Source organism: Polypterus senegalus, chromosome 12 (genome assembly GCF_016835505.1).
Source record: "Polypterus senegalus isolate Bchr_013 chromosome 12, ASM1683550v1, whole genome shotgun sequence".
Lineage (NCBI taxonomy): Eukaryota > Metazoa > Chordata > Cladistia > Polypteriformes > Polypteridae > Polypterus > Polypterus senegalus.
Window position 1 is genome coordinate 108,300,215 of NC_053165.1, and position 144,179 is coordinate 108,444,393.

A 144,179-nucleotide genomic window follows, 5' to 3' on the forward strand; every position below is an offset into this window, starting at 1 on the left:
GGAGATGGCATGGAACAGCTCATTATCCAAAGCATACCACATCATCTGTAAAACACGGTGGAGGCAGTGTGATGGCTTGGGTGTGCATGGCTGCCAGTGGCAGTGGGACACTAGTGTTTATTGATGATGTGACACAGGACAGAAGCAGCCGAATGAATTCTGAGGTGTTCAGAGACATATTGTCTGCTCAAATCCAGCTAAATGCAGTCAAATTGATTGGGCGGCGTTTCATGAAACAGATGGACAATGACCCAAAACATACAGCCAAAGCAACCCAGGAGTTTATTAAGGCAAAGAAGTGGAAAATTCTTGATTGGCCAAGTCAGTCACCTGATCTTAACCCAACTGAGCATACATTTCACTTGTTGAAGACTAAAGTTCAGACAGAAAGGCCCACAAACAAACAGCAACTGAAAGCCGCTGCAGTAAAGGCCTGGCAGAGCTTTAAAAAGGAGGAAACCCAGCATCTGGTGATGTCCAGGAGTTCAAGACTTCAGGCTGTCATTGCCAGCAAAGGGTTTTCAACCAAGTATTAGAAATGAACATTTTATTTCCAGTTATTTAATTTGTCCAATTACTTTTGAGCCCCTGAAATGAAGGGAATGTGTTGAAAAAAATGCTTTAGTTGCCTCATATTTTTATGCAATCTTTTTGTTCAACCCACTAAATTAAAGCTGAAAGTCTGCACTTCAACTGCATCCGAGTTGTTTCATTTAAAATTCATTGTGGTAATGTACAGAACCAAAATTAGAAAAAAGTTGTCTCTGTCCAAATATTTATGGACCTAACTGTACATGCATGTTCTTTTTATTAGATTTATTTAATATTTTAACAACCTGCATGTTCTTTTTATTAGATTTAGATAATATTTTAACAACCAATGAAAACATAACACTGTAATACCAGAGTCACCATCTTAATGTGCATGGTCTTCTGCGTATGTCAGTACACTGCATTCCTGGTTGAGCCCTCTGGATGAATGTTTCATTAAGAATCAGCAGGGACTGAAATTACTGAAATGCAAACTGGACTTAATAACAGCAGACAGACAACTTTAAGAATACTGAGATTTATTCTGTAAAAGGCAAGAATCTGCGTATAAATATATATTTTTTTTATTTTGGCCTTGTTTTTTAACCAGTTACTTTCTACATCTAATGACAATGTTTAAAATGTGCATTGATCCTCTACATATCTATAAAAAGGATTTAAAAAAGTGCAGAAATAAAGTTAAAATGTGTCCATGCAACAACCTTTTTTCCACTAAAGACTCAAACACAAGTGAAAGTTACTATGATTGCTGGAATTAATGTATCACATTTGGCAAATGAAATGGCTTCTTGATACCCTATATAAGTAAATAAAAGGACAACCTTGCTGGAGACATACAAGAATAAATTGTAACACCGAGCATTACATGTGCCTATAAACAAGTTTGAGAAAGAGACAATGCAATTTTGAGAAATGAACTTCCTGAACACAATTCAGTTTATTAAATATCTTTAATTTAAGTGCAGAAGCATAAAAACAAGATGTCTAGATAAATAATAATTTTAGTACTGAGGATGATGTATACCACCACCTACCTATACAATATCTATGAGATCAGACTGTATCTGACAGAGTATGCAGTAAAACTCCTGGTCCAGCATTTGGTGTTGTCGGGAATGCTAGCATGTGTCACCAAGCCACTGCAGATGATTCGAAATGCAGCAGTATGTCTGTTGTTCAACCAGTAAAGATTACAAAATTGACTTCCTGTAGCAGCATTAAGTTCAAACCCTTGATGGTTACCTTCAGAATAGTCAATGGATCAACACCTCCATATATGGGGACACTGGTGAGGTTCAAAGCTCCTTCCCAACCACTCAGGTCTACTGATGAACAGCATCTGGTGATGCCAGCTCTGTGTGGTATTAAACCTTAGTCCAGATTCTTTTCATGGGTAACTTCTTGCTGGTGTAATAAGCTGCCCACCTCTATTGAAAATCTTGACTCCCTTAATGTGTTTAAGAAGTGTTTAAAGACTCTCTTGTTTGGTGAATTCCTGTCTATCTGATATTAGCTGTTAGGTTTTGTAATCTAGGAATTTTAATTAGCTTGTATTTGATCTGACCTCTTCACTTGTGATTATTAATTTTGTAACCTCATCTGTAACACTTCTTTCCATATAGTCCCCAAGACTGATGTTTATATAATAAGATCAGACCATATCTAATGGAGTATACAGCACAACTCCTTGTGCAGGTTTTGGTCTGGCTCGAATCTTGATTACTGCTACTCTTTGCTGGCAGGAGTACCTGCATGTGTCACCAAGCCACTGCAGATGATTCTAAATGCAGGAGTACATCTGGTGTTCAACCAGTTATTGTGGGCACAGGTCACTCGTCTTTTAAGACTACTACATTGACTTCTTGTAGCAGCATGTATTAAGCTCAAATACTTGATGCTTACTTAAAGAGTATTCAATGGGTTAGCACTACACGTATTGAGACACTTGTGAAGTCTTATGCTCCTTCTTGACTATTCAGTGTCTGGTGATGCCATCTCTGTGTGCTATTAAACCTCAGTGCAGACTCTTTTCATGGGAAGTAACTAGCTGGTGTAGCCACGGACATCTTAACAGCATCATAGAGCCCTGGGCAATGTAGTGCACTGGGGCCCCTGTTTTGATAGTAAAACAGAAACATACATAGGCATCAGAAACATTGTGGGACCCCAGCTAGTGCCCACTGTGCCCATACATTAAGACGGTCCTGGGTGTAACAAGTTGCCCACCTCCTTTAGAAATTCTGACTCCATCAACGTGTTTAAGAATTACTTGAAGACAGTCTTGTTTGGTAAATATCTGTCTAACTCGTTTTATAACCTAGGAACTGTACCTAGTATTTATTCTCAGCTCTTTCTTCCCTTGTCATCATCAGTTTTGTAACCTCTTCCCGAATACTTGTTTTCATACAGCTGTCCAGACTGATGTTGACCTCTTTTTTAAGTTGCTTTGGAAAAAAAGTATCTTCTAAGGAAAGTAAATAAATATAGTATTGCTTCTGTGAAAATCCTGCAACCAGTGGAGCCCACCAGAACTGAACCGAGTATGTTCAATGCAGTGTTTTCCTTATAAATGTTATCTACATGTATGGGAAATAAAGCAAGTTGCACATCTGGAAACAACAGTACACTCGCTTCGGTAATTTGCTCCAGTTGTTAGTGTAAAACTTGAGTTGCAAGTTGAATTGGGTTACCTTTGTGGAAAGACTACTATTTCCAATGTATATACATAAATAACTAATGCCAGTCACAAGAGGATTGCCAGGTGTCAAACCGTGAAATGCCAACAAAGGCAGTGGCAAGTTAACATGGCAAGTTAAGCTCTGATTATTACCAATCGGTACTAGGCTAACTAGTGATACATGCTGCTTTTTTTTTTCTTTTTTTCCAGAAAAGTGCTCCAAATTATTTACTCTTACATCCTGCCTACAATGCCTCTGATCTGCTGGAATTGTTGTAACATTTCATTGGCACTACACTCTCAAGTGATGGCAGGAAAAAAGGCTTGTAGTGAATGTTAAGCTTAAAATAAACTCAGTCTGAGGTGGCTTACAAAATTAGGCATAACCTGAATGAAAACTAAGAGAGTGGAAAACATAATACAAAGTGAAACGATGTAAATAACCAAAAAACTGCTTTTCCCTATATTTGTTTTCTCCCGAAAAACGTAAATGTCAAATTAGAAGAAGAAATTGTTTCCAGTTGTTTTTAAAGGCTGAGATGACAATACCCTCAAATTGCGGCATGGCTCTCTAGCTAGCATGAAGTAGGTTCGGTACCGAAAACATCCTTCTTGAACAGGTCTAATCTTAGCAACTAACTCTTTGTGGCCCTGAGCCAAGGAACTTAATCTCTTTCGCAATATCTTCTGACGTCTGTTTAGATTCCTACCAAAGGCGTTATTTGACTACTCCAGTATACGTATTACGACAAAGTCAATATTAAGTATATTAAGGATCTTTTCCTTATTTATTCACATAAATCAACGCCTTTTTTCTGGTTTTCAAATCCTTCTGTCCTCTGCATAGACAGCAAAGAGTTAACACAAACCAATGCTCACAGAATCCGATTTTTTCTCTGAAGCCGCGAAACGATTGATCAATCCTCCTGTCAATCATAGCTATGTTCTCGCGAGGACTAGTGGTGGGCGCGGGCTAGGGGCTGGAGTTAGGGCTTTGCTCTTTTGCTCTGCTCGCGTTGGCTGGCTGGTGCGTCTTCAGTGTGTTGTTTGCGTGTTAACGCGGCAGTTGACAGTAGAGAGTGGCCCAGTGGATCGGAAACTCGGAAGGGCTGGGGGACTCGCTCACCAGGGTACAGGTGGGTCTGCATACCGCCGTCTGTTCGTAAAAACGTTCCCGAACTGCTTGACGCTCCTTCCGTGTTTATGTTGCGTTCAGTCGGACTCGATAACCTTCTAGATTCGCGTGAAATACAGACTGGTGCTAGAGACGACTAATCAAACGAACTCTTTAGAAAGACAACCATGAAGTGCTGCTCAGGTTTTACGATCACAGTTCTCCAGTCCGACATAGGCTTTTAAGTGACGGGTCCTCGGCAGCTTTTATTACTTTTCGGAAATTTTTATAAAAACCCGAAATGAATACCTTTGTGTTAACTCAATCCATATGTAGTGTGATTTGATACGCACGGCCTCTCTATTTAATTTCATATATTAACAAGCACCTAGGAAACATCATTTTGTTCACCCCCTCCCATCTTTTACACTAAATTTTGCATGCATATACGCCCCACACCATCTTGTCATAAAATATAAAGGGCGTATACCAGTCGTAACTAGGTACATTTAAAACGTGGTGTATTATGTTAGAAAATTTAGCTTTATTTACCAACCTGTTTTTTTGTTTGTTTGTTTTTTTTTGGAGAGCAATCTAACCTTGTTCAAGTTTAGATTCCATTGTGCGTCAGCATTACCTTTTCTTATTATATCTAATGGTTGTCAATACGGGGAACAGTCCTTTATTGTATGCCTTTCATTCTCACGGAGGTATGTACTTTAACTGTTCTCCTTCTGAATCCACTTATTTTAGTGGTAATGGCCACTGGTGTCGAAATAGCTGTAACTGCTTGACGACACCACCTATTAGGTTGGCCTGTGCATGTCCGTTCTGAGCTGCCCTCTCTGCCTCTGGGTCCCAGGGGCTCCTCTGCCGTCGCGCATGCTTGTTAAATACCTGAAGATTACAATTTTCACTAGGTTGCTAAACATTCTTACCCCATGGGTTCTAAGTAACTATTTAGGGTTGAAGTTCTCAAGTGGTCCAGTTTGGGATTTCGATTCTGCATTTCTTTGTCGTCTTAATGTTGACGTGAAGTTTGAACAAGACAACAGGTTCCAACTTGTAGCAAAGACTATTTTTTTTATTATTTTACCTTACTGGCTTAAGAGCACAATGTTACTGATGGAGTTCGCGTCTTTTGTTTTTTAGGCAATACCTTGTCCAGTGTCCGGTTTTAATTCTCACAGTTCATATCCTTACAGGAATTTTATATTGTCATTCTATGGTAAATCGCTTCCTATTTGCCTAGAGCTGTTATGACCATTTTTGAAATCCGCGATTCCCATGGTGTATTATCATGAGTGCAGGTCTTAAAAAGATGCTTACAGGTCATTCTGTCAGCCCTTGAAACTTCTCATTTGTAAAGGTCTGGGTTGGAGTGTGCAAAGACACTTAAGTAAAGGTTTTACTTCGTGGACTGTCTTTTCATTCCTTACTTCTAAAATATTTACTATAGCTTTTTGATTTTTTAAGTGGTGTTTTAGTTCAGTGTAGCTCTGTGTAACTTAAACAGCAATATTCTTTTGGGTTTATTGCATGAAGATTGATTACATTGGTCGCTGCTGGTGTTGTCAGTTTTTTGAAGAAATGGGTTAAAATGAATTAAAACCCCATTTGTATTGTAATTTTTCTGTTCACAAAATAAGTTTGCCATGCAAAGCAGTCTTCTCACATTTATTGGTTTGCTTTACTCCACCTTTGTATTGTGGTCCTCAACCAACTAACAAATGTCTCTAGGAAAGTTTATATCAGAATAAAAACTATGGTTACTGTTGTGATAGAAATGGAGAACAAATTAACTGTTTTTTCAGGCTTGCTATGGGGAGGGATTTTGTGTCTGCCACGTCATCTATGAGGAGTTGATATCTGATTACTGCATGTCTGCACTGGGATTTGCTTTGGATAAACCCTCTCAAGAGTTATTTCCCCTTGTAATGATGGTCTGCTTTATGCAAATAAACTTGGATTAAGTGGGATTAGAAAATATTTGGAAGGATACTTTATTGCTTCAGTGTTCAGATAAATCATTTCTCTTTAAAGACTTCATGATTTCTGAAATATTTATAGAAGCAATCATTCATTTACAGTTTATCTTTTTTATTCAGTAGTAAAACAAACAATCCCATTAAGTGGTTCCTATAGCAGTTTGCCAGTCGTCTTTCTTTTTGCATGCTTTTATGCATTGTTAGCTGGAAAGAACATTTTTCATATTTCTATGGCAGATTAATGGATGCCATTATGGCAAGGAGAATTGTCGTGTCTGAGGTTTATCTAATTTTATATGTGATATCTGAAATCAGGTGAAGTTTTTATCGTATCCTCTAAATGGTCTTACATTCTATAGCCTAATGTCTCAAATCAGATCCTAGTGAATCAGCATCGCTCCTGCTTAAATGTGCAGCTGATAAGGGTAGATCTTCTCATGTTTAATTTGTAGCACTATTTCCAGCAGCTGCTGCACTCTGGTTAGAGAAAGGTATCCTAGTTGGTTCTCTGCATTATAGTGTTTCATAATGTGTCATTGATGATGTGTGACATAGAAAGTTGCTTTTTTGTTACAGTGATTCTTATAAATGTGTCATTGATGTGCAATGTGATATTACACCATTAGCTTAATGTATTTGATTGCTTCCACTACCACTATTAATATCACTGGTTCATTGATTTTTAGTTTCTGACAAAAATGATCTACTTCTATTGGTTCTGGAACAGGGAACTGAGCTGAATGAACTATTTTTGGCTGTCCATACATTTTTGTGTAGTCTTTCAAGTTATTCTTACAGGAATCTTTCATTTATAAATACTTTTTAAGCATGATACTAATTTTTACCTTTTTGCACAGTTTAGCTGTATGTATAGAAAAATCCAAATTTCACTGAGAAACCTTTATGAGCAAGTTACATATTTGTTTCACTTAATTACCCAAGAGGGAAAAATAGCATATTGGGGCAAGTTAGCTGACCACTTTATGGATTGAATGATCTCTTTTTGTTTTAATTCTTTTGGTGTAAATTGTAAACTTAACTATGGCATTTCTGCACAGTTATTGTTAATCTGCAGATTTTAACAGATTGAAAAACTGAATATGTTATAAGCGCACGTTTTGGCATGCTTTTAGCAGAAGATTTTTTTTTTTTTGTCAAAATGTGATTAACTAATATTGGGTTAAGTTAAGCTATGGAAAGGAAATTGTAAATTTTAAATAAATAATCTAACCCTAATACAGTTTCAGAAATTTCTGCGTTCTTTCAATAACTGTAGGTTCCTGTAGATTGCTGACATTTACAAAGTAGAAGGGTGAGGCTATCAAATGATATTGAAGTATTCCAACATGGTACTTCCAGGGTCAGAAACATTAAGAAGTAGAAGCTAAGGGGAAAAAACCTGAGTTTAGATCTGGAAGACTCAATACACAGGCTAAACACACAAAGCTAAACATCTGTGCTACAGCATAGGACAGCAAAAAGACTTGGACAAAACCATAGTAGTGGTTCACAGTACAGTATTATTTAGATACAATTTGAATGGAAAAGTTCTCAAAAGGAAATGTAATAAAAGTGATTATGTAAAATATGCAAACATACTTTTAAAAGCTATAAATATTTTAGCCGTTTTATCTCCCGCAATGTTATGCTTCATAACTTTCACCCATTGATTTTTTTTTTAACACCGGATGAGGTTATGCACCATTTCAGGACGTAATACTCTCGGTACCCAGAACACCTGTTTCTCATGTTTATTTGCTTATAAAAATGGATTCAGTTGACCCATAAATAAGTCTGCCATCTTATATACCATCAATTTCTCATTCTCCATTATGATTCACTCCATTGTCACTTTGTTATGGATGGATGTCCAGAACATCAATCAACCACAATTGACATCTTGCCATGATGGGATTCTTCACCTCATCTCAAGTGTGATAATTGAAGGGGCTAGTCCTGGCATGTGTTGACTAGGTGAGAATGGTCTCCTAAAACTGTTTTTTCTTAAAAATTTTTTCCAGAGCAAATAAATTAGACCATATATTGAATCTTTATGATACTCGCATACATACATACATACATTTATATATGCAGTACTGGTACACTTTCTAAACATTTTAATTCGCTCTCATAATTGGATGATTACTGTACAAATTGGTGTTGCCACAATGCTTAGCTTTTGTGTTTTTTGACATCCATGCTGACTAAACTAAAATAAACTAAAATATGCCTTGTAAGCCACAAATATTAAAAACTTATAATTTACTTATTTCAGTACTTGAGAGCTAGTCTTTGGCTATTTACAAAACAAGCACATTAGAATACTGCTTTCGAATTCAGAAAAGTTTTTGATATCCACTTATACAGTATTTTGACCTGCTATTAGTGACACAAGAAATAAGAGTGAATGAAAGGAAAAACAAATGTAATTAAATAACAAAAAATCCTTGAAGTTATGTCTTAGAGTTCGAAAGAAAAAAGTTAAAGCTGGAAAGAGACTAGATGTTCCAGTAAGACTGAGCCAAGCTTAAAATTAAAGTAAACCATAAAATCTTTCCAGGAAATTCTTGAACAAAAGATTAATGATTTACAATAGAATTTATAATATGCAGACTTAAATATAAATCTGTGAGAGGGTGTCAAATATGCAATGTGTGACTTCTTAAGGAAAGAATGGGAAAAATTCCTAAAGCAAGATAAAAATTATTCTTTGGTGAGTGTAAGAAACATTTGAAAGCTGTGTTACAAAGTACTAACTGACCAAGTTCCTTAAGCTTCTTTCATTCTATTAAATTTTTCTGGTAAGTTGTGCATAAATTATATGCAGAAATACATTATCTCATGTCATACTTCTGTTTTGTAGAGGTTTTATTAACCCCTTTTTGTTCAGTGAAACATGGCTTTTGACTAGGAGCATAAGCTTATGCATATGATCGTATAAGCACATTTAGAGCTTTAGCAGGTTAGTTGACATAAGTGGATCATGATGAGTCTTTGGATGGGTCTAAATTCACACGTTCTGGTTTCCACCTCATCTTCTTAATTGAAGGACAAAATTGTCTGCTTGTGTACTCTGTGTGTTTTATTCAAGATTACTCTGTGTCTTTTATTCTAGACTAGACATTAAGCCCGTTACAATAACGGGCACTAGAACAGTAGTGCATAAACATTAGTAGGAACAGTCTACAGTATATTAAATGGCAAGGGACATTGTATGTGGCTGTAATATGCGTCACTGTATTGTGTGCCTTTAATTTTCTCTCTCAGTAATACTGGTTTGTATTTCCGTAAAATGCCCGTAATTTTGTCTGACAGTAATACAGTGGAACCTCAGTTCACGACCACAATTCGTTCCAAAACTCTGGTTGTAACCCGATTTGGTTGTGAAGTAATTTCCCCCATAGGATTGTATGTAAATACAATTAATCCGTTCCAGACCGTGTAAACTGTATGTAAATATATATTTTTTTTAATTTTTAAGTACAAATATAGTTAATTATACCATTGAATGCACTGTGTAATAGTAAACTAAATTAAAAAACATTGAATAACACTGAGAAAACCTTGAACAACAGAGAAAACTAACACCTCAAGAGTTTGTGCTATAGCCTTATGACCCACTCGCTAAAAAATGAACATTTGAAAAATCCGTAATTTAATAAAAAACCAAGAAAAGTAACATTGCAACAATGCACGCACACGCCTTTGTGTGTGTCTCTCTCGCAGGCCTGCGTGTGTGTGTGTGTCTGTCTCTCTCGCGTGTCTCGCGTGTGCCTGTGTGTGTGTGTATCTCTCTCGCGCACGCACCTGGGAATGCACAGGAAGAGACTGAACACGTGCCGTGTGGCCCCGCGCATGCGCACTTCACCAGAAGACACACACACACACGGACACCTAGACAAGAGAGAGGGAAAGCTGGAACAAAGAAAGAGGACAAGAGGCATGGAGGCAAGCGGTCAGAGCTCAGTAGAGGAACATGCGATTGTTGTTTGAGGGGTGGATCGATTTCCCACTGATTAGCTAAAGGGTAGTGGAGATCGAGAGCTGTCTCCCTAAGGATCCTGTGTTTGGGCGTGAGGTAGTTATGGCTAAAACCATAGGAAAAAGAGACAGCAGTTGCTGTCATCTCTGCCAACTGCGATACATGAAAATGGTAAGTCTGGGAGACAATGAACGAAGACGTGCTGAGTTGAAGAAGAAAGACAGAGGATGGAGGTAAAATGGGTGAGAGGCAGGATTATGATAGGCAGGAAGGATAGATGCTGTGGCAGAGGAAAGAGGTATAGCATAGATGCCTCGCATCAGGGAATTTAATAAGGAATCCTGATTTTTTTTTTTTTTATTTAACCTCTGGTTTTAATTGCCTTTATTTATTGTATTGTTTTTAGTCTTTACTAAGGACACCTGGATGGTATCATTTATTTATTTATTAAGGAGGAAGAGCACTATACAATTTGCACTGTTTGATTGACTTTGTTTTTGAAATTTTTTAATCAAAGCACCTGCATTTGTACATCCATCCATTGTTGTCTGCGTTTGTCCTTACTTGCTGTGGCCCATCCTTGGTTACATTACAGGTGATGCAGGTTCAAGAGGCTCCCAATATGGTTTTGGGAGAGTGGAGCTAACCCGCATCGTCCACATGTACATAGAAAGGTAATATATTATAATAAATTGACATACTTGTGGGGATTTTTACAGATGCCTTGACCCTTGTCCTTCATTACCAAGCTCAGGAATATAGAGTGCTAGCTTCTTTTCCATTGGCATCAAGGTGATAAATTGACATATGAATGGATGGACAGATGACCTGTTAGTCTATTGCAGAGCACACACTCATTCTGTTCCAGTTTAGAGGGTCCAGTTAATCTATTTTATGAACAACTTGGAGTGTCTGGAAAATAAAACCTTTTCAGCAATGGGAATAATATACAAGATATACATGCATGGATCAGGATTTAACATTCCCTTTTTTTTCTGGGGTAGGAAAAAGTTTCTTCATATTTACTTTTAAAGTCACTCAGATTAGTGCAGGTATTAGAGCCTTGATCTGTGTTTCACACACAGTTTTTAATGAGACGGCATTTATCTTCAGCCTCAGAACAGAAACATGACCAATCACCTTTAAGCAATTAGAAAAAAAGACTTCTGTTACTGCTTCTTCTGCTGTGCTTAAGTTTTATTCATTAATTTAATTACAACTTGGACTATAACCTTAGCACTTTTTAGAGTAGCATCAGCAATGTACTTAAATATGCTGCAGCTGATAGTGTAATTGTTTTTTTTTAACAATCTTTGGCAGCAAGATGTGAGGCAACTTGGCTAAAATTAAACTCAACCTTTCCTTACTAAGAATTTTAAACATCTGTTTAATAATTTATTTGTATTTTATGTTTGTCATGGTTTTGTTTTCTCATGACAAATTTACTCATAACTGTTATTTTACTCGTACTGCACAGTGCAATACTCTAGTCTTGAATAAAATATTGTACAACTAAGCAACTAATGTTGATTTTCATACTTCTTTGGTACCCAAAAAGTATCTTTCTGCCTTTGAACACATTTTAGTTCATTCATTAACATCATCTCTCACTTACTGGGATTAACAAAGTATATAAAATCAACACTAAAAAAAAGCTATTAGGCATGTGTTATTGTTATTAAAGTGACTTTAAAAAAAGAGTTTTTTCAATGCCCTCATTGCTCCTTTTAGCTTCATTAGCCAACATGCAGTCTGTTTCTTTGTTAGTTGCAGGCCTGACACATAATGCCTAAAACTATAAGACATAATGAAAATAAATATTAAGGTCACCAATATTGCATTTTAGCAATAGCTGTAAAGGAGGAGGAAAAAAAAGAGAATCAGTTTAGTCTGGTATATTACTCCTTGATCTCCTGCTTGCAGCACTCAACTGGTGTCCCGCACTGTGAAATTTCAGGTCATTAAAAATTCATACCTAGAGGTGCACTGCTAGCAAAAAAGTGAAACTGCTTTTTTATTGAAAGTAAAAATTAGAGCATTACTTTTGTGACTTCTCTCCAACCATATCTTCACACCCCAAGGTGTTGTAACACCCAATATGGAAAGCTGTGCAGTGTACTAATTAATGCAGATGTGACACTACCTTAAATGTACAGTGCACTTTCATTGCTTGAAATATTGTATTTATTATTTTAAATGTGTTTAGAAGGTTCGGAAGCTCAACTGGAATCATTGTGTTATTTGCAAATTATGTGTGGCCAAATATAAAACAGAAATCTAAATCACGTCAGGTGATCATTCTTTCTGTATTGTAAATGGTTCAGGAGAATTAATATTTCAAATACAGGTTGATGCTAGTAGTGAGTGATATCATTGATTATATGTATGCAATTTTGAATCTTCTTCAATTGCAATGTGTTATGAGAATTTCAGAATTAATAATAATTTATTGATGGTTTTCTTTATATTTAAGCTTTTTGTATCCTTTTTAACATTTACATTTAGGTAAGTCGCATAGCCTTGTAGTAGCCTTGTGTCTGGTTGGAGAAGTTTAATGGCTGTGTTCACTAGGGCTGTTTGGTGTTTTGAAATAACAAAGTCAATTTTTATGATATTGACAATGTCCAATACTATCGTGCTGGGAGCATGGTGGAGAGATGGAGACATTCTTGTGCATTACAAATAATTAGCTGCTGTACTTTTATACCAAGGAGAACATCTACTTGCTGACAAGTTGCATAAACCTGGGGATCAGTTACTCACCGTTCTGAGCTGACATTTTATCTCGCAAACCAGCAATTCCAGGGGACCTTTTAAAATTGGGCAAACCAGTGTCAACAGAATTCAAACTTGTATGGCCACTGTGAACAATCATTTTACGGATAATAAGTTACGTAAAAGAGCTGGAAATCATGGGCACTTGGAGCTTACGAGCACCTGCACGCTTTCCATCAAAACTTTGTGCGTGGTGCACCAATTGAGCTGTCTTCTCTTGGCGGTGGCATACTACTGCTCAACTAGATAAAGTCAGAAATTTCATGCACCTCCTGCTATGAAATGAGTGCCTGAAAGTTTACTTGTCAGGGGCGCAAGATTAAAAAAAAAAAAAAAAAAAAGAAAAAATTGAATTTAGCACTTTGAGAAAATTTCTGGAAATGTTTAGAGCCAATTAATATTGTTTGTTTACATTGACCATGTTTCCATCCAGTTGGCGTTGGACTACATCATGGGCTCAACCACAATATTCACGCTGCTGGTAAAATTGACTTAGTTTTTATTTTTGCCCCCTTTTTTAAATTTTGTAAGTGAACCAAATCCAATACAGCTGTATACAGGTATCTGTCCTGAATTTGCATCACAAGTGCAAAATTCATGAAAGCGAATTTTCAGACAGATGTAAGGTAGCAAACCACTATCCATCCATCCGTTTTCCAACCCGCTGAATCCGAACACAGGGTCACAGGGGGTCTGCTGGAGCCAATCCCAGCCAACACAGGGCACAAGGGACACCCACACACCAAGCACACACTAGGGCCAATTTAGAATCGCCAATCCACCTAACCTGCATGTCTTTGGACTGTGGGAGGAAACCGGAGCGCCCGGAGGAAACCCACGCAAACACGGGGAGAACATGCAAACTCCACGCAGGGAGGACCCGGGAAGCAAACCGGGGTCTCTTAACTGCGAGACAGCAGCGCTACCACTGCACCACTGTGCTGCCCAGCAAACCACTAGGATCTCCGAAATCATTCTGGCTTTGGAATTTGTTGGCCCATGATGGCATCAAATGGATTAGGAAATGAAATATTGTAGCTGTTGCTTTGAGAACAGTTAACCACTGTTGTTCCTGTACATTAAAGCATTTGGATTTAAGGGAAAGGCCAGGACTGGTGGGAAGACATTTGGAGAGTTTTCATGCAGAATAGTGGTTTGACAATTTCAGAATGTTGAAGATCACGTCTCGTCTCCCTAGCCTTTCTCTCCCAGGATTTTTTTTTTTTTAAAAGAGAGATATTACTAAGGTTACATAAGCATTGATTTAAAATCAGTTTCCAGACAATTATGATTCAAGCATTTAATCACATGTCTGTTTCACATATGTCTGTGTTAAATTTAGTACCACTTACTAAAATGGTCTAAATCCCATATGAAAAGGACTTATGCTCTGCGTGTATGCTATTCACACATTTCACATATGTTATATATATATATATATATATATATATATATATATATATATATATATATATATATATATATACACACATATATATATATATATATAAAATGTCTGTTTCTGTTTTCGTGCATTGAAGCCTTCTATACAGTGTGCAGCTCTTATACTGTATCAATCTGTCAACCATTGATTAGCATTATGTATCACTTCATAACAAAGTATATGTAAGTGGTCTCATCTGTATGAAATGTTTTATGTACCATAAATGGTGTGTTGTGATGACAGTGATATATATTCCAGAATGAAATGTGCTTAAAATGATTTCTAATGCTTGTATAGAAGCAAGAGGATTTATTTAGTGGTAGCTGTTTCAAATACAGTGTAATGCCTTCTACAGTGCATGTTTATGTAAAGGATGCTTTTTTTATATGAATATCACTTGGCATTGAGAAGACCAGAGGGTTAAGATAATTTGATGCCTTGTACATGTGGGAAGCATTGTCCACAGCTGGCTTGATACTTTTTCTTTTTTATGATTCCCAATTTTTTGTGAAGGCTGCAAGGATGTATGGAAATATACTTGCTAAACTCTTAATTTAAATTCAGTTTCATTAGGACAGTAATTCCCTGTACTGATACACAAATTGCACTGTAATAACTAATCTGCATTCCAAAAGAGCTATTTAAAGCACATGAAAGAAACTCTATCAAAACATAATTAAATAGTTGGTTCTAATCAGAAACCAGTTCACCTGTCTTGCATGTTAAGAGCTCTCTTTTTGTTGGGCACTTGGTGACACAGTTTGGAATGATAGTGAGGCTTCACTTGATATTTCTCATAGCTAATTAAATGGTGTTGGTGGTGTGCAGTTTACTGTAAATAAGGCTAACTGCAGAGAGGGACAGGAAAAGAATTAAATGAAGAGCTTCCAGTTAAGAGTCCCTGACAATTAAGTACATTAAGAACAGAATCAAGTCCTGTGCCATCTTTAAACATGTTGCTAATAACAGTGCTCTGACCTGTCCAGGATTCATATTGTATATTTTTGCTATTGCATCTGGGCTTATAATTTTATTTATAGTTCTGGTTGAATTGGATCAGTATCACAAACAAATAAATAAGAAGATGACACACAGGTGGGCAGAATAGCAACCATAACCTAATAGCATAATAGCTCACAAATAGACATCTGCTAGCAAAAACTTGCAATTAACTGTTAATTAAATGTAGATGTCCTCTTTACTGTATTATGTGAGGATTATAGGGCTTTGATAAGTTTGTTTTCCAGTGTTTTTATAAAGAGGGTAATGTGTCTGAGCATGACTGGTAATTGTACCATTTCAGATAATGTTCTAATGTTTTATAAAGTGTGCCAATGGTACATTATTTAAAGACTATGTTTTAGTCTTTTTAAAGTGGCTGATCATGAGGCAAGAATTTTTTATTCATACAGACATTTAATTTTTCATGTAGCCTATATAGATTTCCAGTATTTAAATGTTGACTCTCATTAAGTGCCATTTGTCTGTGGCAATTAATATAGTAGGGGTGTAAGAATATTACAAGATGTGCATTTTTCATGTGTGTAGTGAAATTTGATAAAAGACTGAGTGCTGTATTGCTTTTACTCCCACCTTCATAGTCTATAGATTACTGGGCATGTGGTTGAGATTATTGGGTTGCACACCCGCTAATTTCAGTTGTAGGGGAAATACCAAATTACATGCATAGATAAAACTACATCTTGCTGAACTGGTTGGTATGGTCAGTGACATACTAAATCTAGGGGAGAGCAGAAATGGAAAAGCCTGAGCATTTTCAAGAAATTTCACTCTAAAGTGACATGAAGACGTGTGCCTCTTGCTACCTTTGTCCAAGAGCTTTATTGTCCTTAAAGTAACAATGCATGAAATACTAGTGCATGATTCTTTGGGTGTACTTTATGGATGTACAGTAGATAGTAATCACATTATATAGTCAATAGTCCATAATAACTGTTAATTGTTAAATAGAGCCTGCTTAATAACACATAAATAATGGAAGCATACGTTTTCTGATAATGGAGAGCCAAGCAAAATGATACCTTTTATTAGCTAACTAAAAAGATTACAAGCTCTTGCAAGCTTTCAAGGCAACTCAGGCCCCTTCTTCAGGCAAGATGTAATACAGAAACTGAAGTTTCCTATGTTTATATCCACACACTGAGACAAGAAACAACAATGGTAAATCTTTAAAGGAAAAATCTTAAATGTAAAAAATTAATAGGTTCACTCAGGCTAAGATTAATTTAACAAGAGAGAGAAGAACAATGTATGGTCAAGAGATTTTTGGATAAGATAACTGTCCAACAAAGTCCTTTGAAGTTTGTGATGAGTTTTTCAAAACAATGCAGATCTGTAGTCGGGTTATCTGTGTCAGTCTGAGAGATGCAAACAGTCTTCATACCTGGCTATAAAACTCTTGTCTCTATTCAAGCCATGCTGTAATGTATTAAATTTTAACATGAGCTTAACTTCCCATTCTTTTCTCTCTTGCTGTGTTTTGAAGTTGCCCATAAGCACTGTGACTTTAAAGTCCCTCTCACAGTATCCATGGCTGTTGAAGTGGGCCGCTACAGGAACATCTGTGTTGCCATGTTTAATGTGGAATCTGTGCAAATTCATTCTCTGGCGGAGTGTTTGTCCAGTTTCTCCCACATAGAGTGCAGTGTCAGGACATTTCATGCAGAGAATTAGGTAGACAACATTGGATGATCTGCAGGAAAATGATCCCTTTATGTGATGTTCAAGTCGGCAGTGTGGTATAACTATACGGTCTGTATTGTAGATGTGGGCACACGTTTTACATCTTTTCTGTAGGCAGGGAGATGTGCCATTTGCTGTCAGTTCATTTAAGGAGCTTCGGACAATAAGTTGCTGAAGGTTTGGTGGTTTTCTGTATGCCAGGAGGGGACCCTAGTACTACTGATAATGGAGAAAATGTTTTATTTATGCAATATGTTTTTAGGAATTTGTTTTAATGTTAAGTGAATGCAAGTCACAAATCTACTCAATCCCCTTGAAAGTCATCATAATTTTCTGTATGAAAAAAGATTTTGTACACATTTATCCATTCAGTATATTTAATGTGAACTCTTATGCTGTAATACAGTTTCAGTCACAATAAATAATTTTCTGTAGATATTTAACTGAAGAAGGAAAAACTCAAAAATGAATGTTTGCAAAAGTACATAAATCACTAAGCTTTGGAAGCTCTAGATTTGCACAAATGACAAATTAATCACAATTGACACAAAGGTAACAATCATTTGACCATAAATAAACATAATTAGGTACTACTTGTCAGTCCTTTATATCACATTGGATATTGAAAAGCACCCTTTGTCATAGTGTGTGTTGAACAATCACTGCAAACATTAAGACAAAGGAGCATTCTGTTAATGTGAGAAACAAAGTCATTGAAAAGCACAAGGCAGGAAATTGCTTCAAAAAATATTCAAGAGTTTAAATGTCCCAATAAGCACCGCGTTGGATCCATCATCAGAAGGTGGTAGTTTCATCACAGCACCCACACTCTTACTAGAACAGGTCATCCCTCAAAACTAAACATCACAGCAAGACATCAAGTGGTGAGAGAGGCTACTAAAAATCTAACTGTCACTCTTGGGAGTCTGCAATGCTCTCTGGCTGAAACTGGAGTGAAGGTGCATGGGTCCACAATTTTAAGAGTGCTTCAGAAAGCAGGCCTCTACAGGAGGGTAGCAAGAATGAAGTCATTGTTTATGGTGGTCCACATAAAATCATGTATGCCATTTGCTACAAAGCATGAGAAAGGCCCAGTTAAAATGTGTGAGAAGGTTTCATGGTCAAATGAGACCAAAATGTAACTTTTTGGCCAGACTTTAAAGAGGTATTTGTGATCTAAAACTAATACTGCCCATGCCTCAAGAAACACCATACCTACTGTGAAATATGGTGGTGGCAAAATCATGCTCTTGGGATGTTTTTCATGTGCTGGGACTGGGAATCTTGTCAGCCTTGAAAGGGAAATGGATGGATGCACATACTGCACAATATTGCAGGAGAACTTGTTCCATTCTGCTATGAGCCTACAGCTCGGCAGAAGATTATTCTTCAACATGACAATGATCTGAAGCATAAGGCCAAAGCAACACTGTAATGTATCAAAGCCAGAAAGGCAAATGTTTTGGAATGACCAAATGAATGAACCCTTAACCTTATTGAGAATCTCTGGCTCTTTTTGAAAACTGCTGTCCGGGGTGCCATGCCACCAACCTAGAGGGTATCTATAAATTCTACAAAGAGGAACAGGGAAGTATCACTCATGAACAATGTGCAAATCTGGTACATAATTACCCCAAAAGAATTGAGGCTGTTATTGCAGCAGAAGAGTTGTTGACAAATTACTAATACTGTAGGTTGTACTGACTGATGAGACTTTTTTGAACAGTTATCCAAATATCATATATTGTTCTCCTCTCTTGTTAAATTAATCTTAGCCTGAAGATGTTTATTAATTTTTTACATTTAAGATGTCGCACTTAAAGGTTTTCCAATGTTATTTGTACTAGTGTGTATTTAAAAACAGGGAACTCCAGTTTCAGTATTACATCTTGCCGGAAGAAGGGGCCTGAGTTGCCTCAAAAGCTTGCATATTGTAATCTTTTTAGTTAGCTAATAAAATGTATCATTTTGCTTGACTCACTACATTAATAATGGCTAACACGGTACAACACCCTAGTACTACACACATTTCTTTAGGAATAGGAGTATACTGATGTACTTGGGTGTCTGATGCATACCAAGTCTTATAAAGACGTTCAGGCAGGAAGATATGTACTGTACATCTGCTCTTACTGGATTTATGTTCTGAGCGGCATGCTCAAGCATCCTCTTTTCCTTTTAAAGGTAAATGTTCAATTAAGTGCTGAGTGTGAGTTGTAGAGTGCTATCAAATTATTATTATTATTTTTTTTTTTATCAAGTCCCAGTTCTTGGGGTTGGGGAATTAGTGGCTGCAATGTTAATGTGTTATCATGAGCAAATGCAACTCCTTTGCCTTCTAGTTCCCATTTCTGCACAGCAATAGTTAGCTACTAAGTAAGGCTGTTATCGGTTTGTCTGGCTGGAACATTTTGTGTCTGTATTGTCACTGATTTCATCCGGCATTCTTCATTGGAGTAGCAGCAGCAAATTATTGTCATATTATTTCCATTTGTTAGTGCAGTCAAAAAATCAGCTGTGAATGTAAGCATATTGGCTGTGGCTAGCTGAGTTTTCAGCTCTTGTGTTGTCTTGTTAAAATATTTTTCCTTACAGCTGGTGTCAGTGTCTGAGGATAGAATGTGGTAGCCTAACTCAAGATAATTGATTAGCCTGCCAAAAGCCTTTGCTGTCAACCATGTGATTGACAATATGTCCTGTTCTATTATTGTGCATACACTGTGATTTCCTGCACCTACTAGTCATTAGCTTTCTCTTGCTAATGCTGCCAATGTAGTAAGAGCAAGGTGGTGTAAGTTTAGCCTCGCAGGCAGCATGCTTATTTTATATGTGGAAACATATTGTAGATGTGCTGTTTTCTATTGCATTCAGTATTACATAGTTGGTAGCAACTATGTAAGGATAATAAGTGATCTGTAAAAATCCATAAAACGCATATATTTCCATGTGGCTTTATATTTTAATATATGTTGACACTAAAATGATCTTACCTGGCCAATTTGTTTGTTTGTTTGTGTACTGTATAGTGAATGTCAGAACGCTGCCTGTTTTTAATGTGTTAATTGTGTAAAAATCTCACACATGTGTTTTCCACAGTCAGAAAGACGATGGGATCTTATGTTTTTTTTTTTCTTGTCCTGTGGTCAAAATATTGCCTACAATGTCAGTTTCTAGTCCCTTAAAGATGGAACTATGATTGCAGGTTTGAAGATTTGTCAAATACTATGCTTAGAAATTGAATGGCCTGTAATTGTTGTATCTCTAGGTTGAATGAGGATAGTTAGATGTGTTTTAATTGAATTATTAGTAACAGATCCAAGTATGCTTAAAAATTGAGTGGCCTGTAATTGTTGTAGCTCTGGGGTGAATGAGGATAGATCCATTTTAATTTAATTATTAGTAGTCGATCCTTGTTTCTGGAATTTATTATTAAGCAATAATAGGAATAGTAGTTCAAATATTGGCTCATTTAGTGGGGTAGTACAATTTACTATTATGATCTGTCTAGAAAATCTTGAAAATACATTTTTGGGAGTTTTATCAACCTCACCATACTTTTGAAAAAAACACTTGTGCACAGTAAACATCAACCAATCATGAAAATATAGAATTTATTCTATTCAGTGAAACTGTACTATACATTTTAGGGATTCCAGATCAATGCTAAAGTAACTAAAGACTTATTTTAGGAAGCATTAATAATAAAAAAAAATAGCATTTTTAAGTGTATTTTAGGTTTTCCAAGAGAAATTTTGCAAAATCTAATTGTTGCCACTGAGACACATTGTAGTTAAGGATATATTTAAGGATTCCATAATTAGTAAGCACTCTAAACCTCTATCCAACCATTTTCCAAACCCGCTTATAAAGTTGAAAATAGAATGTGTGTTAATACAAGTTTAGAAGCCACTACTTTGTTTCATGCAATCCCTTTAATTTTGAATTTAGCATTTCTTTTATTTTTCTAAATTCATGCTTCCACAATAATTGATGTTTTTCTTCCATGTTATTTTTGTGAATAGTTTTATGGCATACAGTTGGACATGTTTGTTGTGACCTCACTGCACTGGTGCTTGAGGCCTCCTTCCAAAAAGAAAAAGAACATTCTCTCTTCTACCATGCCAGTTTTTTGTCTGGGGCTGTTAAAGTAAACTAGCCTGCATAGTCTGGCAGAGGCCCAGTTGGACTACTCTTACACAAACAAGAGAGCCGTAGTTGGGCCTGTGGCTTACAATGACCCTTTTTAGTAACTGCTGTTCTATTCATTATTACCACACTGATAAAACACTTCTAGGTCAAATGGGGTGATGTTTGTTATATGTAAACTTTAATGGAAAAACAAGGATATATTGAGTTATAGTCTCTTGACATTGAATTTCCGTGGACTAGCATGGAAATGTTTATGATTTGCAAATTTTAAATGTAGTATATATTAAGTATGATTTGCAATGTAAAGCATAATAAATAAGAATCCATGCTTGCTTGCTTTTTTGTTAATCTTTGTAGGCATAAAAAGATGATTGATTTGTGTCCACTGGGAAACTTAACCCATAAAATGCTTCACAATATTTTTAATATGATGGTGAATATGGTGCATTTGGCTTGTTTCCATTTATTTATCTATTTATTTATTAATATGTTTTGCATAGAAATTTGAATTGGATATTCTGTTTCAGATGTTTGATAAACTGATTTGAGTTTGTTTTATTGAGCATAGTACCAGCATCTATGCCTTTTTGAAAATCACTTGTATTTGAATTGTTTTTAAGTTAAGATGGACTGAAGTTTAATGCACAAATTGATAATAAATTGTAAGACCTGTAAGACCTTATGAGCACAGTTTATTTTATACAGTATTAATATTTATGCAAAGACTTTTTAAGGATTAAGAATTTGCATTAGAGGCTGAAAACTTAAGCGTAACCATATGATACAAGACAGAAGTACAAATCTACTCTTAGAGCTTAGAGATTTCATTTTATTGTACCGTTATTTGGTTTTAGGACAGGCTTGTGAAACCTGGCTTGTGCAAACAACTCAAGCAAGTGGAAAAATTAAGGGAAGCTTGCTTATAATTTAATTTTTATGATTAAGTACTTGTGAATGTTTTAACTGGGGCTGCTGTGATTAATTGATATACTTGACTAGTCAACTAAAGCAATAGTCAAATAGTATTTTCTTAATTGACTAATTGTCCCTCCCGAAGCTACCCCCCCCAAAACACCCCCATGTTGTACATCGGCATTCTGCTTTACCTGCACTCATCAAAGGACTCCATGTCCCCACAGAATGCAACCTTTGACACCACTCCTGTGCAGGGCTGTGGAGTCGGTAGATAAATGCTCCGACTCCTCAGTTTCTAAATCTTCCGACTCCGAGTCCTCTGTATGTATATACTATGCTAATGTATTTTCTACATCCATTGAAGGAAAGGAAGGCAACATACATGTCATTTCACCACAGAACTACTGGCTAGGAAGCCAACACTCTACTATAATGCCAGATTAAAGTTAAACACAATGAAAACAAGGTTTTGTTTATTTTTTATTTTTTTAAACAAGTGTCTGGATAGTAATAGCAGGCATAAAAATCAGGAACAGGAAATGTATTGGTTCAAAAATACAAACCACATTCTTTGGTAGTTTTAACTTTTAAAACAAGAAAAAAGCTTAACTATATGAACTAAAAACAATATCTGGAAAACCTATATTAAACTTGGAATACAGGAAATCATGAATCATGTTTGAATCCCATTGTCAGGTTTAAAGTTTAAGTTTATTCCCTTCACTTATACAAGTGTCTCTAGTCCTGCAAAAAACATTTACCTAATTATCAGCGAGAGTTAAGGCCCCCAAATAGGCAGCGATCCGTGGCCGATTTCGCCACCGAACGATGTGCGTGTACAATCGCGGCAATTGATTGGCGGCCGCAGATTGCGGGTGTCCACATGGACGGCAGATCCAGCTTGCCGAAAATCTCGACCACCGCCCCCATCCAAAGTAATGTGATGCCTCTGTCTGCTGCAGTGGCTGTCTCCTCTGTCAGCCAGCCGGAAGTTTAGTGCATTGTGTCACTCACCGCCAGCTGATCAGCAGAACGAGCCTCTGCTGGAGACAGGTAGGGAGATCTGTGTTCTCGGCTCCTTCGGCCCCCTTCACTAGCGCATAGCAAAGGGGAGCCGACGGAGCTGAGAACACACCAGATGATTTTTCAGGCGTTTGACGCGTGATGACTCGTTGAACGGCCGAAAAATCGGCAGTGCATCTGTAAATGTATGGGGGGCTTTAGGCTAGGTTCACAGTTCTCTGTAACAGTGGAACACGACACAATGGAATGCGGTGCCGCACCTTTCTTTTTTTGTTCTTCAAAGTCAACAAAGCGCCGTGCGAACTTGGTGCGCAGTGCGCTCAGTTTATCAGCAAAGTGCGTATTTGGGAACACCATAGTGCCGACTTGGTTCAACATTACTTGGCAACAGGGAAAGTGGGGCAAGTTGCACTGGTGCATTTGTGTCTCCCATAAAAGTAGCTTCACTTGAAATCACTTTGTGATTTTGCACGGTAAAACGTTCTGCTGAAGTGTCAGATTCTTCTTTAACTCTTCTGCTTTCTGTTTCTTCTGCATTGCATTCAGGTCTTTCAGGTTATCCTGATGTTTTGTCTCATAGTGCCGTCTTAGATTAAATTCTGTAATTACAGCCACATTAGCTCCACAAATGAGACACACGGGTTTACCGGCAATGTCAGTAAACATATACTCAGCCTCCCATCGGTTTTTAAAGGCTCTATTTTCAGAATCAACTTTTCTCTTCGGCATCGTGTGGGCTAGCTTCACAATAACTTGCAGCATCATAAGCTAGACTTGATTAACGCGGTAAGTGTTCGGCAAGGCAACTGAAACGCTGCATTATGGGATCTGTAGTTTATTGTGTTACCAGCGCTTCATATCCCCGGGCCATTAATAACAATAATACAGTATATAAAATGATCTCGCGAGCCGGATATAATTACACGCCAGGCTGGATGTGGCCCGCGGGCCTTGAGTTTGACTCATATGGACTAAATAGAACTTGAAAAGATATGTTTTCGAATGTGATCGTGCAATTCAGATCGAGTTGACGCGCACTACAGTACATCGAGCCCGCGTGCTATTGTGGTTTTGCCTGCGTGCCTCCATAAATCACCCTCCCCTCGCTCTTACTTTTTTACCGTTCATATAATGAATACACTGAGTATGGCTTTACCAAAACAATCATTGATGGCGAATAAAGTATCCATTATTCATAAAGCTTCAATTGGTGATCTGTCTTTCTGCGTTAACCGCATATTTTTTCACACGTCTCAAACCAAGGGGATGCGAAGGTAAAATGAATCGGGAAGCGCGCGTACATACTCAGTGCACCCCCTCTTAGGAATCGAACCTCGGATGTCGGCGCTAGAGGCGAAGTCTCTACCATTGCGCCACGGCGTGTGGTTTATCTATTTGACCGTATGTAGATCGGGGTATATATACCCGTGCTTCGCAGCGGAGAAGTAGTGTGTTAAAGAAGTTATGAAAAAGAAAAGGGAACATTTTAAAAATAACGTAACATGAGTGTCAATATACAGTAATTGTTTTGTGAGTGTTAGGAGTGTTGCTGTCGTCAAGGATTTGATTATCATTATTTCTTTCAATCAGGTTCGTATTTGTAGGATGTGTTGTGTTCAAGTTACATTCCGTGTTTGTCAATTGTTGTAAAGATAACAGGTTTCATTCATCGATTCGTTTCTTACTGCATCAATAAACAGCTTGTCTTCCTCTTTATCTGAGACGTGACACACTGCATGCACGGGTTTTTTTACACTGTATTCCTTTAGTGGGACATTGACTTTTTTCACCGTGTGCTTTGTTGCCGCAGTAGCTGCACTTATGAATATGCTTGTATGTATCACACGCTTCATATTTTTTGCTGCCTTCTCAATTGTGTAATTCGGTTTTTGTTCAGCACTCTTTGGAACTGTTGCTTTTTGCCTGTGCACTGCGTCATTTCACGTGAGCCACTCGGTGTACATACATCGAAGGTTTCTAGCTGTGCTGGTGCCATCTCGTGCGATGTCCACGGCTGTATTTAATGTTAGCTAAGACCCGGCACTTAAAAGTTTCTCTCGCAGTTTCGCCGAGTTTGTGCCAAACGCCACCCTAACCATCTCATCTTCCTCTGCATAAGCACAGTCCTTCACCCGTGAATATTTAGCGGCAGTGTTTCTATTTGATTGCCGCTGACGGACGGCCTTATATGGGCAGGCAGTAAATTACGTGGGAGGCGTAACTCCACCTCCCACGGGCATCGAGCTGAAGTCTTATTATAGTATATGGACAAAAAAATAGGTTCCAGTTATGACCATTACGTGTAGAATTTCGAAATGAAACCTGCCCAACTTTTGTAAGTAAGCTGTAAGGAATGAGCCTGCCAAATATCAGCCTTCTACCTAAACGGGAAGTTGGAGAATTAGTGATGAGTGAGTGAGTGAGTGAGTCAGTGAGGGCTTTGCCTTTTATTAGTATAGATAACAAAATTGAGAAAGCACATGTACATAAGTATTCACAGCCTTTGCCATGAAGCTCCAAATTGAGCTCAGATGCATCCTGTTTCCCCCTAATCATCCTTGAAATGTTTCTGCAGCTTAATTGGAGTCCACCTGTGGTAAATTTAGTTGATTGTACATGATTTTGGAAAGGCACACACCTGTCTATATAAGGTCCCACAGTTGACAGTTCATGGCAGAGCACAAACCAAGCATGAAGTCAAAGGTATTGTCTGTAGACCTCCGAGACAGGATTGTCTCAAGGCACAAATCTGGGGAAGGTTGCAGAAAAATTTCTGTTGCTTTGAAGGTCCCAATGAGCACAGTGGCCTCCATCATCCATAAGTGGAAGAAGTTCGAAACCACCAGGGGCCTCATGTATAAACGGTGCGTACACACAGAAATGTTGTGTAAGAACTTTTCCACGTTCAAATCACGATGTATAAAACCTACACTTGGCGTAAAGACACGCACTTTTCCACGGTACCTCATACCTTGTCGTACGCAAGTTCTCCACTCAGTTTTGCAGACTGGCAGCACCCAGCGTCAAAGCAGTGCTACTGTTCCTGTGTGGTTACACCTTATTTTCCTAATGCGGCTTTATAAATACACTGAAACTAACCTCATATTGTGTATTAGTGTAATGCATCTGATTGTAATTAACTTGTAACAATATAATGGTCCAGGGAATTGCCATAGTATTCCAAATACCATAACTGCTTTAGCGTTGTTACTCTCATTGCACCTTCTTCTTTTTCTTCTTTCAGCTGCTCCCGTTAGGAGTTGCCACAGCGGATCATCTTTTTCCATATTACTCTCACCGCACCACTCGGAGTATTTATATAACTATATCTGAGTGTGAATCACAGCAGCAGCTGATCGGAAAGAGAATTATCGGTATACAGCTTCAAGCACACGCTGTCTCAGCCACGGCAAAACGTTTCAAAGCCTTTCCTGTACGGCCTTCGCGGTCCAGAAACAGTTTCATCCCAAGAACTTTAAACGCACTTAATCAATTGCTCCTTGTAGAACTGTTTGTACTTATAAGTACAATCACCCCACTCTGCACTACAGGTATAATATCGCACAACCTGAGCCACTTTATAAAGTGTGTATTTACATATGATGACGATATCATTTTTAAGATGAAATGCAGCAAAATATGTTTATTATATTATACAGATAAAACTTTAACTTCATTTAAATAATCTATATTCTTCACTGGGACTGTCGTGAAGGATAGAATAATTAAACATGCACTACGAAGATATTTCAATGTTCCTTAACACTAGAATTACCAGAGCCTACGAAAAAACTCGTAATTCCGTCCCACCTTAAACTGCTTCTTAAATCCCTTCACACCTCTCCGCCAGCCCTTTGTCTTCTAAATGTGCTGATAAAGAGAAGCTCGGAGCAGCCGGCTATTCCATCCCCCCACCAATTTAGAACGTGCACGAACTTCTCTCAGCTCATGCCTTGATTGAGTATCTGGGAGTGAAGTGGAGTTTTAGAGTGGAAATAATAGATCGTTGTTTGGAACACACGCATTTCATGTCTGTTCCGTTTCTACAGTAATCTGTGTCAACACATTGTTAAAACAGAAACGTTTTTTTATATTCTAGTAGTAGATGACAAAATGTAGGCATAAACTATATAATGTATGAAGCCTGAAGTCCAAATAGCAAAGAAACATTTTCGCAAGAATAACACAATTGCACTTTTATTCAAACATATAACTGCAGAAACAAAAAGCCGCCTTAACATGTGACATTGACACCACATTACTGTAATTGACTCCGTGGCTAAATAGACTCAGCCCCGCTTGGGAATGAAGGGGTCGCGGGTTCGATCCTGCCCCTCCATTTTGAGAAGTAAACTGCTCTTATTCTTACTGTTTTAGGATAAAAGCATACATTTGATTTCAGTCTGTAACAGCCGGTGCAATTTATGATCCATGTAAAGGTTAGCTTTTTTTTTTATTCACTTTTCACTCTCTCAGTCGCGTTCAGAATCAATCCATACAACCCCATCTGACACGGCTGTTTTCACTAAAGACGCGCTATAGCTCTGCAGTGTACCACGATGCATACTAACGCACAATCACCCCGGTTCTGACACACAAACGCTGGCGGCTACCTTCTTCGTATCTCACCGTCACTTGCTTTTCGTTTTATTGAGTGTTCCTGCCAGTCCCGCATGTTGCTGTATGCTTTTTCTTTGTACTACAGGACATGCAGAGGAAAGAATGGTAAAGACCAGTAACTTCGGCGCTATATGCAATCATCAGACACTCCCCATCTGCCCGTGTCGCTCAAACACAGGAACATATATTGGTGTAAGAAAGTACAGTGTCAGGTGCTCATTCAGTGTGATAGAAATCATAGCACAGAGAGGTGTGTGCACTGCAACAATTACACATGTCGTAAATGTAGGAAGGACGGTCCTTGGGTGTGTGGGAACTGTTAATATTTGAATGTGATGATTTCATATAGCACGGAATGAAAATCAGCACTTCTTAGCATTGCACCATGCAAGCTGTCATATCAATCGCCTACTGTAACTTGCTTTCTTTTTCTTCGGTTATACAGGTAGTCTTGCACTTGTTTTGTTTGCGAAATGAAGTGTCTGCGTGCACTTTTGTGGCATTACACGTGTATTTTTGAGCATGCCCGTTTGAGCAGTATAAAAGTATTGAAAAGTATAACAAAACAACGGGCAGATGGGGAGTGTCTGATGATTGCATATAGCGCCGAACTTACTGCTCTTTACTATTCTCTCCTCTGCGTGCCCTGGTGTACAAAAGAAACAGAATACAGACGCGCTATAGCTCTGCAGTGTACCACGATGCATACTAACGCCACCCACCGGTTCTGACACACAGACGCTGGCGAAGCTGCCTTCTTGTATCTCACCGTCACTTGATTTTCTTTTTATTCAGTTTTATTGAGTGTTCCTGCCAGTCCCGCATGTTGCTGTATGCTGGATATGTTCATATGTATTGTCTCTTTCTTTCAGGTGTGTAATAGAAACCACAGCATAGAGAGAAGTGTGTACACTGCTTCTTACAGGAAAAGTCGATGGAAAAAGTGCACTTGAATAAAAGTGCACTTTTGTTATACTTTTACACCAATATATGTTCCTGTGTTTGAACGACACGGGCAGATGGGGAGTGTCTGATGATTGCATATAGCGCCGAAGTTACTGGTCTTTACCATTCTTTCCTCTGCATGTCCTGTAGTACAAAAGAAAAAGCATACAGCAACATGCGGGACTGGCAGGAACACTCAATAAAACGAAAAGCAAGTGACGGTGAGATACGAAGAAGGCAGCTTCGCCAGCGTTTGTGTGTCAGAACCGGGGTGTGATTGCGCGTAGTATGCATCGTGGTACACTGCAGAGCTATAGCGCGTCTTTAGTGAAAACAGCCGTGTCAGATGGGGTTGTATGGATTGATTCTGAACGCGACTGAGAGAGTGAAAAGTGAATAAAAAAAGCTAACCTTTACATGGATCATAAATTGCACCGGCTGTTACAGACTGAAATCAAATGTATGCTTTTATCCTAAAACAGTAAGAATAAGAGCAGTTTACTTCTCAAAACGGAGGGGCAGGATCGAACCCGCGACCCTTGATTCCCAAGCGGGCTGAGTCTATTGAACCACGGAGTCAGTTACAGTAAACTGGTGTCAATGTCGCATGTTAAGGCGGCTTTTGTTTCTGCAGTTATATGTTTGAATAAAAGTGCAATTGTGTTATTCTTGTGAAAATGTTTCTTTGCTATTTGGACTTCAGGCTTCATACATTATATAGTTTATGCCTACATTTTGTCATCTACTACTAGAATATAAAAAGTTTCTGTTTTAACAATGTGTTGACACAGATTACTGTAGAAACGGAACAGACATGAAATGCGTGTGTTCCAAACAACGATCTATTATTTCCACTCTAAAACTCCACTTCACTCCCAGATACTCAATCAAGGCATGAGCTGAGAGAAGTTCGTGCACGCTCTAAATTGGTGGGGATGGAATAGCCGGCTGCTCGAGCTTCTCTTTATCAGCACATTTAGAAGACAAAGGGCGCTGGCGGAGAGGTGTGAAGGGATTTAAGAAGCAGTTTAAGGTGGGACGGAATTACGAGTTTTTTCGTAGGCTCTGGTAATTCTAGTGTTAAACGTTTTGAAGAATCAGCGCTCTAAGCTTACAGATTACAGCGCTGATTGTGTGGCGATCGGTTACTTGGAGAAAGAAAAGCAAGGACTGCAGTGGCCGCTACGCCAATAAATATATATATATATATATATATAATATATATATATATAAAACAGAAAGAGTAAATGACAACACAGCTAAAAACACAGCAACAAATTTGGGCAAAAGTTAAATGCTTGTGTCATGAGCACGAGGCCTCTATGCAGTGTCCGCAACGGATGTGGCCATCCACCGTGCATAAGCTAACTTATTGACATTGATTCTTCTTCTTCCCAGTGCCACCACAAGCCAAGAGCCGCCCCTGAGTACTGCTGCAATCAATAATTTCATCCAAGGTCGCACACAATCACTGCGCCGTGAAACCCATGTTTAAATAACGTGCTTTAACTCCTATCATCATGAAAATAATATCACGTATACATCTCAGTATTTTAGTTATTCAGAGAGCTGTAATATCACAAATGTAATGGATTCTGTGTCCAGTTGGAGGAAGAGAGCCGGTTTAAGAAGCAAGTAATGATTCACACACACAGAGCACATAGAAGATCAAATACAAAACAAAGCATTTAACATGCTACTTTAATTATGATGTGATTTGAGAAACTGGTTAGTTAAACGATTTTAAGATGAAGTTTATGATGTTCTACTTTAATGACAAAATAAACTATGTGATTAAAGTGGAAATGTCGATATTGAAGTTGACATTTCATGCTTTTCCCCCCACTGTGTACTCTAATAAGCTTTCATATGACACTCAGACAGTGGGCTACAACTTCCCTTTTACGACGACTTTGATATGTGACTTCTTTTTTATTTCTGGCACTGTGCGATTTTTGTGAACACGAGCTTTCCAGTTACTCCAACACGTTATGTCACTCGATCAACTTCCTTTTGTTGATTATACCACGGTTTGTTTGAACAAATCGTATGTTTTTCCTTTGCCTCCACTTGGTATTCGCTGAAACTCTTATTTTCCCCTGTGCTTTTCCCATTGTCTTTACACAGAAGGCTGAGCTTAAGGGTGATTTATATTCATTTGCATATTCAAAGAGGCGTAATTCTGGGAGTAGTTGGGGCGTTACATAAAGCGCGTGCACAAGCGTTAGTTTTCACGCTGACCGAGATTTATGTAGCGGAAGAACGTGGAAGTTGGAGTATGCACAGATTCCTGCATCTGGATTTTTCTGTCAGTAAGCACATTTCGGCTTTTGTGCTTACGCCATGTTATGGTGCAAGTTCTACGCATGGCGTTATACATGAGGCCCCTGGACTCTTCCTAGAGCTGGCCGGCCATCAAAACTAAGCGATCAGGAGAGAAGGGCCTTAGACAGGGAGGTGACCAAGAACCCGATGGTCACTCTGTCAGAGCTCCAGAGGTCCTCTGGTGGATTGCTGCAGAGATGCTTGTCCTTCTGGAAGGTTCTCCTCTCTCCACAATCAGGCCTGTATGGTAGAGTGGCCAGACGGAAGCCACTCCTTAGTAAAAGGCACATGGCAGCCCACCTGGAGTTTGCCAAAAGGCACCTGAAGGACTCTCAGACAAAATTCTCTGGTCTGATGAGACAAAGATTGAACTCTTTGGTGTGAATGCCAGGCATCACGTTTGGAGGAAACCAGGCACCGCTCATCACCAGGCCAATACCATCCCTACAGTGAAGCATGGTGGTGGCAGCATCATGCTGTGGGGAACTGGGAGACTAGTCAGGATAAAGGGAAAGATGACTGCAGCAATGTACAGAGACATCCTGGATGAAAACCTGCTCCAGAGCGCTCTTGATCTCAGACTGGGGCGTCGGTTCTTCTTTTAGCAGGACAACAACCCTATTCACACAACCAAGATATCAAAGTAAGAGTGGCTTCAGGACAACTCTGTGAATGTCCTTGAGTGGCCCAGACTTGAATCCGATTGAACATCTCTGGAGAGATCTTAAAATGGCTGTGCACCGATGCTTCCCATCCAACCTGATGGAGCTTGAGAGGTGCTGCAAAGAGGAATGGGCGAAACTGGCCAAGGGTAGGTGTGCCAAGCTTGTGGCATCATATTCAAAAAGACTTAAGGCTATAATTGCTGCCAGAGGTTCATCGACAAAGTATTGAGTAAAGGCTGTGAATACTTATGTACATTTGATTTCTCAGTTTTTTTTATTTTTAATAAATTTGCAAAAACCTCAAGTAAACTTTTTTCACGTTGTCATTATGGGGAATTGTGTAGAATTCTGAGGAAAAAAATTAATTTAATCCATTTTGGAATAAGGCTGTAACATAACAAAATGTGAAAAAAGTGATGCGCTGTGAATACTTTGCGCATGCACTGTAGATGCAACAAATTAAGGATTTTGGCTGATTGTTTTGGATGGATGCATGAATGAATGAAGAGAGAAAACTGCCAGGAATGCCTTGATAGATTATTACAATATGTGTGTCACAATAAAACCGTGTTGAATTTTTTGTTACACTGAATATTAATTATGATTAATTCTGTAACATATTGTAATTTTTTATCCACTTTCTGTTTTACTTAAGTTAAAGCTGAAATAATATCTCAGCCTGAAAAAAATGTGTCATTCTGTTAAACCTTCGGAGAATAAAGTTCTGTCTATCTTAAACAAATTCCTTAAATCATTGTTTTTCTTTTAAATTGTGGAAATAAATTTAGTGTCACAATAAACCACCTGAAAGTACTCCATTATGGCACATAATGTTCTTTGTCTAACCTTAGATCTGGGTAATATTTTTTTTGTAGTAGCACTATCATCCGAAGCAATAAGTGATGTTTGAAGGATTTATATTTAAAGCATGTATTCATTAAAATACATTTGTTCCCTTAGAAATACTTGAGGGCATACAAGAGTTAACTTGCTGTTTTAATAAATAAACAAGATTTAAACTTTTTTTATGCTTTTTTCTGACTGGCATTTGCATATGTAATGAAGACTGTTTGGTTTTTCAAGTACTAATAAAAAATCCATTTTAATTTATCATCCGCTATTGTGGGGAAAGGTCCACATCCTATGATGATCTTTATGCTACTTCATAAAATCCTTACTAGGACTTTTTTGAGATACATTTTCTCGTGAAGCAGAATTTTAGGTTGTGATAAAGATTGATTCACACAGAAGTGAACTTTGGGTGAATATGACCGTAAAGAATTCTGTAGCTGAAAGTGAGAAGGAATGTCACCTTCTACAAAAAATTCTCCTAGCCTAAGTGAGTGTGACAGTTATTGAGACCCAAAGTCTATTTGTTTTCTTACCTGCTTTTTCCTTGATTACGCTAATTTGTGCAAACAGAGAAATAAAAGTTCACCTGTTATAATTATAAAATAAACTATGAGAATAAAGTGGAAGTGTCGACTTTAATCTTGACATAAACGGCGAGAATAAAGTGGAAATGTCGACATTAACCTCAACATAAGTGTCAAAATTAAAGTGGAAATGTTGAGAATAAAGTCAACATGTCAACTTTGTTCTCAACATATATAGTTTGTTTTTTTTTCTTCCCTGTGTCTGTATTTTTTTTTTTCTTCACTGTGGCCCTAATACGATTCCGTAGGGCTATACCACAAATAGCATTATAAATGTAAGTTGCAGTTTTATTATTTATGTATATAGCTTAGCTTGAAGCAAGGTCCATATTAATGCAGTTTGCCTAAATGATGGTTCATTTGGTAAAGATGTCATCACCAAGTTGCACTTGTTTTATTTTATTTTAATTTGGTGATTACTGTGTAATGCACCTGGGCTTGAAGTCTTAAAGTAATAGTGCAACTATCCGTAATAATACTATTATTTATTTTATTGTTATTATTAGTTTAATGATGGTAAAGTTGTTTAAAAAGTCACTTTAACGTGTCAGTGGACAGAGATTGTTAACATTAACAGAAAGTGTAGTTGTTTTACAAAAAATATTTACTATTTATTCCTTTTCTAAGACATGTTCAATGCAATACAACTTTTGACAAGCACCTCTGGATTTCTAAATGCCTCTTTGGATGGTTGAAAATATTTTGTCAAAATTATAGTTTTAAGTTTTTGCAAAATTTGTTCAATAAAAAGGTTTTATATTTTGACTGCGTCTGTCATGCAATGTGATTCCTTCTCTTCATTAGTGCCACCCCCTTGAAAACTATCACTTTATGGGGCCATGTAAACCTGTATTAATACTTGGGTGCACATTAAAATCTTTTTTTTTTTGGTACAATGTACAATACTCATGACAGTGGAATAGGTTATTCTTAGCCATTCTACTGCAGTAATTGCAGTGGAAAATGTGGTTAACATCCACTCATTCAGGGGGAAAAAAAATACCGTTGAATACTGTGAAACCAGGATGATTTAGAAAAATACTAGAATTTTGGTCATATCCATATTTTGGGCCACCCCTAAATACAGCTATTGACTTGAAATCCATTGGACATCCATTACTCAGTTTTCCTTTGTACCAAACATCCTGACATGGCCAAGGAAGCGATACTCCAAATCAGAAAAAGAAGCAGCGCAGCCCTGCTTCCCTAATGCAAGAGAGCATGTTCTAAAGGTTTGAAAATAACTGTTGAAGTGAACTGCACAAAGGTTATATATAAAATGGATAAATACTTTGTTTCACTTGCAATGAAGAATACTATGGCTTCTGCCCTGTCACTTACTGATCTAATGAAAAAGCTTAATTTTAAGTGCTGCTTACTTTCTGGTCTTCCCTTTGTTTGGCTGAGAGATGGTTAATGAGAACCATAGTGAGTTGAGATGGATAAAGGATTGGATGAAAGTGTATAAAGATGACAGCTATAGATTGCAAATGTTTACTGGCCGAGGAATGCATGAATAGCATAGAGAGATTGTCCTGAAAAAGTTAGAGGAGATTTGGGACCAGGCTGAAGAAATGGACATCATCTTCTGCATTATGTTGAACACCTCTGATTGATGTTGTATGCATTTCAAATGTACGTGGATTTACAGGAGGTGCAAAGACTCTAGACCAAAGCTTCACAACCTGCAAACCCAAAATGATTTCATACTTGTTGCCTTAACATTTGTGATTATGAAATACTTTGAGCAGAGGATTAAGACAGAGCTGCTTAATTAGACTTCTACCAATTTGCATACCAAGCAAAGAAGGGGGTGGAGGATGCCAAAGCTTCACTTCTGCATATGCTGTATTTGTACTTGGAAGATTGCAAAACTCATGCCAGATTGCAATTTTCTGGTTTTTCGTCTGCTTTTAATATTATGCAGTCTCACTCTTTAATGGAGAGGCATATTGAATTTCTGTTTGGACTTTAACATGGTAAATGCATGTTAGACACACGCAGACAACACTGATATGTATATGTGTAAGCGTACATATGTCTGTGTGTTTTACAAGAATAAAAAAAATCACTTGGTATCCAGTTACACAGTATAAATGTTTAACTCCGGCATTCAGCCCTGAAGTTTGTTTACCGTTTATTGAAAGGCTTGCTTTCCAGTGACTTGAGCTGTCATCTGGCATCATATGAGGTGAAAATCTATTAAAATATGTTGATAGCAGTCAGTTTAAAATCCTTTGTAAATTTGTATGATTAAATTGAAAACTTTAATTACATGTGTGTTTATTTTTAAACAATTGCAAAGCTCATAATAAACAAAGAATGTTGAAATAGTCTTCACCTGGCAGTCACATTTGTTGCATTGGAACATAATAGCAATCAGTAATGTTCCCAGTGAATATATGAAAACTAAAAAGTGGCATCATCATATGCATAACATAATTAATTTACTTATTTATAGCTGGGATTCTTGTTCTGCTGTAGCTTTTGAGAAGTGCCAGTTCTTCTGACATTGAAGGAATTTGTCAGCTATAACTTTTTTTTTTTTGGCTTCCTACGGGGATTCACAAGTTTGTACTTGGTTCAGTATGATCAAATGCATTTAATTAAAATGGATTGGGCAACCTGAGATTTTCAGATTTCTGAAAATGATGTCTTGTGTTTTTTACAAGTTTGTCCAAATGAACATTGTGTATAGTGGTTTTTTGTTAGTTTAGTATTTCTTTGATTGTTCTTGACAAAATTCAGATTAATTGATTTATTAGATCTTTTACGTGTGCAAGTTCATAAAAACAAAAAAATCACCTTGTAGACAGAGTTCGAAATAAGGGCAAAATGTCACCATATTACAGATTTGCCTCTTAAAGCACAAGAGTACAGCATAAAATCTCCCTAAAATCTTAATATTTGCAATTATTTAATGGATAAGACAGGGATTATTATACTAAAATTCCCACTTAATCCTGCATTCTCCAATTACGTGGACTTTGCATTCATAAAATGAAGCACACTTCAGAACCATTGTCGTCTTTTGTCTTTCAGCAGACCAATAAACATGACACTTGAATTCCCTTTTAAAAAAATAATAATGTGCATTCTGTTAATTGACTGTATATTACTAGAATAAATCATTCTTATAAATAACCCTGTGAAAAAGTTTTGGCTTAGTTCTGGATAGTTTATGTTGGTGATATATTTCTACATAGTAGTGTTTCTTAAACTATGTGTTGCTGAATTTAGGTTGCTTCAAGTCATGAGGTATTTTTTATCTTGTAAGTTATCCTTTGGAGGATATAGATTTGTTTTAAAATGAATTAGTTCTAATTACTTTGCACTTTTGTTGAAAGCCTACTTTTTAGTGTTTCATTTATATCCGATAATTTTGGAATATCTTCTTCCACTTCATCTTTTAGTACTTCTATGTAGTTACAATGAGCTTAATTAATCTTCTCCAAACAACTCAGTCCCGTATCTCCTCGCCAGTCAGGCAGGGAAAAATGTGGGGGTTAGTGGCAGAATTAGCACTCCACCATAAAAAAAACACTGGTTCCATTCCATCTGAGGTGTCACCCATTGCATGGCTGTACACAGGCCTTAATCTGGGATCCTGAGTTGATTTGTCATGTGGTGGACATAGCAATGTGCTCCTAATCTCTCTCTCTCTCTTTCTCTCTCTCTCTCTCTGCAATAGTATTTCTTTTAGTTATAGTTATCTTACTTATGTACTATATAAATTTTATTTCATTCTATTTTATTGTGTCTATCTCTGATACATTTATCACAAATTTTGGGGGTGGAGGGTCAACCTACGGGATACTTTTTATTATGATTTTTTTTTTTTATGGGTTTATCATGGGCACTGTTTAATTACTGGGACCCAAGTACCGAATTTCGTTTCTGCGTGTGGATGTTGGAATGACAATAAATCCTTGATCCTTCCCAATTACCTTCAGCTTTCTATCTTCCAAAACCCTTCTCATTTCTTCTAACATCCTCCTTCACTTCCTCTTTTCTGGTACTACACATCACAATGTCATCACAAAGCAGCAAGGGGAATTGGTCTTTTATCTCATGACTTGACACATTTATAACTAGGTCAAAGAAGTAAGGACTTTAAAGAAGATCTGTGGTTCAGACCTACTCTAAATGGGATCTTGTCTGTTAACCCAACACTGCTTTTTACCAGAGTCCTTACTTTCTCATATATATCCCAGACAATCCTCACAAACTTCTCTGGTGCTCCTTTTTCTGTCATGAATCTCCAGACCTCTTGACATGATATTCTATCATAAGCCTTCTCCAAATCAGCAAACACTGTATGCAAACTTTTCTGTTTTTCTTGATTCTTCTATATGAGCTGTCTCATTGCAAAGACTTCATTAGTTTTTTCTCTGTTGTAAAAACCAAACTGCTCCTCTCTTATGGTGGTCTTCCCTTTTTTCTATAACACTTTCCCAAATTTTCGTAGTGTGTGACATCAACTTTATTACTCTGTAGCTTCCACCATCCTGAATATCACCCTTCTCCTTATAAACAGGTACATTCACACTGTTTTCCGCTCCTCTCGTATTCTCTCCTGTTCATGGATTTTCTGCATTAGATCCCATGACATATCTGCTCCCTCTTCTCTTAAACTCTTCTACATTTCTGCTGGTATTTCATCCGGAATTGTTACCTTTCAAATTTATTTTTTTCCAGCACATCCTTTACTTTCCTCCATCCTTATCTTAGCCCTTTATTTGGGACTCTATGTCTAAATACTACCCATGGATTTTCTTCATTCAGAAGGTTTTCAAAGTACAGTGAACCCTCGTTTATCACGGTAATCCGTTCCAGACTCTACCGTGATAACTGAATTTTCGCGAAGTAGCATTCTTTATTTATAAATCGAATATTTTCGCAGAGTATAGAAAACCTGTTTCCGACCTAAATACGTTTTTTAACATTATTAGAGCCCTCTAGACATGAAATAACACCCTTTAGTCACCATTACACTCGTTTTACCCAATATATTAGACAAAATAAGAGAAAATAACACACATTAGGCGTTACAAATATATTACTAGGTGCACTCGCCTTTTAAGGCGACCGACTTTTATCCTCAATTTTTGTGCGCTCCATGTGTACATCAGGCATGTAAGTGTAGGGAATGAGAACATCAAAGTGCCCATTCATAACATCTCCCGAAAACCTAAGTTTTTTTTTATCCCCTCAAGTGCCTGTCCAAAGTCGTACAATGTCAGCCCGAATCTGTACCGCTAAAGACGGAGTTTCATGCACTAAATAAGCTATAGATGAGAATAAGCAAGCACCATCTCCTGATATTTACTACGCGGTGAGGCATTTGTACTCCATCAACATTAATTATTTCCAGAGACATAATTTTGTCTATTTTTCCAGCGCATTGTGCACAAAAGCAAGAGAAACGATGAGAGCACCAGAACTCTGCTCACATCGCGTCACTTCGTACCTCAAGCCACAAGTAGTAAGTCTGTAATAAGCGGAATACCTCTACGCTTTGCATTTACAGGACGGAAGGACAATCCCGGAAGCTTTTATATAGTAGATTTTTGTACTGTACATTTAATTGCACACAAACACACACAGTTCTTACACACAACCACTAACCTATGAAGGCACGACCTCAGTAGGAGAGTCTTTAGAGGTGGTGCAGTATCTTCAGCAGGTGCGTTGTTGTCTTCTACGGCTGAAGGAGTACTAGGAGTAGGCAGTGGGTGTCTGGGTGCGTGGCTGAAGAACATCTTGATAGGCAGTTGCTGGCGCTGTCTTTTCATATGTGTAAGGAGGCTTTTGTAGGGTATTGCCATCTTTAATCATATCCAAGAGTTTCACCTTCTCCTGGATAGTAAGCATCTTCCTCCGGCGCTTAGTTTTATTGTCAGAAGGCTTAGAAAAAGCAGCACATTTAGGAGCCATCGTAGGGCTTAGATAAAAGTTCTCAGAAAGCGCATGTGTAGTGACGTAAGCATGTATGAGAAAAAAATCGCGATAGAGTGAAGCCGCGAAAGTTGAAGCGTGATATAGCGAGGAAGCACTGTACCTCTTCCGCCTATTCTTGATCCTATCATGCTAATTTAAGACCGTTACTTTGTTCATCTTTCATCTGCTTTATCTGACTAAAATCCTTTCTAGCCTTGTTCCTCCAAAGCTTGTACCTTGGCTTCTGCCACTGCCTTATTTGTCTCCTTGTTTGTTTGACTATATTCTTTCTATCTCCTTCCCTGATGGGTGCTCTATCTTCTTTGCACCTTTCTTAGCCTTTATCACATCCTTCACCTCTCTGTTCCACCGCCATGTCTCTGTCCCCACGTGGGCTTCTTTCTGTCATCCCACCCAGCACCTCTTCACCTACTTATAATACAACTTTGTTCCTTACCCTCCATTCCAACGCACTCTCAAATGGCTGCACTTCATTTAAAACATTCTCCCTAAATCTGTCCTTAAGTCGTTCCTTGTTTATCTCCATCACTTTATCCTTGATGCTGCTTGCTCTGTTTTTATTCTCCTGCTGATTATGATCTTCAGTCCATCACCACCACTTCATTACTGTACTTGGACTTTTATCATTTCAACTTAAAATTATTCCTCTTTCAGATGAGATCTTCTACACATTAGAAAGTCTGTTTGGCTTTCCCTTTCTCCTCTACTATAAGTCACAAGCTGATTTACTTTCTTTTTCAAAAAACATGTTGACTATTACCAAATCAGATGCCATGGCAAAATCTACTACCCCCACCATCCTCCACATATTCTCTTTACTGTTTCCCACATGACTGTTTACATCACCACCAACAATCATTTTCTCTCCCTCTTGTACAGCTCTAAGCTTTTTATCCTTTTGTGCCCACAAAATGTCCTTCTGCTCTTCCTCACAGATCACTTATGGAGCATATGCTCACATTATCTTTATTACAGTCTCGCCAAAGCCCAAATTGACACTCTCCACCCTATCACTCCTCCTTTTTACACTGATAAGACTATTTTTTAGTTCTTTGGTTACTACTATACCTACCTACACCATTTATCACTTGCAGATTTGCTTTAATGTACAACAACTTAAAGCATCCTCCAAATTCTCTTGCCTTATCCCCCTTCCATTCTATTTTCATCACACACAACACACCCACTTTCCTTGTATCCAGCAAATCTTCCAACTGTCTTCCTTTCCCAGTCGTCGTCCCAACATTCAGTGTCCCCACTCTTAACTTTAAGTTACCCTTTTTATTTTGATCCCCTATCATCTTCTGTTTTTCTGGATTAATCTCCTTAGCTGAGCCTACCCTTGGCCTGGTAGCCCTTGCTCACTTCCCACAGGGGTCAGGTGAGGTCCCTGCACGTTGCCTGTGGTGTATGTCTTAGCATTTTCCGAAACTAAATAGGTTGATTCCATCCTTAAAGAATAAACCTTACTTGATTTATTCATTGATGTCTGTTTGTAGGTTTAATTGAAATTGTCTTTGAGGAAGAAAGTGACATTTTTTGCCAAACGATTTCAAAGCTCATTGTACCTTTTAGAGAGAGAAGATTCATTTGTTTCTGGTAGGACAATGCCTTTGTCTAATACGTCTTGTATCTGTCAATGAAAGAAACACTTCTGATCGTCATCTTTTGTAGGTTTACTCTTTATTACATCTATCATGTTGTTTTTATTTAAGGGATTATGTGATATAAATGCATGAAAGCACTTGGGTTTTAATTATGACTTCTGTGTTTTAACCCAAATAAAGCTGGTGATAGTTTTGAATAGAGGTAAGTGCTGGTGGTCCTTTTGCACAGGTAAAATGATAGTATTAATCTGCAAACACCTCTTTTATGGTGTGTGTGCTGCTTTGAGTTCTTTTCTGTTTTTTTATATATAAAAATATTTGCTAAGTAATATTATTTAATCAGTTGGGCTGTGTTAAGTATCCATCTGAAAAAGTAAAATGGAAGAAAAATATTTCACTCTCGAAAAAAATAAAAAGGTTATAGAAACTAAGTTCAGCTTTTGATTCAGTGTCCAGGTCCCCATTGTTGTGATTTATGTCCCACAAATGCAAAAAGACCTGAATATTGAGAAAAAGGTCATTCAAAAAGGAAGTGGAACAATATGATCCTGGGTAAAATCAACAAAAACCTTGATTCTTTAATTAGAATGTATTTACTTGCAATAAATGAGAAATAATTCATTCTTTAAAAGACTGGCAGAAAAGTAAAACAGTATAATATAACAGATTCATAAACGATTTGAAGCTCATAAAATGAAACTCAATACAAAATCTGCAGAAACAGTGGAAAAACGAGCCACTAATCAGTCAAGATGGTCAACAATACTCATAAAATGGGAACTGAAAAACAAAAGCTAATGGTGGCAAGCTAATGCCTAGCAATATAATTGGGCCCTTTTTAATCCCTTAAATAGTGTTATAGTAGAAGTCCCATTAGCTGCTTCACTGCTAGGAGGCCCACTCTGACCTCTTAAACCCCCAACGCTCCTTCCCCATTTTCAGTATTTAAAGGGAGATAGACAAGAAGGAAAAGAACATTTACAAACACCAAAAAATAACTAAATGATAAACAAGAGAACCACACAAATGAAAAAAACAGTGAAACATTTACAGACAAGATTAACCAAAATTACAAAAATGAGTGAAAACTCTATTATAAAAAAAAAAAAAATCTTGGAAGTAGACGAGACGTGATTTTCTTGGAGACACTTTAACGTCCCGCGATACAAGGCAGGGAGACAAAAGAACAGCTGCTGTACAGTCTGTTAATTGTTCGAAGCGCTTCGTGACATGCAGAACACGCAGCACGGCAGCAGCAAACCAGCAGCTGATTGAGCAAAGAGGAGGTAAAAAAATAAAAAACAGGAGCGACCGCATCTCCTTAGCGTACGTTCAGCACCCCTCTTCACGAGATGAGCTGCAGAGATGTGAAGTGGCTGGTGTGTAGCACACCCTGGGGTGGTTGGGGGATTTAGGGGGTGGGCAAGAGAAATGTTTTCTTGTAATTTGTGTTAATTTGTCTAGATACTTTGTGAATATTTGTGTTAATTTGTCTAGATACTTTGTGAATGTACTGCATACTATATACACTGTAACAAACCCACAGTTTGTGTCTTGTTTCTCAGAGCCAGATGTACTGGACTTAATACTGTAGTCTTGTGATTACCAGTTAAGGAAGCTAAACTTTTTATAATTAGGAAATGTGTTTGACTCCATCTGCACATTTTTAAGGCTAGAAAACCAAGTTAGGTGATGCACACATGAGAAGTAGTAAGCTGCCAAATGCCTCTATACTGTACTTCTGTGGCAATTTCATGCGGTGTTGAGACTGACTCTTAAGTAGAAAGTTCTCAAATTTGTTAGCACAGGCAGTGCAACATGACATATTTGCCTTTGAGATCATGGTTGGGGATAATACCGTATTTATCCCTGTACCATGCGCCGTTGTGTAAGACGCGCACCCTAATTTTTACAAAGAAAATCAGGGAAAAAATATTTTGCCCCGTGTACGACCCGCATTGTGATTGTATAGGAAGCGAGTGAGGTTGGAGTAAGACACCGACGTGAATAACTGTAATGGAGAATAATTATGTCTCATTTAATTCTTTCTGCACATGATACAGTATATTGTACTAACTGTAAGCAGTACCCCTACTGCAGAACGTTCAGTGTTTGTCACACCATGCTGCGAAAGGTGGGAATGACAAATAGCCCTGTGAAATGAGAAAAGAAAGAACCGTATAGAGACAATCGGTAAAGGACTGTAACGGCAAGTGGAAAATTATTGTGCTCACCAGAATATTCCAGTTTAATCATCATCTTCTGATTCGCCACTGGATTCCCCACCGCTACTGACATCCCATACGGTACACCGCTACTTCTCTCTGCCTCACGTGCGTACCGGGACACTCTTGTCTCCGACTGTATTAACAGTAGTGTTTGAGGGGTTCTCAAAATAAAATTGGGGTTTGATCAGCATTACCGATTTGCCCCATTAAATACATTTTCTGCTGCCTCAATTGAATAACTTTTTTTTTTGGAAAGCTAGTAGCTTTTCTTCATATGCGTCTGGTAGACACTGCAAAATGGTCGTGCGGCGTCTTATTGATAAGCCATTCCTTCTCATGAAGTGCGTAACCCATCCACGGCTTGCTTTGAACTGAGTGATGGGTATTCCACGTTCTTTCGCTATATCACGAGCTTTCACCTGAATCATTTCTGTGTACACTGCATATCCAAGCTGACGCCTGTCTTGAATGTAATCAGCGAGTACAACTTCAACTTGAGAGAACTGGACACGTTTTCCGCGAAATGCCCGTCTGTTTATGTTGCATGACAAAAGTTTTTCTTTCTTCTGTCGCCAATCTTGAACACATGACTCTGGAACACCGTACTTGCGACCTGCTGCCCGATTTTCCTTTCTTCTCTGCTTCCAAAATCACTTTTAGTTTCTCTCCCGCTGTGAAGTAGCGTAAACGCTTACTATCCATGCTGAATGACGACACCAAACTGATTCAAAAACAAACCTACCCCCCACTGTATTCCTTGTGTATGACGCGCACCTGATTTTCTAATGCTCATTTTCAGGAAAATGTTTGCGCGTGGTACACGAGTAAATACATGTATGTACACTGGATCAAGAAATGCAATCAAATCATAGAAGTTGTCCATTACATTATTTTATCAAACAACATTTGTAAGTTGTGTCATTTTAACAAACCTTTTATGAAAGGTAAGCATTTTATTTTTTTCCAGCTTTGGTGCTAAATGGAGAAGCCTTGAAGAGGGGCTTATTCGTAGAGTTTTTCTGAAAACGCATTTTTGAGAAAAGGACATGCTTTATAGCATAATCATTGATTCAGTTTAACCATTGAACCTTGAACTCACAATTGTCAATGGTTACAGGTGACTCAGTCCTGCTAAAGTTACTTGTGTGAATTTAGTCCTGTTTGGCATCTATACTAATAAAAGGCAAAGCACTCACTCACACTCACACTCACACACACACTCTCTCTCCCCCCAACTTCCCGTGTAGGTAAAAGGCTGAAATTTGGCAGGCTCATTCCTTACAGCTTACTTACAAAAGTTGGGCAGGTTTCATTTCGAAATTCTACGCCTAATGGTCATAACTGGAAGGTATTTTTCTCCATTGACTGTAATAGAGTTGAGCTGGAAAGGCGTGGGGGGAGTTTAGTGTGACGTGATTACGTATATATATATATATACACATACATATATATATATATATATATATATATATATATACACATACATATATATATATATATATATATATATATATATATACACATACATATATATATATATATATATATATATATATATACACATATATATATACATACATACATATATATATATATATATATATATATATATATATACACATACATATATATATATATATATATATATATATATATATATATATATATATATATATATATATATATATATATATATATATATATATATATATATATATATATATAATTTATATTCATGTTCAGGTGCAATGCTTCGTTGCAGCTCTGGCCAAATTATTCATTCACAGCTTGATCTGCCACATGTATCAAAGAACCTACAGCCAAATTTGACAAATAATTTCACCCAGGTTTCTCAAATGCATTCTGTGAGTGACAGATTGAAAGAGACACACACAGTGTGAAGCATGTGCTTCTCTGTTTTCTTTTAGAATACAGCAGTTTATGCATTTTGAGAATTTCAAAATGGCATCTGCATGAAGTATAATTCAGATATTCTGCTCCTGTGAGCTGAATGGAAGAAAATCATGGCAACTGACTTCTTTAGTTAAAGGAGAAAATAGGCAAGCAGTAATATAAAGTTTTTTTTTTTCCATTTCAAAATGAAAAGGCTTTTTTACATCTCACTGGACAGAAGGCTGTCTGTTTCACTGAAGGTCACAGTAGAACAATTAAAACATGTTGACGAAGAAAGACTATTCAGACCAAAAAAATCTCATCAGTCCTATTCACCCAATCTTTATAAGGTAAAATCAAATTTATTTTTCGAGCTCTCAACAGTACTGATATCTACCACATTACCTTGGTAACTTACTCATTGTGTCTATAGTTCTGTTTGTGAAGAAAATCTTTAAGACATTTCTGCAGCAATTTACCCTTATGAAGCTTTCATCAGTTTTAGATAATCTGCTGTACTGTACTCCTTTCCTTCCCTATTTTAAAACATTCAATCATGTCAACTATTAATATGTGTTTGCCTAAACCCTAAAGGTTCAGCTTGTTCAGTCTTACTTCCTACCTTGCAGTCTTAGAATCAACAAAGTCTGTCTTCTCAGTACATTTTATGCTATTCTCTGGGATTTCTCTAAATGAATAAAAGCTATTAAAAAAGAAATATACACTGTACACAACTAGGCCATTACTTGGAGAGGAATATAAAATTTACATTTCTTGTTTTTAGTAAGCAGCAATGCTTATTTGCCATATACAATTTCTTGTATTAGGAATTTGTCATTTTTCGCATACCCCAACTTATTGTCCAGAGAATTTTGGAGTCACAGAGCAGGGTGAGCTATTTGTACAGTGCCCCTGGAGCATTTGCAGGTTAAGGGCTTTGCTCAAGGCCCCAACGGTGTAGCATTCCATCTGTCACTGCCAGGGTTTGAACTGGCAACTTTCGAGTTATCAGGCCAGATCCTTTAGCCAGAGAGCCGGCACTCCCCCCCCCATAAGAGCCACCACTCCGCATATCACAATGCTTGCTTATTAAATACTTCAAATCAACCTCTTTCTTCCTTTTGCCATTGTGAAAATCCAAATAAATGTAAATACTTGTGTTAAATGTGAGCAGAATATTATCCGTTTCTGCATTCGTAAGTAGTATTAGTGGTTATCATCACTCCTCCTATACAAATGAAGTTATTCGCTGCAATTTTGTTATCACCAAGGAGAAAAAAAAAAGTTTAATGTGCAGTCTGAATGATTTGTTTCTTAGGTATATTCTATTAAAATACATTATAATAGTATACTGTAATGTCTCCGTCCTGCCATAAGAAGTGGGAGTGAATGGTCCAAATGGTGACAAAACATATAAATGTAATAAATCTAAAGTTCATTGAATGAATTGTCAAGTATCAATGTAACTGATTCTTTAGGTGACATAAGAACAAAAAATTAAACTAACAAAATAAAAATATTACACTAGCAAACAAAACTAGAACTTGTTGAATTGCCTTGATAGAACTGAAGACCCTGGCAGAAAAAAAAACAGAAAAGGAAGCAAAGATATCAAGTTCTAGAAAAGAAAAAACATTCATTGAATGGTAACTTCAGAATAACGACAAGGAAGTAATTTGGGAGTTGGTTGTATGCAATCCCTATATCTATACTTGGGTGATAGTAGAAGCAAAGGTTTTTGTTTATGCTCATAGTCGTAATCTTTCAGAAACCAAAAAGTTAAATAGAATAAATGGTGTTTACTTAAATTATAATTGATTTATTTTTAATACTCACAGCCATTCCCTAACTTGTTTATCCAGGGCATGGGCACTTAGAAGCTGAAGCCTGTCCTAACATGTAGGCAGGGAGTCAGTCCTTCACAGGGTGAACACACACGCACACACAATTTAGCAATGCCAATTCATCTAACCTACATGTCAGTGCACCACAGCTATAAATTACTTCGCAGCCTTGTCCTGTACCCACGTTGCATGGTTATCTCTGAATCCATTAAATCTCAGTAGATTTTTGTGTTTCTGAAGTAAAAAAGCAAAGTGTACCCATTTTAAGATACAAATTTTAAACAAGAAGATTGTGTTTTGTGTTAATTGTCCCTCACATCATTTGCTGTTTTTACAATGAGTTCCCTGTTACTATAGCTGAACAGCAGAAGGAGGTTGGGAGCATTCACTTGATACAGTGCGTTGCCACATACACCACTTGACACACTACCTCAGGTTCCCAATAGACAGTGAACTTAGTTAGTATACGTTCCTCAGTTTGCATTCTAAATTTCCCAGAAAATTTTGTGTGTTAGCATTTCAGCAGACGATTTTGCATGTGGCCCCAATTTTCCAAATCAGCCTAGTATTTCTTAGTGAGAATTTTCTAAGTAAGGTTTCTAGAATGCAGATTAGAATTTTACACCAATATCCTAAGAGAAGATTTATGTGGTGAGAGAGGACATGCAGGTGATGGGTGTAACACCAAGATGCAGAAGGCAGGGAAGATATGGTAATAGGTGATCTGCTGTAGCAACTCCTAATGGGAGCAGCCGGAAGAAGATAGCAAATATAGAATAACATAGAAATACAGTATAGAAAATGTAATCTGTCTGCAGTCATAGTAGAAAATGTGTTCTTTTCAAAAGCAAATAGTGAGTGACAATTTAAAAAAAAAAAAAAAGCTCAGATATTTATAGAGTCACTGGATCTGTACATGGATGTTAAAGATTATAAAGTATGTTAAACAAATACTATTTAAGTTTATGAAGTCCAATATTTTTGGAATACAGAAATGAGTTTTTCTGCTTGTTTGTTTTTAATTTACCCGGGACTGTGCTGACCCCAATCTATATGACACAATGTTGTTCCATTTTTCTTCAACTGTTTCTTTTTTCAACAGAAGAAAATGTGCATTTTTTTCAGATTGTATCACATAAAGATAATTTTAAGAAATGTAATACTTTTTAAGGTTTTTTTTTGTGAATTCGTTTAATTCATTGGTTGCCATTTTATTTTGTTTACTATCTTAATGTCATAATTCAGGACAGTATTTATGCTTCTGTTATATTCTCTGTTTACTAAAATGTAAGCAGATATTACATTTCTTAAGGTTGTCTTTCCCACTTTTTCTAACGAAGTGACCCATCTTCAAGTGTTATTACTGTTAGGTTAGTTAATATTTTTAAAGTGACTTGCAGACATTGTCTGTTTAAATTGTTATAAAATTTCAAATGTTTCATTTAACTGCTTTGTCAATAAAGCCATTTTATAAATGATCGGTAGGCTCCATTTTTACCATGATTTAGCGCACTCTATTTTAGCAGGCCGCCTTTTTCTCACCCATAGAAGTGTTATATGGGATGAATTTAATGACCATATGAATTGTCCCTGTCAGCAATGACACAGCCCTCTTGATGTGTTGCTGTGAAATTAATGGCTCCATTGTCCAGTGAATATAAATTCACTATATAGTTATGAATATGTGTTTGTTTTATACTGTTGTTTTTGGTCTCTATAAAGAGAATAAATTCATTATTTAAAAGTTGTTTTTTTTAAATAACTGTTTTATGAAATATATGGGAGAAAAGTTAAATTGTTTGGACCAATCCTTGAAACATCAGTATATAACATCTCTGAAAGTTTATAATGCATCCATCCTTGCTTTTTTCTCTTTCATTTATTAGTTGCTTTGAATCATTGGGAATCATAGGAAAACAAAATTATTAACATATATTGTAAGAAATGTAAAACCATAGATAACACAATCTTTAAAATATATACAAGTGCTTTATTTCAAATCTAGCACAACAAATAAAATATCAATGCATCTTAAATGAAACAATATTTAAAAAACAAGGAAATGGATGAACCACAATAAATCTGTGTTGGAGTCATTAGATTAGAGAGAATGAACAAATGGACTCTTGTTGTTGTTGTGTGTTTCATTTTTATTTTTTTGAAAACCGCAGATGAAAGACTATATAGACCTCTTTGTTATCTACACTGTAATTTGACTTTACTCTAGTTTTGATGTCACATTGTCCCAGTAAAGCAAAACCAGGGTTTGAAATTTATTGTAGGCCAAATTTGGTAGCCAGTGTAAGGGCAGTCAAGAATGTTGTGGATCATTGCCAGCAGACTGCAATTTCCTGAATAAGCTGAAGCCTATGAGGTGTTAAAATCAAGAAATACTGTCGGCACACATTTGCATTGATCATGCCTAGGTAGCTCCAAGAGGCTCATGTGAATGTGAAACTACATTTTTATAAAAGGGTCAGGCTTTAGATTTGGAACCAAGTTAAAAAGCCAGATCCAGGCATGTTTTGAGAGCTAAATATGTTGTGGCTATCCTTTTTCTCCCTGTGGGCAATGGACTCATCAGCTTTACAAATGAGTCATGATGGGAATCAGAAATTATTTTTTTTTAATGTCACCTTTTTCCTCATAGCTACCTGTTAAGCATATTAAGCAGATTTTATTTTCTAGTATAGTATTTTGAATTGTCTTCCAATTAATAAAATAAAAAAGACTCCTCTTCATTTTACTTTGACATCTTTCCTGGTAAGCATCCTTGCAAGATGTTTAAAAAAAAACAAAAAGCAACCAAGAGTGCATTCAAATGGTCACTAGTTATTGTAGTGCTATTAATGTTATGCCCTGTTACAGTGGAATTTAAAGAGGAAACAAAAAAAAAGTTACAAACATACACCTGAACAGTACAAAATAATATGAGTGAGATTAGAGGAGATAAGCAAATAGTAATTTCACAGGATGGTATGTAATTGTAGTACTAGAGAGTTCAAAGCTGCCAGAGGGAGAATAAATGAGCTAAAGATTTATTTTTTTATTCCTCTGCTTGATTTGTTACAGTCCTAGCAGACACAAAGTGTGGAAGAGTTCTGTGTATGCTGAAGCTGATATTTCTCTCTTGATGGATTCCTTCTTTCAGCATTTAAATAGAGACATGTTTTGAAATATAACTTTGTAAATGTAGTAATATGTTGCATTCATTTTTCTTGTAGGCCCTTGAAGAGGAATGCTAGCCAAGGAAGTCAAAAGCTCTAACGCTGCCTTGTGTACATTGTATCTGAGTATAAGTGAAAAACTATGTGCTATGAGTAGCCTGCTAGATCCTCTTTCCTGATTAGATTAAGGTAAGTAGTGTAATGTTACTACCGACTTCCATGAGCATGCTTGCTCTGATATTTTCAGCTGTGTTTTTCTACACTATATGATTATTACATTTGTTGCAATGCATTTTTCCAAAATTAACACATCGCCAAAAGAAAGAAAGAACAGATGATCAGAGTCGGTGAACTAGGTGGCTTGCTTCTGATAGCTTTGCGTTTGTTTTCAGGTCTGGTTTGTAGTGCTTTTGAAATTTTGTACATGAAGATTGGAATAAACAAGAATATAATTTGTACACATTTAAATGCATGGCATGTAAATTTTGAATTAAAAAAATATATATTTTTTCAGCATCAAAATGGGCATTCATTTTTATGCCTATTAAAAGTTTGACAACAGCAAATAACTAAATTATTTTTCAAATACATAATTTACTTGGTTCTTTATGCAGTTATAGTTTAGTGGCATCCTGTGCATAATAAACTCATACAGTGAATTCTTAATTGAAGATTTTATTGCAGTTTTTTATTTCATGCTGTTTTAACATTGTTCCTTAGCACCTGGCAGTGCAGTTAGGTAGAAGCTTTGCTTTGCTTGTACTATATGTAGGCATCAACATTTTTGGTAAACTGATAGCTTTGTGCTGTATCTGTGAGGCTTCTGAAATAAATAAATGTTGCTACCTTCAAGCACTTTAACTCTTTGAGGGCTGAATATTTTTTCCAAAAAACAGTTTCTGAAAAGCAATGTTTGCTGCCAGGCTGTCTTTGCATGGCTGGGGCAGCAGAGGTCACGGTCGCAGTGCATTGCAATCTGGTTTCTATATCTTATCATTAAGTGGCAGTTCGATCTGGTGAACATTGTCAGTACCACGATTAGCTGATGACCAATCAGCTGACGCCGGAACCTCACATTCGTTTTCGTTCACTTGTATTAAAATTGGAGTCCGACAAGTCATAGTCCAGTTCAGAGATAATACGCAAAATGTTGTCTGTGGAGTATTTTGCTTTACGCGTTCGTTTTGATCTCTTGCCAGATGTCCGTGCCTTTTTTGCCGTTGTTTGTGCCCAGCTGCTCACGCAAGCGTAGGAAATCTTGGTCAAACCAATGAATCTAACATTCCTTCAGGCAATGAGAGTCCAACTAAAATATAACAGTTGGTTTTGTCACAGTTTACAGTTGATAACCATCGTCAACTCCTCCTTTTGACAAAAGTCGACATCAGCCCTGAAAGAGTTAAACACACATCTCTACTGCTAAAGTCTACTTAAGGATCCTGGAATGGATCAGCTCTTAGGTGAGATAAAGTGAGGCGGATGGTGTTGACTCTGACCCCAAATGAGGTGGAACTCGGAACCAGTAGCATCAATGTGCAGGCAGCAGACAAGGTAAATGAGAGCGTGTCAAGTTTCATGGGAGGAGCTGTGTAAAATTAGGTACACCTAGAGTGGTTCTAGAGGACAGATAGCATATTTTCCTTGACCGCCCCAACCAGGGTTATTACAACAAGTTTTCTTTTACCTCTTATGGTGTGTTTTTTTAATAAACTAAAGTCCTAGAATTCATCTGCTTTGTTAACTAAGGTGTTACTGTGTACAAGGTAATTTTGAAATGTGTAGCCCACAGTTTAAATAAAATAAGCAATTCTTTAAAAATTGCCTGCTGTATGCTAGAAATATCATGAATAAAACAAATAAATTAGATTTGCATGTATCTGTGCATACAGTAATTATATTATATCAATAATGCATATAAATTACAAATAAAAAAGAAATTACTTTATGGATAGAGATTTTAAAAAGCCATCTTAGCAGCTGATGATATAGAAATGAGGGACTTGATTATCAAACATTAAATGGGATAACCCTGCATATAGAAGACAATAAATAATCAGTAGTTGTTTTTTTAGCACTGTATGTTAAAACACCATTGGTAAGAAAAGCCTGTCTAAATTTATCTTTCTGTAATAACTGGAGAGTATAGAAGTGATAGAACCATTTGGAATCTAGTTAGCATGATATAATACTTTTCACAATATGAAATATATTTTCCAACCTTGTAAGATACGTGAAGACTCAGTGCTGTTTTATTGGCAAAGGGAAGTTACATAAAGTATTAAATGAAAGGATACCAGTAATTGTGGCATATGTGGTATTTTTTTTTTCTCAAAATAAATTTTACTAAAGTTTGGGTTTCTCTCTCTTTTTTTTCCCGTATGAGATTAAGATAATTTACCAAAAGTTGACGTTTTTACCATTGTTACTCATCTTTATCAGGATGCCAATAATATTTATAATATGTTATACTAAACTTGGGTGGAATGGCAGGGAATTTACTGTATAACCAGCCAATTAATAACTGATGGACCACAATAGAATATGCAAAACTAGAAGATATCCGGAAGGGAGTGAATACTTTTTCACAGCACATTATTTTTGGAGCGCAGTTTTGGGTGCTAGTCTTTGTCATTTCTTCTGTAAAAAGTACAGAAATTTTACATAAAATCTTTATAGTTAAATATAACAGATAAACAAACTGGATCAGACTTGAAGGTGAGTATTGGATTAACAGCAGGTTCAGTAAGTGGATGAACAAATAAACAATGTTACTTTTTTATACAAAGATCAGCCATTTAAGTGTTATTGAACTTAAACAGATCTGTCAGATCTATTTTACATATTGAATGTGATTTCTGTTTTGATAGTATACGGTATCCAGAAATACTTTGTGCCAAAAATGCATCTTCATTTTTGTGATAACCCACACTCTGTTACCAAAAAATAGTTCTACCCTTCATCACTAATTTAATTTCAAAAGATGACATATGAATAACAATGGTGTGATCCTCACAGCAGTTATCATCCCAAAGTTTTCCTTATATACTTCGTCATTCTATATGTTTTCAAAAGATATCAGATCTTTGCAAATTATGTTGTTGGAATGGTCAGGCCTGTTGCAAAATGCTTTATAATAATAAATGGGATATCCATGACATCATTTTATGGCCAGTTGACCCGAACACAATGCATAGGCTTAATATATCAGACAGTACCCAATAGCACCTGTTACTCTGGGGGAAATGTTTTTTAGAAACATTTTCCTTATAATGTTGTTGTCCTTATTGTTTCCACATGCAGAGATGAGCTGCCAGTCCATAGCTGTCTAGCCTGTTCAAGACTGGAACTAGTCCAGATATATTTGAATTATTCTATTCTGTCCTTTATTCAATTATAATCCACTCCTTCCCATTAAATTGAATAAAGTCTGCAATGTAAAAGTAGTATTAATTGCATATTTAGTGGATGTATTTATCTAAAACAACTGACAAGATGAGAAATGTGCGCATTTACTTAAAATACAACAGGAGCATGCAGCAGTCAGGTTAAGCTACATGTTTGGGGTCACTTAGTGAGCCATTGGTGTGGATTGATCTACCAGCTTCTTGGTTTAAAGTCCGGCACCCTAACTACTACAACCACATCTCCTGCTTTACTTGAGGACACAGAGTTTTTTTAAAACTGGTTCATGTGCATATTTAAATGTCTCATTTTGACCTACCAATATACTAGATTTAAAGATTTGTGACTGATGTCTTTACTCAGAAATTCATCTGCACAGATTTCCCTGAAAAAATATTAACTGTACAGATTTAAATGCATCCAAGAAAACTATTTTATTCACTGTTGTTGAATGTGTTATGAAAATTGTTTAAGAAATGTGTATTATACAGTCCCCTGGAAGTTGAAGACAATAGATCGATAGATAGAAGGGGAAATTCACATACTCCAGCAGCAGCAGCATATTGATAAAAACAATATTAATTAAATAGTGATAAAAATGCAGTGCAAGTTAAAAAATGCAAGATGCAGAGTGCAAGGCAGGTGTAACAGACAATAACATTGTATAATGTTAACGTTTACCCAATGGGTTGAATTGAAGAGTCGCATAGTGTGGGGGAGGAACGATCTCCTCTGTCTGGAGATGATACTGTTCAGTGGTTGCAGTGGATTCTCCATGATTGGTAAGAGCCTGCTTAGCGCCTGTTGCTCCGCCACAGATGTCAAACTGTCCAGCTCCATGCCTACAGTAGAACCTGCCTTCCTCACCAGTTTCTCCAGGTGTGAGGCATTTCTCTTCTTTATGCTGCTTCCGCAAAATAACCACCGTAGAACCGTTGAAGAGGGCACTTTCCACAACCGTCTGATAGAACATCTGCAGCATCTTATTGCAGATGTTGAAGGACGCCAGTTTTCTAAGGAAGTATAGTCAGCCCTGTCCTCTCTTGCACAGAGCATCAGTATTGGCAGTCCAGTCCAATTTATCATCCACCTCACTCTCAGGCATTTATAGGTCTGCACTCTGCACACAGTCACCTCTGATGATCACGGGGTCCATGAGGGGCCTGGGCCTCCTAAAATCCATAACCAGCTCCTTGGTTTTGCTGGTGTTCAGTTGTAGGTGGTTTGATTCGCACCATTTACCAAAGTCCTTGATTAAGTTCCCATACTCCTCCTAAATCTGGAGGAATCCTATAGGTGGCAGTGCGAGGTATTATCACGGTGAGAACAGGTTTGGCTTCTCTGTGTTATGAATTGCCTGGAACACCCATTAAATTCCGATGACCCCTTACTGCAGTATCTCTGAAAAGGATGTTTAATGATTAAATCCATCAAATCAGGGATGTGTCCATTCCAGCAAGCATTGGGCTCGAGGCAGAAACAATCCCTGGACGAGGCATCAGCTCATCGCAAGGTGAATACAAGCGCTCACATACACCAGCGCCATTTTAGTGTTACCAAATCCCAAATCTGCAAATCTTTGGAAGGAAACAAGAGCACACTGTGGAATCCAAGCAGGGAATACCAATGACGTGACTCCCTGTGAGACAGCAGTTCTACCGCTCCGCCACCATGTCACCCCTATGTGTGTAATTATTAACAGTATTCATTATTTAAATGAAATTAATGATTTACCTGTAAAATGTAACATACATACTTTAATACATTTCATCATGAAAGTGATATCAAGAATATATTTAAAGATTCTAAATTTGCTGAGAGCTGGAATATCATACATGTAATGTGTTGTATCAAATTGAACGCTGGGAACGCGTGGCAGCCATGATGTGGAAGCGTGCACGTTCTGAGCATGAAGTATAAACGAGCCCTTACACGTAAATAGATTGAAAGACAGATGTAAGCAAAGAGAAGCATAAAGGCTTGGTCACACCTGTACATTTTCCAGCATTTCTTTCTGCAGCTACTTTTGCATAGTGAATCTGTACCTTGCTAGTAAAGTCAGTTATATTCTTGGCTCCCATTCACATCACCATAGAGTAGCACATTGCATTTTTCAGAATGAGTTAAACACACACAAAAATACATGAGAAACACACCTGTGTAATTTTTCATCTCTGCATTGGCATAGGTGTAAGTTGACCTTAATGGGAAGAGAGGATATGTGAGCAGAAGACTGACTATAATCAAGATAATTAATAAAATATGATAATGAAGAGGAGATACATGAAAGAGGAACAATGAATGTGACATTTAGGGAGGCAGCTGTGGCATCACAAGTTAATATCCACAGCAAAGACTGTTGTAAAAGTTGCATGATTTGCTGCAAGGCAGTATACAAGTTAGTATTCCTCTATTTTGACTTAAAGAAGCCTAGATCAGAGAATGACTTCTCACAAATGTAGGCACAGCCAAATATTAGAGTCATTTGACCAAACTCATTTAGTGAAGGATGTGTGTCTTAGGGGAGTAGTTTGTAGAATTGTACTTCAGTATCAGATTTTGAAAGGAGAAATCGGTCAAACTCGCAAAATTTTATATGGCGATTTACTTCTTCAACTTAACAATCAGTCTTGAGAGAGTTTTTAAAAAGGTCTGTGAAGTTTTACCCCATTCCCTTAAACTCCTGAAACCTGATTTCAACATTTTAATAAGGATGTCTGCTTAACAAAAACTGACCAAAGTTTAAAAATTTAGCATTTTCTTTCATTTTTGTGGATCAGATCTTAAAATGAGTAGTCATTCTTGCTTGATAAAAAGTCTTCAGCAAGCTGGATTTTTACCTAAATGCATGGCTGTCCACCTGGCTATTTTTAGTCTCTTCCTTACAAGCTTAAACTCAGAGAAGTTACAACCTGATTGACATCCATCAAGATTACAAGGGAAATAAGTAAACTGACATCAGTGAAAACTTCAGATGATAATGTGGAGTCATTTATTTTTTTTAAGTACCAATAAATGTCTTTCCTAAAGTGTACAAAGTAGATATTTTCCTTCCTTTAGTCACCTGATTGTTGTATGTAGATGTAAATCCTCCTATGCATCATTAGTTCAAGAAAATGTCACTATGTTCATGATATTAGCCATTTTTTCTGAGGAACCATACAAAGCTTCTTTATGCGCAGTTCAGTGTAATGTAGGGCTTTCAATAACCCTGCTTCTTTAACAGCCCAAAAAGACTATTGATTTTTGACTCCATCCATGACAGTGCATGTGCATTTATCAAATCCACCATATTGTGTGTCTGTTACTTCAGCATCTTTAAATACAGTACTACATCTCCTTTTGTGGATCTGAAAAGGCATACTAATTCCTTCATTTCTTCTGAATTATTAACATTCCCTTTTTTTCGCAACACACTCATTTCATTGTACTTCTGAAGACAGTGCACCACCCTGTGAATTGGGAAGTGATTGAAAGGAGATCCAAGTGGATCTGTTTTGTTGTCCATTCCTTCCATTCCCACAAAACAGGAGGAGGCGGCTTTTGGTACCAATAATTTCACAGGTATGAAATACATATGCCACACTTTGATGTTGCTAGCAGAACTCTGGGTGAGCTAGTGCTGTGCCCACTCACAAATGTTACATATGTTACTCTTAAGGGTGATTACATTAGACCTTCTTCTAATGAAGAAATCTTGGTGTCATTTTTGTCTCCTCCCTTTCTACTCTACTCACATAAACCACATTAAAAAACGTTTGTACTTCCACCTCCATGGAAAAAAACCTACATGAAAAAAGGTGGATTTTTTTTTTCTTATTTGGTGCAAGCATCCCTTGTGCATCACTTGAGCCTCCAGTATTTCATTTACTCAGTGGGGTGGGTAGTATATCACATTCTACTGATCTGTTCCAATGACCAGTGTATTTTTGAGCACCGATTGTGGTGTTGCTGTACCTTCCTTGGTTATTCTCCTGCATCTGCTATGGCTTCTCTTAAAAAGTAAAGTTTCAATTTGTAAGAATACGTATCTGTAATTGTTTTCACAAATTCATCCGGTGGTATGCCACTGCAAGTTTAGGATTTCTATAGTTAAGCACTTCTGTAACTTTTCTTTAATTGGGATGCTGTAGTTTCCTCTTGTTCCCTAACGGTACTCGTTTTGTCGTTAGTTACCAAGTTAATTTTATTCAGAACTCAACCAAATAACACCACTGTTCAGTTGAAGTGCTTGATTTACTTAAAACGATAAAGATTTAGGGCCTGTATGTTTTTCTTTATTTTCCTAGCTTAAAGATGGTATATTTGAGGCTGACAGACAGACCTAAATTACACTTCTTATTTAAGTGGTAACAATTTTAGCTTCTCTGTTGCCTGAAATATTGACCCTGAACTTTCTTTTCTTTCTTTCAGGAACAATTTGAATATGCGCTGCCTTGCAGCTCGAGTCAACTACAAAACACTTATTTTCATCTGTACGCTGTTTACCTTGGTGACTGTGCTATTGTGGAACAAGTGTTCTAGTGACACTTCAGCACGTTTCCCACGAGATCCCAGTCTGTTGGAATCTGGCTTACGTAAAGAAATTTTGGAGAAGCGCACTGCCTCCCTAGACAACAATAATGTTGGCAGTGACCTTCATGTTGTAAAACAGCATTCGGAAGAAGCTTCCCCTCAGGAGCAGCAGAAAGCACCACCAATAGTTGGAGCTGTCAATAATATTAAATCCTTGGGCCTTAAGTATGACGAGCTAGACTGTCTGATCAATGATGACTATACCATTAAAGGAAGAAGGGAAGGAAATGAGGTATACCTCCCATTTAGCTGGGTGGAAAAATATTTTGAAGTTTATGGGAAGGTAGCACAATATGATGGCTATGACCGCTTTGAGTTTTCTCATAGCTACTCCCGTGTGTATGCACAGCGGTCACCTTACCACCCCAATGGGGTCTTCATGTCTTTTGAGGGCTACAACGTTGAAGTCCGAGACCGAGTGAAGTGCATCAGTGGAGTGGAAGGTACAGATCTTTGTTTTGTGTTTTTTTTTTTTTCTTCTTGTTCAATGAGTTATTTTTTGAGCGGTATGTATACAGGGAAAAATTTAATAAGCAAATTCAGGCAGTTACAGTCATATGAAAAAGTTTGGGAACCCCTCTTAATTCCTTGGCTTTTTGTTTATCATTGGCTGAGCTTTCAAAGTAGCAACTTCCTTTTAATATATGACATGCCGTATGGAAACAGTAGTATTTCAGCAGTGACATTAAGTTTATTGGATTAACAGAAAATATGCAATATGCATCATAACAGAATTAGACAGGTGCATAAATTTGGGCACCCCAACAGAGATATTGCATCAATACTTAATTGAGCCTCCTTTTGCAAATCTAACAGCCTCTAGATGCCTCCTATAGCCTTTGATCATTGTCTGGATTCTGGATGGAGGTATTTTTGACCATTCTTCCGTACAAAAAATCTCCAGTTAAATTTGATGGCTGCCAAGCATGGACAGACTGCTTCAAATCATCCCATAGATTTTCGATGATATTCAAGTCAGGGGACTGTGAATGCCATTCCAGAACATCGTACTTCTTCCTCTGAATGAATGCTTTTGTAGATTTCGAACTGTGTTTTGGGTCATTGTCTTGTTGGAATATCCAACCCCTGCATAACTTCAACTTTGTGACTGATGCTTGAACATTATCCTGAAGAATTTGTTGATATTGGGTTGAATTCATTCGACCCTCGACTTTAACAAGGGCCCCAGTCCCTGAACTAGCCACACAGCCCCACAGCATGATGGAACCTCCATCAAATTTGACAGTAGGTAGCAGGTGTTTTTCTTGGAATGTGCTGCTGTTCTTCCACGGTGCAAAGCTCTTCTTGTTATGACCAAATAACTCAGTCCAAAGCACTTTGCTCTAAAATTAATCTGGCTTGTCTAAATGAGCATTTGCATACGACAAGCGACTCTGATTGTGGTGTGAGTGCAGAAAGGGCTTCTTTCTTATCACCCTGCCATACAGATGTTCTTTGTACAAATTACGCTGAATTGTAGAAAGATGTATAGATGGAGGTGATCTGTGGGTTGTCTATAACCATTCTCACAATCCTGCACGAAATCAGTATTGAGCAGTAACATGCATTCAAATCAGCAAAATTACAAGGGTACCTAAATTTTTGCACAGCCAGTTTTTCACATTTGATTTAATTTCATACAACTAAATACTGCTTCACTAAAAATCTTTGTTCAGAAAACACCCCAGTACTCAGATGTTACTAGGAAATGAAAGATATACCACTGTTATCTTTTTTTTGTTGAAAGTAAATTTATTATGCAGGTTGAGAGGGGTTCCCAACTTTTTCATATGACTGTAAATGCATATATTTAGAGACATTGATAAAAGCCATAATGTTTGTTATAAGAGCATCTCTTTATCCTAGTTTTGATGTTCCATTTTTGTGCATGTTTATTTGAGACTGCCCTCTGCCATATACGATAGCCACCAGTAAAAACAGATTACTTTTCACCCATTTGGGGCCATGCTTAATCCTCTGTTGTTCTAACAGCTGCAACTAACTGTATCTGCATTAAATCTTAAAATTTCAGGTTTAAAAATTACTAAATTCAGGGAATTCATAAATGTCATTCACAATGTGGGACTGAAGATTAATCAGTAATGAATTGAAATAATTGTTATTTAAGTTTCTGTTGGTATATTTTTAGAGATTAGATACTAAAATGTCTCAGATTCCCATATTTCCCTGAAAGAAACACTAGATGTTAATTTTTATTCAAACCAATAAGAGTTCAACAAAGTAAAGTGTTTATTGTTATTGCTAAACAGTATAATTAAAAGTTGTTGTAAACAAGGTAATTTTCAAAAGCAAAAAAAAAATGTAAAAATGTTGAAAAGCCAAAATTCAGAAATACTGCAAAAAAGAACAAAGAATTTATTTAAAAAATAACCAAACCAAAGGCTGCAAAAATCAAGAGTGGTTACACCTAAAAGCCCTAAACATGTATTTATAGAGAACAGGACTGAGCCAAAATTATGAGTAATATACAAAACAAAGAACAAGCAAGGGTGTGGGGGAAATTTACAAACTTCTAAGAGAGCAAAAGACACTACAATTCAAAAATGTAATCCTAACACAATATGTTATGTCATCCACTTTGAATTTTAAATACAAAACTGAGAGTTATGTTTGTTTGTTGTCCTAATACCCCATGTTAGCTGAAAACACTGGCTTAAAAAAAATGAAGGAGGGCAGCCTATGGACAGTGTCAGTAATGCTGAACTCTTCCCCAGTTGCTTTATATATTGCTGTGCAATGCTGAGCAAAAGGTTGAGGTCATCATTTGAATGTGCTATTATTTTTCTATGTAGTGTACCTTTTATATACCAGTTTTACCAAGTATCACAACCAGTGAATTAAGGCAGCTTTTTAGTTTTGACTTTGGTATAAAGTTTCTATAGTGAGTAACAACCTTTCTCACTCACGCTTCAGAGTGACCTTCAATATAACAGATATAGTATTTTTTTTTGTGTAGTCCATTAATTTGTCAGCTATATAACACATTTTATACCACCACACCAAGTCATGACGTATGCTTCCTTCCTTCCTTAAAGAGTCTGTTCAATATTTGCTTGCTGACTTTTTGAACATGTTATAAAAAGGTTTTTGCAAGGAAAATTAAGAAAATTGCTCTAGGACACTGTACAATGGACCCTGTGCTCTGACACCAAAATACTCTCTGCTATTAGGCTTATTCTGCTAAGTGTGGATATTGCACCTTCTGCTGTGTGTACACAAGTTTGCATGGATAAACAATTAGAAACATTTAACTCCTACGTCCTTAAATACACTCCTAAAAAAATTAAGGAAACACTTAATCATCACAATCTTAATACCAAGTCAGTTAAGCTTTTGGATATAAACCACTTTAGCCCTAAATGAGTTGATCTTGGTTGCCATTGACAATTGTTGCTTCATTTTGTTCTCAACAAATTACACAGTGTTACTCGAATATTTCTTTTCAGAATCGATTTTAAGTGTTCCCTGAATTTTTTTTTAATGTTGTAATAGGAATATGTCTTTTCAAATGTAAATGCAAGAATACATTGGTTAAAAAATCCTGAGGATGAAGCCCCTTTATAATGAAGCCAGCATAAAATGTGTTATAGTGCATGCACCAGTTCAAGTTCCTGTTAACGTAGTCACCGTGCACCCTCCCAACTTAAGAGTAGTAGTAGTTTGCTGTTAATATTGTATGTACTGAAGAAATTATTACGCATGAGTTTTAAGTATTTCACATACATTTTAGTAATTTTATGAAGTAAACAAAATATTTTGCTCAGTATGTCACAAAGATGTAAAGGAAAAGAAAGGCCCCATAGCAGAATCATTGTGCTTAGCGCCCAGCCGTGAAAGGCGCTGGCATGGATAGAAAGCACTTGCCAGAAAGCTGGAGGTGTGTCTGTTCTGAAAAAATCTTTTGCCCTGGATGTGTGGCCACCAGTGCATCTCCTTAAGGAGCCTGGCTTTTATTGGCTCATGGAGTTGGGGAAGAGAGTGCAAATGACATTGCCTCTGTTCCCAAGGTGGGTGCAAGGCACAGACAGTGGAGTAAATGTGCAGTAAGTAAATGAGGCAGATGAGAGTGTGTGTCTCTACATGGAAGGAGCCATGGGACATCAGGGTGGTGGCATTGGAGTTGGATAGTGGTTAAAAGTAGGAGGCATTTTGGCTGTGGAATAAACAATACACCAACACCACTCCCACTCCTCCAATATTACTACAGTATTTATACATGTTCCTCCCATAGTGCATCTACCTCTAATAATGAAGTTTCTTATAAAAAAACTGAAGTCCTGGCACATTGATACAGTAATACCTCACAAAATCCATTATTTTTTGGCTTTCCATAGGAACATTTTGATTTGCTTGTGTAAATGTGGCTAAATACTTTGTTCCTTTTGTATACAATTTATATTTACACATTTTACATATTTATTTCTTTTATATCAAAAAGGTTCTAATACTCCTTTTGATTAGTGTTTTGATTCTTTATTACTTTGTCATGAATAATTGTTTTGCCTGTTTTTAATTTATTTCTATTCAAAAACATAGAAGTTACATTACATTTTCAGCACCCCTTAATCTAGTTAAAGTTTTTAGGGAGCCTTAGACCATCATAGGGCCCACTCATGCACGCATCTTCAACCATACTTACTTAGATGCATGCAATCTGACAAACATCTTTGGAGGTGAGAGTTTGAGAAGAAAAAGGGGGAAGAAGGAAGAATCCACAGAGACGCTATTAGAATGTAGAAACTCGGTGCAGGAGTGGAAGCCAGAAAACAAGATCCATCAGGAGGTAACACTAACCAAAGGATTTGTAAGCTTATTTATTATTCTGAAAGCCACATAATTTATTAAATGCAATTTTAGTGCTTAAAGCAGTGCTTTTGTATGTATTATTCGTTTTGTCCCATGTCAACAGTTTAAAAGAGATTTGGCATCTCTTTTCATTTCTTTCTTTCCTTATATACGCATCAAACTATTCACCCCTGAAGGTACGTTTTCTGCCTCGTGAATACAACAGTTGCAGTTGTACTTTGATAGCAACCTTAGACTATAGTCTGTTCCATGTGAAGTTTACATTTTTTTAAACATTTAGACAAAAAAGATTTTATTTTATTACCATTAATAGGTCAAATTATGAAAGTGATGAAAGGTATAGGCTTGTTTCTGAACTTTACCCATAAGCCAGAATTCACTAATAAAGAGCTGCAGCAGATTGAATATTACTGTAAGAGAGAGTGGAAAATGTATATCCTGTATAATAGCATTGGTAAGGCCCAAGAAACTGACAGTTGGTGAGGCACATGCAGAAAATATAAATAATACCTACTGAGGAAAACTTAAGACTTATCTGTCTTTGAGCTTGTGTTGTCATGCAAGGCTGCCAGTTGTCTTATTGAGAGGAACAATTTTCCAGACATCAATAATAATGAAGATATTTGCTGACAACTGTGCCATAGTCCTATACAACAGAGGCACACATTTTGCTTAATAGTTTGAATGCCTTGTATCCATATGGCCTGAAAGTAAATGCCTGCAGAATGAAAGCTGTGGCATATAAATCCTCCCAGTTTGTTGTCTGTCTCAAAAAAGTCCAGATAGAACATGTCAACTGGTTCAGTGGTGCTTGAAAAGAAAATAGCATTGACAGCTGAGGTGCATAGCAGCGTTGGCTGGGGTGCCACTATCTTTGGATTGCTAAACTAGTGTCTTTGGGGAAAAAATATACATGTCAGTAAAAATAAAGATGAACTGCCCTTAGTGGAGAGTACTTGTCCACAGATTGACATTTTGAGCAGGAAAGTTCTACATACCAAAAGACTTTAAAAGTGTTAAATATTTTAAGAACATAAAAGCAAATTCCATTCACCAGACCTTATTCCAGCCTAGTATTAGCAGATTGAAATGGATGACATTTTTCATGTTAGAGATCCGCCACCACATAACTTACAACAACTATTGAAAACATTTGAGTCAATGTCAGTCAGCATTTCCTGCACTGCAGTTTTGACACCATTGAATTTGTACCTCTGTAAACTTAAGAGATTTCTGAGGGAAATGGAAGACCAATTTCCTGTCAGGCAGGTGTAAATGATAAAGTAATCACTGGGTGTATGTGAGTGAGAGAACCATTTTCTTCTCAAGGAAGAAGAATTTTAAGTAAATAGAGTGCTTCTCAGAACTGATATACCAACCTTAAAAGCTGAGCCTGATGAGGAGGATGACCTGGGACCTAATTGAATCTCGCTTTGCTCATAAATGCATTATCCTATGGAGTGTGTATGAGAACATGGGTGGCTTTCTCTTTGAATTCAAATTGTCTTTCTTTTGGCACCTACTGCTAACGTGTGCTGTTACATTGTAATCATGGGTTTTAACCATTTGACTGCACTGCGTAGCAGACCATTGCTTCATTGGTCTATCCCCACTGCCCTGATTAAATAACACTAACTAATGTAATGAAAAGGCATTGGGTGTCCGCAGATGAGTTGTGGGTTATTTAAATACTCGAAGGTTTAGTTTAGAAAGGAAGTGTCTGTCAACTTAAGTATATACGTTTGTACTACATTGTTTCTTAGAACTGTTTCAACTCTTGACTTTCTCTCTTTCTCTTCAGTTTAGTGCCCATTTTTGTTTCAGTACACTCTGAAATTCGTGTGATTTTTAGAGTGACCCTCCATTATTCTGGCTTGTGATTACCCTTCACTAGGACCAATGCTTTTTCTCTAGGAACCAATTCCTTTGTTACTGATCAAAAAGATGGTGATAGCATGCTGCAGTTAGTGTTTTAGGGTTTTTTTTTTTTTTTCTCTCTCAACTTTATATGTAAAGACTCTGAGCTGCCTGGCAACACCTGGGATGTAAGAAAATATGAGTGTCCTGTTTATAGCTGTCTCTCTCTCTCTCTCTCTCTCTCTCTCTCAAACATCTGCACCTGATTATTGGTTTTTTAAAGACAAATGGCCATCTTGGGAGCTCCATGTTTCATTATGTCTCATCTTGGCTGCTACCTTGAGCTGTCTCACAGACAAATGAGTCGTCCTCTGGCCTTTCCTACAGCTATCTGATTAACAGTCGAGAGATTGGATGTAAGGTTTTCTATGCTGAGAACCTCTCATGTCCTGTCTTCAGTAGCCAGATTTCTGGGTAACATTCTGTTCTTTTCCCTGGAATGAACAACAGCTTTTTTATATCTTTCTTTTCAGATATTGGTGGTTTTAAAGCATAAATAATTAAAGTGTGGATTTTTTTTCGCTCCCTTCTCCTGGACTAGATTTTTTTTCTTCATCTCTCGGGGACATGACATTTTGTTATACTTTCTAAAGATGCTTTTATTTTTGCGTTAATTTTTAAATAGATACATTAAGCACATACATCAGTGGCACATGGACATACAGTACACTGCTACTGGCAATGGTCAAATTGTATTGTTTCATGTACTTATGTATTTGTCATATTGTTATTTTGGGAATATATGACTAAGTCTTGTGAGTTTTCTTGTTCTGCGGAAAGTTTTGCCTTGGTATTCTTAAGGAGTGCAGTATGGGCTTGGCTGATGTTTGTTGTTCAATAAGTACTTTTCTTTCTCCTTCTCTGATCACTTATATATTATATTTATACTATGTAACTTAGATAACCTTCACAACCTATAATTAGGTAGCTCAATATTAATTGTCAAATCAGTCTTAATCTTTTTTTTTTTTTTTTGGTGAGGGCAAAATATTTTTGATTACCTCTTGACACACAGAGCCTTTGCCCATTTTGTCTTATTTTAGATTGTTCATGCTAAAATATCTTGAGTTTCAGTGACACTTTGTTACCATATCTGTTAATTTTTTATATTACTAATCCTTGTTAGTTTTTTCATTTTTTCCAGACAGTAAGGTAATGTGTGTTCTTCAGATGTACATTTTTCTCTCTATAAAGCACCGGCTCGATTTATCTACAAATCTTTTAAAGGTATAGATAGACAGATTGACACAGAGACAGATAAACAGAGATTAAATAGCGCATACATACTTCATTTGTCTAATCAGGAGTATTCAGCTTTTTATGGATGCTCAAGAGAAATGTTAGATGTAACAAACTAAATCCCTCCACAAATACACACACACACAAAAATTCTAATGATAAAGTCACAGTGTGAGGCATTATAACGGTATATTGCAGTAGGTATGAAGGAGCCCAAGTAGCATCACACCTATCCTGTGGTATGTCCCACTTAAACAGAAATTATATTTAGTGATATGTTCTCATTTTCATCTGCTTGTTTTTAGTGGTTATGAATTAATTTATTACCTTACAAATTGTTGTTTGAAGGTACATAGTGAAATGGTTTGTACATTTTTTAAAGTAAATTGGACCAAATTTTGAGATTTTTCTTAGTGGCAATTTGGAGGAAATTTTAAGGTGAAGTCCCGTTTTCCAGTCAGTTGGGATGATGCCAGTCTCCCAAATGGAAGCAAAGATTGCTTGCAATGCCAGTAGGACAGCCTTACCACCAGCCTTGGAGATGTTCGCCCCGGATACCATAGATCCCTTCAGCCTGTTGAGAGGTTTACTTACCTTGGCAGCGACATTCATGTCTCTAGTGACTTTTCCTATGAAGTCAGTAGACGGATTGGGAGAGCATTGGGGGTCATGAGTTCGCTGGAAAGGGGTGTGTGGCACTCCCGATGCCTATGCAAAAGAACGAAGGTCCAAGTCTTTAGAGTCATGTTGCTGTATAGTTGCGAGACATGGAAGCTATCCAGTGACCTGAGACGAAGACTGGACTCCTTTGGTACTGTGTCTCTCCGGAAAATCCTTGGGTACCGTTGGTTTGACTTTGTATCGAATGAGCAGCTGCTCATGGAGTACCAATGAGGCACATTACCTGCATTGTGAGAGAGCGTCAGTTACGGCACTATGGCCATGTGGCGCGTTTCCCTGAGGGTGATGCAGCTCGTAAGATCCTCATTGTTGGGGACCCGAGTGGCTGTACCAGGCCAAGGGGTCACCCATGTAACACCTGGCTGCGGCAGATAGAGGGTCATATCTGGAGGATGGGACTGGACCGCGTGTCTGCCTGGGGGGTTGCAAACCGGGATCCCAAGTTGTTTCGTTGTGTAGTGGGTGCGGCAACACACTGTACCAGTGCATGCTCCCCAACTTGACTTGATTTAAGATGAAGAGTCTAGATTTTTTGGTGAAAGCTAAGGATAGCTGGTTATTTTAGATTTCTTCCTCTACAGGCACTTTTGCAGCACTGATTTCTAGCAGCACTACCTATGGTTTTTTTTTTTTTCTAATAGAACTCTTCTCTTTTTAGGAGTGCCTTTGTCAACACAGTGGGGACCTCAAGGCTACTTTTATCCCATCCAGATTGCACAGTATGGATTGAGCCACTATAGCAAGAACCTGACAGAGAAGCCCCCACACATTGAGGTGTATGATACAGGTGATCAGGATGCTCAGAAAAGCATCTGGACTGTGCCTAAAGGCTGTCTCATCTCTACAGTGTTTGATAAAACAAGGAACAGCAATGTGAGACAATTCAGCACTCCAGGTAACTTTTGGAAGTTTAGCTGTCGATATAGCTAATGAAGGGGACTTGGAAAGATAAGTGGTGGGCATTGGGAAGAGGGGTATAAATAGAAAACTACATCACCTGTTGCCATTTTAGGATATAGACATTAGAAATTATGAGAATGTCTGAAGGGAAAATGTGACACGTGGCTATTATGTATCTTGCCTCATTATTATTTCAGTACAAACTTGGTTCTTCCACATGTGGAATTCACACTCTAGGCCAACTGGCATTCTTAACTGTTGGTTCCCTATTAAAGGCAATGTCACATTACAACACTTTTTCAGTGATTTTTAGTCATAGACTTCATTTACATAATTTTAGTGAATGTAAGGTATTTGCATTGTGCTCCTATAATCTCTAGTCTTGGTGTCCAACATCCTTTTGACTTGGTCCAACCAGTCTGTGACTTGCAGTTGTAGGGATAGGCTTGTGTGTGTGTGGGAACTGACTACTAGTGTGAATTCACCCAGAAGTACAATGCCTATAATGAGGCTAGAACAATCGAGAAACCTGGGTGTTTTTAAGCTGACAAACAGAAGAAAGGCTGGTTTGTTTGATATTGTGTGTTTTTTATGTATCAGGACAGATCAGAAAAAAAGTGGAGCAGAGATTACACTTGAATTTACAGCACATATAAAGCCTTCACATGAACACTGTCTCTTTCAGACAAGCAGTTATTGGCTGTAAGAATAAGGGTCAAGCTTGCGATACTTTGGAAATGTGAAACTTTGCTGGAAAGTTATTAATCAGTCCTCTAATTTGACATACCCTGTTATTCCTAGTTATGTAATCTGACATCCTCGCATAGCAAGATCAGCACCTGCAGTCGTCATGTTTGATATCCCCTCCAAAGTTGTGTAATGTGACATTTACTTTCTGGTGCTGATTGTTGTAAATCTGTGCATATAAACATAAAAAAAAATGTTTGTTGAGGGTATGTAGTTGCTAATCTCCCCTGTAATGCATGAGATTCAATTTAGTTGTGTCCCACGTAATTTTTGTAATCTCTAAACCCTCCGCAATCAACAGTACAGAGTAATGGGGATTGTGGAAGAGAGGTGAAAAAGAGAGTGCAGGCTGGGTGGAATGGGTGGAGAAGAGTGTCAGGAGTAATTTGTGACAGACGGGTATCAGCAAGAGTGAAAGGGAAGGTCTACAGGACAGTGAGATGAGCTATGTTATATGGGTTGGAGACAGTGGCACTGGCCAGAAAGCAGGAGACAGAGATGGAGGTGGCAGAGTTAAAGATGCTAAGATTTGCACTGGGTGTGACGAAGATGGATAGGATTAGAAATGAGTACATTAGAGTGTCAGCTCAAGTTGGACAGTTGGCAGACAAAGTCAGAGAGACGAGATTGCGTTGGTTTGGACGTGTGAAGAGGAGAGATGCTGGATATATTGGGTGAAGGATGCTAAGGATAGAGCTGCCAGGGAAGAGGAAAAGAGGAAGGCCTAAGTGAAGGTTTATGGATTTGGTGAGAGAGGACATGCAGGTGATGGGTGTAACTGAACAAGATGCAGAGGACAGAAAGATATGGAAGAAGATGATCCACTGTGGCAACCCCTAATGAGAGCAGCCAAAAGAAGATCTTGTATTGTAGCCGTGACAGCACATATTTCAAGTAACTGATTTATAATGGCAATTCAAAGGTATTAAAATATGCTACAGGGAGCTACAAGTTTAATTTGTTCTTGGCCTTTCAGTAAAAAGAGACCCCTTTTAATATAAAAAGCATACATTGTTGAGAAACATGCTGGGTTCTGTAGGCCTACCTTTGTATTAATGTGTGCCATGTATCATATAAAGGGTTAGTAACAGTTTTGTGTCTTTTCCTGCCAGAGTAAAGGTGTGGGAAAATTTGATATACTGTATATTGTGCAAATTTAATAAAAAAATTCAATTGTTGAACCATGTAGAGATGGGTGTAAAAGCTTGCTACTATAACTAAAAATGAGGTCAGATTTTGAAAATTGTGAAAGCACCACAACCTGTTTATATTCACATTTATTAGAATCATGTTTTAGGCTTTCCATTTTTAGTAGCTGTAGAATTGACTATAAAAGGGGTTGAGAGTTGTATCAATTTATGGTTTGAAAGTTGACAAACAGAAGTTGATTTTCGTCATAAAAAATGCTTGAACATTCACATGCACTTTCTCATGTTTTTCAGAAATGTCAGATGGAGTTTCCCTGATTCTTGGAAATATGAAAGATTTCATCATCTCATTTGACCTTAAATATATCACAAATGGTAGTGTCTCAGTCGTGCTGGAAACAACAGAGAAGAATCAACTTTTCACCATCCATTATGTTTCAAATTCCCAGCTGATAGCTTTCAAAGATAAAGACATTTCATACGGCATTGGGGCTAGGACTAGCTGGAGTACGCTCACAAGAGACCTGGTAACAGACTTGAAGAAGGGGGTGGGTCTTTCCAATACTAAAGCTGTAAAACCGACCAAGATCATGCCAAAACGGGTGGTTCAAATTGTTCTAAAAGGAAAAGGCTTTATTGACAATATCACTATCTCCACAACAGCACATATGGCTGCTTTCTTTGCAGCAACTGATTGGCTAGTAAAAAATCAGGATGACAGAGGCGGGTGGCCCATCATGGTGACACGGAAATTGGGAGAGGGGTTCAAATCTCTCGACCTTGGCTGGTATTCTGCTATGGCTCAGGGTCAAGCCATGTCCACTCTGGTGCGAGGCTACCTGCTAACAAAGAATACCGTTTACCTCAATGCAGCTCTCAAGGCTACAACACCTTACAAACTCCCTTCAGAGCAGCATGGTGTGAAAGCACTTTTCATGAACAGGTATGATTGGTATGAAGAGTATCCCACGAGCCCTAGTTCATTTGTACTTAATGGCTTCATTTACTCTCTGATTGGTTTGTATGATCTAAAGGAGACTGCTGGTGAAAAACTAGGCAGAGAGGCTCGTCTCCTTTATGACCGTGGCATGGAATCCCTGAAGGCCATGCTCCCATTATATGACACAGGCTCTGGTACTATTTATGATCTCCGCCACTTCATGCTGGGTACAGCACCCAACCTTGCCCGCTGGGATTATCATACAACTCACATAAACCAGCTGCAGCTACTCGGCACAATAGACGATGCTCCCATCTTCAAAGAGTTTGTTAAGCGCTGGAAGAGTTATCTAAAAGGAGGTCGTGCTAAGCACAACTAGCTTTGTCGTCTGAAACAGCCATGAATTTTCAGAGGCCACTGCTGAAAGATTAGGAAGAGTTTGTACAGGTCAGAGCTCTGATAATGGCGTAATGGCTATTACATTGACCACAGTCGAAGGCCATCACAAAGATTAAAATTATGGTGATGTTCAACCGAATTCATTACCATGTCATGTGTGATGCAGAAAGCAGCTGGAAATGGAAATGTGAGCTGTGAAGCTAGAAGACACATTTGATGGAAAGATTTTTAAATCATGAAAAATACTAGTCAATTTCCATTTTCTGTCTGTTGACAGATGTCATGACTGTGACATCTGAACAGCTAAAATTCCTCTAGTTAAAGTGTGAACAAAAATAGTTTTCCATGATTTGGTTGAGTTGATGTTTCTACTGCCTGTATGCCTATATTGGTACAGACTCAACATTTGAAACACTTGCTGGTACAGATCAATCCTGAATCAGGCTTATTTTTTGAATATTTTTTTTCTCCACCCATTTAAACACTTTAACTCTGGTAGAGACTCTTAGCTACATGACCTAAAATGTATATGTCCACTTAGGTCCTTGACCTTACAGTTCATTTTCTTATAACTGGCTTCTTAACGAATATGTACTGGTCCTCATCAGTCAGCAGATTGATAGTTGTGTATACCCCAGCACACATTGCAGTTGTCAGAATGAGTTCTCCTGCCCAATTTATGTTCCTTCTGCAAAAGGTTAGGTTAATGTGAGGATCATACAGCTCTATACCCCATGACCAGATATGACGAGTGTTGTACTCTTATTCCAGGTATTGGGCTGCTGTTTGTGTGCAATGAGAACAGATAGACAAGTACAGTATATTGTTATAACATCAGAGGTCCTTACTTCTCAGTCAGATAAACCATTTCTGGGCCTTTAGTGGGTAGAACAAGATTTGGTTGTATGGACTCTTTCTGTCCTAGCATATCATTGCATCCACTAGAATTATTTGAATATCAGAATCCATGTTCGTGGAAATGGCTGTGGCAGGCCCTGACAGTGTGCTCTCTTTGAATTCTTTGTTCTTTGATGTAGACAATGAGCAGAGCAGAGAGTGTCAACAGCTATTGTGCTGCATGCCATTGTTCTCTGTGGATGTGCTGCACTTTCCTTTTTAATTTTATTTATTTACAAATGTAGCTGCTAAAGGGGCCAATCTTCTATTGTCGGTTGCTGCTTCCCACAGCTTTGTTTTATGTAAATAGAGAAGCAGGGTAGCGGATGTTGCAGTTGCTTGGAATGCAGACAAATTTCTGGAGAGAGTTTATTTCAGATAAGTACATGTGCAAATGAAATGTTTGGCAGCATCTGCATTGGCCAACCTTCTGTTCCTCAAGAGGTTATAAGATACCACGTAGCTGTATGCAAAAGCACAACTGAACACCTGTTAGAATTCTTTATCTTTTTCTAAACGCTGCTATTGTTTTTCACTTTTAAATTGTTCTCCTTGTGAATCTTAAAGGTGGCACTGGGGTCACGTGGTTCACTTGCAATAAAATATTGGCGGGGGTTCTGCCTGGTTGTACAAACTGCAGGTTAAGCACAATGTGCACATTACCATTTTTATATGCAGAGAGAATGTTTATATAATAAAAGTTTTAAATGTCAATCTTTGTGCTTAAAATGCTTTCTAAGGTTGTCAAAAAAAATAAACACCTTTCAAGGTTTCTATCTTTGGTTTGCTTTTGTAATCAGCACTTGGGCAAGGATTCAATACTGCATTTAAAAGGGTAAAATATTTGGCTTCTGTCAGTTGCTGGTCTTGAGATTACTAGCCTTTAATGCAAGTACTTGAAACCTCTTTCTGTCTTCGTTTCCACAAGTGGAAGTTAGCTAGTATTTATAAAGTGGCTTTAAAGCAATTTACTTATTTGATACGATGCCTTTATCCAGTGTGGCTTACAAAAGTTGACAAAGTTGGTCTTGTTTCTTTTGTTTGTCCAATTAGAGCACATGCGGGTAGAGTGACTTGTTCACGGTCTCACAGTGTCAGTAGTGGGCTTTGAACCCACAACCTAAGAGTTTGAGCTCCAAAGTTTTAACTGCTACTCCATGTTGTTAAAATGAGGGCTAATGGTCAAAATATGGAAAAGCTACACACTGCAGCAGGCTCCACTGACACAGAGCTAGAAGAACCAAGAGAATGATGGAGTAGTAAATCATGTGTTCCTGTGTGTAGTTTGTGTGTTCCTATGCTGTCTGATGTAATTATGGTGACCGGAGATCTTTAAAAGCAATTAGACAAACATTTTCTTGCATTGGCAGTGGTTACATTTCAGTAAGTTCTGATATTTACAGGTTTCAAAGGATTTTTTTTTTCCTACTGCTAGTTGAATGAAAGTCCGATCGACTGTAATTTATTGAGCTTCATCAGTTTGCTCCGTAGTTTTGGCAGGGAGTATCCTTTAAAAGTGATTAAATATGCAGTGCGTTCAGAAAGCCTTCAGAACCTTTCACTTTCTTCAAATATTTATGCTGCGGCTTTGTGCTAAAATCGATATTTTTTATTTTTTTACTCCACTAACGAGGTGAAAACAGGATTTTAGAAAATTTTACGTATGAATTAAAAGTAAAAAAAACTGAAGTATCCTTTTGACACAAGTGCTCAGACTCGTACTTCGTTGAAGCCCCTTTGGCAGTGATCACAGCATGGCATCTTGTTGGTTTTGACGTGACAAGCTTCACACACTTGAATGTGGGGATTTTCTGCTGTTCATCTCTGCAGATCCTCACAAGCTCTGACAGGTTGGACGTAGACCATTCAGTGGACACATACGTTCAGATCTCTCCAGAGACATTTCATTGAGTTTGTCAGCGTTCTAAGCCTCTCAAGGACATTCCCAGAGTTGTTCAAGCACCACTCCTGTGTTGTCTTTGCTTCATTGTTGGGGGTCATTGTCTTGTCTTGTTAGAATGTGAACCTTTGGTCCACTCTCAGGTCCAGAGCACTGTGCAGCAGGTTTTTGTGAAGGATATCTTTGTACTTGGCTCCATTCAGGTTTTCCTTGACCCTGAATCTTCTTCCAGTTACAGCTGCTAAAAAATGACCCTAACTGCATAATGCTACCCACCACCATGCTTCACCATTGGAATGATTTTGTGCAGGTGGTGAGCAATCCTTGGTTACCTCGAGACATGGCACTTAAAACTGAGGCCAGACAGTTTAATCGTGGCTTCATCAGACCAGCATCTCTTGTTTCTCACAGTCTTCAGAGTCTTTTAGGTGTTTTTTTTTTTTTCTCCATTACTTTTACTGAGTAGATGCTTCCATCTGACCAGCCTGCCATAAGTCCAAATCAGTGATGGTTATTCTGCTAGAAGTTACTCCCATCCCTACATTGGTTTCCTGAAGCTCAGCTGGAGAAACCATCAGGTTTTTGGTTACCTCCTTTGCCATGGACCTTCTCCAATGATTGCTCAGTATGGCTGGGCGTCTAGCTCTAGGAAAGAGTCATCATTTTTCCAGACTTCTTCCATGTCAGAATTTATGGTGGCAACTGTGCTCTTGGGAACCTTGAATACTGCAGATTTTTTGTAGCCTTCCCCAGACCTGTGTCTCTACACAAGCCTCTCTCTAAGCTGCTCAGGCATGTCCTTTGACATGGCCTGCTCTTTGCTCACCTGCCGGTCCTTCTACAGATAGATATGTGCCTTTGCCCAATCGATTGAAGCAAACGTCTCTGATAGCCAATAGAAGGGGAAGCATCTGAGCCAAATTTCCTGTGTCATCGCACAGGGTCGGAATACTTGTGTCAATGCTATATTTCAGTTTTTAAATTTTAATAAACTTGTAAACTGTTTTTGAAATTCTGTTTCTCTTTGTCATTTTAGGGTATTGAGTGTTACGTGGTGAGGGAAAAAAATAATTTCAGCATAAGGCTACAATGTAACAAAATGAAGAAAGGGAAGGGGTCTGAATGCTTTCCAAATGTGCTGCATGTTAAATGTTAATAAGTCAGTTAGAGATGGGCTTTGACACCTGCTGTGGGTTACACAGTGAGTGGACAGGTGTTGGTGGAGAGGCTTGAGTCTACCTCTTGGGTGCCCCACTATAATTTGTAGACCCAACTCACACTGAAGTATATAGATACTGCCAAGGTCCTGGGACACATCCACTGGCTCTGGGCACAGCACAGAAAGTAAAGCAGGCTCAGACGTCATGCCAAACAGAAGAAGCAAACTGAGAAGCTGTAAACAAGTGAAAGACCCTGAACTATGCAGGCGATATGCCTAGACTGGATGTAATGCGTGGTGTCAGTAATGAAATGCTGTCCCTGTGCCAATGTGTCTGTTATAACTAGCAAGCGAAAAATGGCTGCAGGCAAAAGGAGTTGCAGCAGGGCCTCTTTGTGCCACCAACTCAATCCACCATGGTGTACAAAGTGCTCCAGGAAAACATAAAGCAGCATTGTATGCAGCCCCCTTGAAACTCATACCCCTTCTCTGGGTTTCATGTACATATTTCTCTAGCAAGTTTTTTTTTTTTTAATTGGCCCACTCCATAGCTTAGCTTTGTATATTTTTGTTTTTTCCTGAAATGAAAATTAGTCTATACAGCATACATGCATTTTAATACACATCTCCCATGAATAAACTACCAGTTGAATATAAACTTAGGACAGCAAAATCACCAGCTTTAATTTTATCACTTAAAAGAGTTTAAAAAAAAAAAAATGGAAAGCACATATATGGATGGTGAATATACAGCGTATGTCGGCATTATACGGTATAGAAAACAAGATTGACTTTATATGTTAACCGGTCACTGCTATTCGGACTAACTAAAGCCAATGTCACATTACATGACCGTTTGTCATGGACTCTTTGCTCGCAGTCTCTGATCATCCCGTCTCCGATTACACCACTGCATATCGTAGCCCTCGACCGAGTGCCAATCATCCAGCGCAGCCATTCACGCCTCTTTCTCTGAAAGCCAATGGCTTGTTGCCTTACCCTTTAGGAAGGAAGGGCTAACAGCTGCAGCAAGTTTAGCAGCAATCTCTGCCCTTTAATTCCTTTTCCCATTCTGCTATGGTGTGTAAAATACGAGATATCAGACAGACAAGCTTTTGATCTGTTTGTGAGATTCAAAACGTGTTTCTTTTCCTCATCGCTACTTTCATAGGCATGGTACTTTCAGAGGGGGCACTTATTGGTTCATTTGATCGTCAGTGGTCCTTGGACTAACGTGAAAACCAAACCCATTTGATTTCATTGTAGCCAGTCGCAGACTAGCTGATCACAGTTATGTATGTCACACTAGACGGTCGACTTCCCCAAAGTAGGCCGCCGACTGACTAAGATTATTAACTGAACGTTATGACTGAAAATTGGGAAAAGTTGGCTTACGTGACATGAGCTTTACTGGACAAACTAGCACTTCCGCTGAGCTGAATTGATTTGTATGATTACCTTAAGAGTGATGTTCAAAAAGAACAAGTTGTGCACGAATCGTCGCATCACTTTTGGATGTGAAATGTGAACTTTGTCTCAACAAACAGCCACTTTCAAGTGTTATTAGTGAAAGGAATCAAACATAATGTGCAAAACGTGCGAAATGTCTGATGTCGGCAGTGAAGATTTCAGTGACGTCCCAATGGCAAGTGGAAAGCCCGCCATTAGCTGTGCCCACTTTAGTGATGGTGTGCTACCAAAGCAGCTACCTTGTTGCTGGAAAATCTACAACCACTCAGCCAACAAACGCCAAAGGATCAGCCAAGTCATGGATTTAAGTGGTATTGAGGTTTCTAACTTCAGTTACTGTTGGTACGGCACATGGCTTTGCAGCTCATTGATCCAACGGGTAACAGTGCATGGCTGGAATACAGGGTACTGAATAATGCGATTTTTACATTATTGTTAATAAATTAGGTAAAGATAGACACACTTGTGAGTTCAAGGACTGGAAACGCACGTATGATATGTGCACACAAATGGCAAGGAATTAGAAAACGCTAATTGGACACCAGTGAGTCACAACATGAAACCAACTTGCATCATAATGTGTAGGCCAAGTGGCTAAAGCAGCTCTGGCCCGTCAGGACGTGGACTCCACCAGATCTCTATTTTTTATCTGGCACCAAGACATTAGCAGCAGATCTTTTAAGTCCAGTAAATTGTGAGCCAGGGCCTCCATTGATCAGACTTGTTTTTCAAGCACAGCCCAGAGATACTTAATCAGATTGAGATCTGAGGAATTTGAAGGCCACCTCCGCACCTTCAGCTCTTTGTCATGTTCCTCAAAGCATTCCTGAACAATTTTTTGCAGTGTGGCAGGACGTATTATCCTGATGAAATAAGCCACTGCCATCAGGGAATGTCATTGCCATGGAGGGGTGTATGTGGTCTTTAGTTAGGTGGTACATGTTGAAGTAACATCCACATGAATACCAGGATAACCTGAGCTTTCCCAGCAGAACATCACAGTGCCTCCTCTGGCTTGCATTCTTCCCACAATGCATCCTGCTGCCATCTCTTTCCCAAGTAAATGATGCACATGCACCCACCCATCCATGTTATCAAAAAGAAAACGCAATGCACCAGAATGGGCCATCTTCTGCCGCTGTCCATGATTTGTTGTGGGGCTCCTGTCCCCATTGTAGGCACGTTTGGTGATGGATGGGGGTCTACAGCAAGCAGAGATGCACTGAGTGTACAGAAGCCTTTCTCTCATGGCCACCATTACGTTTTTCAGCGATTTGTGCTGCAGTATTTTCTCCTGTGGGATCAGACCAGCCGAGTTAGCCTTCACTCCCCACATGTAGCAATGAGTCCGACACCATCACCGGTTCACCAGTTGTCCTCCCTTGCATCACTTTTGGTTAGGTACTAACCACTGCATCTTGGGAACACCCCACAAGACCTGACAGATTAGAGATGCTCTGTCCCAGTTGTGCAGCCATCATGACTTACTGTAGCTCTTGTGAAAGTCACTCAGATCTTTTCCTGCTGCTTGTCCATTTTTTCTTCTTTCAACACTTCACCTTCAAGTGCAGACTGTTCACTTGCTGCCTAAAATAACCCACCCCTTGACAGGTGCCATTCTCAGGAGATCATCAATGTTACTCACGTCACCTGTCAGTGCGTTTAGTGTTGTGGCTGACTGGTGTATGATACTATGCTGGTCACAATTATAATGGAGCAAAACAAAATAAAAATAAAATGGAGTTTACGTTAGTGTGACTTCTAAAATGTTGTTTTAATGAATGTGTGTTTAACAGTAATAAAAATAACATTAGATCCCCTTGTGACAAATTTAGACCCACCCTTTTAACCCTTGTTAGAACACATGAGAGCCGCTCCTCCCAGTGCGAGGCTTAGGAAGCTTAAAAATAACACCGGTGCAAGAAGAACAGCTGAAATGGAACAGATGGACTTCAGACTAGTGTGGATTCACTCGTCCGCAAATGCCCCCTTAAATCGCAGGAGACGAGTCCAACCACTGTCTGCTCAAGCAGGAGGAGCCGGAATGTCAAGTAAGCAAAAAGCAGCCTGGCAGAGACAAGCTGGCCACTCAGCAAAGAAGCAATTCTGCTGTAAATGAGATGAAGTAAGACACAAGATGGCAGTTAAAAGGAAATCATGAGACCACAACGCATTAGTGGCAAGAATGATTTTAAAGGCCCATGGCTTCATGGGCATCATCACGCAGCATGGGAGAAAAAGGAAGGGGAAGTTAAAGGGATGCTAAAATTTAACAAAAGATGGTGGTGTGGTCTGAAAAGAGATAGGAATTTTATTCTATTCTTGAATGACCAAGCCAGTCACCCTATTTACTGTAAATCTTGCTTAATTTTTTCCATACAGACAGCAAAATTTTGTTGATAAAGAGCTTTATATTGACTTGTGATGTTTAACCCTAGATATTTAAACTGATCTGCAATGATAAAAGGGAAGGTGTCCAATCTAATATTGTATGCTTGAGAATTCACTGGAAAGAACACATTTTTATTCAAATTAATTCTGAGATCAGAAATATTTAGAAATTCTGTGAGGACTGCAGGCACAGTATTTTGTGGGTCTGATATATACAGTACCATATTGTCTGCATATAGAGAAATCTTCTGTTCAAGTCCATCTCCGATAATCCCCTTTATCTGATAAGCATTTCGACAGTGAACTGCCAGTGGTTCAATGGCGATTGCAAAAAGTAGTGGTGACAAGGGGCATCCTTGTCTTGTACCATGTTCTAGTTTGAAGTAGTCTGAATTAATGTTGTTAATACAAACTGAAGCTTCTGGATTGGTATACAGTAGTTTGATCCACGCACAAATGTTCAGGCCAAACCCAAATTTCTCCAATGTAGTGAACAGGTAGTTACATTCAACCATATCAAATGCTTTTTCTGCATCCAACTATAATAATATCTCTGGGGTGTTTGACTTTGTGGGTGAATATATTACATTAAACAGGCGTCGAAGATTGGAAGCTAAGTGTCGACTTTAATAATTCCAGTTTGATCTTGTGATATTACCGAAGGCAGCACTTTCTCCATCCTTCTAGCTAGGACTTTGGAGAGTATCTTAACATCATTATTCAGAAGTGAAATTGGTCTGTATGATGTACATTGCAATAAGTCCTTATTTTGTTTTGGAAACACGGTGATTAATGCTTGGCAAAAACTTTGAGATAGAATTTTATCGTTTTTAGCTTCTGTGAATGTTGTTAATAAAAGGGGAGCTAGCTGAGTAGAAAATTTATTTTAAATTCGACAGGGTAGCCATTACATTTACTGTAAATCTAACTGAGCAGGCCATCCATATGAGAACACTTAAGGGGACAAGCCGCCAAAATGAGCCACATTAGAGACTTGGCAGAGCATCACCAGAGAAGATCTTCAGTAAGCCAGTGATGTCTACGAGTCACTGACTTCAAGTAGTCATTGCCTGCGACAAAGAACTGAATATGATGGCTTTAATAGACCTGCCATTGCGGGTGCCCTGAAATGGGGGGACCGTGTAGAAAAAGTGTTGTGACTGAAATGTATGTAAATCCCCTTTAACAAAAGTCTGCAATGTGCACTTTAATCACGTCTGAATTGTGTGATTTGTAATTTTAAGCTGTGGAGCAGAAGGAAAAAATGTGTCTTTGTGCCAAATGTTATGGAGGACACTGTATAAGAAATAAATTAAAAGTTACACAAATGTTGTCCATTACAATGACGCAAGTAATGAAATATGCTTTCAGTTTTTTAAATACAGCTAGGCTAACATAAATAATTTGGATAAATATTTTAATTTCTGTCATGAATGTTAATAGTGTCATCAATTATTTTTTTGTATTAAATATATTCAAATGAAACATCCTTAATTTTAATGTCCTTATTTATGGCTAGCTTACATGATACTCTAGTAACCAATTAATTTTAATAAGTATTATTTAGTGTTGTATTACACTGTATTATTATATCTTAAAACCCCTTCTCATACTGTAGACACCCAAACGTTTTAAGACAGGTGGACTAAAGTCACCTCTGGGGCCCTTGGGAATAAAGGGTCCTGAAGTTTAAGCTTCATTGGTCTCCTTAGTAGATCTGCCCCTGTTGGGGGTGCTCACAATGTCAGGACAGAAATCCAGCGCAGATCTGCACATGGCATCTGCAGGACTCGGCTGCCTATCAGAGTGGTGGCTGGCATGCTATTTATACCCTGCGCCCGCCCGATCATGTGATTCACTTTAGGACATTCTGAACGAGGACGGGCCCAACAAAGCTCGCCAGTCCTAGGCCCAAAATAACATCATGTCTTGGCTTGGAATTCCCTGACGTCCTACTGTCCACCACGCTACTTGGTAGCTTATTCCATGTGTCTGTAGTTCTCTGTGCAAAGAAAAAGTTCCTGATGTTTGTGCGAAATTTACCCTTACAACAACAACATTTATTTATATAGCACATTTTCATACAAACAGTAGCTCAAAGTGCTTTACATAATAAAGTAGAAAAATAAAAGACACAATTATAAAACAAAATAAATCAACATTAATTAACATCGAATAAGAGTAAGGTTCAATGGCCAGGGGGGACAGAAAAAAAAAACTCCAGACGTCTGGAGAAAAAAATAAAATCTGTAGGGATTCCAGACCATTAGACCGCCCAGTCCCCTCTGGGCATTCTACCTAACATAAGTGAAACAGTCCTCTTTGGATTTAGGGTTCTCACGGAAGGACTTGATGATGATGGTCACGTAGACTTCTGCCTTTTAATCCGTCCATCATTGTTGGTGCATCATGAAGCTTTGAGTAGGTGGAGGTGGCGAGGCCCCCAAAGAAACGGAAAAAGAAACAGAAAAGAGAGTAGGGGTCAGTACCGATTTTAGAGCCACCATGAATAGTTATTTTGAGGAAATTGAACATATAGAGTATCAGGGTTAAGTTAAATTAAGATTAAAATGAAGTTATAAAAAGGCCATGTTAAAGTAATGTGTTTTCAGCAGTGTTTTAAATTGCTCCACAGTATCAGCCTGGCGAATTCCTATTGGCAGGCTATTCCAGATTTTAGGTGCATAGCAGCAGAAGGCCGCCTCACCACTTCTTTTAAGTTTTGTTCTTGGAATTCTAAGGAGACACTCATTTGAGGATCTGAGGTTACGATTTGGAATATAAGGTGTCAGACATTCCGATATATATGATGGGGCGAGATTATTTAAGGCTTTATAAACCATAAGCAGAATTTTAAAGTCAATTCTGAATGACACTGGTAACCAGTGTAGTGATATCAAAACTGGAGAAATGTACTCAGATTATCTTTTCCTAGTTAGGATTCTAGCAGCTGCATTCTGCACTCGTTGCAAACGATTTATATCTTTTTGGGTAGTCCTGAGAGGAGTGCGTTACAGTAATCTAGTCGACTGAAAACTTAACAAGTTTACAACTGTGTCTCTGTGTTCTTGATGAACTCATTTTATAATAACACTCTCAATCCACTGTACTAATTCCCTTCATAATGTGAAACACTTCAATCATGTCACATCTTAATCTTCTTTTGTTTAAACTGTATAGGCTCAACTCTTTTAATCTTTCCTCATAGTTCATCCCCTGTAGCCCTGGAATCAGCCTACTAGCTCTTCTCTGGACATTTCCTAGCACTTCTATGTCCTTTTTGTAGCCTGGAGACGAAAACTGCACACAGTACTCCAGATGAGGCCTCACCAGTGAGTTATAAAGCTTGAGCAGAACCTCCTGTGACTTGTACTCCACACATCAAGGCGCTATATAACCTGACATCCTGTTAGCCTTCCTAATGGCTTCTGATCACTGTCTGGGAGTTGATAGTGACGAGTCCACTACGACTTCTAAAGGCAACTGAAGGCATTTATACCGATTGATACCGAAGCACATTAAAACAGCCTGTGACACCCCAAGAAGGATCTCTAGTGACAAGTGAGCCAACAGTTAGAAAATGGAACATCATTAATACAGTACATCAGTAGTAATCTCATTACCGTGTCTCACTACAATATTAACATCAATCACAACAAAGAAAAAAACAACAGTGGAGTATATTAAAATAATTAAATGAGTACATGTTTTAAATATTATGAATAAACTAGCTGCGTGTGGTGTTTGGGATTAAAAACAACCCGAAGACTCCAGCAGTTTTACTATATTGGTGAACTTGCACAGGGTCAGCTAAGTGGGCCGGGACAGACAGGCGTGTAGTCGAGTGCAGCTGTGGCCCAAACTGAGCAGGACAGGCTGTTAGCTGCCTCAGGCCAACGTGTGGTAGCTCATTGTGTGAATGTACAGCGTGCATGTGTGGTATAGCGGGTAGCGGGTCCACAGCTCAGATCAAAAGCCACTTTTTAAATAAATAATCGCCACTCTCGCGGCTTAGAGAGGGGGCATGGTAGTGTGGCCAGAGCGGTTCCCGGGTGATTCATGATGTGGACGGTCCTCGCTTAAGTGCACAGGTGACGAGTTGTCCGCATCCGTAATTGTTGCAGGGAGCTGCTAATTGCCACACCTGATTCATGTCCCCGTAATTTAATAGAAGTGTGAGGCAGATGGAGGAGAAGGAAAAAAATTAAAAAAGGGAGAAAGAAGGCACGGAGGTTAATGGGGAAGAAGGTGGCAGGAAGGAGAACGCCAGTGCGTGAGAGCGAGAGCAGGTTGGACAGCAATGCAGCTGGCAGGAGAGCCCCGGAGGAGTGTTTGGCCGACTCTCGGAGGGGGCAGATTGAAGCGGTCGCTCCAGCAGAACAGTTTGGAGGAGCTGCAGTGACCTGTAGTGGAGTCAACTGGCCGCTGAAGGAAGCAGAGTCGTGGAAGGCCGTGTTGAGCCCCAGCGTGAGCGCCCTGGCTGCTGGGGAAGGAACCCAAGTCTTGGTCCGGCTGGAGCCCGACGTAGCCGGGGATCAGAGGGCTACTGGACCAGAGCTCCATTTGCTGGCTGGGCGACTCCCCTGTTGCGGGGCCCGAATGGGAGAAGCAGGGGAGCTGCCAGTAAGGGAGAAGAAAGCACCAGGCTTTAGTTTTAAGAAAGATTGCCTCCAGCCATTGTTTTTAACCTCGCTGTTTTAAAGGATTTTTTTTTCTAGTGTGTTTTTAATCTCCATAGTTCACTTGTTTTTATTGGATTATTTATTTGAAGATTTCTGAGACAATTCACTATTTATTTGAACACTGTTTTGGTTTGTTGATTTTAATAAAAGCACTTTGCACTTTTTGCACCATCCCCTTGCTTCATGGTTGATGTCTTCACTGTCTAGCTCATCGGTGACATTACCGACAGTGTCGGGTTCGAGAGCTCCCAGAAGCTGGCTAGGAACATGGAGCAGAACCCGCATCGTCACAGCATGTACCGCACAGTTGAGTCTGTCTGCTTGGGTTGAATAAGAAGTGAGGTGAATGCATGCACCATCTCACCAAGTGCAAGTCACACTTGTATGCGCTTCTACATCTTCCGTAGAATTCACACCAACTCCTTGAGCGTGAGAAGAGCGGACAGCTGCATACACACACACACACACACACACACACACACACACACACACACACACTCGTCTTTTGTAGTGAGAACTGAGATAATACAAGCGCTGAAAATTTTAAAAAGTTCATGCATGCGCCATCTAGTGGCTGTAGTTGAGCATGAACAGTGCCGAGTGCTCCATACACACACACACACACGCACACACACACACACAGGTCCTTCGTTTATATATGTCTAATTACAGCACATTAGTCTTTAAAGGTTGATTGTACAGATGGCCCTGAAGAAGAAAAGCGCATTCTGAAACACGTCAGCCACAGGAGTCGGTGTTAGTGATTTGGTTGATTTGGTGTCCTGTGGATGTTCAGCTCTCCATCTTTATGTAGATTTGGAAATTCATCACAGTTATGACCGCAAAACACCATGAGATGCCTGTGGACTCAGCATTGGAAGAGTGGTAGAAATTAAATAAAGAAAGAAACCTTGTCTACACTAAAACCTTTCTGAGACAGGAACCGGGCAGGAAGAAGCTTGTCCATTGTGTCTTCAGTTGATCTTACAGCAAATGCTGAAGAGGGGGCATTCATCATAGGGTCTAACTAGAGATGGTCAAAGGAATAAGGACAGATGTCCATTTTATAAACAGCTGAATTCACATGACAGTGCTGATTAATGCATACAGTTACTCGGATTGGTTCGTTGGCTTATACCCAAGAAATGTATCCAAATAAAAGTCTGTTCTGTCACACGCTTGTTCTTCTCAGAATTTCTCAGGTTCAGCTCTTACACAGACATTTCAAGGGTAAGTATGTCACGACTACCCAGTGTTGTTGTTGACGGGACGCCTGCTGATCTCTTAGTCATCTCTTAGTACATTTTGAGTATGACATCAGCCTTCATCTGGTACCTCCTTGTCTTTTATTTACTTAGCCTTTTCAGCAGGTCTCTTCATGACATTTCTAAAACAGATTCTCATGTATTTCAATGGGCTTTGCAAACCAAAACACTTAACTGCTGTTACCTCTCAATTATTCTCTCACAGACGTTGGTAAAGCTTAAATGTTATGTTTGCTTTGTGAGTTTGTGACTAATGTGTTGTTAATTTTATTCTTAACTAGGAGGCTTTGCCCCCTGCTCACTTTGCTCGCCACCCCCCTAAAGGCCTGTGCTATGCGCCAGCCACTTCACATTTCTGCTGCTCGTGTATGTGGATTTCATTTTCACCAAACAACAAATCTTTTAATCCTTGCGGATAAACCTCTTCATTGGGAAGAAGCACTACTTTTCCCTGATGGCAACACAAATTAGACAATCTACAAGTCTCCGACTTAAAGTTTAAATCTGAACAATACATTCAATCTCTTTTCGCTGTTCTGTTATTTCACTGAGTAATAATTTCCGTTTGTTTGCGTTAATGCGATCTTTACTATCATTTTTTTGAGACTTTCAAATTTTAGTACTTTAATTATCTCTAACCTGCTCTGCATGTGTATCTCGCCAACGTTTTTGAATTCTTTATGACGTTCTGCTTTGTCATCTACCCTTTATCTTTTATTTCCGGCCCTTGGTGTGGTTAAATCTCTTGGCACAAAGTCTCTTCTCGCGGGATGTGAAAGTATCTCTCTGGAAAAAGTCACATCTCGTCCCAGGATTTATTTTATATTAATAGAGAGATATTTTAAATTGTACTTATTGAATTATTTATTTACTTATATATAATCAGCTGATTGAGTTTCGAACGTGAGTTTGTGGGTCTGTGGCTAAGCCAGAGGACTGAAACGACAAAGCAGTCATTTCTAGTGTGAGCTCGCTCTTCCTCCCTGGCGCCTGCCCTGTCCTCAAGGTGGACCCTGGTGTGCTCCTCCCTGGCCTGACGAGGCCCTCGTGCAGAAGGTTCAATGTTCTCCATGTCTATAGCAGGGTCACAAAGGCAGGTGGAGGAGGCTGAGTCACTAATACGGGTATTTCTGAATGGATGAATAGTAATTTTCTCAAGCTAAATAAAGAGAAAACTGAAATTTTATTAAATGTCAATAATGGATTCAATGAGGCTATTAGAAATAAACTGGATACATTAGGATTAAAAGTTAAGACAGAAGTAAAAAACTTAGGGGTAACTGTTGACTGTAATCTGAATTTTAAATCGCATATTAATCAGATCACTAGGACAGCATTTTTTCACTTAAGAAACAAAAGTAAAGTTAAACCTCTTATATCACTGAAAGATGCTGAGAAATTAGTTCACGCGTTTGTTTTCAGTCGAATAGATTACTGTAACGCACTCCTCTCAGGACTACCCAAAAAAGACATAAATCACTTGCAACGAGTGCAGAATGCAGCTGCTAGAATCCTAACTAGGAAAAGAAAATCCAAGCACATTTCTCCAGTTTTGATGTCACTACACTGGTTACCAGTGTCATTCAGGATTGACTTTAAAATTATGCTTATGGTTTATAAAGCCTTAAATAATCTCGTCCCATCTTATATATCGGAATGTCTGACACCTTATATTCCAAATCGTAACCTTAGATCTTCAAATGAGTGTCTGCTTAGAATTCCAAGAACAAAACTTAAAAGAAGTGGTGAGGCGGCCTTCTGCTGCTATGCACCCAAAATCTGGAATAGCCTGCCAATAGGAAAATCGCCAGGCTAATACAGTGGAGCACTTTAAAAAACTGCTGGAAACACATTACTTTAACATGGCCTTTTTATAACTTCAATTTAACTTAATCCTGTCTGTTCAATCATAATAACTATTCATGGTGGGTCTAAAATTCATACTGACCCCTACTCTCTCTTCTGTTTCTTTTTCCGGTTTCTTTGTGGTGGTGGCCTGCGCCACCTCCACCTACTCAAAGCATCATGATGCTCCAACAATGATGGATGGATTAAAAGGCAGAAGTCTACGTGACCATCATCATCAAGTCCTTCCGTGAGAACCCTAAATCCAAAGAGGACTGTTTCACTTATGTTAGGTAGAATGCCCAGAGGGGACTGGGCGGTCTAATGGTCTGGAATCCCTACAGATTTTATTTTTTTCTCCAGACGTCTGGAGTTTTTTTTTTTTTCTGTCCACCCCGGCCAATTAATGTTGACTTATTTTATTTCTTACTGTGTCTTTTATTTTTCTATTCTTCATTATGTAAAGCACTCTGAGCTACTTTTTGTGCTATATAAATAAATGTTGTTGTTGTAATAAAGCCCAGCTAGAAGCTGATTAGCACTTTAATTTGGACTCTTCGTCTGTTCATCACCCTCGTGTGTGTTGCTCTTCCTGCTCCTGCATTCTGCTGTTGATTGTTGAAGGGCCTTCAGGAAGTTTTCTGACTCCAGCACTTTTTAAAATATTTTTCACAGTGACAGCTTTGAACGAAAATCCTTTAAATTCATTGTTTCCCTCATCATCAAGCAACATACCCCGGAATGACAAAGTGAAAACAGGATTTTAGACATTTTTGCAGGTTTATTAAAAAAAAAAAGCAGAACTATCACATTGACAAAAGAATTTCGACTCTTTACTGTGTAATTAGTTGATCTAATTAAACCTAACCTTAAACCAAACCCTTTCTGAGGCACTGACCTGCAGTGAGGTTCATGACTGGTGAGGCACTGACTCCTTCAGAGTTACAAATATATGAACCCCAAAGAGTAGCTTATTTACTATTCATTTGGCAGCATGCACATTGACCACTGGTTAAGTTTCATATCTCATCAGCATTCTTTACACACACATACTGTAGGTAAGGTACGCATTTGTCTAAGAAAGAACGTTACATTTATAGCGGCCGGAGAGAACACATTTGCTCTGCACCCTCCATATGCTCTAAATTTGCTGTTGCAATTCCACAATTCATTCAATACAAATGAAAGTACTGAGTGATGTCCAAAAAAAAAAAAATTGCATTTCAATTTTCTGCGGTAGGCTGGCACCCTGCCCGGGGTTTATTTCCTGCCTTGCACCCAGTGTTGGCTGGGATTGGCTCCAGCAGACCCCCGTGACCCTGTAGTTAGGCTATAGCGGGTTGGATAATGGATGGATGGGATGGATTTCAATTTTGACCTTAACAAGAAAAACAAAAGAATATTTTATTTAAGGTCAAATTTTTGTTTAAAAATATTGGATTGTTTTTTTTATTAGTCTGTTCCCATTTTTTTAATACCATTTATGGTCTTACCTTTATTTGTAAATGAAGTCCATGCGCCTATCCTTCTCCATGAAAATCTCCGTCACATTCTTGTAAAAATCCTCCTTATTTTCCTTTAGTTTTAAAAATTTGAATCTTCCATTTTGTCAGTCAATCGGAACAAAAAATAAAAATAAACGGACTACTGCAGTGCACTTGACTTACTAATATGGCTAACTTATTGGGTCTTCTGTGGAGAACAGCAGCAACGGGCACCTGTTGGGCTCACATGCGCCCCCTTTGGAGCGCCACGGTACTGTCTGCCTCACATTGTGCCGTTTCACTGCGGTTTTATGTCTGATCAGTAAGACTAGATATGTCACACACCTTCATTAAAGATATTAGCCAAACTGTGGAAAGTCAGGGTGTATAATAAATGCATCTGCAAACACTAGATTGGCGACATACAGACAGACAGCAGCAGCAGGTACCCTCCAATTGCAGGCATCAACCCAGCGTGTGAGGACAGCACAGTCCGAGGTGAGGTGAGGCTCATTGCTGCTGCATCTCACGTTTCTCCCCTGTATTTGAACAGGAAATGCAGAAATTTAGTGATTTTGACTATAAAAATGATCAGAAATATTGGAGTCGTACAGAAAACAAATTTATAGCAGAGGCCAGTGGACACATTTATTTTATGTTATCATTATTATTTTTTTTTACTTTTCATGATGACAGATGAGGTCCCCTGACCGCACGTCCCTGTTCTGCTTTAATTATAGCTGGGAGTCCTCTTGGGTCTGACATGACAAACATCGTACACATGGATTTGAAGATTTTCTTTTATTGTTGTCTGTAGATCCTCTCAGGCTCTCTCAGGTTGGATGAAGACAGTCAGTGGACGGCTGTTTTAAGGTCTCTCCAGCAGTGGTGTAGGTACATTTTTGGGGCGGCATTATTGGCCAAAAGGCTCAGCACAATTCGTGTGTAAGCAGCAGGGTTCGGAAAAATATCACTCATGAATGAAAAAAGTAATCCAGGTATTCTCTGATTGTTATCCACAAATGCTTCAAAAATAATTTTCAGACTGTCCTTCTGTGACGGCATCAGACCCAGCAGTTGAAATTCATGAAGCAATAATAAAAATAAACATAAACATTACACTGATGAGAATTTCTAATAAGATCAACAACTAATTTGCAATTTATAATTTCATTTCATTATCAATCTGAATGCGTTCTTGCTCTGCGCAGAAAACATCCCCACCTGTCACTTGTACACTACACTGGTTCTGGTTTTGGCAGCGTAATTATATTAAACTAATAAAAAGAACACGGCTTATCAGTGCGTCTATACTATATTCTTGTCTAGTTGATGCTTATAAATAATTATATGTGAAAAATGATTGCTGTTTCTCTATATATGAATAAATCTATGCAAAATGTATCTTATTTTTTCTCTATATGTCATTTTAATGCTCTAATTAAATAGGTTAACATATTCAGATATGTTGGAGGGTGGCAAATTGAAGCACCCCCCCCGCCCCGAACGGCACGAGCTCAAGCTACGCCACTGCCTCAACCCCTTAGAAATTTCTGTTGAATTATCAAAAGTAAAGAACAGAACTATCTGACTGGCACAAGTATTCAGACCCTCTACTCCAAGGGTGAGCAGGGTGGTCCCGGAGGTTGGCGGTGGCAACAGGTTTTTGTGCCTTTCGGTCATAACTTAATATCATGACTTACTAGTGTTTTTAATACTCCGCCGTGTCTTGTCCTTCATAAATCGTAGTTGTTCCCCTTTCCAAGGACATCATTAAAGTGATTGCAAGCCTAAAACGGAGGAGTAATTCTCAGTCCTTCACTTTTTTCTCTTCAGTTTCCGTCTGAATATTTTATTAAACCAAACAGTTCACGACGGTTCACAGGTGTAAATGCAGATGGAGACCTCCTTTGTTATTTGATTCTTATTGCTAACAAGCAGCAATTACAAACCGTGAATGTGGCTGTCTGAGACTAAAAGAAGCGACTAAGGATTCAAAATCTCAACAAACGAGGCAACTAAAATAAAGCAGAAAAATGGCACTTGAGCAGGAAATGCCTCATCAGCAATAAGGGACTTCTCTGTAACAAAAGCTGCAGCCACTGCGGCCCACCCAGGACCCACGGTTTAAAGAGTCTTAGTGTTCAATAGCAAATCAATTCAATGAAGCACATTAGTCGTCAAAAACTGGTCACTAATTAAGGAAACGGTTGGAATGCAAACCTGCAGCCGCTGTGACCCCCTCAGGATCAGAGTCGGGCTTTACTACTCTACTCAGTACTTAGTTTGGCTGTCGAAACACCAATTGAGAGAAGGCGGCCCGCCCAGTGCCCTCAGTGATTTTCTTGTGAGGCAGATGGTCATTTTAAGTAACTGCAGTATGGAAGGTTCGCTTTGTATAGTTATAGTTTCGTTAGGATAAGGTGGTTCCTCTGAGCCACCTGTTTGGTGCAACGCATTATGTGATTAAATGGCAGTGATTACCATCTTCTTGGGCTTGACATGAGAAGGTCTGCACACCTGGATTTAGGGGGTCTTCTGTCATTCTCCTCTGCAGATCCTCTCAGGCTCTGTCAGGTGACCTGGAAGGAGACCATCAGTGGAGAGCTGTCTTCAGGTCTCTCCAACTGGGTTCAAATCTGGGCTCGGACTTTCTCCAACTTCTTTTTAAGCTGCTCCTGTGTTGTCTTTGCTTTGTGCCGAGGGTCATTGTCCTGTTGGAAGGTAAACCTTCAGCCTGGTGTAGGAGGTCCAGAGCACTCAGGTGCAGGTTTTCATGAAGGACCTCTCTCTCTCTTTCTCTCTCTCTTCTTTCCCTCAAAACTGTCCAGTGTCCCAGCAGTCCCTGCTGCTCAAAAACAACCACACAGCCTGATGACAGCTGTCACCGCCGTGTTTCACCACTGAAATGGAATTACACATGTGATGAGCTCTGCTTGCTTTCCTCCATTGAATTATTATTATTTATTTACTCACTTGGCTGACGCCTATATCCAAGCCATTTGAGATGTGGTTGGTTCAATTTCTTCTGTTTTTCCCAGCTGGAGCACAGACAGGTATGGTGACCTGCTTGTGGTCCCACAGTGTCAGTAGCAGGAGCTGAACCCCCAGCCAATGCCTTAGCCACAGCACCTCACTGCCCGTCTCTTCAATCTTGGTTTCTTCAGACCAGAGAATCTTCTTTTCCCTCAGTCAGGGAGTCCTTTAGGTGCCTCACTCAAAGTGGGCTTTTTCTGAGGAGAGGCTTCTGCTCAGCCATTCTGTCATAAAGTCCACATGGGTGGAGTCTTGTAGTGATGGATGACCTTCTGGAAGATTCTCCCATCTCCACACAGGTTCTACAGAGATGAGCCAGAGTGACCATCAGGTTCTTGGTCACCCCTCTCTTAACCTAAAGCCAGATGGCCAGTTCTAGGAATAGTCAGAGTGATTCCCAACCTTCTTCTTTTTAGGAATTATGGAGTCTACTGTGTGCTTGGGAGCCTTCAATGCTGCAGTTAAGTATTTTGTACTCTTCCCCAGCTCTGTAACTCGACACAATCCTTTGTGGTCACAAGGGGACGCCACTGAGCCCCAAACCCAAGACACAATAAACCACAAGTTATTGGAATAAAATTTAAATGGTCTTTAATCTCACAAGGCACTTCCTCACAATCTTCTCTCCAGAGAGCAGCCACAATTACACAATAAATCAAACAATTCTTCCTCCCTGCATCCTCCACTCAGTGTTGCCCGCTGCCTCCCGACTCTGACGCCCCAATGTGAAGCAGTAGATTCCTTTTTAAGTCGGACCCAGGAAGGCTTCCAGTGCTATGGTGTATCCTTTAGGAAGCACTTCCGGGCCCTAGAAACAGTAAGAAACAGTTCCCCTCAAGGGACCCTGACAGGGCTGCACTTCCAGACTCCCAAGTCCCAAGCACCCCTGCAGGTGTCCCAACTGGGATAACATACAAGTACCACTGCCACCCTGTATATACGAAACAGAACGACCCCCCAATCCTCTGCTTTTCTTAGTCTGTCCAATTAAATCACACTTGCCGGGTACAAATTTATTCCCTCGCCCCGCCAGCCAGTTCTCTTGTGTCATCTTACTGGCCTCCTTTCCAGGTAATGACACATCCTCCAATCCACCCAGGATGTCCGTTCTCCTCCTACACCTGTCTCTAAGCTCTGCAGGCATGTCCTTCGACCTCCTGGCTCAGCTGTGGGACCCTCTGTGGGACACACAGGTGTGTGTCTTTCCTAATCACGTCCGGTCTACTGAAAGGACCACAAGTGGACTCCAAACATCTCGATGATGATCGATTCACGAGGGGATACACCCGAGCCACACTTCAAGTCTCACAGCAAAGGATCTGAATACTTGGTGTCATGGGGTATGTCAATGTTTTATTCTTAATATCTTTGCAAAAATTTCTATTATCCTGCAGTTTTCTCTTTGACAATCTTGGGGTGCCGATTGCTGCTTGACGAGAGAAGAAATGAATTCAGCACAAAGCTGCGACGCGACACAACGTCAAAAAAGTGAAGGGGCCCGAAATATCATTTTAATATTTGGATTCTCGTGTCTGCCACTCTCTTTGGGACAATGGCTGCTTTATTTAGTTCAAAGAGTCTGGCAAGAGAAGAACATTCTGGAATGGGTTTCAAACAACAAAGGAGTCCAGATTGGTTCTGTGTGTCTGGCAGCACCACCTTGATGTGCTCTTGTTCTTCTTCTTCTTCTTGGATTTTGTCATCATGGTGAGGGTGAATGAATCTGCATCTACCTGAACTGAAAGCACATTCTTTACTCTCAGGGGTCTTTGTTGCTAATGTTCACTGCAGTTATCGACTCACCACACTGCTGACCCTGGGACACGAGGTTTCAGAGGCTGAGGTAAAAGGTGAAGATGCCTGAAAGTCATGGACTACAAGAGTGTGAGAGAACCATGAAGGAATGAGACAAGTTGTGTCTGAGCAGCTGTGGAGAAGGTAAACCCATCAGGAGTTTCAGGAACTCCCAACTATGTGCATTGTGAGCTGGTGAAACCTGTGAAATGGGCACAGCTAGTGGTGTTGTTAGAAGCTTCAGCTCCTGATCTCACTGTCCAGCCCCCCGGATCTTTGCGAGCCCCAACTTCTTCAAAGTATGTATTCCTGCAGCCTCAGGTCTTTTAGTGTTTCTCCAGTTTAGCAGTCTGTGATAATGGCTGCTGACAACACAAAAAGTCCAAGGGAGCCCCTAACCTGGCACATCAGTGGCTATGCCCCTAATAAAGGCTGTTTGGAGTCTCTAGGTCAGTGTTTCTCAACCTCTTTGGTGTCATGACTCACATTTTCACATCTTAGTGTTTTTCATGACTCAACAAAGAGGGGAATCCCCTTGGTGAGTTGAGTGTGATTGTTGGAGTTGAGTACCCACCGCCATTACAGACAATAGCAACTGGTAACACACTACCCATTTATGGTGGCGGACAGAGACTACTCTAGGGGATGATCATCAGGCTTGAAGAATTCATTTATTAATTTATTTAGCACTTTAAAAACAACAGAAAGGCTGACCAAAGTGCTGTACAATAAAAACCCAACCTATCAGACACACAATAACCAAAGGGTAAAAGAAACAGAAACACATAAGAGCTGAAGAGATTCATAATAAAAAGTATTGTGCAGCCTACCCTAAACATCAGTTGTGATTTGGTGCTACAAAAACTGAGGGGTCAACCTCAGATCCCAGAGGGCTGCCATGGCTGCCGGTTTGTATTTTGGCCCCCTTCACTAAAGGAGCAGACTTTTACCTTTTGACTTGTTTCTTTTTTCTTAACAAGCAATAATGAGACAGACAGAGACCCTACAGACATCCAGAAAACTCAGAGGTCCCAGATTCCATTCCAGGAGGGCCACAATTGTCACGTTAATCATTGAAACGTCATGTCTTGCAGTTAATTCTGTTTCTTCTTAGTGTTCTCATTCTAGCACACCAGTTGGTTTTCTTTGTACTGGGAGTGTCATCAAAGGGTTTTTGAGGAATAACACATCAATATTTCTCAGACCTTCACTTTTTCTCTTAAAAAAAACCAAAACGTTCTGCATTGTAAAAAGCAAGACACTTAAAATGAAGGTAAATTCTTTTCCATAGGGTACAAATTAAGAAAATGGCTCTGATGAAAACGTGCAGACCTTCTAGCACCTCATTTCGACATCCCAGAGAAGACCTCGGGTCGCTTTGTGCGCTTCGTGCGCTTCCGCGACGCCTTTGAAAGGCCTACAGTGCCATCTAGTGGACAGCAGCGTCATCCCGTCACGCCGCTCCATCAAGTTGATTTCGCTTGTACCTTCATTGAAAAGAGCTTGAAAAGGGGGATTGTGATTTACAAATGTTAAGTTTTATGTTTTAAAAAATCTATTTTTTTTGGTGTTTGCACTTTCTTGTTTTTCTTTTTTTTTTTTTTGTATACGCATATTTTCAGGCTCGAATTCATGCAGTTTTGTAAATGAGGCTCCAAGACTGGAGTTGGAGACCCCTGATTTCGATACTAGTCAGTCAGTCAGCCAGTTTCTAGCCGACTTAGTCCTGAACAGTGTCGCGGGAGTCTGCTGAGCCCCTTCCAGCTAGCATAGGGTGCAAGGCCATCGTTGGGCAGACAAACACACACACACACACCGAGTCCAATAGGATCGCCAATTCATGCATGGCTTTGGGCTGTGGGAGGAAATCCACGTAAACACAGGGAGAACATGAAAACATTACGCGGGGAGGACCCAGGCCTTGAGCCACTGCTAGGGTTACCACTTTTAATACAAAAAATAAGGGACGCATACTGCAGCGGGGGCCACATCCCTTGGGGTCCAAGCGCAATTTCATTCTCAAATACGGGACGATTCCGTATTTTAAAGGACGGGTGGCAACCCAAGCCACTGCCCTTGCCCTGATATAAATACAAAAGTTATACAGTAGAAATATCCGACTTAATAAAATGAGAAGCGTCTTGTTTGTGTCCACCCGGTTGCTGTGTTTTTGCTATTCAACAGATGGCGCATCACATACATTAGTCCTGCTTTTACGAGTGCTGTACCACGTGTTGTACGTCAGAGACACGCGCACTGCAAACGCCAGCGTCGAGGTCTGCGGCGCGAATGAGACATGGTGGCGCAGCAAGTAGTCGTATAAAGCGTAACACCTCAGAAAGGCAGCTTGCACTTAAATGTAATTTGTTAAGTTTCAAAGGTCCAAATATGTTAGTATTATTCACGTTTATGTATTTAAAGAGGAGTTTACGTCAATTTAGTAAGATTTAAGTTTCACTTGTATGACACATATCTATTAAAGCGCATCGTGTACTCTTAAAATACGTTTTCCCCTCGTATTAATACAATCAACACGCTTTAAACACGTATGTTTAAGAAAAGGATTTATATAAACAATAACACACTCAAAAGAGGTATCGATTGAACTTACAGCAATCATTCCACAAATCTCCATTCAAACAGTAATATTCAAGTGTGTATTTATACTACATCGATACAAACAGTTAAACAGACGGAAGGCCACTCTGTTCACTATATGTGGTGCCATTTTCTTGCTAATCTTAACATCGCTAACTCTGTAGTATAGGAGGCAACGAAAAAGATGTTTTGGCGAAGTTGAGTGGGCTAACAACCCAACGCACGACCCCCATGGGTCATAGAAGTAAAATAATATCCGCGGTCTCGACATAAAGGGACGCGGTTTGGGTTTCTGAAGTCGCGCGCGCTCCCGGTAGTCAAACTGGGCGCGTGCTCATTAAATTCCGCGGTATACAGTATACGCAAACGGGGGCGCGCTCCGGACACAGACAGGGAAAACGTGTCATCTAAGTTTAATAATACCGACTACACGCTATGATAACGAGGGGCGACGTCCGTCAACCCCACCTTGGGCTCTAAATGGCCTTCGACCGGCACTGGTTTCATAAAAAGTTTTCGCAACCACATCAAAACTACTGAATTCGGGGGAAAAAATCAAGTCACTAAAGTCTTATAAAGGTGTAGGGATCTCTTGGACCACAATGCACCAAAAGGGGCAGATCTTTATGCAAATATTAATAATCACGTACATAAAACGTGGCCTATTTCGAACTAAGCCATTAAAAGTAGGGAATGGAGCCGCCTAAGAATAAGAGCAGCGACTAAGGGCTGGGAATCTTGACAAGCGAACCAAGCAGGCGTTATATCATCTAGTCAGGGGGATGTCAAACTTGACGACTGCCTTGATGATCCTATCTCCTGAGGATGTCAAATTACTTAACTAGGATTCAGATGACATGACAGACCGCATGACCTTCCAGCACAGCTTCACATTTCCCATTTGGATAACTGATAACGTTTTGTCTGACAGCCCCGTGCTGTATGAATGTTTTAGAGGTACAGTATAGTGTGTTCAGTCACTTTTTTTTTTCTTTTGTCTATTTCCCTGTCCATCATGGTATGTAAAACACGAGACAACAGTCAGACGGGCTTCCCTTCTGCTTGTGAGGTCCACAACTACATGTTCCTTATTCCTCGTAGCTGCATGATCTGTTTTGTACCTCTGGTCGAGGGCTCATTGCTTGTTAGTTTGTGTGCACAGAGCCCACCTCTATCAGGGGCAGGTCACAGACCGGTCAGATTGAGTCTCTGGTTATGGTAGACTGCATGACTGCTGGTGACCCCTTGACTCGCTAAGATTATGGAAATGAAGCCTGTGATTGAAAGTTGTTGGAAAAGTCACAAACCTTGGTCCAAATCTTACCCCCAACTTATCCAAGTGTGGTGAAGCATTTACATTCTGGAAGATCTCATAATTATGTCCCGGCCAATAAACTCGATGTTATGGTCGTTCCACACGCAAGATCACAACCCAGCTGAGCACCTTTGGATGATTCTGGAGAGGGTCCGGCACCTTTGTTTTTTTTTTTGACAGTCCTAGACAGGGCCGATGCTGTTGATGACTCATGGTGGGCCAACATCCTAACCAGAAGACGTTCAGAGGTGTTTCCTGCTGAACCTGTTGATTTAAGCGACCTGCTAATCTAAGCACGAGAGGGTGCCTGCCAAAACCTGCTCTTGAACGTCATGTGACTTGGAACATGGCAGAAAACAAAAACAAACTGTCACCTCTACCAAACAGGTTCTGATTTCATAAGCAAAAGCTACACGGAGTCCTTTAAAGCAGAGGTCCCCAACCCCCGGTTCGAGAGAACTGCCGGCAACGGCGACTCGCTCAGTGAAGGGCTACAGCAAAAAGGCTGCCCCCTTTACTGAGGACACTTTTCAGGACCCTAGGCGGGCGGGGCTTTGCAGCGGCGCAGAGAGAGGAGAGAGACCGCAGTGACAGAGTATTACAACGAAGTAGTTTTATGTTTCTGACAGTTTCCCCATATGACACGAGTCTATAGAAATCTCGTTACTATGAAGTACATTCTCCAGCAGATACTTCCATTACAACGAAGTGACCTTGAAATGCTTGAATGAATCATCCACAGAGCAGTTAGTTCTGTGGCAGAGGCGTAGCTGGGGTCTTCAGCGCACGGCGACAACTGAACATTTCGCGCCCCCTCCTGTTTGCCAAAACGCAATGAGGAACATCAATTCGGTGCCCCCTGGATGCTACGCCCGGGGACAGATGCCAACCCCTCCCAAAGCTACGCCACTGTTCTTTGGTTGCAGCTCAGTTGTGCACATTTGCACAACAATCCCCAAACAGAAACATTGTAAATTTGTTTTTCTTTCTTGAAACTTTCCTCGTACTGTTTTTTTTTTTTTTTTTTTGTTTTGTTTTTTGCTGTTTTTGTTTTCTATGGTTTTCACCGATGCCTTTTTCTTATTGCTTATCAACATTTGAAAAACATCCATTGGAATTTAACTCATTGTTACTCTCCTATAGAAACGACAGACACGAAAAAACGATAACAGTGTTAATGTGTGTGATGTACAATCTGTTGGAATGACAAATGCAATGTTGTATGCAAAAAAGAAGACAAATCTCGGGTTGCCAACGTATGCGAACTGCTGCATTTGAAGACGCCGAAAAGGCCGTTTTTATGTGGTTCAGTGATGCTTGTTCAAGAAACATTCCTATTAATGCAGCACTCATTCAAGAAAATTTGAGGTTTTAAAACTCTCTTGGGACCTCCGTTAACGGAGCCTGCTGTTGCCTTGCCCCGGAAATGGACAAACAATCTTACACAGACGCGGCAATTGCGCTTCGGGACGCACTTCAGCGTGTTGTTCCCGTTGGGTGGGGGACCCGGGGACCCAAACCTCACAATAAGAAGAAGAAGAAAAGGATGATTTGACTTCTGATTGATAACTGTGCTGCCCACCACATGCTTCCGCATTTAAATAATGTTCGCGGTGAATTCCTCCCAACCAATTGCACGGCAGTTCTTCAGCCATTGGATTTGGGAATCATTCGCACCCTGAAAGTGTATTATCGCAAGGAAATGCTGAGAAAAATTGTCGTCAGCATAACGTGTAGACAGGAGAAGATTAAAATAACGCGAAAGAAGCTATTGAAGCTGCTTCCATTTCCAACATCCTGTCCTCCTGAGGCAGCGTTTTCTGCAGTGACAGCAACCAAAACGAGATTACGGAGTAGACTGAACATAAGCAACACACTTCGTGTGTCACTGTCTTCCATCGTCCCCAGATAGGATCTTCTGGTTGCAGGAATACAAGCTCAGGGCTCTCACCGATTCTGCATTATGATAAGCTGTGTAATTTCTATTACTAAATTATAACTTAATAATAATAGAAATGGAATGTAAATTGTGTATAAAACTGCCCTACGAACCCGCCCATAACCACCCCACAAACCCCGAACCAAACCCAAAACCGGTCCCTGAAAAAATGTGCTTCTAGTAAAGCGGTCCTTGGTGTCAAAAAGGAAAGGTTGGGGACCACTGCTTTAAAGACATCAGCATGAAAAGCCCCTGAAGTCTGGCCCATCTTGTTGTGGTAGGCATCAGAGCCCACTGCTTAACATAAAGCAACATTTTGCTTCCTCAACTTTTTGTGAAATCAAAAACTGCAGTTGTCTCAAGCTGTTTGCTGGGCTGCCACTCTTCAAATGTTTAACACAAAGATGAACCAATCACTTCTTCCCGTTCACTTTTGCCCACTCCTGTTTAAGTTTTATTTTCTTTGCAGTGCTGTGGGGTGGCACAACATGACCTTGTCTTGTCTTATTATATTGGCATTCCAGGTTGTTAGTGGGCACAGTCAGACCCTCAAGAGCAGGAGAGTCCATCAGAGTGATTTGTCAGCTCACCAGCAGCTGACCTCCAGTTTAGTTTGAGTGAATCTGGAGGGAAAAAAAAGCTGACAGGACCAGAATGCCACTAGGAGGCAGAAGAACAGCCCCCCTCAGAAGAAAATGAGCTGCACTGCTCTCTTTACTCAGAAACACTGGAGGTTAGTTGTGCCTAAGCATATATAAAGCATTTTCCAAGCCCGCTAAATCCTAAGATGGGTCAGAGTGAGCTGGAGCCTGTCCGTATAAACATATGGCACAAGGCAGGAACAAAGCCGTGGACAGGGTGCCAGTCCATCGCAGGGTGAACACACACACACCCACTAGGGCCAATTCAACATCGGCAATCCACCTAACCTGCTTCTCTGTGGACTGCGGGAAGAAGCCCATGTGGACACAGGGAGAACATGCAAACTCCACACAGGGAGGACCCAGGACTTGAACCCTGGTCTCCTTACTGCAATATTCATGAATAAAAAGAATGAAGCTGGCCACCTAGCTCTGAACACTCCATCTTACTTGTGTTTCATGGCTGACGTGCACATTCTCTCCAGGCTGGAGAGGCTCTAATGGGACCTTGGAGATACGTGGGAAGATATTTAATGTAAGGGCAGCTGCTGCCGAGTGAGAAATGAAACTTGACGTCACCGCCAGTCGGTGCTTCCTGCAGAGGTTCTGAAAGGCGTTTTAGGCAAATGGTTATGATGGACTCTGAATGGTGTAGGGGGAGCAGGGGGTCTGCAGTGTTTTGCATCTAAATGGTGGCAGCTGGCAGCAGCCACAGCTGAAACATGAAAGATGGCAGGCAGTCTAATAATAAGGAGTGTACAGTATATCTGTGAGTCTCTGGAAAATGACTCGGCTTGTCTTTATTTGTGGATGAGGAACGCAGACATGCAGCAGTCACCTTTTGCTACACAGGTAGGGGAATGGCTGCTCTGAACTACAGTGCCTGTAAGCAGCATTCACCCTGACATTTTATTGTTATACAGCAGATTTAATTTAGCTTTTTTGACACCGATCAACAGAAAAAGACTTTTTAATGACAAAGTAAAAACTGATCTCTGCAAAGTGGTCTAAATTAATTAGAAATATAAAATAAAATATAATTGATCCCATAAGCATTTATCCCCCCCCCCCTTTAATAAGACCACCTAAATCATCAGTGGCTCAGCCAGTCCCACCCTGGCTCTGTCCCAGCTGTCAGCTGAGTAAATGTGTGCTTGTCTATAAACCAAGGGTCGAATTAGCTTCTTTTTCTTCATTTTAATTCACTTGATATTTAAGATTCAGTCCTCTGAACTCAAACAAAAATGAGATGCAAGGCGAGCCAACAGTTGACCGGTTAAGTCGTAGCCTCCAACTCTAACCAACTTCACTCTAACCAGTTTCTTAATTAGAAGCCAATTCTTCTTGTTAATTAAACCCATGATGGTGCTCTCTTTCTGCCACTGCAGACATTCCCAAAACTGTTGATTTTCTTTCTTTCAAGAACACTGTTGAAATGTTTTGTGGATCCGAGCAGATCCATTTTGCCTAGACCTTCACTTTCTTTATTTTTCGATATTGTATGATGTTCATAGGTTGCTGGTCATTTGCATCTCAGTATTGTTTGGTTGCTAATTAAGGGAAAGAAATAAACATTTAAAAGGGTCTGAGTCTTAAATAGCAAGTCAAATAAAGATTTAGAATTAAAACCTACAGCCACTTGTAGCCCTCCAGGACCGGAGTTGGAGTCCTCTGTGGTGGGATGTATCAGATATCACTGATCTCATCACTGCACCATGTTAGATTACACGACTGGAATCGCTGGGCACATGCATATATTCCAGTATGGCTGATCGCGCCCTGACAGCCAATAGCGTGCTGCCTAACAGAGCCGGTGCTGCGCAAAGTGTCAACAGCCGCAACAAGCTGAGCCGCAGTTTCAGCCTTCCTGTTTGAGTGTTCCTTGTTCCTCATATTCTACTGCATGCAGTGAAATTCCAGATGAGCACTCATTGATTGACAACCAGCATACACAGCCCGCTCTTCCATGAATATCAAGCCTGCTTGACTGTATCGTAGCTATTTGCTACTAGGTGGTCTCGGTCGCAGAGTATGTCACACTAGACGACGAGCTTCACTGGAGCTCGCCGTCAACTCCCTCTGCCTGCATAAGATTATGTAAATGAAGGCTATGACTGAAAATGCTGTCAAAAGTTGCCTAATGTGACATAGGCTTTACCAAACGTTACGACGTGGGTAAGCCTCTATGTATCCAAAGAACAACATTTATTTCTATAGCACGTTTTTATACAACAACGAATCTCAAAGTGCTTCAGAAGATGACAAAGAGAAAATTACAAGAAAATAAAAACAATTAAAATCAGGCAATAATATTAAAGATATTATAATTATTCTCATTATTATTATTAAACATAAAAATGAAGATTGCGATAAGGCATACCTTCCATCCATTGTCTAACCCGCTGAATCCGAACACAGGGTCACGGGGGTCTGCTGAAGCCAATCCCAGCCAACACAGGGCACAAGGCAGGAACCAATCCTGGGCAGGGTGCCAACCCAGCGCAGGACACACACAAACCAAGCACACACTAGGGCCAATTTAGAATCGCCAATCCACCTAACTGTGGTGTTATGGGTCCACAGCTCGTTGAGCAAAGGCCATTCATTTTAAATCACCGCACCCGAGGCGGCTTCGTGAGGGGGGGCGATGTTGTAGCGAGCCGCGGGGCGGTCGTCGATGTGGGCGTTTCTCACCGTGTGCACAGGTGAGGAACTGCCCACATTCGTGATTGCTCCCGTGGCTAATGCTACAGCTGTGATGGCCCCTCACGTTTTAAAAGAAGCGCGAGTCGGTTTTGCGGGAAGGAAAAGAAACGATCAGAGGGGTGGGAAAAAATGGAGATGAGGAAAGAGGACGGAGGTTACAGGGAGCGAGGAAGCATGCGGTGCAGGAGAGACAGACACGCGGTGTGTGCGTGTGGTGAGCGCGCGATCGAGCGCTCGAGGGCAGCTGCGAGGAAGCTGGGTGTTAGGCCGACACCCAGGCGTTTGAGTTGAGGTTGCTCCCGCTGAGCGACCATGTAGCGGGAGTGACCAGGTGAAAGCGACGAGCCGCAGAAGGCCGTGGAAAGGCAGCGGAAGTCGGGAGGCTTGGTGGTGGAGTCCCCAGTGTCCCAGCCAGGGATCGGGAGGTCTCCAGTCTCACGAAAGTGTAGAGGAGGGCAGCTGCAGAGAGCGTCTTGCCTGCTGCTTGGCCCAAACGGTATAAGCAGGTGAGACGCTAATAAACGATGCACCGGATTTGTTGTTGTTTTTAAGACTGCTTCCTAGAGAAGATTTTAAACTCTGGTTTTAAAGGATTGTGTTTTTTTTTTTTTCTAGTGTTTTAACCTCCACGTTCTTTTAATGGATTATTTACTGAACTTTTGAATGGACTGCACTTTATGAACACTTTTGTTTTGATGGACTGTTTTTTAATAAAAACACTTTTTACCTTCCCCTTGCTGGAATTATTTGCCTCCACTGACTAGCTCACTCGGTAACATTATCGACGGTGTTGGGTTCAAGGGTTCCCAAATATCAAAGGGAGCGTGGAGCCAGAACCAACATCGTCACACTAACCTGCATGTCTTTGGATTGTGGGAGGAAACCCACACAGACACGGGGAGAACATGCAAACTCCACGCAGGGAGGACCCGGGAAGCTAACTGCGAGGCAGCAGCGCTACCACTGCGCCACCGTGCCGCCCTAGGCATACCTTCATAATTCATAATTATAATGCATAGTTCGGGGATAATCAACAGAGCGGAACTAATAGGCGCACATTGTAACTTTTTTTATTGTGTTCCCCTTTGTGTAATTACAATCCGCTTACTGATCCCGATCACAACAGCAATAGGGTCATCAATTCACTTTACACGCACTGGCTGCGGGATGTCAAGTGAGTACCCGATGAAAAAGCGAAACACACGCAGGCAGGCACGATGTGGGCTGAGTCCGGTGGGCGAGTCTCCTTGAGCTGTGAGACACAGTGGCGGTTCTACATTAAATTGCTCCCCGGGCGAGACTCCCTCCCCCCCAAAACAAATAACATGACAAAACTACACATTTTGTACACACCACACGTTTTATTGTAGTAATTCCTTCATTCCGTAACAGACCAATTTTTGCAAAACAAAATAAACTGCTCATAACTTAATTATACTCTGTACAAACCAATATTATTTAAGAAAAAATATTTTAAATCATTAAGAATAATATACAAATAAAATATAGAATAAATCACACTAAAGAAAATTAAATTATTTCACTGCAGAACAGAAAACTAAAACTAAAATCTGACATTTCTGGCCTTTCTAGATGCAAAGTCATCAATAATGGCATCATATGAGATATGCACCCCTACTGAATGATTAATGCTTATGACAGCAAGGCCAGTGAGCCGTTCCTGAGACATGGTCGACCTCAGGTATGTCTTGATTAACTTCAGTTTGGAAAAGCTCCTCTCTGCTTGAGCCACAGTCACTGGCAGGGTAAGTGCAATCCTGAGAGCAGTCCAAAAGTTGGGGTAGATCTCAGATAGATCCTTATCGTGCACGAAAGTGATAAGCTCAAGGAGGCTCATGGTTTTTGATGGCAGGTGAAGGAAGTTCTTGATTTCCTGCAAAAGCTCTCTACTGTCCAAATCAGAATGCCCTTCGAAGTGCAGTGTGGTACCTAGTGCATTGCACTGCTCTGCCAGCTCCTCATCTGCAAGACTAGGGAAATTTGTCAAAACCCCAAATTTGTTTTCCACATTTTCCAATGTGGTAAATCTCTCCGCGATGGCTGACAGGGCTGCATCAAGAACAACATTGAAGAATCCAATCTCCAACTTCCTAAGGGCATCACTGAAAGGCTCATCATGTGATTCATATGAGAAGTGGCGCTTTGTGGACCTCAGCCTTTTTTGTTTCAAAACAGCTTCCACATTCATTTCTTCACAAATGTCTTTGGCCGCCATCTGTGCAGTCACAAAGCCACTTGCCCTGTAGCTCTGGAGACCTTGCTCAGTCTTCTTCAAAAGATTCACAGCTAGGTCGACATGCATATTTGGAGACTGCATGAGTTTGCTGACATGCTGTATTGCAGATAGCATGTCATACCAAACAACCGTGCAGATGGTTCTATGATGGTTTGTATATTAGGCTTTTACTGTGGTTTTTTTTTTTAGCAAGGTAAGCATAGCATGCATCATAAGCAAGAAGGCTAACAAAGTAAGAGTTAACGTTATACCACTAATTAACACAATGACATGAATACCTTAATCATACAGAGAGAATATTGTTGCATACCTTTATCTTTTGCCCGTTTCTCCTCATCATCTTTTCCTAAGTTGGGCACCTGACAGCTTTGGCCTTTTTCTCTCCATCGCTGTGTTTACTAAGTAATCGGCAATCAACAGATTTCCCATCACCCCCCAACGCTGTCACTCACGACCAGAAGTCAAGACTAAACCAATTCACCTCCACATCATAATCGTTTTTTATTACCTATTTTTATTAGCCATTTCACACAATTAAATAAATAAATAAAAATGTGCCAATTATTGGTCTGTGTTTAAAATATTTTAAATGAAATGTGCGTTATTTGTAAGAAAGTCAGGTGTCACTGACATAGTTTAGCCCCCCTCCTTGTCCGCTTCATTTGGGAGAGGTGAACTGTACTCTGCGCCACCCAACCGCCCCTCATCCCCTCTCCTCTCCGCTCGCTCAGCTTCTGTGTGGCTCCTTCAGCAGCAGGGGCGGCGCAGGTATAATAGATAATAGAAAACCGCTTAGCGGCACAGATGATTTTTTTTTTCTTCCAAGTTTGTGTGCCGCCCTCCACGTGTCATGAAAAAATGCCGCCCCGTTCGCCCATGCCTAAAACCGCCACTGGGAGACAACAGGGATACTCCACCTTTTCCTCCCAGGGACCTTTATTTTATACTAGGCTGACCCGCCTTTTAAGGCGACCGACTTTTAAGTTGACCACTTCTTAAGGCAATTCAATATGTAGATCAATTTGATATTTTATACAAACTCATTAATTTGGTTATATTGCATTTGAGCGGTATTACTTTAATACTCGTAGTTTCTGTTATTTTTGTGATGAAATTTAAACTTTTTTTAAATTGAGGTCGCCCTTTTGAACCCCCCTGATATTTACTACGCGGTGAGGCATTTGTACTCCATCAACATTAATTATTTCCAGAGACATAATTTTGTCTATTTTTCCAGCGCATCGCGCACAAAAGCAAGGGGACGATGGGAGCACCAGAACTCTGCACACATCATTTCGCTTCGTACCGCAAGCTGCAAGTAGTAAGTCTGTGATAAGCGGAATACCGCTACGCTTTCCACTCACGGGACGGGAGGACAATCCCGACCGCTTTCATATAATAAGAAAGAAGAAGAAGATATCGCACAGTCTGGAGTAGAAAATCATCTTTTAATTGGAAAAACGAAACTACAAATCCCATCGTGCATTGCAAAATGGACGGGGCGTGTGTGAAACTCCGCGCCTGCGTAGCACTCACGGGACGGAAGGATAATCCCGACCGCTTTTATAAAGAAGGATTGGCGATTTAAAATCTACCATTCATTGTGGAACTACCGAGTAACTGTTTCCTGGTGACGTCACATCCGTGGCGGAGAGGTTTAACGAGCAGGTCCACGAGAGCAGCATTGGCAGTCCACACGCAGCAGAGCACTCGAGAGTTTTGGCTACAGCCCCGCTGCCTGTAAGACTTCAGATGTGGTGGGCGTGGCAGGAGGCTGGACCAGAGTCTGAGTCCCGCTTCCACATCTGCGCAGGCGTAGGATCCTTACCGCCGCTCCCTGGGAGGGTCTGTGCGGGAGGGGCTTCTCAGTCCAATCGCTACCCTGTAATGACTTGGCGGGTTTGTAGGAATTTTGTTGAAAACAATCAATCGCAGAGGTGTGGAGGTAGGCAAATTTGTATAATGATAACATGAGGAAAAAGAAAGTTACGTGTAGGAGTGGCTCACGTCCCTTTAACGTGACATTCTAAAATTAGTTTACTCCGATTCAGAGTCGCTGGGGCCAGAGTCTATCCCGACAGCATTTGATGGCATTCAATCGCATAACCAACTCCCTTGGACCACAGAGGCTCGTAAAGGGCCAATTTGGAATCACCAGGAAATCAAATAAGAAGGTCGATGCCAATAAAACTGATCGGAATATCGAGAGCAATATGTCTTAAACAGTAGGCGAATTTACTGACTCCATACACAGACAAGCTCAGTCGAGGTCACCGGATGAGTGAGGCGTCAGCGCTATCTACTGTGCCCACCCTCCTACTTTTAAATGTGTCAAGATTCACATTTGACTTAAAGTGACTCAAAATGTTACCAGGTTCTAATACCTGTCACCGTAGAACAGTGTGTGAAAAGTTACAAAAATGAACTTATTGTTCTCTGATTTACTTCTTACTGTTGGTAACACGAACTAAAATAATTTTGACTATTGTCAGAATTAAGCATTCATTGATGAACTTTTTACTGGAGTCGCGGGGGGGAGGGTGTCAAGATGGGCTTTAATTTTGCTAGAAAGTCACAAACCAATCAAATACGTTAACCGAGAATGAAAATGCAGTGTATGTGCATATAATTGCAATTGAGGTATCCATTCATTCTTCTGTCCATCCTTGAGTCTACTTAATGAACTTTGTTTGAAACTCCGGTGCCAATCTCAGTTAACAGCGAGCGCAAAAACTGACCGCCTGTGATAAAGCGCATGCGTTACGTGAAGTCAGAAATGTCGCGTAAAGATGCGCGGACACGACGAGAGCTGATAACAATCACACCTTTGTGCGTCTGCGCTTAATCAAAAGGCGCACAAAATATTCACGGGGCACAGAAATCTTCAGGACATGCACTCTGGACGGCGGATTAACTGAACGGGCACGGGAAAGTAATAAGCTCACAATTTAGTCCTAAATGCACGTCTGTCATGTATATTTTATCTAGTAAGAAATCAAGAAAAAAACGACAGTTTAAAATGCCGGATTTGACAGCGTTACTTGACAGTGTTTTACTGATAAAAGCAAGATGACGCTTTGACCTTAGTGCCGGACCCGGTTGACCATTCATAAGCAAAAAACAAACAAACAAACAAAAAACATCCAAATCGGAGATTTTCAGTGCGACTACCCCACTCACGAATGGTGGTATCACCATGCAACCTTTAAATCTAAAAACGACCTTTACATCTAAAGTCAAGTGGATGGATGGATTCATAAACTTATTCTGCCCATAAAAGCACGCTCGATCGTGAGAACTCAACGTAGCTCTGTATTATTGGTTACATTCACCCAAAAAGCACGTTTATTATGAAGGGAATTACAATTCGCTATTTTATGAAATAGCACCATGTTTACTATTGCATTTGTCTGGTCAGAGTCTATGCTGACTGCAAATTCACTCAAAACAACGAAATGTTAAATATAATTAATTCAGTCATGGACAGAATTTCCAAGTTAGATTGAGTAGTTTTAAAGTGAAACATCCTTTTTACATTGATGCATTCAATCTGTGTTGACAAAACATGGAACATTTTAGGAAATTTAAATTAATGTCTTTGTCTTAATTAAAGTAACTCAATCCCTCTTGTTAAACGTACATTACAAATGTTTATTAAACGTTGTTCATTTTTTAGTCGAGAACACATTTTTCTTAAATCAATCCAACTTAACTTTACTTCACTAAATATGAATAATTTTGGACAGTTGTGTGATTTAATAAATGAACAGAACACAAGGTTAAGCGAGTTCACTTTTTATTGCATAAAATTTGGTTAAATTACATTGTTCATGTAATCTTAATATTAATAATATTGTGTTCAAAACGTATCATAAATCGGCTTCCACGACCCCAGAAAACCCATGGCGTTCGGAGAAAGGCCAATGTACTAAAAATCTTGAACATTCTTTTCAAGTAACAAGTGAGGATTATCAGAATGTGTCGTCAAACAAAGGGGCGGTTCTTTATGCAAAATATCATACTTTATGCAAATGCAGGATTGTCATGTAAGAAAACTTCATTATTTTACATTAAATCAACTTAATTTACCTGTGTAATGGGAACATGAGAATGAGGATTAGAATAACATTAATTCTGAGCAATAATAACAAAAAGAAGTGATTAATGACAACAGTCTCTGAGGCAGATTATGCTTCTGTGGAAGGAAAATAGTCGGATTGCTTTGTTTCAACATAAATCCTTTGTGTATAGTGTGACATTTAACAATGTAACTAGAAAACGTTAAGTAAACCGTAACAACAAACATGAGAATTTTAAATTAAAAGTTAGATAAACGTAATATTCCCAATAGTTTATGTTTTGAGTGTATGCATAACTAAACCTAAGCGGAATGGAATGTCAGTCCATCACACCGCCTGCCCTCACACACAGTCCCACTCCGTCACACCGGGGAAGGCACGATCGCAACATAAGCGGGTTTAAAGCCTCGAGTCACGATAAGCGGACCTTTGTGCATGGAATGGAATGTGAGCTCTTGACAGAGAAGCCTACCTCTGCGCCACCATGCCGCACGGAATTAGGCTTTATATCCATCAGTTAAAAAGTGCGTATTTGTAATGTGTCTGTGCATAAACACGATTTCCTTTTTGAGTCCCTCAGAATTTTTTTTTTTTTAATTGCCACCATGTGTTCGTCCATCCATCCAGTCGCGAAGCTGAACTCAATACAACTGCATATGGGAATGTAAGCGTCAACTGTGCATCTGCATTATTGGATATACGCAACAAATTAATCACATTTTGGTGGATAAGTTTGACAAAAAAATAAATCTTTCTTTCCTTTTCTTCTCAGCAATGTGAAATTCCAGTTAATGCAATTAACATGCATTTCTAATGACAAGTAAGTGTATTTATATTTTGATTCTTATTATTTATTTGTGCTTAGTGACTTATTGCATTTTTTCAAAGCATTGGAAAACTGCTCTCAGTCTGAATCAAAGTCTATTTATTATTTTGTGACGCTGAAGGACTGCTGCCTTATAAAGCTGATTACAGTCCCGTGCATATCTGTCAATTATCTGTTCAATTTCAGTGTTAGCCCTGCTGTGTTGAATTACATATAGACTGTTTCATGATGATGTGTAGCATGAACGTAAAGGGTATCTTCTTCCTTTCGTGAATAAAACGACTGGATTTTGAATTGCTTGACTTTACAGACGCTATTTCCTTACCCATTCAAACCTAGCAGGGTAAAGCGCTTGTCTGAATATACCGTAGACACTTTTCTCATTCTAATATAATGAATATTTATCCCTCGAATGTGAATGTTAAGCGGCAACATAACCTCACGTGAACTTTTCTTTCTTTCGTTAATTGAAGTTTTATTCCCACAGGAACTGAACTTTTCGGCTTTCGTTGCTGGACAATAACAACAGTGCTCCTACAGTGACACCTGAAGTGAACACAGCCTGGGACGGAGCTTTGGACTGGCGCGATGGCTTCGTCAAGTTCACGGACGTCTAAGACGTACGGCTACAGGCAGCGCGCACTGTACTTGGCAGATACGAACGGTAAATCGCCCCAACCCGCTGAAAGCCGACATTCTTAGCAGTTCTCACTGTTTGACTTCATGCTGATGTGCTTGACTTGAGCAAAGCGAAGCCGAAGGCGTTTAAGACGAGTGCCCGATACTTTATTCAGGCTTTATAAAATCACGACGTGTCAAAAATTATGAGCTAGAACTGAAATGAACAAGAACTTTCACCTGTGCAGCTACGAGGCGCGGACACGGCAGTGTTGGTTCATGTTGCCGCGTATACGGATCGGTTTAATCGTATGGTACGAAGTAACTCTCAGGGCTTCTAGGGCGTATTGTAACGTACTTGTTGATGGCCCCTATCCGCCATGCATGTTTGGGAGCGGCCGTACCAGCTCAGGTAAGCCCGGACCGCCTCACTCCGGCGCCCGCTGTCCCGGGTGGTCCAGTGCGCTGCCTTTCTGGTTTGTGCAGCCTTGGGATGGGCAGGGACGTAGCTAAACTGTGAGTTTGTCGTTGTTCTGGTGTTGTGTTTGAGTGACGGAGCGTCTCTATCTCTCTGTTCATCTGTTAACCAGCGCGCCAGATTCTTCTTAGAAAACCAAAGCCGCCTCTGTAAGGAGCTCTCTTCTCTTGCAAGGTGCAGAGGGCGTTGTTGACTTTGCCCAGAAGTCATCGCCATGCCAACCGTGCGATGGCAGACCACGCCCACCAAGAGTGGCTTAAGTTTAAAAAGCGTGCCGTCGGTAGGCATGCAGCCGGGGACAGGTGGCGTCCGCTCCTTGGAGAAGAGGACTGTCCAGCTCTCCTGCCGAGGTGTCACGACCGGCTTGTCACTCCTGCTAAAGGTGACTGTAGAAATCGACTCTTTAATTTGGGATCGAATCGCTTCCTTCTGGGGTCTGAGGGCGCTACTTCTGACGCTTGGTTTGAGATGAGGGAATGGACATGTAGTATTCTGCTTTCAAATGTACTTTATTTTTGGCCGCTTTTATTATTTGTCTCGCCGCAAAACAATCCGTTTTCATCAATCCGTTCCCTGTGGGCTGAAAACTAATGCTGTTCTGAAAGTCAGGGAGTGTATTGATGCAGCTTGCCACGCTGCAAAGTAAAGGAAGAGTGTGGGCATCCATTTGGCATCTAACATACATGGAGACCATTGGCACAAACGACGGGGTCATGACCGGAGTAACAGGGTTTAAAACTCAGACGTGACATGCTCTTGAATTTTATAGAGAATCCTGAAAACAGAGAAGGTGCATGTAGAGTACCATCACTGCAGATATCTTCCATCCAGCACTTGTTCATTAACGGCTTTTCTTTGGGTTTTGTGGTTCACTTTTTCCGATTGCTTGACAAATAATTATTTCATGCTGGGAAAGGTTCTTTGCACATGAAGTTGGTTCTTTCGGATTTGAAAAGTTACCTAATATAGCTACAACAAATCTTTAATGTATAGTAGGTTACTTAGCAGGATACTAAGAAATCAAGAAAACCAAGACTTAGATGGTGTGACTGTTTGCTGCAAGAGTGCTTTGAAAATAGGGAAAAAATGGTGTTTCACAAACCTGTTATTTGTTCATGTTTATTTATGGAGGCTGTTACGGCCCAAATAAACTAAGGTTCTCTTTGGAATCTTCATGTGGATGGTTCTTTTGAGAACCAAAAACCGTTCTCCTATGGCATTGCCCTGAAGAACCACTCTGTCACCTTTATTTTTAAGAGTAAGCCTGTCCCAGCAGCACTGAACCAGCCATGGTCTGGCCTAAGCAAACAGGTAACCTGGATTATGGAACACATCAGCAGTGAGACTGGGCTGGAATTTGAACCCAAGTCCATGGAGCTGTTTGGCCAATGCTTTAAACACTCTTACTCCTAGCCACACTCTGGTAGTTAAAATATGACACTACAATACCCCCTCAGTAAGAATTTGAGACCCTCGGAGACACAGGCTCCAATCGTATTGGGTTATTGTAGTCTGGAGCAGTGGTGTAACTACAGGCAGTGCGTGCAGCACAATGGCACCCGGGCCATCGGGTCCCACAGTGACTGCATGGAAGGCTTTATTGTTAACATGGCTACTTATTTGACATCAGAATGAAACAGTGAATGGTGATATAATTCCCATAACTCCGTAAAGCTTAATTATGACTATTTACCTTTTATGTAACTGGTATTGATGGTGGTTAGTTTATAAATGGATTTAATTCAATTTCAGCCATGTTAAGGAGTTATTTTTTCCACTAATAACCGTCAAAATCTTGTTATTCCAGCTGCATGGGCTGTGACAAACCTGATGGACAAGTTTGTCAAATAATGTAGTGACTAAGTGAAAATCTTTGATGTCACCTTGGGCACCAGATCATTTTTGGAAAGCAGAGCAGTCTTAGCCGTTCACCAATGAATGCACCTCCTATGTTTTGTTTGTTACTAACAGAGTTGTCGGCTTACCTATGATTTGAAGACATCAGGGTCTTAGACCCCTCTGTGTGCAATCTTACATGTATATAAAGAGTGGCCCCCTTGGGGTTTTGAACTCGCTCCAATACATTACCATGCTCAGGGGCTTAAGCCATCAAAGGTCCATCTGACTCCACTGTCCTGAACACATGATGGCAATCCTAAAGTGGGTGAAGTATAAGAAGTACTGTTGAAGGTGGGCTGTTGAAGAGATAACATGCAGCCTTGTAGAGAGTCGTGGATTCCCTGCTGTTTGATTTAATCATGTTGATCTCCTTGTCCCCTTACAGAAGTTCTTTGGGTTGGGGGGGATTATTCAGTTTATGCCGTCATTTTATACAGAATTTGGTCATCTCATGTAATAAAATAGTCTGCAGGCTTTGATTGTTACATATTATGAATTTTAGTTGGGTGTGCCTGTCTCTGTCAGTGGACCACAAATGTGTTCATGTGCTGCTTGATGTCAGGATTCCCACAGAAAAGGCATTGTGCTTGTTTTGGGGGTCTTTCTAGTCTCAATTCCCAGTTGTTAGTGACTTACTGGGCTCTGAAGGTCTGAGGTTGCACAACAGCAAGTGTTACTGTGTTAGCGTCTCAAAATGCAAAACATGAGATTTGAATAACATGAAGGTACATCTAAGTGGTGCCTATAATGAGGGATTGGCTGGTGCCTGTTATCTGCCAACTTCTCACTGCAGCTCTGCTGTAGTCCTGTGCCCGTTTTAGTTTGGGGTGGGAGCTTATCACCTGCCGACCCACTGTTGGAGACATGACCAGCCCAGCTCCACTTCCTGTCTGCTTGTTCCAGTCTGCTTGTTCCAGTTTTGCTACTGAATGCCCATCCCTTGAGTGCAGCGAATTGTACATAAACCCTCCCTTCTGCCCATGTACTTTACTCAAAGGGACTCTGCTGGTAAAGATACCACTTCTGCTTTCAGAGGCACCCTTGGAAGTAATTCATTTGAAAGCTGGTATGATGCATTGGGATTCCTGTATGCTACTGCCATCCGACTGGGCTGCCCTCCTCACTTCAAGTGCTCTTGGGCACTGCCACCTGTCGTGTTTACATTGTTTTGTAGTCAGTGGTCATTTAGAGACCTTCTTGTTGGGCACATTACTTCCAGCGAGTACGGGACATGGCAAAGGGGAGCTTATCTGGTTGTGCATTGCTCTTCTGCACAGTGTTGTGTAATTCAGATTTCACAGCCATTGGCAGACTAAGGAACCTCCTACAGCTCAAAGGTCAGCAACCATCCCCGGCACAGGATAGTAAATGTGCTTGTGAGCCGTTTTAAGAGAGATGGCACGGGATTGGCGGACTGCCTGCTGGTGCATGGCATTAAATGGGACTTGACTGGAGATGAAGGTCAGTATACGCAGTGGACTGGTGGGCTGAACGAGGGAAGAAAGAGCAGGCAAAGCCAATCAGAGTTGGTGCAGGAGCAGCATGTTGGTCACAGATGGCTGGGAGGTTTGGAGGGACATTGAAGTAAATGAGCAGGGGGTGATTGTAAGGTGGACAATAGGAGTACAGGAATAAAATGGACCAGGCTAGTAGGTTGATGAGGGATGTACATGGACAGGACAACAAGCTAATAGGCTGGCCAGGGCAGACTAAGCTGAGGACTCTGTAAGGCTATGGAAAGCGACGTTGTGTTGGATGATTTCTTAGCCTCTTACTTTAAGACCACTTTGACCAGTGTCTTTTAAAGTGGTGTTTTTCTTTTTTTCTTATAGAATAACACTTGAGGACATTTCAGGAAGGAAGGTAAAACCCCAGCTGCTACGGTTCAGCATCCCAAGAGACAACCTTGAATTCTACAAAACTAAATGCTGCCAAGCTGACCGCATGTCTGGACTGGTAACCTACACTGCCAGGTGCCCAAGGGTGACGCCCACATCCAGCAATGCTCTCGGTAAAGCTGCCCAGGCTCCTCCGCGCCCACCAGGTGCCCAAAGTGAGTCGAACCAGACAGAATATAGAAATGTTCATTGTTAATTATTTTTAAAATGAGTTTATTTGCTTTATTTGTTCCCTTTGCTCTGTTAGACTATTGAAAGGTGCTATATCAAATAAAGACTGCACATTTTATTTATTAGTGTCACCTCTGGAGCCCAATAGTAATGCTCTCTCTGGTGGCATAAATACAATAATATTACATGGGTGGGCATGTGAATAAACTCTAGCTCTGTATGTAGCACCTTTCATCCTGGACTTTGTGAAAGCCTTTATCCTACTGTATGTTTTCACACACTGCTGCCAAAAAGAAATCATTCAAAGTGAATTAAAACTGGAGCTCGCTTTCATACTGTTCTTAATATACACTTTAAATATGAGTTAAAAGTATTGAAAATGACCAAAATTCCTGCCACCTATTGAGTCAAAACTGAGTTGAAGACTCGTCTGTAACAGTTCTCTAGAGTCACACTGCCTGGCGATGGACCAGTGCCCTGTCGGTGTATCTAAGATCATCAGGCTTTTGTTATTCTTGAACACAAATCAAAGTTGTTTTTCCATCACCGTCATTCACATTCAGGCAAACTGCTCCAAAGTCAGTCTCAGACAATATAATTAGGGAAATGCCCAAAAAAGTCATACAAAATTCCTTTTGTCATTGCTAAATATGCGTGCAAAACCCAAAATATCTGTTGTTGTCTAAATACCTCAGGTAAGCAGGTTTCTTTAAGCCATTATTAAAAGATGTAAAATCAAATGACTTTGTGCAGAGTCGACTGTGAAGCCGATTCTTTGAATGGCTGCCCTGAAGTAACAGCTTGTTCAGATGCTGCTGGGATAGCCCGCATGACCCCACAATTTATAACCAGGAGGGCTCAGTAGATGAAAAGATGGACAAAGAATGAGAACAAACACAGACTCTTGACGTGAGGTCTGTTGAGGAGGTTGGGACAAGGCAGTGTCAGAATTGCAGTGCAAGCTTGAGGGAACAGCAAGGTCATGTATGCAACATACATACAATGAATAAGACCCCTGCAGCCTCAAGGCTCCACAATTCGATCCTTGAATTCCGGCCTGCATAGACTTTGCATGTTCTCCCTGTGCTTGTTTACTGGTTTTCCTCCAACAATATCCATAATTAGGTAGTGCCTCTAAATTGGTTCGCTGTGAATGACTAGCAGTAGACTGGTTCCCTGACTCCCGCATTGGTAGGTTCTAGCCCCCATGACCCTGAACTGGATAAGTGAGTTTCATTACTGATGGATGTACTTCATTCAGAACTGCATTCTGGCACAACAAGCTTCTTTTTATTGGCCCCATTAGTGGAATTAGTGACAAGTGACTGAATGATAGTCTACTATGACAAAGGCTGTAAACATAATCTGTGCTCAAAGCAATTACTTGTGAACGCAGTTTTTTTTTTCTTTCCGACAGCTCTTCATTCACCGGTAGGAGAAAATCCCAACAAATGATATACCGTTCGACTCATCCTGATATAATCTAGTTATGCAAGACGTCAAGATGTTTCTTTACTCTATTTTTTTCCTTTTGTACCTGAAAAACCTGCATTTTTTGGTGTGCAGGAAATTACATGTTTGTGATAAAAGAGTAAACCAATAGGTGTCTTCAGCAAAATATGACCAGAAGCCCTTGAAGTTGTACATGCCACATCAATCGACCACAGAGGTTCACCCCCTAATGAGATGCGAGGGGTCAAAATTAGTCGTCTTCACAAAACTTCAAAAAACCAATGGGGATTGATAATATGTGGCATGCACTGTGTCCCCCTGGCATGGGGTGGATAATGAAGCACATCAGCTGTGGTCAGTCAGAAGCCATGTTCACTGCACAACAAGGGAGACTTAGGAGGTAAAATTGAGTAAGTAGCACATGGTGAATGTCCACAACTTACACTCTGCCCCTATATCGTACCTTTAGCCTTTTATCTCCATTGACGTCGGTGTACCTCTGGACTAAACGCTGGTTTTATAGCACCTGGGACCTTCAAATGATTGGAGTTACTGTTTCCTTCAGAAGCAAAAGCTCCCTAATTGGAATATGTTCTTTTACATTGCGGCATTTTAAGTAACTGAAAATATAGAGATATGATATTAAAAGGTGATATCCCTCCCATAGAGATTACGGCGGTTACAAATCACATCAGAGATATATACTTAGCTTTCTTTAATGATGATTTACGCAGTATAACAGATGAAAGGAAGCTATAGCAGACACTACCAAGGTCGGATCTTGATCTATAGAGTCTGCCATTTTCGTCACTGCGCTGAAAAGATTTTCGGGACAGATGAAGACAATATCATCCGGCCGTCAGCTTCAAAGGGTTTAGCCGTGTCCAAGCCTTTTTATACTGGCTGCTCCATGTGCTCGTCCTCTCTGGTCTCCAAACAAGGACAGTAAAGGACTCAACCCCACCTCCAAAAATACAATAATAGCACAAGGCCTACACTGCAGTTGTTACCTTCATTCTTCAAACTGCTAAAGTAATGGTTTTCTACATGCAGGCAGACTAGCCCCTGTGTGCCAAACTTAGCCTGCTCATGTGAATGAATCCATAAAAGTGTTTTACAGAGACAGTGACATTAACCTTAATATTATAACAATTACCCAGGGCTACAAAATCGTTTTTTGTGTCAGTTAGTTTAACTGCCCTTTTTTGTGTCAGTTAGTTTAACTGCCCTTAACTTTGCATTCATGGCATTAGCATCTGAGAAAGTCACGCGCCTCATGCTTCCAGTACTTGAAAAATGCCCACCAAACAGCTATGCTGTCTTATCAGTTTTGGAGGACAGCAGACTCTGGGGATGTAACTTCATCTTCCTTCATTGTATGTTAAGCTATACCTTTTAGACAGCAGGATGTGAAAAAAAGTTCAACGGTGTGAGGACTTCCATAATGTATTGTATATTCCTGGCATGTGGCGGATAATAAAGTGCATCAGCAGGAGCTAGGCACTAATTCTGCAAAAGCTCTTTCATAACACCATCGACTTGTGTAAGATCAGATGAACATTTTTGTCTGCCTGCCTTACTTGTCCCTGCATTTTGATCATGTAGGTGTTTCATGAAGACAGCATTTTAGATGGCTACCGCCATCCCCAAAGCTCCGCCTTCAGCTGCATCCTCAGTGTTTTCCAGTTGACCAATGAGACCCTCAACATCTGGACGCACTTCCTACCAACTTGGTAAGAAGCTCAGAAGGTACAGGTCTTTTATCTGTTATGCAGTTTTGCACAGAATGTAGGTCTTGGTGCTTGAACCTCCTCCATTGTCATCAGGTTGAAGTTGTAGCATATTGTGGTGACCTCATTGACCTGTGCTGCCACCAGTGATGCTTCTCAAACAGCTTGAAATGAAAATGATCTCTGGCTCTAGTCACCATACAGTATGTCCCAATTAGGGCTGTTCCAGTTGCCTCACAGCCCAAATGTGCAAGTCCACTTCCCAGCTCAAATACCAACTCCCATTGTGTCAATGGAGCAGCTAACTGTGCCTCTTAGTGTATCGCCTGCCAGATGAACTACTGCCCAACCTAAACCATACTGCAACAACTCCAAATGTGCACTAGAGTATTGTCCGCTCACCCTTATGGTCCACCATTAACTGTCAGGGACCCCATGAGATATGTCACCTTGTTACCCCTCTCAGATATTCACTCCAAGCATGTAGGTTTTTATACAGAAAAGGTGGCCAGCTGAACCACCGCCCCTCCTAAATCATTTCACTTTAATCATTAGTTCAAACCCTGGTTCTCATTGGATTGTTGAGGCTGAAGACATACTGATTTCCACAACACCACATTTAAGCCACTGACACAAAGGACATTGTGTACTTATTCAAATGACAATTAGCTTTCTCAGCTGCTGTGTCCTGAAGCCACCTTAACTCACTTGTCATCTGGTCCATTAATTCTGAGTGTATTCAGGAGTCATGTGACATTACTTGTTCACCTACAAGTTGATCCCCCCACTAGTCCCACCATGAACTGACTTGTGATGTATTCCTGTGACTGCCAATTGCCAGAACCCACCTTCTTATTGAAACAGTGCCCTCAAAGCTACCTGAGCTAAATTCAATACACAAATTGAGAGGCCCTGCCAATGGAGATGAGTTCACGTGGAAGCTGCCTTGCTGGTACATGTTGCCATTTGTGCCTGTAATCATTATCCAAGAAGCAAGGAATGTGGTGCAGCAGGTCAAGTAAATGAGGAAATGCTGGTTTTATGCATGGCTGATTTTACTGTGGTTGTTTAATATTCTCTCCAAGTGTATGGGGTCATTCAGACATTCCAGTCATAGCCGTGTGTGTGTGAAGCTTGGCAGGTCACATTGTCATAAGCAGGTGTATTAATGTCTCACCTTGGGTAGCTAGGTGTTTCAAGTCTACCTGTCTTGTCTTGTATTTAAGGAAGTGACTTAGAAGTCACGACAGCTGGGATTGAGGCTAGAAAAGGGGGCTGTGAGGTAGACAAACAGTACCGGGCAAAAGTCAGGACACAGGCAGAAATTTTCATGTTTTTGATACAATTAAGACATTATTAGTGTTTCTAACAGGTACTACTGCTTGAAATGGCTGATTTTTAATTTATTCACCTATGAATGCAAAGCCATTCCTTCAGTGTCCCAATGGTCAGCTCCCTTAGCTTATCTTTAAATAGTCATACTAAATACTAATTGGTTATTAGAGAAACCTTTGTAATTGCATTAGCACTGCTGAAACCTGTTATTCTGTTCATTTGAGCTGCAAGGTACTAGCATTCCTAAAGTTCAGTTCTAGGTTCAAAAAAGGCCAGCAAGGAGCTACACATGAAGAGACTCTGGACTAGGATTTGATACCACGTAGAGGCAGCATCAGCAGATGTCATTCAACAGCAGATCTGAGTGGTCAAGAAGGAGAACAGAACCTGACAAGTCTCTCCATCATATATGGGCTCAGGCTACTCTGTAGACAAGCATCAAGGATTTGAACTTAATACATGCCAGTAAACGAAGCCAGTGTAGTGTTTTGAAGATGAGGAGGGATGCATGTTGAGTAGCAGATGTGCAGCTATATTTTGAATCATCTGCAGCAGCTTGGTGACACACACTGGTGCTCCTGACAGCAGACACTTGCAGACCAGACGTGACAAGACCAGAGCCTGGACTAGGTGTTGTGCTGAGATTTTCAACCTCATAAGTGAACTTTAGGAATGCCAGTACCTTGCAACCTAAGTGAACAGAATAGCAGGTTTCAGTGGTGCTAATGCAGTTGCAAAGGTTTCTCTAATAACCAACTAGCACTTAAACAGGACAAATTATGGGTAAGCAAAGGGAGTTGACCATTCGGACACTGAAGGAATTACGGCTGAAAAATGGGGCTAATGTGAATAATACTTTTAAAACCAGTCACTTCAAGCAGTAACATCCATTAGAAATACTTGTTATGTCTTGGCTGTATTTTTAAATCAATTTAATGGTATAATAATAAAAACAAGGTATCAATTTCTGAGTGCATCTAGACTTTTGACTGGTAGTGTATTCACAAGGATGACAGAGGAAGTCACACTGTCCACCTAGACTACTCTGTGGAACTCCTCCGCAGGCCACTAAAGTAACTCCTTTAACACCAATCCCTTTGAACCCCTGTAAGTAGCCCCCTTTGTCTGGCTTTTCTCTGGGCCTGCACTAATCGAGATGATATGCTGCCTATATCTCAGGTACTTCCTGTGGAAGCTCATTGCCTATGTCTACACACTGGATGTGTTCACCGAGCCCTACCTCTGGCCACTTATCGTCTACCTTGTCTCTTGCTGCATCTACCCCTTCACATCCAGCTGTGCACACACCTTCAGCAGCATGTCTCCTCGAGCCAGGCACATATGCTTCTTCTTCGACTACGGTGCTCTCAGTCTCTACAGCCTTGGTGAGTGTAGCTAATTACTGGGGGTGGGAATGTGGCCAACTATCATATATGAAGAACTGTCTGTGTCAGAAGGACAGGTCATACCACTGTCATATTCCTTGTGCCTAGCTTTAGAATAATCTACTATATAATAAAATGTTACTGTCTGTGTGTGTATCCAGTCCCTTCAAACAGCCTGACTGATCAGTTTTGCTTTAGTGACTGAAAGAGGAAGTGCAGGGCAAGAGAGGCTGAGACACTCGAGGAGGTGTAAAGGCATAGGAGGCACACATAGAGTCACCTTTAAGTACTTGCAAGAATACAAATGATGTTTTCACAATGTGTAATCGGAGCTCATCTACCATTGGTGGTAGTCAAAAAATAAACAAGAGGTGAGCAAGGTGCTTCGAAAGAGTCTGGGAAGCATGTTTATGAGAACGTGCTTGAGAAAAGGGGCGCCAGGCAAGAGAAGTTACGCACACAAGGATACAGAGGAAAGGTGTACGAGGAATTCTGAGGGTATGCGGAAGGCAATAATTTATTACCCATCTTCTTCAGGTAACATGGCAATTATAAGGAATAAAAGCGATATGCCCCTGTGCCCAACTCTTGCACAGAACTCCTGTGCCTGTTGTAGGCAGTACATATGCATCATGTATTTCAAAGTAGCATTACAGACTATTTGTAAAGTCTTGTACAGGTAACGGACTATCTATGCCCAGATCCTGTACAGTAGCACCGGGTCATGTTGTCTTAAAGCATCTCTGTAGAAGCTGACTCTCAAAAACAGGACAGAAGTCAGATTTGAAGAGGATAAACTTAAGTGAGTGTGAGGGACCCGTAATGAGACTAGTAACCCTACTTTTTCTATGTCTCCTTATAGTGCTGACCGACTCCTCGCTTATATGAGAATGATTTGTTATTTCCTTTCACCAGGTTCTGCCATTGCCTACTCCACCTACAGTGTGCCAGACAAGCTGGTAAGCAGCATGTTCCACAGTTGCTATGTGCCAATTGCCGTGTGTAACACTGTTGTGTGCACTGGGCTCTCCTGTTATTCCAGGTAGGCATCTCATGTGGGCTTTGTTTTGTTTGGTGCAAAAGATTTCAGCATTTCTGGAGAAATACCCTATCACACGTTCAGCATCTTGGCAAAGCCTGCACCAATGCCCAATTATTTCAGTTGGCACAAATGTCTTGTACTTTATTGATATGTGCAAGTGGGATCTGTTGGTGTGATAGCAACGTGTCTGGCAAGTGGTCATTCCAACAGGCCAGTGACTTTTGGAGTGGTTATTATTCTATACACACTTGGATGGCAGTAATAAGTCAGGAAGCAGATGTACCTTTATCAGATGCTCGCCACTTTGGGCCTCACAATGCTTCACCTGTAGTGGAACACATCCATGACAGCAATGTGCCCATTTCCTCAAAAACATTTATTAGGACCAACAACAAGCATTAACTCAGCTAAGGTCGTGTGACGAACAAGGTGTTGCATGTTTCCTGTCATAATTTGAAGGCAAAATTGCTGAAAAAAAATTCTAAAGAACTGTTGGACATTTAACATCATGAGGGCACTCTTTGTATAGAACAGGGGTTGCCAAGTCTGGTCCTGGAGGACCACTGTGGCTGCAGGTTTTCATTCTAACCCTTTTTTTTTTAATGAGTGCCCTGTTTGTCCTGCTAATTAACGTCTTGTGAATTCATTTTAATTGAATTGCTTTTTTAAGATTTGTTCCCCTGAATTTCTTCATCGTTCCTCTGAATTGCTTAATTTCTTTCCTTAAATGGCACCCAAGCAGAAATCAAATGTGAAGTGAACCGACAGAAGGCCAACTAAGTCCAGGCCTCAAACTCCAACCAATTTCTCTCCAAACAGCTGCTTAATGAGGTGCCAATTCTTGTCGTTAATTAAACTGTTCCTTAATTTTGTGGCTTGTTGCTGCTCTCATGGTGCATTAGCAGACATTTCCAAAATTGTTGATCTTCTCTTTTCTAAGAGCACTGTCAAAATGTTTTGGGGACCTGAGCAGATCAGCATTCCTGAGACCTTCACGTTTCTTTATTTTCAGATATTGTACGATGGACACCAGTTGTTTTGGCTCATTTTGTATTTCATTATTGTCTGGCTGCTAGTTAAGGAAAAATAAACAATTAAGGAGTCTGTGTCTTCAAGAGCAAGTCAGATAAAATTAGTTCAAAAGAAGTTAATTAGCAGCAGCAACAGGCCTCTCATTAACAGAGGTGGGTAGAGTAGCCAAAAATTGTACTCAAGTAAGAGTAGCGTTACTTCAAAATAATATTACTCAAGTAGAAGTAAAAAGTAGTCATCCAAAAAATTACTCAAGTAAGAGTAAAAAAGTATTTGGTGAAAAGACTACTCAAGTACTGAGTAACTGTTTGATCATAATAAATGATTTATTTTTTAGAAATGTTGTAATAAGACAGACAAAAATATAAAATAATGTGCAAATTCTGCTATTTTCAAATAATAAAATAAAAAATGAGTAAAAATAAATAACATCTTTACAAAATAAAGATGCACAAATAACACAAAGTTCCGAATCTCAGTTTTTCACAACAAAGCTTTTGAAGCCAATACCTACAGTAGGTAACAAGTATCGGTATGTTTGAACAGTGCAAACCACTTACAGTTAGTTACAAGATACACTGTACACTGACCGTATAATACTGCATATTCACTTGCCCTCCAAATAGCACAGCTGATAGTAAATAACATTAGAACAAGGCAGCTTGTGTATGTACAAGAAATCTCACTTTACCTTGTCTGTCTGTGCATGTTTGGTTAAGACGTGTTTGTTCTTCACTCAGTGAAGTGATGGTTAAGCTTCAGCAGGAGTTGGCTCTCATTTTTCTTGTATTCTTTCTTTCCTTGTCCACTGTCTGTGAGGAGTTTGTGCTGCTATGCCGCTACAGTTTGTGTGTGGTCACGTGACTGCATGGCTATGTCTGATTTCTGAAACGGAGCCATGTGATTATTGTTGCTACGTCTGATTGGTGAAATGGTCATGCAGTAGATCCACTGGCAGCTTCTCTCTGACAAAAATATAGCGTATCTAATGGAAAAAAAGTAACGATTCGAGTGTTGCCCAATGTAGCGGAGTAATAGTAGCGTTTCTTCTTCACAAATGTACTCAAGTAAAAGCAAAAAGTATGGTGCAGTAAAACTACTCTTAGAAGTACCATTTTTTTAAAAAAGTTACTCAAGTAAATGTAACAGAGTAAATGTAAGTCTTTACTACCCACCTCTGCTCATTAAGACAATGGTTAGAATGAAAACCTGCAGCCACGGTGGTCCTCCAGGACCAGATTGGTGATCCCTGGTATAGAATGCATACCACTTTAGTGTTCCCTGGGATAGGCAGTGGGATTCCAAAAGAGGAACTGGATATGCCTCAATAATTGAGGGGCTCTATCTGAAACCAAGTGGGACAGCAAGTTGGGTGCAACAGGATACACGCAAGAGTACACTGAAACCTAAATACACAATATAGCAGGGCAGAATATTACAACTGTGTCTGTGTAAAAGAGTGGGCAGGAACAGCTTGTACCCGTGTCTCTGTACAACTTCTGATGAAGGTAAGTTGATTAAACAAGGTGTGTGTCTGTGTGAAAGGGTAGATAAGAAAAGGAGCACCTGCATCTTTAACCAAGTGTGGAAGTGACATGTTAATAAGTGAATTTACACCTCAGTTGGTATAAGTGAATGAAGTAAGATATGTGAGTGTGAAAGGAAGTGGGCAAGAATAGAGCACTCTTGTGTTGTTAACTGAATGGAGTAGGAGGTGGGCACTTGGTACACCTTTGTTCATATCAGCAAATGGACAGAATACAGGGGACTTAAGAGTGTAGGGGGAACAATTGCATCTCTGTGTGCATAAATGTACATCTGTTTGAGAAACTGGCAGAAATGGATATGCCTGCATAACAGTGCGCACTTGGGTACACCTTTGTGAGTGTAAGCTAGAGGACTGAATAGGGAGCATGCATCTCTGCGTAATGGAGCCGTTTAAGTAAAGTACATCCACACCTACAGTATATCAAATTAATAATGGGGGTAGTCTGTCCAAACACATATAATACAGTTAAGGATATAAAAGGGTTCCTAGTGACTGTTGGTGTTTGTCCCACACTGCTGTTAATTTAACTGATTTTGGAAGTTTATTCAGCTCTCCATAAGTCAAGTCAGGATGGCACTACAGTGTCCAGAGAGGTGCTGCTTTTGGAAATAAGGAAAGATACTTATTGTTGTCATTAATTACTGCTAATTATCTTTTGTCAGTTTTCCACTTCTTTTTGCCTTTTCTGCACCAGGTATGATTTGCTCCTTTATTATTTTGTAAGCAGGCAATACAGAAATGGCTGACATCTGCATTCTGCAGAGCAGCAGCTACTTAATGCGTTACTATCATTTTCAACTAGCATTCTTTTTTGAATTTCAAAGGAATAAGTGATATAAAACTTTAATTTTCATTTTTGTTTAAAGCTTTTACCCTTTTTGCAGATTTCTTAGAAATCTGAAATGCACTATTGGTGAATATCTGTCTGCAAACTGAGGGGGTTGGCTAGCTGTCTAATTAAACAACGATCTTACGAGCAAAAAGAGATGGCATAACAAATCTCTAAAGCCAGGAAGGTAGTCCATAACTCCTTACTCCTGGTATACGCTGTGTGTGTGTGACTGAGTAGATAGTGGGACACAGCTGTGTCTCTCAAAGGCATTGAAGAAGCAGGTTCAGTGGAATTCCTTCAACTTAATGGTGAATCACCTACTCAAAGACATCAGAGGACTAAAGCCTGGAGTGAACTATGGAGACATGGAGTTGAAGCTTTAAGAAGAATCTGGATGAGATATTGGGGCAATCTAGTGATAAGATAAACAACTGAGCCTGATGCATTGAATGGTCTCCTCTCATTTGAGCAGTTTTGTAGGTTCAAATTTGTGTGTTTGTGTCAATAGGTAGGGCATAGGGTACAACTGTGTGTGTGTGTGTATGAGCAAGTTGGGCAATGGAGGTAGCTGCATGCGTGTGAGCAGCTGTGATTGTGTATCAGCGAGTTACTGTAGATGAGGAATACCACGGTATGCTTCTGTGTGTGCGTGAGTAAATAAGGACAGCGTGAAGGGCAAATGGAAGATGCTTTCTGTGCATGGCTTATTTCATGCTTCTCTGGGCCCTCTAACCTCACGTTTCCCCCTCCAAGGCTGGGTCTGCCCTTTCTGAAATATAACCCCGAGATCAACAAAAGGTAAAACCACACTCATCATGTGCCTCTCAAAGTATCTCTCTACCATATTACTTTAAGAATGCAAGGCATTTTCCATTGAGGTTTTCTGACCTGCAGTCTGTCAGCACAGCTGCATCACAGGAGAGATCTCTGGGATGGGACTAGTAATGGTGGGTAGGGCTGCTGCCTCAGATTTTGGCCACCAAAGTTGACTAATAGGAAGACATTGCTTCTTCACCCTGGCCTAGCAGGCTTAACATTGAGATACAAAAGATTTTTCTAGGTATTTAAATTAATGTGCCGTCCATGCACCTCCAAAAGTGGCAGACAGCCCTATCCAGAGTTCATCTGGTGTCTTGTACTCCTTCTCGGTAACCGGGCTGTCAAATTGAAACACAAATCAGAAACGTAACCAAAACTACTCCAGATTTTTTAATATTAATTCAATAATTTCAAGTGGAAATTGATCTTCATTTAATAATCTGCATGACTAAGCCTCAATCAAACCATGGCCTGAGCTATAATGGACTTGATGTGTTTGAGGAATTCAACCGCTGGCACTGAAATCATCCAGGTAGCTCAAATCCATTGTATTAAAAAGAAGGGCTGTGAACATTTTGTGTGGTGTTTTGTGATTATACCATATTTCATTATCTAACTGATTACAATGATTTCTGCAAAAAGCAAATTGCAGATTACAATGATTTCTGCAAAATGTAAAAATTGCAATTTAATTGTGAGCCAATCTTTTGTGGATTCTGCAAGGTGCAGGTCCAGAATCTTTTGGATGTACTGTTGTTCCACCAGATATGGTATTCTGTGTCAATTATGTTTATAATTTCACTGTCTTCTGCAGAATACCTGAAATAGAGCGCCCCAGGTTCAGCAAGGTCTTACGTGTCCTTGCCTTTGCCTTCCCATACCTGTTTGACAACATTCCCATCTTCTATCGGGTAAGTGACTTGTCAGTGTAGCCACTTTATGAGCTTTATCTATCTACAACTTCACCTGCTGTGGTCAAATGTTGGCCATTCAGAATAGCTAGTATGGATGCTTAACTTTGTAAGATGCAAATCAAAATCAACATCCAAGCAAAAGAGCCAAATTCAGAGAAGCATGAAATTCCACGAGGGAGCGGTGACTCATAAAACACCTTCCTTCTTCTCCAGTTAAGACTATCTTTGTTGTACCTGCCACCTACTCACCATCTTTGCTGCCTTTCAGATCTTCCTGTGTTCCGGAGAAGGCTGCACTAACAATGAGACAAATGCACTGCATTATCAGCACATTATGCTGGCCTTTCTCACCGCCTTTCTTTTTGTCACACACTTGCCAGAAAGACTGGCCCCTGGCTGCTTTGATTACGTGGGTAGGTGTCTTTTTGCAAATCCCAGTACAGTATCTATTCTGGTAGGCCAGTGGCTTTATTTGGGAGTTAAAACAGCTCTCTAAAAGCAATATGATCACAAAAAAGATATTCTCAAAAACTCAGATGTTAAACTTGCACCATAACTACCAGCTGAGCTGTCACTTGTGGCATAAGACTCAACTCCCAGCTTCTGAATTGATTATTTATTGTATTATTTTTCAGGCCACAGCCACCAGCTCTTTCACATGTGTGCAGTCATCGGAACACATTTCCAGATGGAGGCTGTCATCATGGACATGAACCTCAGACACACTTGGCTGATGAGCAATGCTCCTCCAGTGACCTTTGCCTGGACTATTGGTGCAGCACTGGTGTGCATTACGTTAAGCCTTCTCCTGATTCTGATTTTTTCTTTGCCCCATTTTTGGAGTCCATTCTCCTCCAAAAATGACAAGACAACATAGCTGCCTGAAGGAAACTTATGAAGGAGTGGACAGCACAAGGCTTGTCATGCTAATGCCATGAATGGAATTGTAAGGCCAGTTAAGCTCCTTGCTGCTATAAGAACAGATTTTGTAGCCCTGGGTAATTCCAGTCATTTGAAGGTTCCAAGGGCTACAAAGCCAGTGTTTAGTTTAGAAGCACTCCAGCTTCAATGGAGACAAAAGGCTGAAGCTGCTGCATACATGCAAAAATTACATGAGCTTCTTACACTCTAGTGAAAAATGGGTAAGAGTGGTGGCTACATCTCATGCACTATTTCCAAAACTTTTAAGAACTCCATATAGTTCTCTGGATCCAGTTTTAATAACGATAACAGAAAACAAAACTTCATTTTGCTGGAGTACAGAACATGAAGAAAATCTAGAAGCTTATATAAGCAAGGAGAATTTGTAGATATCATATACAAGATTCATAAAACACTAAAATGGAGGATATCATTGGTCTTGGCAATTGGTTAATATCAAACTTATGTCAACTGTATTTTCTAACTAATCTTATCCCAATGTGACAGAACACATGACCATGTTAAGTAAATGCTAAGCACTTAGGTCAAAATTTCTAATGTTTGAGATGCATCAGTAGAGAATTTGCTTGCTGTCTGCTTGTTACGAGGAAACTTCTGGAACCACTTTTGGTTCTGGTCTTATAACACAATAGGTCACTAATGGCAAATGCTGCCTATTATTATATGAGACACAGAACAATGTATAGCACTTCTTATCGACACATGAGGAGCTGGGGGACCAATCACAATTGAGGCACAAATGTTGTTGCCTTATTGTTAGTGCCTTACTTATAAACAGTCAAAACTATTTTTTTTCTTTTATCACAGTGTTGTTTTTTTTTTTTTTGTACTGCATTTTAATGAACAAGTCCAGTATTTTGTAATAAAGCACAAAGTTATATAAAGCTTTTCAGTAAAAAGAATTCCTGAAAATGCACTGTACTTTTTTTAGGGGTCATATTTATTTATTCATTCATTTTCTAATGTACGTATTCAGTGAAAAGTCACAGGGAGCTAGTGTTTATTTCAGCTGCACTGGGTACAAAAAGAGAACCAAGCCTAGACAGGGTGCCAGTCCATTATAGTACACAGTCACACACACACACACACGCTCACAAAGGGGGACACTTGCAAGCTGCAAATTAACAGAAAGCCAAGTGTTTTACAGGTGAGAGAAGAAAAACCATACAGATACAGAAAGAACCAGCCAAAGTACCCGGCTGGTTGCCAGGGTATATTTGTATAATGGGATATGGTAATTATGTGTTTTTCAAATGTTGGGGGCTCAAATATGTCCCTTCCATTCTCTATATTGTCTCTACTGTAACTATCAATTTCTCTGCTATCATGGAACTATTCTTGGAATTATTAGCATACTTGTTATCATCATCATCATAGAGTCATCTCAAGTTATTTCTTGTTCTCTTTCATCAAAAAATGATTTGTTCCGGTATAATAGATTTCTCATATCCTTATATGATGTTTCCACTTTACAAGTTCTTTAAATATAACGACAGAGTTATAATGATAGGATGGACAGAAGTTCCTCTTAATGTTGAGATATTTGGAATCACACTAAGGCTTCATTAAAGACAATAGCTTTTTTGTTGTTGTTGTCGAGTGTCTCTGTATATTTTAAAAAAAAAATCTTGGAAGGAGACGAAATGTGATTTTCTCAGAGAGACACTTTCACATCCCGCGAGACAAGTCACTTAAGCCAAGACTTTGTGCCAAAAGATTTAACCACACCTGAGGCCGGAAATAAAAGACAAAGAGTAGATGACAAAGTAGAACGTCGTAACGCATTCAAAAACATTGGACCGGTACACATGCAGAGCAGGTGGAGATAATGGAAGTAAGAAAATTCAAAAGTCTCAAAAAAAGGATAGTAAAGATCACATTAACACAAACAAATGGAAATTGTTACTTGGTGAAATAACGGAACAGCAAAAAGAGATTGAATACATTGTTTGGATTTAAACTGTAAGTCGGAGACTTGTAGATCGTCTAATTCGTGTTGCCATTGGGGAAAAAAACGTAGTGTTTCTTCCCAATGAAGAGGCATATCCACGAGAATTAAAAGATTTGTTGTTTGGTGTAAGTGAAGTCCTGCAAGAGAAATCATTTCTCATTTGTGTGAATGCTATTGTCAGACACAATTCTTTTAGAGAGAAAGAAACGATATTCACTCACGGGCAGTTATATGTTGCATTGTCACAATGTAATTTCAAACACGGAATCAAAATTCAATGCGATATTAATGAAAAGGTAAAAACGAAAACAGATTGAATATATGGACATCAGTGATATGACAGAAGTGCGCAGCACAAGATGCAGATCACGCAGCACGGCGCAGCAGCAAGCCAGCAGCTGATCAAGCAAAGAGGAGGTAAAAAAAAAACTGTGTTTCCTATTGTATCACCATTTAAGAGGGGGTTTCAGAGGAGCGACCACATCTCCTTGGGGTGCGTTCAGCCCCCCTCTTCACAACACGAGCGAAGCCCCCTAATATTTATAAATACATTGTTACTTCTGCTGACCTAAGGACACTCCACATACAATTGCCTATTAAGAAACATTTGGATGTAAGATCATTCAGCGCTATCAGCTGAAGTGTTTTGTCGTGATAACGCGGTTTTGTGCAGATCCCCAAAATACAATTCTTCTGCACAAGTGAACATTTGAAAGACCTTAAACTCTAGATTTTAAGTTGTATTAACAGTGATACACATACATAATTTCACAAGCTTTAACTCAGAAATTTCGGATTGATGCATTTTTTTTCCCATTACAACCAATCTTTCTGATGAAATTTTTGAAACCCCAAACAGCTTGGATTTTAAGTTGGTTCAGCCTTACTGTACATATAAAATTTCACTAAGAATGACTCAGCTGATTTGGAATAATGCACGGGGTTTGGGTTGCTCCCTGTTAGAACCCCCCATTACATTATCTTAAAATGGACATGCAAAATTTTGTCAAAATGTGTTCAGCCATGTTTGTGTGATTTGAGAGTTGAAATTAGATCCTTAGTGTGCAAAACTGATAGAAACCTCTAACAAAGACAAAAAGACAGTTGGAGAATATTACACTTTTATCTATACAGATGGGCGGCACGGTGACGCAGTGGTAGCGCTGCTGCCTCACAGTTAGGAGACCCAGGTTCGCTTCCCGGGTCCTCCCTGCATGGAGTTTGCATGTTCTCCCCATGTCTGCGTGGGTTTCCTCCCACAGTCCAAAGACATGCTGGTTAGGTGGATTGGCGATTCTAAATTGGCCCCAGTGTGTGTGTCCTGTGGTGGGTTGGCACCCTGCCTGGGATTGGTTCCTGCCTTGTGCCCTGTGTTGGCTGGGATTGGCTCCAGCAGACCCCTGTGTCCCTGTGTTCGGATTCAGTGGGTTGGAAAATGGATGGATGGATCTATACAGATTTGCAAACTCCACGTGGACAGGCCCCGAGCCCAGCAATCTATAATAAGTGATATAATAGTTTAGTGTTTTTAATTATGACATGGTCACCTGTGAGTAGTTTATAAAACCTCTTCGGTTAATAAAACATACTATTTTAGACAAAAGAACTAAAACCATTCTGGTGAGTGCAGATTTGAGAGTTTGCTCTCACCCAAATAGAATTATAGTAACTATGGTCATCTCTTTGTATCTGCAGGGTCAACCAACCGTGGATCAAAAATATCAAAAATAAAAAACAACCAAAGTTACAAAAAGCAAAACTTGAATTTGCACTATGATGAATCCATACAAATGAAATGATCTATAGGTATACCCTGTAACCTCCCACCACAGGAGATGAATAAAATGGCTCATAGGAGTAAACTTAGAGCTCCCATATAGCAGCCAATTGCTGAGCCACCACACTGCTCTTCAGTTAATTAGCTCTGCTCACACAAAGCAAGCACCCTTGCTCTGTTCTGTAGAATGATTGATCCAGTTCTCCTTTATAAAAGGAAACCTCTTCCTCACTCACCTGTCTTACCTTTACTTCAGAGTGCTACCAATCACCTAGGCATGAAACGGTTTCCATCTTTACACTTCTTGCAGTACTACAGCTCTTAACATAAAACACAAAAGACATACACATATTCTGGAAAATAAAGATACTCAAAGAAGACCAAACAATCACTAACCAAAAAGTTAAGCTGAAATCGGACTCCCAAAGCCATTCAAAGATACCTGGACAAATCTCTGACTTTAAATCTTAGGTAAGGTTATCTATACACATGCATGTGCAAAAGGCTGTGCAGGCTAAAAGCAGCTTGGACACACTCAGACTGCCTGTAGGTAATCAGTACACTGTACATTAAATACTAAACTAACAAAACTGTTGTTATTGACAGGAACATAACAGACATACAGTGGCAAGCACTACAATGTTTCTTTAAAACAAAAGCCGTTCATTCGGCAATCCCGCCTGTAAGACGCCATAAGGACCTTGCCATCACATTGTATGCACCCTTTGTTACTGCGAACAAATGACTCCTAAAAAGCAATCAAGTGGTCGAAGGAATCCCCCAGAGGCTAAGATGGACTGTAAAGTGCCATGTCTCAATGAGAAAATAAAGATGTTAGATGCCACTTGCCGAAGTCATTATTCCCTAAACAGCATAACAACTATTGACATAGCATTTACTTTGTATTAAGCATTCCAAGTAATTTAGAGATGATTTAAAGTATATGTGAGGATGTACAGTACATATGTTATATTCAATAAGAGAATTAAGCATCCACGGATGGGCCTAGAACCAATCCCCCATGGATACGGAGGGCTGACTGCACTCACTCTACTGTGGTATTGTTGCCAGATGTCCCTTACATATGGGACATGTCCCATATTTGATCATTTTGTCCCCTGTTCCATACTGACCTTTCAGGGACACCCAAATATCCCGTATTTAGTTCATTTTCAAATTTCGTAATAAAAATATATTTTTACTACTTTCTTATGGTACTTAGTTGTAACATTATAAGTAATTATACTATCTTTTCTCCGATTCTCTTGATGAAAACAACCCAGATGTAACGAGAAACTAGTGTTTGCTGCCTGTTTGCAACTTGTTCAGTTGCTGTGGTTGGCTGAGGACAGCGCTGCTGTGCAGTTTTGTATCAGCGTTGCAACATACAGTGACTGTCAACAAAGTGTGTTGTTACTACTTGCCACGGCCCACTTTTTTTCTAACTTAAAAACTAATCCATCCATTCATCCCAAGATGCCAAAACGTAAGTGTAAATTTCATGATGAATATTTCAGCAAATGGACATTTATCAAACAAGGCAGAAGCTGTTTTGCAGCAAGCTGTGGTGTATGTAATTGCACTTTCAGTAAATAATTTTCAAATGACTTTACTTTTGTTTCCTCATAACCCATTAAAATCCTTGCTTTATGTTTTTAACTTATGTCTCTACTTTTATATAATACTAGACATTAAGCCCGTTACAATTACGGGTGCTAGAACAGTAGTGCATAAACATTAGTAGGAACAGTCTATATTAAATGGCAAGGGACCTTGTATGTGGCTGTAATATGCGTCACTGTATTGTGTGCCTTTAATTTTCTCTCTCAGTAATACTGGTTTGTATTTCCGTAAAATGCCTGTAATTTTGTCTGACAGTAATACAGTGGAACCTCGGTTCACGACCATAATTTGTTCCAAAACTCTGGTTGTAACCCGATTTGGTCGTGAACCGAAGTAATTTCCCCCATAGGATTGTATGTAAATACAATTAATCCGTTCCAGACCGTATGAACTGTATGTAAATATATTTTTTTAAGTTTTTAAGCACAAATATAGTTAATTATACCATTGAATGCACAGCGTAATAGTAAACTAAATGTAAAAACACTGAATGACACTAAGAAAACCTTGAACAACAGAGAAAACTAACACTGCAAGAGTTCGCCCTAAAGCCTTATGACTTAATAAACAACCATGAAAAGTAACATTGCAACAACGCACGCACGCGCCAATGTGTGTGTGTGTCTCTCTCGCGGGCCTGCGTGTGTGTGTCTGTCTCTCGCGTGTGTGTGTGTCTCTCTTAAGCGTGCACCTCTGTGTCTGTGTGTGTGTCTCTCTTGCCTGTGTGTGTGTGTCTGTCTGTCTGTCTCGCGCTCGCCTGTGTGTGTGTGTGTGTGTCTGTCTGTCTCACGTGCCTGTGTGTGTCTGTCTCGCGCACGCCTTTGTGTGTGTGTCTATCTCGCGTGTGCCTTTGTGTGTGTGTCTGTCTCGCGCACGCCTGTGTGTGTGTGTCTGTCTCGCGTGCGCCTGCGTGTGTGAGTCTGTCTCTCGCGTGTGTGTGTGTCTCTCTTAAGCGTGCACCTCTGTGTCTGTGTGTGTGTCTCTCTTGCCTGTGTGTGTGTGTCTGTCTGTCTCGCGCGCGCCTGTGTGTGTGTGTGTGTGTGTGTGTCTGTCTGTCTCACGTGCCTGTGTGTGTCTGTCTTGCGCGCGCCTGTGTGTGTGTGTGTGTGTCTGTGTCACGTGCTCCTGTGTGTGTGTCTGTCTCGCGCGCACCTGTGTGTGTGTGTCTGTCTCGCGTGCACCTGTGTGTGTGTCTGTCTCTCTCGCACACGCACCTGTGTTTGTCTCTCTCTCTGCACAGGGAATGCACAGGAAGAGACTGAACACATGCCGTATGGCCCCGCACATGCGCACTTCACCAGAAGACACACACACGGACACCTGGACGCACACAGGGGTTTTATTAAAGAGGATAGCGACTGGGAGCCCGATCAAATCGGGCTACAAATTCTACGTTTGTGAAATCCATACTTTCTCTGCAAAGAGTTATTTGTTTTTTTATGTCCTTGAAATGATTTTGTTATCATGGCACTGATTTGTGCTTAAAATAGATCTTTTCGGCCGATGTAATGAAGAACTTCCTGTTTAAATGGGGCTGCGAGACGTGAACTCAGCTCTTCGGCGCACCTCATTTGATTTTTTCCAGCAAACAAATTTTCAAAACAAACCGTAGTCAGAGTCGGAGTAATAATTATGTCGGTGTGGTTATTTTAGATCTGAGATCGGCTAAAATTTCAGCAATGACCGTTGTTAATACCCAGCCGCCATTACTCAGTTTGCCAATAGATGTCAGAAGGACAGATGCCAAAACCGAACTGCCTAAGATTTCGACGTACCAAGCAAATGGCGATACGTTCTTAATTACTTACGGTTCCGGAGCTGTCGAAGGGTTTAAGCCAGTTGACGATGTTAGTCCTGGAAAGTACGCCTTACCAAACCAACGTACCAAAAACCAACCGAACTTACTGTTATCTGCTCGAATCAACACCGACTTACTATACTCAGCCATCCAGCGGCGTCACTGAAGCATACGAACATTTTTAACCAATCATGCAATACTGCGCCCGAGTTTGCCACATTATGTTCTAACTACAAAGGCAGAGTTCTATTGCATGGTTCTAACTTGTATTGAGTCGAGGTATTGATGCGAACACCATACATACGGATAGTATCAAATTATATATAAGGATATTGGTCTGGGTGTGTAGGGGGCATGTATAAATTTACATATACAGTATAGTAATATAAAGAGAGATTTTAAGAGTGTCCCATATTTCTAATTTTCTAATCTGGCAACCCTATACTGTGGAAAACCAAAAAGGCTTATCACATCTCTCTAAAAGGTTTCTAAAATGATGAACAGAGATAATTTGGAGTGATAAAGGCTGCTAAGCCAATCGAATATAAAACACTGGCTACTTTTTAAGTGGAAACACTTTCCACTCAGGGATTTATGCAATTCTGAAACTAACTCTTCAGTCATACTGGTGAGGAAAAAAACCTGATGGCTTTTGAGAAGCAGCTGAATGAGACACTAGCATAAGTGGCTAACAGACAAAAGTATAAATCACCTCCTCTCTTCTGTAAAATTTCATGCATGTTCTTGTATACTTAACAATAACAAAGGGTTGAATTAAGACGACAAGGGCCTTTCAAAGTTTACGTTAAAACTACTCAGTAACTGTGCTACAGAGAAGAAAATCATGCAGAGGCAAGTCTTTCCAGGGAATTACTGGGAGCAATACTGGAATGTTGCAATTCAATTAGTAGGATATTCATCTCCTTTACCAAAAAGTTTTCTACCAAAACTAAACTTTACATGTAGTCATCACCAATCTACCTATCAATTTCCTGCAAACGCATTGTCAGATTCAAACTCAGGGGCTGGAGCCTTTTCTGGATACTTAAAACGCAAGACGGTGACTAAACCCGAATAGGCCAACCCAGGGCACATTTACTGTACATACAGTACACTGCTATGGTCACTCATAGAGGGCCACTTCTGAGTCAATAATTAACTTCACAATCTTTCATATGTGGGAGAAAACTGCTGCAGACTTTACACAGAAAGTAACCAGGTCCAGTATTTGAAACAAGTGTACTTTAGCAACATCATCATTAGCCATTACACACCCAACTGCCTCCTCATCTTTCTCTCCATCCATCATTTTCAAGCCAGCCTGAGGTGTGCCACCTGGAACACTGAGTTGGCATGTCCCAGGAGCACCTGACACAATAAAGTCAAACACACACCCCACACCAACTCACACTGGGCTAATTTGGAATTACTATTTATCAGGCACCACTCAAAAATAAAAGAAGAAAAGGTTCATACAGACAGGGGAAGACCATGCAAATTCTTCACAGTCACTGGGTCAAAACTCAGAGGCAGGAACACTAACCACTGTAAATTGTGCTGCATCAGAGTTCCTAATATCCTAAAAATAATAATCAAATAAAGAAAACAAAATGAAAAGTGTGTTAAAGGTAAAGTCAGTTATCCTAAGAATGTTTTATTGTTTGTATCTAAAAGAAAAGAAGGATTTTGATTCCTGTTACAGTTTGTCTAGAGACTAAATTACTAAAGCTGCTTCTGGGATCTTACGGAAAGCAGAAATGAAGTGTCAATGGTGCAAAGAGCCATACAAAGCCCATACACATTCCATCATCTTCTAGTTATGTTACTTTGTCCAATTATTTCATAATCACAGGTGAACAACTTCTGTAAATTATGAAATAAAAATAAAGCTTTGCCACCACACCTTAACCTCCCATAAACCTACACTCTTTTGAACTAAACACTATTATGTGGACAGTTTGAGCCTGGAGTTTCAACTTGATGAACACAAAGCCTTTGCACCAGTTCACAACTGAAAAGACCAGAGAAAGGCACCTAAGGAACTGAACTGGCCACTCCAAGTTGTACGTCAAGATTAAATGGCTCTTAGGCTCAAACTCAACATTAACTCACAGTTAATCTGATCAAATGAAATTACATTTTCAGCATCTCCTTTCAAAGTGCACACAATTTCAATGGATTTCACAAAAGCAAACAAACATACAATTCAGTCATTTAATGTGCATATGTTTTAAAAAGAATAGCATCTCTTTAAAAGTTGTTTTTGGATGACCTAATGGTAGTATATAAATTCTTGTCTCTCTATTATATAAAAAATAATCCTGCGACTAGACAAGACTTTTTGGAAGATTTTTTCGAGTCCCACGAGTCGAGACTTTGGCCATGAGATGTTTTCAAGTCACGCCCTCCTCTCAACCATTGAAAACCATGCACACGGTCCTTTCACCTCTCATTCGTGTGAATGCTTTTGTCAGCCACAGTTCCTGCTCTCTCAGCTCTTGTAAATTTTAATGTTTTCCTCACTTTAAGTTCCCAATTAAAGAAGGCGTATTATGTCCAAATCTTATTGAGGAATTTCATCACTAAGGGTTATCAACAGAAAAAATGAGTACATGGGTAATCCTAGCACTGAGAAACAGAAGTCAAATGAATTAACGCCAAAAATGTCGATCAGTTATACTGCAAATTGGTTAAATGCGTATCAATAGACTATGCTGAAACAATTGGTGGTGATCGTGCAGAAGATGAAAACATCAACTTACAATATCCGAAGAATATCTACAACCGTTAACACCGTCCAGTCTTCCACCTCCCGAATTATTGTAGAAAAAAGAAGGATGTATCCAAGAAAGGTAATATAGTAAATCATCCGCAGATAATATTAGACAACAAAGGAGATCTTGATATGCCATTCGTATTAAAACGTTAACAATTTCCCGTTAGAATAGCTGTTGCGAAGACAATTAACAAATCTCAGAGCCAAACATTTGTAAAAGTCATTTTATTTAATAGTGAGAAAGAAACGAAATTCAGTCACGGGAAGTTATACGCTGCGTTGTCATGATGAAAGTCCAAACACAGAATCAAAATTCAATGCCATATTGACGTAAACGTAATTAAAAAATAGTTTTTACTGAAGTTTTACAGTAAAAGTGTAAGTTTAAAAAGTATGTGCCTGTTAATTTCAAAGCCAAACAGAACAAAATCATATTACTCAACGAATAACTCTAACGCAACATGAAACATAAGTTACTTTAAAATTATTATTTTGACTATTTTTTAATATGGTTAATTACTCGCTGTGATGTAAAATAGTTCTATTATGCATATGTAACAATTCCCATGAAAATAAAAATCTGCTTAAATTATACATCTGCATCCCCATACGTGAGCGACAGAACTGCAAAGAGGCTAGAACATAGTGTAGGCCCAGGGGTTGCCAAGCGAAGCGAGCAGGAGGCCAATGCCCCCTAGTATACTTAAACACAATGTCATGTGGCCAGCACAAAAACAAAAATTTAAAACTCCTTTCCTGATATGTTGCTTTATGCTTTGGCTTTCATGCATGTAACTGAGAGAAGATAAAAAATATAAAAATAATAAGGAGCTGCTTGAAGGACACTAAGCTACAGACATGACTTCATGCTTCAGAGCCTTTGGACAAGTCATGAGGACTTTTGTAATTGATTGAAGGCTGATTTAAAGGGCAACTGAGGATGACAAAACATGACAGAAAAGATAGATGAAAGAAAATGGGCAAGAAAAAGAAAGAGTTCAAAGAAACAGATGTGCAGCATGAGAGATGAGGCAGGTAAGTAGACAAGAAAGAATAAAGACCACGAAGAAAACAGAGTAAAAGAGTGAACAAAAGTAGGAAGACAGCGAGAAGCAGCAGTGACAGATTAAAAAGAGTTCTTAAACACGGGTCTGATTACTGCCTGGAGTTTACATGCTCTCTCTGTGGCTGTGTGTGTCTCCTCCTAGTGTCCAGATACTTGGCTGTTACTTTAACTGATGCCTCTCAGCTTGTGTAAGAATGTGAGCACTTTGACAATGACTAGCATCCCATCCACTGTTCACTCCTGTCTTGTACACTGGACAGACAGGGACTCCTTTTGAACCTGTAGTGAAAAAGTGTAGCTCATAAAATACATCAATAGATGAGAAGTGTAAAACAAGAGTTTTCTAACATTTTAGGTTTTCTTTAATAGATAACAGGATTATACCAGTGATAACTTGGGTTTCAGAGGACTTAGATTCCTATAGCAACACAGTTCAGGCCTGGAAAATGTTTTCTTTCTTGTTTTACTTGTCTGTGACTTTACTGCCCTCAGGAGGTGCAAATGCAGAAGAGACAGTCATACAGGAAATAATTCCACTACATTCCATTTGCTAATTATCTTAAAGAAATGGATCTCAAACTCAGTCCTGGGGACCCAATGTGGCTGCAGGCTTTTGCTCCAACCATTTTCTGTTTTTAATCTCACTCCTAGTCTAATCAAGCAAACTGTTATTTCCCACTCCCAATGTTTTGGGTTCAATGTAGAAATTACAAAACTAAGTTTTTTATTTTTATGGATGTAACATGTGGATAGTTTACTGAGTTTTTTTGGAGGAATGGGTGGGATTTAGGATTTGTATCATCATTATGATTTTCATTCTGCTTTTCCTGGTTCTCTAGTTACGATTTAATCAGTTATTTACCAATAAGCATGATAGTGGACTGAAGCTGAAGTAGCTGTACCATTTAAGTAGCCAGTGATATTTGCCAGGGTGTCTTCTGTCCCCACTGTTTATTACCATTAAGATACAATTAAAACGCTTACTGCGATTGTACCTGCCTGTTTGTATTCATGAACTGGTTTTCCTAAATTATTCTTTGCAATACAACACGCTGTAAAAATTTCTAAATCTCCCACTGAAAACCATTGGCAAATATACAAACTTGCTTATCTTAAAGCAGAGACCCATTCTGTGCAATTAGAAATTAGTTTAGAGAGGTTACTTCAACTTTTATATTTTCCTCTTTTACTCGTCCAATAGTCGTTCCTGATGGCAAAATGGATCCCCAGTACAAGTTAGTCAAATACCGAGGGAGGCACATGTGCAAGCCACGGTTACACCAACTCACTTCTGCTGCTTGAGGTAAATTAACTGTAAAAAATAGGCAAAAAGTCACTTATCTAGAAATGAATGTAGGAGGAAAGGAATTATGTAAGCCTCACTCTGTAAGCACAGAGTGAGTAAATATGTATTTAGTATTTACGTTAATCTAAAATCAACCTGATGGCTGCATAATCTGCAGATCATTATAATCCAGTACGTCTCTTGACACACAATTTTTCGGCAAAGCTTCACAACTACTCTGTGTCATGTTCAGAAACAGCCAACTATTTTATCTTGAGACTTAAACAGATATTTTAACTCTCCATTGGACATTCCTTACAAAAACGCTAGGATTAATACATTTTAATTATAGTTAATCCCAGCCCCTCCACAGTTAACTATAGCACATCACCCAATGCCATTTTTTTATAGGGTTGCCAGATTAGAAAATTAGAAATGCGGGAAACTCTTTATAATATTTAAAAGTAGAGACATAAGTTAAAAACATAAAGCAAGGATTTTAATGGGTTATGAGGAAAACAAAAGTAAAATCATTTGAAAATTATTTACTGAAAGTGCAATTACATACACCACAGTTTGCTTTAAAACAGCTTCTGCCTTGTTTGATAAATGTCTATTCGCTGGAATATTCATCATGAAATTTACACTTACGTTTTGGCATCTTGGGATGGGTGGATGGTTTAATTTTTAAGTTAGAAAAAAAGTGGGCTGTGGTGAGTAGTAACAACGCACTTTGTTCACAGTCACTGTATGTTGCAATGCTGATACAGAACTGCACAGCAGAGCGGCTGGAGAGCAAAACGGTAAGAGTGTCGCTGTCCTCAGCCAACCACAGCAACTGAACAAGTTGCAAACAGGCAGCAAACACTAACTTCCTCATTACATTTGGGTTATTTACATCAAGCGAATCTTAGAAAAGAAGGTATAATTACTTATAAAGTTACAACTAAGTACCGTAAAAAGGTAGAAATTTGAAAATGAACTAAATATGGGACGTGTGGATGTCTCTGAAAGGTCAGTACAGGATAGGTGACAAAATGATCAAATATGGGACATGTCCTGTATATAAGGGATGTCTGGTAACCCTATATTTTCATCACTGGAGTTGGACTCTACTGTCTACAAAAGCGATTGGGCCACCTCGGAAATATTTGGTCTATGTTTTTAACTACATGACATTGGATAGTGCTGTTAAAGAGCATGTACAGTTTTTGATGTAGCCTACCATTGCAAGTTTTGCACTCTATTATCACTGTTTTTTTTTATTTAACATATACAAAAAAAATTCATAAATAAAAATGTGGTAACTCAAACATGGAAAATGCTCCAACTTTCAAATCAGTTAACTAAGTTCCTAAATGTATCTGAATGGTTCACCATGTGTACATATTCTAGCATGTTAATTCTGACATCACTGGATGTGAGTAGCTTAGAGAACCTCTTGGGTTAACAGAGCATTAATGTCTTTTAGACTAAAAGAGCTCAAAGCATTCTGGTGAATGAAGAGTTGAGGGTTTGCACTCATCCACGTTGAATCAGGAATTACTTGCACTACTATGAAAAACAAACACTGTCTCTTGGATTTGAGGCTGATCACTTTCTTCTGTATGAAAGATTTCTAAAAAGCTGTGCACTTCTGATAAACAGAAATAATTGGGAATGACAATGCTACTATGCAGGGAACACATTTATTTGTGTTTGTCTTTGCCATTTTGTAAGCTGGACCAAACATTGATACCTCATCCTGAATAGACAGAACAGGATCTAAAATATAACAATTAATATAGTGTAAAAGCCAGCCCTGACACAGACAGACACAGGACACAAGTTCTATACCTTGTGAGCAACACCTTCCCTGTTCCCACAAGCTCAACAGAGTCCAACACAAGCACAGTACAGTACAATACAATAAGTCTTCCTTCTTTTCTTTTTCTTGCTCCTCCACTCTCCCTCCGGCAAGCTTCGTCTTCCTCCTCCCAACTCTGGCTCCCAGACTAGTGGCTGCTAGCACCTTTTATAATGCACCCGGAAGTGCTCCAGATGCTTGACGACCTATTTCCAGCAGCACTTCCGGTTGTGGTGGAAGAGCTGCTCTGTAGGGCTCAGCAGCAGCTACATCATCTCCTGGCGGCACCCACAGATTCCAACAGGGCTGCACCCAACTCCAACTCCCATGAAGCCCTGCAGGAGTCCTAGGCACCGCTGCAACCCAGGGGGGTTGCCATCTAGCGTTCCGGGGAAGGTGCTGTCCTGACCAGGCTTGCTCCCCGGGTCCACGCAAGGAAGAGGCTTCCGGGTCAGGCAAAGGCCCCGGCCATTGGCCACAATAGGCACATTGGTTATCTATTGAATCATAAAATTACTTGCATATTTTAAATTTATTTTTAAATATCTTAGATTTTGTTTCTTAGGCTTGTGTAAGAAACCAATTAAAAAAAAAAACACACACACAGTGAAAGGTATTTCAGCATTCTTACATCTATCTTGTTCCTTCCTATATATTGGAATGTCTGACTTGCTACACTTCAAATTGTAACCTTACATTTTTTAATAATTATCTGTGTATACTATTCTAAGAACTAAGCATAAAAGAAGTGTTGAGGCAGCAATTTTCAGTTATGTACCAAAAATCTATACTAATAAAAGGCAAAGACCTCACTGACTGACTGACTGTCTGACTGACTGACTCACTCACTCACTCACTCATCACTAATTCTCCAACTTCCTGTGTAGGTAGAAGGCTGAAATTTGGCAGGCTCATTCCTTACAGCTTACTTACAAAAGTTAAACAGGTTTCATTTCAAAATTCTACACATAACGGTCATAACTGGAACCTAATTACATACATATACACTGTGTGCACAATTATTAGGCAAGTGAGTATTTTGACCATATCATCATTTTTAATGCGTATATTCCAACTCCAAGCTGTATTAACTTGAATGCTTATTGGATTTAAGCACGTCAGGTGATGTGTATTTGTGTAATGAGGGAGGGTGTGGCCTACGGAGATCAACACCCTATATCAAGGTGTGCAGAATTATTAGGCAGCTAGTTTTCCTCGGGCAAAATGGGCCAAAAAAGAGATTTAACTGACTCTGAAAAGTCAAAAATTGTAAAAAGTCTTTCAGAGGGATGCAGCACTTTTGGAATTGCTAAGATATTGGTGTGTGATCACAGAACCATCAAACATTTTGTTGAAAATAGTCAACAGGGTCGCAAGAAACGTGTTGAGAACAAAAGACGCAAATTAGCTGCCAAAGATTTGAGAAGAATCAAACGTGAAGCTACCAGGAACCCATTATCCTCCAGTACTTTCATATTCCAGAGCTGCAACCTACCTGGAGTGCCCAGAAGTACAAGGTGTTCAGTGCTCAAAGACATGGCCAAGGTAAGAGGGCTGAAACCCAACCACCACTGAACAAGAAACATAAGTTGAAACGTCAAAACTGGGCCAAGAAATATCTGAAGACAGATTTTTTCAAAGGTTTTATGGACCGATGAGATGAGAGTGACTCTTGATGGACCAGATGGATGGACCTGTGGATCAGTAATGGGCACAGAGCTCCACTCCAACGTGGAAGTGGGGTACTGGTATGAGCTGGTATTTTTAAAGATGAGCTAGTTGGACCTTTTTGCATTGAAGATGAACTCAAAATCAACTCCCAAACCTACTGCCAGTTTTTCAAGACACTTTCTTCAAACAGTGATACAGGAAAAGACCATGATTTTTATGCAGGCCAATGCTCCATCACTTGCATCGAAGTTCTCCACTGCGTGGCCAGCCAGTAAAGGCCTTAAAGATGAAGGAATAATGACATGGCCCCCCTTCCTCATCTGACCTAAACCCTATCGAGAACTTGTGGGCACTTCTTAAACGCTAGATTTACGGGGGAGAAAAACAATACACCTCTGGCTGTAGGCTGTAGTCACTGCTCCACAAAAAGCTGATCGTCAACAGATCAAGAAACTGACAGACTCCATGAATGGAAAGGCTTATGACTGTTATTGGAAAGAAGGGTGGCTATATTGGTCATTGATTGATTGATTGATTTTTTTTGAAATGTCAGAGATGTTTATTTGTAAATTTTGAGGTGTTTGTTTATTATTCTCACTATAACAGATGAAAATAAACAAGTGAGATGGGAAAATTTTCATTTTTCCTTTAGTTGCATAATAAATCTGCACACTAATAGTTGCCTAATAATTGTGCGCACATATGTATTCCCCTGATGATGTTCACACTCACATTTCCGTTGTGAAACATTCAGGTTTCAGGTTTATTAACATTTTGGATTGACTGATAGCACTGTGTTTGTTCCATATTAAAATTAATCCTCAAAAATACAACTTGCCTAATAATTCTGCACACAGTGTATATATGGCCATAGCCTGCAGCTCGGTCACCGTGTGAGGCAGAGTTGCGTCCCTCATCGTCACGCCTCCCACGTAATTGAGTGCCTGCAAATATTAGGCCATCTGTCAACAGCAATCCAATAGACACGCTGCCGCTAAATATTCGCGGGTGAAGAACTGTGCTTATGCAAACGAAGATGAGATGGTTAGGGATAGACTAGTGTTTGGCACAAACTCAGCAAAAGTCCAAGAGAAACTTTTAAGTGCTGGGTCTGAGCTAACATTAAATAAAGCCGTAGACATTGCAAGATTGCACAAGATAGCACAAGCACAGCTGAGAAACTTTGATGCATGTACTCCGAGCGGTTCACGTGAATTT

At 39.6% G+C, this 144,179-nt stretch overlaps 2 protein-coding genes across 6 annotated transcripts; both read left to right on the plus strand.

The window, feature by feature from the left end:
- Window positions 1–4,226: 4,226 nt before the first annotated feature.
- On the plus strand, window positions 4,227–72,424 carry LOC120541503 (D-glucuronyl C5-epimerase-like). Its single transcript, XM_039773207.1, has 5 exons — window positions 4,227–4,365; window positions 50,071–50,202; window positions 57,829–58,433; window positions 67,313–67,549; window positions 69,744–72,424. Exons 3-5 carry the CDS (start codon window positions 57,842–57,844, stop codon window positions 70,766–70,768), a joined length of 1,854 nt encoding a protein of 617 aa, XP_039629141.1. The 5' UTR covers window positions 4,227–4,365; window positions 50,071–50,202; window positions 57,829–57,841; the 3' UTR covers window positions 70,769–72,424.
- Window positions 72,425–109,571: 37,147 nt separating this feature from the next.
- On the plus strand, window positions 109,572–128,080 carry LOC120541504 (membrane progestin receptor gamma-B-like). Of its 5 annotated transcripts, none has more exons than XM_039773210.1 (9): window positions 109,572–109,736; window positions 113,900–114,120; window positions 117,194–117,321; window positions 119,833–120,038; window positions 120,954–121,080; window positions 125,247–125,291; window positions 126,127–126,223; window positions 126,495–126,639; window positions 126,862–128,080. In XM_039773210.1, the coding sequence occupies exons 2-9, from the start codon at window positions 114,070–114,072 to the stop codon at window positions 127,101–127,103; spliced, it is 1,041 nt and encodes a 346-aa protein (XP_039629144.1). In that variant the 5' UTR covers window positions 109,572–109,736; window positions 113,900–114,069; the 3' UTR covers window positions 127,104–128,080. The 5 variants fall into 5 exon arrangements, with proteins under 5 accessions (XP_039629144.1, XP_039629142.1, XP_039629146.1 ...); XM_039773208.1 differs by lacking the exon at window positions 109,572–109,736 and adding an exon at window positions 110,433–110,550; XM_039773213.1 differs by lacking the exon at window positions 109,572–109,736 and adding an exon at window positions 110,434–110,550 and having other exon boundaries at window positions 120,954–120,997.
- The last annotated feature ends 16,099 nt before the right edge of the window (window positions 128,081–144,179 follow it).

Coding starts and splice junctions, on each gene's coding strand:
- LOC120541503 (XM_039773207.1), top strand. CDS start 57,842: ATGCGCTGCCTTGCAGCTCGAGTCAACTACAAAACACTTATTTTCATC. Junction 58,434..67,312: donor GTGCATCAGTGGAGTGGAAG/GTACAGATCTTT, acceptor TTCTCTTTTTAG/GAGTGCCTTTGTCAACACAG. Junction 67,550..69,743: donor GAGACAATTCAGCACTCCAG/GTAACTTTTGGA, acceptor CATGTTTTTCAG/AAATGTCAGATGGAGTTTCC.
- LOC120541504 (XM_039773210.1), top strand. CDS start 114,070: ATGCTCTCGGTAAAGCTGCCCAGGCTCCTCCGCGCCCACCAGGTGCCC. Junction 120,039..120,953: donor TCTCAGTCTCTACAGCCTTG/GTGAGTGTAGCT, acceptor TCCTTTCACCAG/GTTCTGCCATTGCCTACTCC. Junction 126,224..126,494: donor ACATTCCCATCTTCTATCGG/GTAAGTGACTTG, acceptor GCTGCCTTTCAG/ATCTTCCTGTGTTCCGGAGA.